This window comes from Equus quagga, chromosome 4 (assembly GCF_021613505.1).
Source record: "Equus quagga isolate Etosha38 chromosome 4, UCLA_HA_Equagga_1.0, whole genome shotgun sequence".
NCBI lineage: Eukaryota > Metazoa > Chordata > Mammalia > Perissodactyla > Equidae > Equus > Equus quagga.
Genome location: NC_060270.1, coordinates 15,048,344 through 15,156,133, shown reverse-complemented (window position 1 = coordinate 15,156,133; position 107,790 = coordinate 15,048,344). Strand labels below are relative to the sequence as shown.

Sequence of the window (107,790 nt, the reverse complement as noted above, 5' to 3'; positions counted from 1 at the left end):
GGATGTAAAACTAGTATAATGACACTTGACACTTGATATTTTCACCAAATCATTTTGTTACCATTTGACTTGCCCCCAAAACCAAACCATTAAATTTCTCCATACAAATATTATCAAGTAGTGTGCACAATAGACATTATAACCCTGTACTTCATCTTTTCTTACCTTTTCATCCAACCCTGGTTGGGATGAAGCTCACAGTTAGTTAGGTTCAAAAATATCTATTATTACTAAAAAACAAAACTGTGTTTACATCTTAATTTGATCGTGTCTAAACAGCCACGTCAAATGACACCATAGTAAAGACTTCAACTGCTTTATAAATGCTAAATTATATTGCATGGAAAATAAAATAATTAAAATCTTCCACTACAGAGGTGCTAAATGTGGTTGAACATCAAAATCATGTGGGGAGGGGCTGGCCCCGTGGCCGAGTGGTTAATTTCGCGCACTCCGCTGCAGGCGGCCCAGTGTTTCGTTGGTTTGAATCCTGGACGTGGACATGGCACTGCTCATCAAACCACGCTGAGGCAGCGTCCCACATACCACAACTAGAAGGACCCACAATGAAGAATATACAACTATGTACCGGGGGGCTTTGGGGAGAAAAAGGAAAAAATAAAATCTTTAAAAAAAAAAATCATGTGGGGAAATAACAAATTATATAGATTCCCCAGATCCACTTCAGACCTGATGAATCAGGAAAATCTAGAGATTGGATCAGGTGCCTCAGTTAGGTGCTCCAGGAAGCAGAGGCTGAGATGGAGCTGGGGGCAACAAAGTTAATTGGGAGAGAGAGGTTACACTTATAAAAGAGTAAAGGGGCAGGATGTAAGATAGGGGAGGGAAAGCCTTTAGAGCATCATGGTGATCTGAATGAAACCTGTGAAAGGAAAGAGAGGAGTTAGCAGCATAGAGGAGGGAGAGCCTCAGATCACGATGTACAACTGTAAAAGTCTTGGCCAAACCAATGAGAAGCCCTAGCAGAAAAGATTGCTTCTAAGAAGAATCTTTCATGAGCAGAAATAGCCAAACTCTGATACCCTTTCAAGTTTAGTCATTGGCTGGGAAGAGTATGGCTTCAGCTCAAAAGCTGAAACGGATCCTGAAGGTGTTAACTGGAGACCATCATCTAACTGCACTCCTTGCAGTTGAATGGCAAGTTCCTTTTTGATGGGAAATCTGAACAACTCACGTCCGTAGCTGCCCAATCCATCCTTTCACCGCTTTATATTTGCCTGCTATGGCATCATCTATCTCTTTATTTTCAACTTCTCTGTGACATTTTATTTTAGGCACACCTTCTGCAAAGAAACTAGAGCTTTTTTAAATAAAGAAGATAGAGTTGATTTTTATTAACTCTTTGAGGATTTTAACTATTAATAAGAGAATTTAAACCATACACATTTGTTGTGATTACTTACATATTTATTTGGTCATATTTCTCCAATTTTATCTTGTATGTCTCATATTCTATGTTTTCTCACCCCACTCTGTTTTATTTTTTCTTTCACTATGCTTCGCTGGATTGGTTAGTTTTCTTTTCTTTTCTTTTCTTTCTTTCACCTCTAGTAGTTTAAAAGTTATTCATTGTAGTTTACATTTATTAGGGGTTATACTTCATTTATGAACACCTGAAAACAGCTTTATTGTTGTATAATCGATATAGTTAAAGCATGCACTTTGTTAACTTTTGCACATATTTAAGTGTACAATTTGTTAAGTTTTGACGTAGGTTTACACTTGTGGAACCATCAGCACAATCAAGATAATGAACTTATCTATCACCCCCAAAAGTTTTCTTATGCTTCTTTGTAATCCTACCCCTTAAGTCTTCTTGCTCCTATACCTCCCCAGGGAACCACTGATCTTCTTTCTAAAACTACGTATTAGTTTGCATTTTCTAGATTTTTTGGTCTGGCTTCTTTCACTCAACACAATCATTTTGAGATACATCCACACATTAATAGTTCATTATTTTAATTGCTGAATAGAATTTCATTGTACAGATATACCTCAGTTTGTTTATCCATTCACCTGTTGGTGGACATTTGGGTTGTTTCTGGTTTTAGGCTGCTACAAACAAAGCTACAAGCATTCCTGTGCAAGTATTTTTGTGGACATGTGCTTTTATTTTTCCTGGGTAAAAGCCTATGAAGTGGTTTGTCTGGATCATATGGTAGGTGGATGTTCAACGTTTAAAGAAATTGCCAAAATGTTTTTCTAAGCCATTGTACTATTTTACATGGCCCCACCCATGTACCAGATTCCCAGTTCTTCCATGTCTTTGCCAAGTCGGTATAGTCAATCCTCCTAATTTTAGACATTCTAATCGACGTATGTTGTCCTCTCACTGTGGTTTTAATGTGTGCTTTGCTAAAGATTAATGATGTTGGCTGTCTTATCATATACTTATTTACCACTCATCTGTCTTCTTTGATAAATGTCCAAATATTTTGCCCATTTAAAAAAATTGGTAGTTTGCTTCCTAATTGAGAATTATTTGTATATTCTGAATACAAATCCTTTTTATTCTCTTTATCATACTCTCTGAAGAGAAGATTTTTTTGTTTTTGTTTGTTTTTTAAGAGGGGGATGTTTTTGATTTTGATTAACAATTCATCAAAGTTTTCTTTTATGGGCTATTTTTGATATTGCATCTGAGAATTTTTTTCTAACCCAAAGGTCACAAAGGTTTTATCCTAGAAGTTTTAAAGTTTTTGGTTATACATTTAGGTCTATGATCCATTTTGATACAATTTTTATATGTAGTTTGAGATATAGATTAAAGTTCAGTTTTTTTGGATGTGGATAGCCGTATGGATATTCTTGCACCACTAGATTGCGTTTTAATCTTGTTGAAAATAATTTGTATGGGTCTACTTATGGGCCCTGTTGTGTTTTATTGAACTATTTGTCTATTGTTATGCCAAACACCACATTGCCTTGTAGCTTTATATGTCTTGAAATCAGGTAGTGTTATCTCTTCAACTTTGTTCTTTTTTAACATTTTGGCCATACTGGGTACTTTGCGTTTCCATATGAATTTTAGAAACATTGTCAATTTCTGCAAAAAAGCCTTCTTGAAGTTTGATTGGATTGTGTTGAAGTATACATCAATTTGAGGAGAATTGATATCTTAGCAACATAGAGTCTTCCAATCCATGAGCATAGTAGGTCTCCTATATATTTAGCCCTTCTTTAATTTCTCTCGCAATGTTTTGTACTTTTGTGTGTACAGCTTTTGCATATCTTTTCATGGATTTATCCCTAAATATTGCATTTCATACTCTTAGATACTGTTGTAAATGGTATTGTTTTTTAAATTTCAGTTTCTAATTGTTCTTTGAGATCATATAAAAATGCAGTTGAGTTTTGTATATTGAACTTATATATTATGCAACCTTGAGAAATGTACTTATTGGTTCTAACAGCTTTTTTGAAGATTCCAGCAGATTTACTACATAGATGATCGTGACATCTGTAAATGAAGACAGTTTCAGTTTTTCCTTTCCAATCTGGATAACTTTTATTTGTTTTACTTGTTAAATGATAACTGTTTCTCTACTCAGAACACTTCTGACAAAGTGTGTGGATTTTCCACACCAAGCAATTCTCCAATTCTCTGTGGACTCCAACTGGATATAGTCTACAGTTTAACTCAATTCTGACCATCTGGAGTTAGCACAAACCTCACAGATTAAGGGCTCGGTACCAAAAGACTCCCCCTGGTTTCAGATGCCAGTCGCAAGTAGTAGGACCTCAGGTTTTTCACACTTCTGTCCGACTTGGCTACAAATTGAGGGTTCCCATGGAACCCCTTCCCTCAGGTTTTGATAATTTGCTATAATGGCTCACAGATCTCAGGGAAATACTTCCTTACTGTTACTGATTTATTTTAAGGATATTATAAAGGATACAAAGGAACAGCTGGATGAAGAGGTGCACAGGGTGAGGTCTGGAAAGGTCCCAAATGTGGGAGCTCTGTCCCCATGCAGTTTGGGGTGTACCACCCTCAACTTTATATGTGGGACACCTGCCACGGCATGCCTTGATAAGCAGTGTAAGTCCACACCCAGGATCTGAACTGGCGAACCCAGGGCCACCGAAGTGGAACATGCAAACTAAACCGCTATGCCATCAGGCTGGGCCCCCTGTCTGTTTCCATTATTGTTGAGGAGGGGTATTGAAATATCTGACTATAATCATGGATTTGTCTATTTTTCCTTGCAATTTAATCAGTTTTTGCTTCATATATTTTGAAACACAGTTATAAAATGCATAAACCTTTAGGAGTATTATATCCTTTTGATAAATTTACTCCTTTATCATCATGAAATGACATTCTTTATCCTTGGTAATAATTTTTCTATCAAGTTTACCTTGTCTGATATTAATATTGTCTCTCCAGTTTTCTTTTAATTAGTGTTAGAATGGTGTATCTATTTCCGTTATGTTCCTGTTAAACTATTTTTCTTTATATCTAAAGCATGTTTCTTATAGGCAGCCTATAGTTGAGTCTTGCTTTTTATCCAATATGACCATTTTTGCTTTATTTGGCAGATTTAGACCATTTACATTTAATTTGATTATCGATATGGTTAGGGTGAAGTCTGTCAATTTCCTATTTGTTTTCTGTTTTTCCACATCTGTATTTTTTGCCTTTTCTTTCACTTACCACCTTGGAAATTGAATATTTTTTATGATTCTATTTTGTATACTTATTAGGTATAACTCTGTTTTGTTATTTTTGTGGTTGTTTTAGGATTTATAGTACGTATCTTTAACATCACATTCTACCTTAAAATGTTCTTATGGTGCTTCGGATATAGTATAAATACCTCGTAATAGTATACTTTCATTTCTTCTCTCCCATCCTTTGTGCTGTTGTGTTATGCTATAACTTTATGTTATTAATGTTATGAAATAAATAGCGTTATTTTTTATTTAAATTTAAAGATACATAGTTATTTCAATTTTATATTTAAATATTTCATTTTAACTATTAAATATTTAAAATATTTAAATATTAGTTGCCTTTTAAGGATATTTAAATACTGAAAAAATATCTTATATATTTACTATGTAGTTACTGTGTCTGGTTTCTTCATTCCTTTGTGTAGATCTGTATTTCTCTATGTTGTCCTTTTTCTTTTGCCTAAAAGATTCTCTTGAACATTTCTTGTAGGGAGGGTCATCAAGAGATAAATTTTTTCAGTTTTTCTACACCCAAAGAAATCTCTTTTTTGTCTGCATTTTTGAAAGTTATTTTGTTGCAAATAGAATTCTAGGCTGACTGGACTTTTTACTTTCAGTACTTCAAAAATGTTGCACCGTTGTCTTCTCGCTTGCATGTTTCCTATGAGAAATCTATTGTCATTCTTATCCTTGTTTCTATATGTCTTTTTTCTCTGGCTGCCTTTAAGATTTTCTGTTTACCACTGGTTGTGAGCAATTTGATTACAATGAGCTTTGGTGTAATTTTCTTCATATTTCTTGTGCCTGGGATTCTTTAAGCTTCCTGGATCTATGGGTCTATAGTTTTCGTCAAATTGGGACAATTTTTTTGCCATTATTTCCTCAGAATTTATTTTTGTCTCCTCTTCTCTGTCCTTTTTTTTTTTTTTTTTTGAGGAAGATTAGCCCTGAGCTAACTGCTGCCAATCCTCCTCTTTTTGCTGAGGAAGACTGGCCCTGAGCTAACATCCCTTCCCATCTGCCTCCACTTTATATGTAGGACGCCTACCACAGCATGGCTTGCCAATCAGTGCCATCTGCACCTGGGATCTGAACTGGCAAACCCTGGGCCGCCGAAGCACTTAACCACTGCGCCACCGGGCCAGCCCCTCCTCTGTCCTTTGGGGACTCTAATTATACACATATCAGGTCACTTGAAATTGACCAATAGCTCACTGATGCCTAGTTCATGTTAATGTTCTCTTTTCTCTGTATTTCTTTTTGTATAGTTTCTATTTTCAAGTTCAACAGTTTTTTCTTCTGCAATGCATAATCTGCTGTTAATTCCATTCCATGTATTTTTCACTTCAAATATTTTAGTTTTTATTTTTAGAAATTTGGTTTGAATCTTATTTTATGTCTTCTACATCTTAGGTTAACTTTTGGAACATATGGATTAGAGTTAAAAGAGTTTTAATGCCTTCGTCTGCTAAATCTTGCATCTGTGTCAGTTTGGGTTGATTTTGATTGATTTGTTTTTTCTTCCTTTTGGGTTGTATTTTCTTGTTTCTCTGAATGCGTTATAATGTAAAACATTTTATTTTTGTAAATATACATAACATAAAATTGACCATTTTAACTATTTTTAAGTGTATAATTCAATGGTATTGTTTATTCTCATTATTGTGTATATAGGATTAATGTGAGTCTTTTATTAAATATCATATAACTGGGTTTTAAAAATCAAATATGACAATTTTGATATTTATTGTCATGTTTATATATTTGATATATTGATATATTTAAATATTAATATATTATACTTTATATTTTTCCTGAGTTTTCTGTGTTTCTCTTTTTTCATTTCTTGCTTCCTTTTGGACTTATAGAGCTTTAAAGAATCTATTTTTATTGTACTGGAAATTAAATACTCACGTCTATTCTTTTGAGGTTACCATTCAAAATTTAACACTTATGCTTTAAATCTAAAGTTAATTAATATTACCCTACTTAAAGTACCTTAGAATGTTTTAATGCCAATTACTTCCTTTTCCTTCTTAGAGTTATTGTCATCTAATATTGAAATTTTATCATTTTTAAAAACTATTCTTCAAACTAGGTATTACTATTAGTAGTTTATAAAAGTTTATTCATGTATTTACCAATTTTTTTGTTATTCCTCCCTGAATATTAGACCTTCCTTTTGTAATCACTTTCTTTCTTCTCTTTCCTATTTTCAAGTTTTGTTCAAGAGTTTATGGAGTGCAGGTCTTCATATAGTGAAGATCCGTATTGTTGGTAATAAACTCTCAGTTTTTGTTTGTATAGAAAAAGGGTCTTTATTTTCTCGTCATTTGTGAAAAGCATTTTTTTTCTGGATAACTAAATCTAAGATCACAGTTGTTTTACTCCAGCACTTTGGAGATAATCTGTTTGTCTTGGCCTCCATCATTGCTAAGAATTCTTCTGTCAGTACCAGTATTATTCTCTAATAAGTAATCTGTCCTTTCTCCCTCACTGCTTTTAAGATCTTCTCTTTGTCTTTATTGTTTTGAAATTTTGCTGTGGTGCACCTAAATATGGATTTGTTTTTATTTTTCTTGCTCGGGATTTGTTGTGCATCCTGAATCTGAGGATTCCGTTTTTTAAAAAATCAATCTGGAAAATTCTTAGTTACTCTCTCAGTGCCAGGAGAGATGCACTCAGCCTGCAGTTTCTCCTCAGGGGAAAGTGAGAGCATGTGAGTGAGTGCCCAGCTTCCCCAGCTGTGCAGGACACTGCCAAAAGCAATTTTTTCTTGACCCACTCAGAATACTGAAGTGATCTGCATAACACGGTGTGAAGAGGCTGGGAGCACAGTGGCTAAGGCTCAGAACACATCATAGGAATGTAGTTCCTACTAAACCCTTGTGGACTCTACCAGGAAACCCATTCATGAGCTGTTTGGGACACCTCAACTACGCACCTCTCCAACTGACCTCACGGCACCCCCAAACACTCTGCATGCCTCATAACACCCCCCTCCACACACCATGTGCCTGTCTCCCTGACATGCCACCATGGGTGGTGAGTGCAGGCATTTGCAGATGGCTAATGAACATGTACAGAAAACCAGTTGACTCTACAGGACTGGGAGAAAGCACACAAATTTGAGCCTACAGCACTACCATAGGGAAAGCAAATGGGATGCCAGCATCTAAGCTAGCTTTGTACATTTGAGAGGAGGCACACAAACTTAAGAATTCTCCCTAAAGAGGAAATAAGAAACATAGAGCAGATACATCCATAGAAAACATCTGATAAAGCCTAAGAATCCCTAGCAGGACTGACAGATGAAGATATTTCTCTTCTGAAGCCAGTCAATAAAGACTGGAGGAGGTGGCTCCTTCTTCAAATGTGAAGACAGTAATGCCAGCCTTCAAGGAACATGAAAAATCAAGGAAATATGTCACTACTAAAGGAAAAGAATAACTTTCCAGTAACCAAACCCAAAGGAATAGAGCTCTATGAGTTGTCTGACAAAGAATTCAAAATAATTGTTTTAAGTAAGCTAAATGAGCTACAAGAAAAAAGAAAGACAACTAAACAAAATCAGGCAAACAACACCCACAAAGAATGAGAAGTTTAACAGAAATGTACAAATCATACGAGAATCAAACAGAAATTATGAAGCTGAAGAATACAATTAATGAAATGAAAAATGCAATAGAGAGCATCAACAACAGACTCAATCAAGCAGAAGAAAAATATCTGTGAACTTGAAGACAAATCATTTGAAATTATCGGAGAAGAACAAAGACAAAAGAATGCAAAAGAGTGAAGAAAGCCCACATGAATTGTGGAACACCATCAAGTGAAAAAAATTTATGCATAAGGGAATCCTAGAGCAAGAAGTTTATTTAAAGAAATAATGGCTGAAAGCCGTCCAAATCTTGGGAGAGATATGGACATCTAAGTACATACAGGTCCTCAAACAGATTCACCCAAAATCTTCTCCAAGACACATTATACTAAAACTTTCTGAAATCAATACAAAGAAAGAATTTGAAATTAGCAAGAGAAAAAAACTCATCACATACAAGGGAACCCCAATAAGGCTATCAGAGAATTTCTCAACAGAAGCTGTGCAGACCAGGAGAGTGGGATGATATATTCAAAGTGCTGAAAGAAAATAATTGTCAACCAAGAATACTTTACTAGGCAAAACCATCCTTCAGAAGTGAAGAAAAGATAAATACTCTCCCAGACAAACAAAAGCTGAAGGAGTTTATCATCACAAGACCTGCTGCTCAGAAATTCTAAAGGGAGTTCTTCAAGCTGAAATGAAAAGTTGCCAATTAGTAACATGAAAATATGTACAAAGATAAACACACTGGTAAAGGTAAATATATAGTCAAATTCAGATTACTCTAATACTGTAATGCTGGTGTGTAAATCACTTAACTGTAGTACAAAGTGTAAAACACAAAAGTATTAAAACTAACTATAGCTACAATAATATGTTAATTGTAACACAATATAAAAACATGTAAATTGTGACATCAAAAACATAAAATGTTTTGGGGGGAGTAAAAGGATAGAGTTTTTTTATGGGATTGAAGTTAAGTTCTCGTCAGCTTAAAATAGACTGTTATAACTATAAGATGTTTTATACACAAGCCTCATGGTAACCACAAAAAAGAAAAAACCTCTAGTAGATACACAAAACAGAGAGAGAAAGGAATCAAAGCATACTTTATGGAAAATCATCAAATCACAAGGGAAGACAGCAATAGAGGAAGAAAGGAACAACACATCTACAAAATAGCCAGAAAACAATTAATAAAATGGCAGTAGTAAGTCCTTGCCTTTCAATAATTACATTAAGTGTAAATAGATCAAATTCTCCAGTCAAAAGACATAAAGTGGCTGAATGGATAAAAAAACAAGATCCAACTATATGCTGCCTATAAGAGACTCTCTTCAGCTTTAAGGATACATATTAGTTGAATGTGAAGAGATGGAAAAAGATATTCCACACAAATGGAAACCAACTTACAGCAGAGATACCTCTGCTTATATCAGACAAAATAGACTTTAAGTCAAAGACTGTAACAAGAGACAAAGGAAGTCATTATATCATGATAAAGGGGTCAATTCATCAAGAGGGTATAACAATTATAAATATATATGCACCCAACACCAGAGCACCAAAATACATTCAGCCAGTACTAATAGATCTGAAGGGAGAAATACAGCAATACAATAATAGTAAGAGACTTCAATACCCCAGTTAGAAATTCAAAGGGAAACATTGGACCTAAGCTATAGCTTAGACCAAATGGACCTAGAAGACATATGAAGAACATTCCATCCAGCAGCAGCAGACTACACATTCTGTTCAAGTGCACACAGAATATTATCCAGGATAGATCATATGTTAGAGTGCAAACCAAATTTAAGAAGGTCGATAATGCCAAGTATCTTTTCCAATGACAATAGTATGAAACTAGAATCAATAACAAGAGGAAACTGGAAAACTCACGAATACATGGAGATTAAACAATGTACTCATGAACAACTAATGGGTCAAAGAAGAGATCAAAAGGAAAATCAAAAAGTATCTTGAATTGCTATTACTAAAAAGACGAGAAATAACAAGTGTTGGAGAGGATGTGGAGAAAAGGGAATCTTTGTCCACTGCTGGTGCAAACATAAATTGGTGCAGCCATTATGGAAAACAGCATAGAGATTCCTCAAAAAATTAAAAATAGAACTACCATAGGATCCAGAAATTCTACTTCTAGGTATTTATCTAAAGAACACAAAAACACTAATTCAAAAAGATATATGCACCCCTATGTTCATTGGAGCATTATTCACAATAGCCAAGACTTGGAAACAACCTAAGTGCCCACAGATGAATGAATGGATAAAGAAGATGTGGTACATATATACAATGGAATACTACTCAGCCATAAAAAAGATGAAATCTTGCCATTTGTGACAACATGGATAGACCTTGAGGGTACTATGCTAAATGAAATAAGTCAGATAGAGAAAGCCAAATGCTGTACGATTTCGCTCATGTGTGGAAGATAAACAAACAGATAAACACATAGATACAGAGAATAGATTGGTGGTTATCAGAGGGGAAGGGAGGTGGGGGAGGGCAAAAGAGTAAAGAGGCACATTTTTACAGTGACGGATGGTATCTAGATTTTTGGTGGTGAATGCAATGTAGTCTATACTGAAATTAAAATAATAATGTACACCTGAAATTTATATAACGTTATATACCAATGTTACCTCAATTAAAAAATATCTTGAAACAAGCAAAAATGGAAATGCAATATACCAAATTCATAGGATGTCCAAAAGAAGTTCTAAGACGGAGATTTACAGTAATAAGTGCCTAAATTAATTTTAAAAACCCCCAAATACACAACCTAACTCTACATCTCAAGGAATTAAAAAAAGAAGAAATAAGCCCAAAGATAGCAGAAGGAATGAAATAACAAAGATCAGAGCAGAAATAAATAAAATATAGGCCAGAAAAACAATAGAAAAGATCAATGAAACAACGAGCTTATTTTTCAAACATAAAAAAAAATCAACAGACCCTTAGCTAGACTAAGAAAAAAGGAGAGAAGACTCACATAAATAAAATTATCAATGAGGGGCCTGCACGGTGGTGCAGCGGTTAAGTTCACATGCTCCGCTTCTCAGTGGCCTGGAGTTTGCCTGTTCGGACCCCGGATGTGGACATCGTACCACTTGGCACGCCATGCTGTGGCAGGCATCCCACATATAAAGTAGAGGAAGATGGGCACGGATGTTAGTTTAGGGCTAGCCTTCCTCAGCAAAAAGAGGAGGACTGGCAGTAGTTAGCTTAGGGCTAATCTTCCTCAAAATAAATAAATAAACAAATAAATAAATAAATAAAAATAAATAAATAAAATTACCAACGAAAGAGGAGACACTACAATTGATACCACAGAAATACAAATCATCATAAGGAACTATTATGAATAATTATTTGCCAACAAATTGGATACCCTAGAAGAAATGAGAAAATTCCTAGACACATACAGCCCACCAAGACTGAATTATGAACAGACAATCTGAACAGGCCAATAACGGTTAAAGAGATTTAATTAATAATCAAAAACCTCCCCAAAAGAAAAGCCCATGACCAGATGACTTCACTAGTGAATTCTAGCAAATATTTAAAAAAGAATTAATCTTTCTTAAACTCTTTCAAAAATTGAAGAGGAGGAAACTCATTTTATGAAGTCAGCATTATCCTGACACCAGAGCCAGACAAGGACACTACAAAATGGGAAAATTGTGGACCAATATCCCTAATGAACATAGATGCAAAAATCCTCAACAAAATACTAGCAGACTGGATTCAAAAGTATATTGAAAGAATCATGCACCATGATCAAGCCAGTTTTATCCATGGGATGCAGGATGATTTAACATATGCGAATCAATAAACGTGATATGCCACGTTGACAGAATGAAGAATGAAAATCATACGGTCACCTCAATAAGTGAAGAAAAGGCATTTGAAAAAATTCAACTTCTGTTCACGACAAAAAGTCTCAACAAATAAGGTAGAGAAGGAATGTATCTCAACGTAATAAAGGCCATATGTGGCAAGTCCACAGCTAACATTATATTCAGTGGTGAAAAGCTGAAAGCTTTTCCTCCGAAATCAGGAACAAGATGAAGATGCCCACTCTCAATGCTTCTCTTCTACATAATAGTGGAAGTCCTAGCCGGAGCAATTAGGTAAGAAAAAGAAAGAAAAGGCATCCAAATTGGAAAAGAAGAAGTCAAAAATCTGTTTGCAGATTACATGATCTTATACATAGAAAACCCTAAAAATTCCACCAAAAGTCTGTTAGAATTAGTAAACAAATATAGTAAAGTTTCAGGATATAAAATCAATATACAAAAATCAGTTGCATTTCTATACACTAACAATGAACTATCTAAAAATAAATTAAGAAAAAAAATGCCATTATAAGAATGTCAAAAAGAAAGAACTACTTAGGAATAAATTTAACCAAGGAAGTGAAAGAACTGTTCACTGAAAACTATAAAACATAGATGAAAGAAATTGAAGAAGACACAAACAAATGGAAAGATATCTTGTGTTCATGGGTTGGAAGAATTAATATTGTTAAAATGTCTGTAATACTCAAAGTAATTCACAGATTCAATGCAACCTCTATCAAAATTCCAGGGGCATTTTTCACAGAAATGGAGAAAACAATCCTAATATTCACATGGAACCACAAATGACCCTGAATAGCCCAAGCAATCTTCAGAAAGAAGAACAAAGCTGGACGCATCACACTTCCTGATTCCAAACTATGTTACAAAACTACTGTAATAAAACAGTGAGCTACTGGCATAAAAACAGACACAGAGACCAGTGGAACAGAATAGAGATAAAAATAGAAATAAACTCAAGCATATATGGTCAACTGATTTTTGACAAGTGTGCCAAGAACACAAAATGGGGAAAGGATAGTCTCGTCAATAAACGGTGTTGGGAAAACGGGCTAGCCACATGCAAAAGAATGAAACTGCTTGCTGGATAAATATCCAGTTGGGTTTCCTATAGTCACCACAAATATAATATATTCAAAACAGAATCAATTTCCTTATCCTGTAAACCTGTCTCTTATCCTGAATTTTCAGTACCACTTAGGGACATAACTTTGCAGCAAGATGCTCCAAATATTCCAACCTTGACTCTCTTACCCAAATCTTATGCCACTATGCCCTATGCCCTGTTAATTCAATCTCTGAAGGTTTTTTGGAAAAAAAAGAATGAAACTGGAACCCTATCTCACACCAGTTGCAAAAATTAACTCAAAATGGATTAAAGACTTATATATAAGACCCGAAACCATAAAAGTCTTAGAAGAAAATGTAAGAAAAAAGCTGCTTGACATTGGCCTTGGCAATGACTTTTGGATATGACGCAAAAAGCATGGGCAACAAGAGAAAAAATAAGAAATTGGGACTACATCAAACTAAAAAGCTTCTTCAAAGCAAAAGAATCAACATGAAGAAAAGATAACCTGTGGAATGGGAGAAAATATTTGCAAACCATATATCTGGTAAGAGGTTAATATCCAAAATATATAAGGAACTCATACAACTCAATAGCAAAAAAAATCCCAAATACCCCGATTAAAAATGGGCAAAAGACCAAAACAGACATTTTTCCAAAGAAGACATACAAATGGCCAACAAGTACATGAAAAGGTGCTAAACATCACTAATTATCAGGGAAATGAAAATCAAAACCACAGTATCACCTTAAACATGTTAGGATGCCTTTATGAAAAAGGCAAGAGGTAACAAGTGTTGGTGAGGATTTGGAGAAAAGGGATCCCTGGTACACTGTAGGTGGGAATATAGATCCATATAGTCACTATGGAAAACAATATGGAGGTTCCTCAAAAATGAAAAATAGAACTGCCATATGATCCAGCAATCTCACTTTTTCATAGGAAGTTGTCATTAATCATTCCTTTGGGTGACCAAACTGAAACCAGTGCTAACCATTTATTAATAGGAGAAATCCAAAGAGCAGGATCATTGTCTATTCAGGAAGACAGAAGGAGAAATTTTGAGCAGAAACTTCTGTCTAACAGTCAGCCCCCTCAGTCTTGACCTTCTCACTCCACATGGAAAACCCGTGTTAACATTGCATTGAATCTGTAGATTGCTTTCCTGCCTCTCCTCTACCTGCTGTTTTATAGCAGAAGACAGCATATCCTAAAATCCTTTAGCCTGAAACAAACAGAATAAAGAAGAAAAATAAATAAAGTAGAAATTATGAAGTAGAGGCTAATGTTGTCAGGAGAGTGAGAAAGTGTGAGCGTGAGTGCACAGGGAGGCAGGAAGGACCTGGCATGGCCCACAAAGGGTCTGAGCTTGTGCAGTGGGCAGTGGCAGCCCCTGTTCATTTGTGGTAAGGACAACATTTCCCTAGGGCCATGTTCAGGAAGAGCAAGGGGCAGCCAAGTGCACAGAGGGGTGGACTCAGGTTGGGGTGCCCAAGAAACACCAGGTGAACGTTTAGGTCAGCAACGGCCAGCATTATCTTGGTGCCTGGTCCCTTCCCCATCTTTGAAAAGACTCAAGTCCAGGGCTTGTGCATAGGATGTACTTGACAAATTGAAGTGAAATTTTCCCAGTTTGGTTTTAATTCCTCATTCCAGACTGACCCCTAGCCCCAGCCTGAGCCTTCTTCATGGAAGGTGTCATGTGAGCAGAGAACTATTTGTCTTATGGTCTTTTTGAGTGTTTTGCTTCTAAATATTTTCTATCTCAGTGTTTTCTGTATTAAAGTGCATGCTTCTAGAGGGAGAGATCATGTTTGATTTCTTTCATAAACCATACAACAAATTACCAAACAAGTACACATGGACACACAAAGTACAATGCAAGGGAAGGAAAACTGCGCATGGAAAAATCTTGGTTTCTATCCTGATTATACAGCTCTCTCATTAACTGACTTACAATAAGCTGCTTAACCTCTCTGCCTTCCTACTTCTTTATTTATAAAAATGAATATAACGATGCGAGCCTCATAGGAATCAGTTTGACAGGATCTGGGACATAGCTCCGTTGATTACAATTGGATCTGAATAGTGGGTCAAATGTACATGCTTCTCTGGAGAGAAATAAATGTATAAAGGCACACACCAGGAAGTTCGGTCATTAACACCTTAACTCTCCAAGCAGGAAATGCTGCTTCTTAAATTGCTCATGAGTCAGAAACACAACAGAGTAAAGAGTAGGGGATTTCTCATCAGGGCTATGGGGCAGAGCAGGAGAAGTAAAAGAGCACAGCTAGCTAGGTATATGGTATGCTGGAGGAAAAACATAGAGGTAAGGACAGGAAAAAACAGCAGGGAACTTGCTTTAGAAGATGACTTCTGCTTCTGGAATACTGTTCACAGTTTTCCTCCTTTTCATAGATGGTAAGTCTATGGGGAGAGGTTGAGGAAATTGCTCATGTTAAGACCACTGATTATGGCCACAATGATGCTAAAATCAATAGTTGATTCTCAGTTTGCATCTTATTTGACCCATCAGCAGCATTTCACACAATCTTTTGGTTTGCTTCTACTTTACTCGCTACTCCTTTTCAGTCTCCTTTGTTGATTCCCCTTCTTTTCCCAACCTTTCAAACTTGGAGTATTCCAGCCTCTTCTACACTCACTCCCTTGGTGATTTGTCCAGTTTCTTGGATTTGAAAGCATTTATATTTGAAAATGTCCACACTTATATGTCCATCCTGGGCCTCTCTGCCTACTTGACGTATTCACTAGGATGTCTAACAGAGGGCTCAAATTTAACATGTCCCAAACTGACCTCCCTTATCTTTCCAAACATGCCTCACTTCCCGTCTTTCTCCTTTTTGTGGATGGCAACCCCATTCTTTCAGTTCTTCAGACTAAACCTCTGGGATAATCTTTAAATCTTCTCTTTGTGTCACATTCCATATGCACTCCATCAGCAACCCCTGTTCTCTCTAACTTCACGACACATCCAGATTCCTACCTCTTCTCAACCCCTCTGCGACTACCTTCCTGAGTCAAGCCACCACCAGGCCTGATGGTTTTATTGCATTAGCCTCATAACTGGCTTTCCTCCTCCCACTCAATCTGCTCTTAACAGAGTAACCTGAGTGATCCCGTTATAACTTAGGTAGATCACATCGTTCGTCTTCTTCAGACACTCCAGTGGCTCCCTATTTCACTTTGAATAAAAGCCTAAGAACTTACAGTGTTCCCCAAGGCCTTATGTCATCTACTGCCCATTCTCTGTCATCTCTTGGTCCTCACATCACCTCTGACAACTCTCCCCATTCTTCACTCTGTTCTGGCTATTCTGGCTTTTGTTTTCTCTCCCTCAAAACTGCCAGGCCCCCTTCTTTCTTGGGATTTGAATGTCTGGCTCTTTTCCTAGATATCTATATGGCTAACTTCTTCACCTCTTTCAAAGCTTTGTTTAAATGTCGCCTAACCTGAGTGCCCTATTTAAAATTTCTACCAATTCCCACCCCAAAACCCTCATTCCCAGATCGCTCTTACCACACATTTTTTTTTCATAACTCTGATATCACCAGCATAGTATTTCTTGACCATTTTCTTCTTGTTGAGTACACGACTTTTTAGGGAACTCCATTCCATTGTTGGATAATTTGTTTAAATTTATTTCAGGGGCCAGCCTGGTGGCATAGTGGTTATGTACCGCATGCTCCACTTCGGTGGCCAGGGTTCACAGTTTGGATCCTGGGTGCAGACCTACACCACTCAACAAGCCATGCTGTGGCAGTGTCCCACAAACAAGATAGAGGAACATGGGCACCAATGTTAGCTCAGGACCACTCTTCCTCAAGCAGAAAGAGGAAGATTGACAACAGGTGTTAGCACAGAGCCAATCTTCCTCAGAAAAAATAATTATTTCAAACTGAACTGGAAATTTGCATCCTATAATCTGTAATGTTGGTCACCATCTTTAAAAGCATGACACAAGGAATGGTTTATGAATTCTTTGCTAGTTTGACTTAATTTTAATCTTTTCATAGAGCTTATAAATTCAAAATTGGAAACCTACACCAAGTGTCAAAATGGTAAACACAGAAAACGTTTTGGATGATTCACCTCACAGTTGAGAGTTAAGCAGTATTATATTGCCACGTTTTGTACTTTTGCATTGGATTTCATATCTATGTAATGCAAACAGATGATAGATTTTTCTGTGTATGCCATTTTGTGGTATCATCTATTATCTTCTCACAGGGCTCTATAATATGGATGACAAGTATGTGGTATGCAATCTCTCAAAGTTACCATGTAAAATACATTAAATCCCACAAAGTTGTCTTTTCCAGGTGGGGCTAAGCTTGTTTGAGCTAGCAGTTTTACCTAAAAACTTATGTAAACAGATCTTATGAGTGACTTCTGTATTGTGTGTGTGAATGTCAACATATCCTTATTCATAGAGAGGAGTGGAAGTGAGTGATGAGTAGCTTAATTTCTGTTATGATATCCTTATCTTTGTGATTCTGACTTTAATTTATCTGGATTAGGAGCAAACAGATTCATATCAACTCAGATGAAGAATAAATCTCTCTGGAGCCCTAAATAGAACAAGATTATGAAGATGCCAGTCTCTGCTTGATGCTCTGCATTAACCCTCTTTGTTGATCTCATCAGCTAGTTGTGGGAGCATGAGGGAGACAGTGGATTTGACAGACCCTCATTCTGCCATGCCTGAATTTACACTGATCTTGGACTTTTTCCTAAATTTGAAATAGCAGAGACTTGTGTCCACTTGATGCCTTTGGCCTCATTTATCTGGAGGTTACCCTTGGGTGGCTTAACATAACTGTGAATAATGCCTATTGAACATTATGGAAGAAGCACAAGAATCACAAGATACAATCTTCACCCTGGAGGAGTGATTCTTCTTGGTTAATTTGTTTTAGAATCACCAAGTTCTAACAGGGTTCACTTACACAATAGAATTTTCTTTTTCTTTCCAAAGATGAAAGTTTAATTTGTCAAAAACAAGGACATCGGTAAGTTGGAGATATCATTGCCTCTTTTTTTTAAATTAAAGTAATATTGGTTTATAACGTTATATAAATTTCAAATGTACATTATTATATTTCAATTTCTGTGTAGATTATATCATATTCACCACCCAGAGACTAATTACAATCCATCACCATACACATGTGCCTAATCACCCCTCTTGCCCTCCTCCCTCCCTCCTTCCCCTCCCTTAACCACCAATCCAATCTCTGTCTCTGTGTGTTTGTTTGTTGTTGTTGTTGTTATCATCTATTTATGAGTGAGATCGTATGGTATTTGACTTTCTCCCTCTGACTTATTTCACTTAGCATAATACCCTCAAGCTCCATTCATGTTGTCACAAATGGCAAGATCTCATCTTTTTTAATGGCTGAGTAGTATGTGTATATATTCCATTGTGTACATAGACCACATCTTCTTTATCCATTTATGCCTTAATGGGCACCTAGGTTGCTTCCAAGTCTTGGCTATTGTGAATAATGCTGCAATGAACATAGGGGTGCATATATCTTTATGCATTCATGTTTTCATGTTCTTTGGATTAATACCCAGCAGTGGAATAGCTGAATCACATGGTAATTCTATTCTTAGTTTTTTGAGGACTCTCCATACTATTTTCTATAGTGGCTATACCAGTTTGAACTCCCACTAGCAGCGTATGAGAGTTCCCTTTTCTCCACATCCTCTCCAACACTCATTATTTCCTGTCTTGTTAATTATAGCCAATCTGATGGGCATGAAGCGATATCTCATTGTAATGTTTTTTTGAGGTAGATTAGCCCTGAGCTAACATCTGCCACCAATCCTCCTCTTTCTGCTGAGGAAAAGTGGCCCTGAGCTAACATCTGTGCCCATCTTCCTCTATTTTATATGTGGGATGCCTGCCACAGCATGGCTGGATGAGTGGTGCATAGGTCCACACCCAGGATCCAAACTGGCAAACCCCAGGCCCTGAAGCAGAGCACGTGAACTTAACTGCTATGCCACTGGGTTGGCTCCTATTGCATTGTAGTTTTGATTTGCGTTTCCCTAATAATTAGTGATGTTAAACATCCTTTCATGTGCATGTTGGCCATCTGTGTATCTTCTTTGGAGAAATGTCTGTTCAGATCTTTTGCCCATTTTTTAATTGTTTTTTTTTGCTGTTGAGATGTATGAGTTCTTTGTATATTTTGGATATTAACTCCTTATCAGATGTGGTTTGCAAATATCTTCTAGTTGTTAGGTTGTCTTTTCGTTTTGTTCATGGTTTCCTTTGCTATGCAGAAGTTTTTTAGTTTGATGTAGTCCCTTTTGTTTATTTTTTGTGTTGTTTCTCTTGCCCAGTCAGACATGGTACTTGAAAATGTGCTGCTAAGACTAATGTTGAAGAGCATACTGCCTATGTTTTCTTCTAGAAGTTTCATGGCTTCAAGTCTTACATTCAAATCTTTAATCCATTTAGAGTTAATTTTTATAAATGGTATAAGATAATGATCTACTTTCATTCTTTTCCATATGGCTGTCCAGTTTTCCCAACACTATTTATTGAAGAGACTTTCCTTTCTCCATTGTGTGTTCTTGGCTCCCTTGTCAAAAATTAGCTGTCCATAGATGTGTGGGTTTATTTCTGGGCTCTCAATTCTGTTGCATTGATCTGTGTATCCATTTTTGTGCCAGTACCATACTGTTTTGGTTACTATAGCTTCATAGTATAGCTCAAAATCAGGGAGTATAATACCTCCAGCTTTGTTCTTTTTTTTTCTCAGGATTCCTTTGGCTATTTGGAGTCTTTTCTTGGCCCATACAAATTTAGGATTCTTTGCTCTACTTCTGTGAAAACTGTTGTTGGAAGTTTAATAGGGATTGCATTGAATCTGTAGGTTGCTTTAGGGAGTATGGACATTTTAACTATGATAAATCTTCCAATCCAAGAGCACAAAATATCTTTCCATTTCATTATGTTTTCTTCAATTTCTTTCAACAATGTTTTATAGTTTTCAGTGTATAGATGTTTCACCTCTTTGGTTAAGTTTATTCCTAGGTATTTTATTCTTTTTGTTACAGTTATAAATGGGATTGTATTCTTAATTTCTCTTTCTGCAACTTTGTTGTTAGTGTATAGAAACACAAATGATTTTTGTAAGCTGATTTTGTATACTGCAACTTTACCAATTCATTTGTTATTTCTAAAAATTTTTTGGTGGATTCATTAGGGTTTTCTATATACAAAATCATGTCATCTACAAATAGTGACAGTTTCACTTCTTCTTTTCCAATGTGGATCCCTTTTATTTCTTTTTCTTGCCTGATTGCTCTGGCTAAGACTTCCAACACTATGTTAAATAAGAGCAGTGAAAGTGGGCATCCTTGTCTGGTTCCTGTTCTTAGAGGGATAGCTTTCAGTTTTTCTCCATTGAGAATGATATTAGCTGTGGGTTTGTCATATATGGCCTTTATTATGATGAGGTATTTTCCTTATATAACTATATTATTCAGAGTTTTTATCATAAATGGATACTGTATCTCATCACATGCTTTCTCTGCATCTATTGAGATGATCATGTGAGTTTTATTCTTCATTTGCTGTATCTCGTTGATTGATTTGCAGATGTTGAACCATCCCTGCATCCCTGGAACATATCATACTTGATCATGGTATATGATTTTTTAACATATTGTTATATTCAATTTGCTAGTATTTTTTCGAGGATTTTTGCATCAATGTTCATCAGTGATATTGGCCTGTAATTTTCTTTTTTTTGTGTTGTCCTTGTCTGGTTTTGATATCAAGGTAATGTTCTCTTTGTAGCATGAGTTAGGGAGCTTCTCTTCCTCTTCAATTATTTGAAAGAGTTTGAGAAGGATAGGTACCAAGTCTTCTTTGAATGTTTGTTAGAATTCACCAGGGAAGTCATCTGGTCCTGGACTTTTATTTTTTGGGAGGTTTTTGGTTATTGTTTCAATTTCCTTATGGTGATTGATCTGTTCAAATTCTCTATTTCTTCTTCATTCAATTTTGGAAGGTTGTATGATTCTAAGAATTTATCCATTTCTTCTAGATTATCCAATTTGTTGGCATATAGCTTTTAGCAGTATTCTCTTATAATCTTTTGTATTTCTGAGGTGTCCATTGTAATTTCTCCTCTTTCATTTCTGATTTTATTTATTTGAGGCTTCTCTTTTTTTTGGTGAGTCTAGCTAAAGGTTTGTCAATTTTGTTTATCTTTTCAAGGAACCAGCTCTTCGTTTCATTGATTTTTCTATTGTCTTTTTAGTCTCTATTTCATTTATTTCTGCTCTAATTTTTATTATTTCCTTCTTTCTACTGATTTTGGGCTTTGTTTGTTCTTCTTTTTACAGTTCCTTTAGGTGCACTGTTAGATTGTTTATTTGAGATTTTTCTTGCTTGCTGAGGTAAGGCTGTATTGCTACAAACTCCTTGCTTAGAACTTCTTTTGCTGTATCCCATAAATTTTGGCATGTCATATTTTCATTTTCATTTGTCTCCAGGTATTTTTTATTTTTTTCATTGACCCAATCATTGTTCAGTAGCATTTTGTTTAATCTCCACATATTTGTGGCTTTTCTGATTTTCTTCCTGTAGTTGATTTCTAGTTTCACACTTCTGTGGTCAGAAAAGCTGCTTGGTATTATTTCAATCTTCTTAAATTTATTGAGACTCGTTTTGTGGCCTAATATGTGGTCAATCCTGGAGAATGTTCCATGTTCATTTGAAAAGAATGCGTATTCTGTGGTTCTTGGATGGAACGTTCTCTATATATCTACTAAGTCCATCTGGTCTAATGTGTCATTTAAGGCCAATGTTCCCTGTTGATCTTCTGTTTGGATGATCTATTCATTGGTGTAAGTAGAGTGTTAAAGTCCCCTACTATTATTGTGTTATTATTTCTCTTTTTATGTCTGTTAACAATTGCTTTATATATTTAGGTGCTCCTATGTTGGGCGGATAGATATTTACAAGTGTTATATCCTCTTATTGGATTGTTCCCTTTATCATTTTGTAGTGCTCTTCTTTGTCTCTTGTTACAGTTTTTCTTTTGAAGTCTATTTTGTCTGTCATAAGTATTGCTACCCCTGCTTTCTTTTCATTGCCATTTGCATGGAGTATCTTTTTCCATCCTTTCACTTTCAGTTTGTGAGTGTCTTTAGGTCTGAAGTGGGTGTCTTGTATGTAGCATATAGATAGGTCTTGTTGTTTTTCCAATCAGCCACCCCATGCCTTTTGACTGGAGCATTTAGTCCATTGACATTTAAAGTAGCTATTGATAAATATGTACTTATTGCCATTTTGTAACTTTTTCTGGGTGTTTTAGCTGCTCTTCTCTGTTACTTTCTTCTTCTCTTGTTCTCGTCCCTTGTGGTTTGATGACTTTCTTTAGTATTATGTTTGGGCTCCTTTCTATTAATTTTTTGTGTGTTTATTATAGCTTTCTGGCTTGTGATTACCATGAGGTTTATATATAATAACCTATGTATATAGCAATCTATGTTAAGTTGATGGTCTCTTTAGTTTGACCTCTTTCTAAAAGTTCTAAGCTTTTATTCCCCTCCTCCCACATTTTATGTTTTTGCTATAATATCTAACCTCTTTGTGTGTGTGTGTGTGTATCCATTACCCTCTTAACATGGAAATAGGTAATTTTAGTACTTTTGTCTTTTGACCTTCATATTATCTTCATAGGTGGTTCATCTGCTACCTTTACTGTATTTTTGCCTTTACCAGTGATTTTATTGTTTTTCTTTTGATAATATTCTTATTCTTATTTGTGATCTTCTCTTTCCCACTTAAATAAGTCCCTTTAGCATTTCGTGTAAGACTTGTTTCTTGGTGATAAACTCCTTTAATATTTACTTGTCTGGGAAACTCTTTATCTCTCTTTCCATTCTGAATGATAACCTTGCCAGGTAGAGTATTCTTGGCTGTAGGTTTTTTCCTTTCAGCACTTTACATATACATGCCACTCCCTTCTAGCCTGTAAGGTTTCTGCTGAGAAGTTAGCTGATAGCCTTATGGGGTTTCTTTTGAGTGTAACCTGTTGCCTTTCTCTTCAAGCTTTTAGGATTCTCTCTTTATCTTTAATTCTTGACATTTTAATTATAATGTGTCTTGGTGTGAGCCTCTTTTGGTTTATCTTGTTTGGTGTTCTCTGTGCTTCCTGTACCTGGATGTCTGTTTCATCCTTAGGTTAGGAAAGTTTTCAGCTATTATTTCTTCAAATAGGTGCTCTGCCACTTTGTCTGCCTCCCCCTTCTGAGACTCCTATAACACAAATATGAGTGTGCTTGATGTTGTCCCAGAGGCCCCCTAGACTGTCGTCATTCTTTTTTCTTTCATCTGTTCAGCTTGGGTGATTTCCTCTAGTCTTTCCTCCAGCTTGCCAATCCATTCTTCTGTATCATCTGCTTTGCTATTGAGACCCTCTAGTGAATTTTTCATTGCCAGTATTGTATTCTTCATTTCTGATTGGGTCTTTTTTGTATTTTCCAATTCTTTGTTGATGTTCTCACAGAATTCATCCATTCTTCTCCCAAGATCAGTGAGCATCCTTATGACTATTAGTTTGAACTCTTTATCAGGTAGATTGATTATCTCTGTTTCATTTAGTTCTTTTTCTGGCGTTTTGTCCTGTTCCCTTACTTGACATGTATTCCTTTGTCTCCTCACTTTGGCTTTTTCTCTGTGCTGATATCTATGTATTAGGTAGATCAACTATGTCTCCTGATCTTGGAGAGGTGGTCTTGTGTAAGTGATGCCTTATGAGGCCCAGTAGTGTGCTTCCCTTTCATCACCAGTTCCAAATGTTGTGAGTGTCCCCTGTGGGGGCTACATGTGTACTTCTGTTGTGGCAAGGTTGTTCTTGCTGCAGGTGCCTGGGCAGGCTAGGTTGTCCCTCTAGCCAGTTAGTTGTAATGCTCAGCTGCATGTAGCTGCTCTGGTCCCTTCTGTCACTTTATTGGGTGTGGAGAGCCCCAGCATAGTTGGCTGCAAGATCTAATAGTACATTCGTGTTGCAGTTTTTCTGTTGGGCCCGCAGCATGGCTGGTTGCTAGGCTCAAGGGTTTACAATTGCTTTAGGCCTCTGGCTTTCAAGGCTGTTTTCAGCTTTCTCAGATTTGCCACTGGGGCTGGCCCCAGGCAAAGGAGCACCCAATTGTTTCAGGCTTTGGAAGGTGAGGCTTACCCCCTATGTGGCTGTTTGAGAAGCACAAGTCTGCTGCAGCTGACAGGCCCCACTGCCCACAAGGCCACACATGCCATCAACAGAGTCCTACACCATGTGTGCATCTCCACCGACTGAAGCATATCAAGTTGCCCCACTGCAGAGGCCCCATACTCTCCACCAACACAGGCCTACCCCTCACACCTGCCCTGCCTCACACAGGGAGACCCACTTGCCCTGCTGCAGAGCATCCAAGCACCCAGCCTATGCAGGCCCACAAGTTGCCCGAGGGCTAGCTGTTGGATGGGGCTAGTCCCTAGGGCAAGCTGCCTGCCCTTGCTGAGCTGGATTAAATCAGTGCTCTAGTAGATGGGGGGGACTACTGGGCAAACAGGCCAGGGGAAGAACTCCAATGGTCTCTGCCACCATCTGTGTCATCATGCCTGTCATAGGTTTCAATAATGGCTGCCACCAATGTCTCAGTTCCTGGAGAGATCTCATCTCTCACTGAGATGCACCCAGAGCCTATCAAGTGAGCCTCTTTTCATCAAAGGACTGTGCACCTTTCTTTCTGGTGATTTTAGGTTGCTTTCTGAAATGAGTGAATTTATGCATGGGCCCTTTAAGGGCAGACTTTTATTTTCCTTTATGTCTGAGAGCTTTTCTAGGGGTATTCCCTGTTTTAGTTAATAATCAGCAAAGCCAAATATTATGACATTTGTCTTGGTTGTGCTGAGACCAAAAGCTGCTTATTGTGGTAATGCTCCCCCGCTCAGATCCCCCACTCCTCTAGGGAAGACTTCATACCTTAAGACTTTTCCCAGCCAACTGTGAAACACTGTGGCTAGAATGTGGCTTTTTTCTCTCCAGGAAGGAATTTCTGCCTTCTATCTCTGTCAGCCCTGTCCTTTGCTTTGGGGGTTCTTTTTATCCAGTTTTCAGTTCTCTCTCGGGGTAATTGTTCCAAGGGCAGTTGTAAATTTGTTGTATCCATGGGAGGAGGTGAGTTCAGAGTCTGTCTATGCTGCTATCTTGACACTATCCTCTAGATTTTCTTATTAACAGGGATGGAAATAGAAATTGGGGGTAGCTGATCATTTATGTGAAAGCTTTTATGTCTTATATGCATTTTTTTTAGATGTGATAGGGCACAGCAGCAATCTTTGTGGGGCAAAATAGCATATAATCAGAAGAAATAGGTTTCTATTTAAAAGTGCAAATAGCTTTCTATTCACAATTGCATTGCTAACTAGAATTGCTAAATTCAGAAAAACAAGTACTAAATCAGATCACATTTTTCTTTTTTCTATATTTTCTTGATCCCTAACATTTTTGACACTTTAGAGGACAAGAGAAGAGCAATCTTTGGACTTTCCAGCTTGTTATAGCTTAGCTCTAGTCAAAATGTGGTCCAAGGACCCCTTGTAGGAAGTCCTCAAGGTTGTTTCTATTTTCATAATAATACTAAGATGTTATTTTGCTTTTTGCACTTACATCTCTCATAAGTGCACAATAGAATTTTCTATATGCTGTGTGGCATATATTAGTATTGTTGCATTGATGGCTTATGGAGTGACTACTTGTATATTTTTTGTGTGTTTCTAGATTTTTCTAAGGTAATTTCTTTGGGGTCCTCAATAATTTCTAAGGGTATAAAGGGATCCTGAGACCATAATGTCTGATAATTGCTGTTTTAGCTGATAAGAAATATATATTAGGACCACTTAAGACTGAATTAGTTTTAACTTTGGGAATCATCACTTTAGAAAATTATATAAAGTTATAAAATATTACCAAATGTGAAAAAACCTAGTGAAAATTCATAAATTGTATCATTTGATTTACCTGAATTGGTTGTATATTTCTGAGTTGCTGGCTGTCAGTCTTTTTTTAGAGTTATAAAAAGATATTTGCGATTCCTGGTGGTTAAGACTCAGACTTGTTCCTGAACTGTAGAGCTTGCTCTCTCTTTCTGTGTTTTTGTCCTGTTTTATAAATGAAGTGACTTCTGGCCATTTTCTTTAAAATTAACACAAGCAGGGCTCTGGTTTTTGTTATTAACTTACACAGCCTCCAACCTTAACAACCTGCCTTCTGGACAAACACTGTGTGTTTAACCAGCCAGTTTGTGGTATTTTGCAGCCAGTTTGTGGCTGCATTAGTTGAATAATACACTGTGGGACTTGGTCTAACTTGCCTTAAGTATGTGTCAAGTTTGATATAAATACTTTTCCATTTTTAACCTAAATAAACACTTGAGGTATCTCACTTATTGCTTTTGTTTTCCCAAATCTAAATGTTTACTGTATCTTTCTCTGGGGTTTTTAAAGTCTCCTACTGTTTTTCAAGATACCTTTCTAACACAGTTCTGCCAAATATGTTATAAATCAGCATTAACATTTACTGCGGGGATATTTATGAGTGGTCACTTAGGTATATATTTTTCTCTTTGGTTTTTTTATTTTAAATAATGACACTCTATTTTGGTGAAAACGAAACATGCTTACTATAGGAAATTCAAGCAATAGAGAAAAACGTAATTTCATAAATTTCCACCACCTGGAAACACTGTTAACATTAGTCGAATGATGTATGAATATATGTAAAAAGAAGGAAAGACAGAAATTATTTCACAAAAATTCTTTTATATAATCATGTTACTTTCAATACAAAATATTACATTTATTGTTACTTGATTTTAAACTAGAGGAAGAAACAGAAGTTCTTACTGAATTTGAGATAAAAATGTCTCCACCATGTACAACACCAAGAGTGAGCATTAGTGTTAAGTAGGGACTTTGAGTGATAATGATGTATCAGTGTTGGTTCATCGATTGTAACAATTGTGCCACTTCGGTGGGGATGTTGATAATGGGAGAGGCTATGCATGAGTTGGGGTTCAGGGTACATAGGGACTCTTTGTACTTTCCGCTCAATTTTGCTGTGAACCTCAAACTTCTCTAAAAAATAAAGTATATATGCATATATACGTATATAAATATGAGCTCCTTTTCAGAAGCAATATTTTCCAGTTTACTGTAATGATGTATAAGGCATTCAATAAACTAAACTAAAGAAAACAAAACAAAAACTACAGCATGCCAAGTAGAGAAAGCAAATCTGCGTATGTGTTTATTCAAATGAGTTTGGACTCTTGCCACCTACATACAAAAAAAAATGTCTTTACCAGATGAAACACTTATTTCTAAAGGATTTCTCTAAGTTAAAAGATTGCGAACATTTTTTAAGAGGATGATATAACTTATGTTATATTCTCACTGTCACATAGTGTCAGTTGACTCCCTGACATGAAAAATGAAGAAATCTTAACAACTTTACACTTCTTCAAACCACCTTTCCTCCTACTTTCTGATTTGTTAGTTATATACCATTTTTATATTTTGAAGGTTTCAAATATTTACATTCTGTTCTTTAGCCATAATTCCCTCAAGTGTTTAGTTTTAACTATACATTTAAATGGATTTATTGTTAATCACTAATCGTGATTTCTTTTTTACATTTGTATTTTGTTTCGTGGGATAGCACTATCTAGTTCTTTTTTCTTTTGTTTTACAACTGGAGGAGTACGAGAGGAAAGAGGTAGGATGACAAAAATGAGAGTTTCTGTCCATTTTTAAATTCTCTCCTGTCCTCTTTGGTACAGATCTGCAGGTAAGATGAAATAAAACCCATCATAGCTCACTCAGAATATGTCTCTCTCTCTGTCATGCTACTCATTGAATGTATGGTAGGATCTGTTAGCTGACAATGTAATCATGGAGTTATTAGCTGGCCTAGTTTTCATTCTAAGTGAGAACAAAAAAGATTAAAAAAATCCTCTCAGGAGTAAAGCAAAATAAATTCTTACTCATTATCAAAACCATTTGGAGACTACTGATTAGACCATATATCACTAAAAAGTTACAGCAGATATAGATACTGTAGCATTCAAAATAACCAAATACCTCGCCTGTGCTTCAGATGAGAACTAAGCAAAGAATAGTTTATTCTAAGCCATGATGTTTCTGATAACCACAATTGACCACACTGTGAGAACCTTATACTTGGTTTGTGCGTATATGTTACATTTGCATTCATGTGATTAATTCTATTAGAGAAAATGTTTGTGGTGGAAATGTCTGAGATAACAATCAACCTGAACAGGAAGTTCATGTGGGTAACTATTTCAGTGTTAAATATGCACTTTAGAGAGGCAGGTGGAGGAGAAGGATGAGAAAGACTGCCCAGAGAATTGAGGGGGAGGTGCAATGAGGCAAGCTGGCTGTGGACGTGGTCAGAGTACCTGGAGCCCCAGACAAGTCTAAGCAGAAGCAGCTGAAGCCATGCTTGATGAAAGGCTGTAAAGTCTCCAAAAGTGACTAAGAAAGTGACCAGATTTTGCCATATAAGAAATAGGTTACCTCCAAGGCAAATAAAAATATCTAACTTTTGAGGAGAATAAAGTTAGAGACTGTGGCATAGAAATGGTTAGAGACCACCTAAAAACAAATGCATTGAGAGACCTCACCAAGAATGGCAGGGTAGGGAACTCCAAACTCTCTTCCTCCTCTAAAGCAACAATTAGGCTAGCAAAAGCTGTCAGAATCAACTTTTTCAGAACTCTGAAATCTAATGAAAAGCTTACAATGACCAGCAGAATGCTAGTGAAGAACAAAGCTGCTAAATTTCAGTAAGAGCCTGATATGGCATTTTAACTTACCTGCCTTCTACCTGTTAATCCCCAGTTGGGCAGCGGCTAACGGGAAAGTAGCCCATACTTCTGCTGTGGCTTACTTATGCCAGAGGGGGCAATATAGACCTTGTTCTCAAAGAATTATGGTTGTGTGTTTTGACCTGTCTAGTGGCTCCCTGAGGAATTGACTTAGGGGCTTGCCTTGTTTCTCTCATCTTGGAACTATCTCAGGGCTGGAGCTGCCTTCTGGGTAGCATTTGTCAAAAGCATTTAACGTCAAACATATAGTGGCAGCTGCTTGGGGGAAGAGATAAAAGACTGGGCAAGCAGTAGACACACCAAAAAGCCTGAGAAGGAAGAGGCTGGAAAAAGAGATACGTGGGAGACGAAAGACCTTAAAAAGCTCCCTTGTATTCTGGGGAATCTGGAAGATCACTCACATGCCCAGGGCTAGACACATGCTCAGAAAAGATCTGAGAAGGTTCTCAGCTCTCACCTCTGGCTGACATTCAGGCTCGGCTCAAGCAGGAAGTGAAGGCTAAGGCAGAGTTGTCAATTGCCTGGTGAATGTTAATACACACACAGAGCCCATCTGCAGGGACTAGGAGAGTTTTTCCCCTCCCCCCCAATTCTAGATGTTTAAGGGCATTACTGTCAAATCACTAGCTGACCAATAAACTAATGCGATGGAGATTTCAGAGGTGTCACACAACAAAGAAGAAAGTTGTTAAAAAATTAGTTTAGAAAAGTCACTAAACAAACAAAAGCAACTACAATAAGCAGCAACAATAAATCCAGTAGAGATGGGAGAATCAGATTTCCAGAATTGCCATAATATTATAAGATTTAAAATTTTCAGTTTTCAACAAAAATTATGAGGCATAAAAGAATTAAGAAAGAACAGCCTGTACACAGAAAGCAAATAAAGCAACTGTCTCTAAAGAAACACTTACTTACTAGTAAAAGGATTTAAATAAACTATTTTAATAGTTTATAATAGTTGAAGAAAACTATGCACAAAGAGTGAAAGGAAACAAGGAGGATGACATCTCACCAAATAGAGAATATAAATAAAGAAATAAAAATTATAAAAAAGAAACAAGTAGAAATTCTGGAGCTGTAAAGTATAATAACTGAAATAAAAAATTCACTAGAGAGATTCAATAGCAGATTTGAACAGGCAGAAGAAAGAAACAGAATTTGAAGATAGTTCAATTGAGATTATCCAGTCTGAGGAGCAGAAAGAAAAAAGAATGAAGAAAAATGAACAGAACCTAAAAGATCTGTGGAACACACAAATTGCCAAAACTGACTCAAGAAGAGATAGAAAATCTGAACAGACCTATTACAAGTAGAGAGATTGAATCAGTAAAAAAAAACCTCCCAACAAAGAAAAGCCCAGGGTGAGAGGGCTTCACTGGAGAATTCTACTAAACATTTTAAAAAGAATTAATGCCAATCCTTCTCAAATTCTTCCAATAAGTAGAAAAGGAGGAAGCATCTACTAATTAATTTAACGAGGTCAACATTACTGTGATATCAAAGTCAGACAAAGACATCACAGGAAGAGAAAACTACAGACAAATATACTTTATGAATATAGATGGAAAAATCCTCAGCAGAATACTAGCAAACTGAATCCAGTAGCATATTAAAAGAATTATACACCACATAAAGTGAGATTTATCTCAGGAATGCAAAGCTTGTTTAACATACAAAAACTAATCAATGTAATTCATCACTTTGATAGAAGGAAGGAAGAAAAACCCCACATGATCATCTAATTTGATGCAGAAAAAGCATTTGGCAAAATCTAATACTCTTTTGTGATAAGAACACCCAACAAACTATGAATAGAAAGGAAGTTCCTCAACACAATAAAAAGAATTTATGAAAAACCCACAGCTAACATCATAATCAGTGATGAAAAGCTTTCCCTCTAAGGTCAGGAAAAAGACAAAAATGGCCGCTTTTGCCACTTCTATTCAATATTATACTGGAAGTTCCAGGAAAAGAAATGAAAGTTATCCAAATTGGAAAGGAAGAAATAAAACTATCTCTGTTTACATGTGACATGATCTTATACATAGAAAATCCTAAACACATTACCATAAAACCCTCCCAAAACAATTAGGGCTAATAAACCAATTTGGCAAAGTTGTGGAATACAAAATCAACATGGGAAAATGAGTTGCATTTCTATACACTAGCAATGAACAAACTGAAAAGCAAATTAAGAAAACAATTCCATTTGCAATAGCATTGAAAAAATTTAAATACTTAGGAATAAATTTAACCAACGAGCTGCAAGATTTGTACTTTGAAATCATTAAAACATTGCCAAAACAATTAAAGAAGATCTAAAAAAATGGAAAGACATCCTGTGTTCTTGGATGGGTAACTTAATATTAAAATGTTAATACTACTCAAAGAGAGCTTTTTTTGCAGAAATGGAAAATCCTGAAATTCATATAGAATTTTGTGGGATCTCAAATAATCAAAACAATATTGGAAAAGAAGGATAAAGTTGGAAGACTCACATTCCCAATTTCAAAACTTCCTACAAAGCTACAGTAATCAAAACAGTTTGGCACTAGCCAAAGGATAGACATAAAGACCAATGGAATAGAATTGAGAGTCTAGAAGTAAATCCAGACACCTATGGCCCACTGATTTTCAACAAAGGCACCAAGATCGTTACCTGGGGGAAAGAATAATGTCTTCATCAAGTGATGCTGGGACAGCTGGATCACCACATGAAAAAAAATGAAGTTGGACCCTTATCTCACACCATATACAAAAATTGACCCCAAATAGACCAAAGATCTAAGTAGGAGATCTAAAACTATAAAACTGTTAGAAGAAAACTTCTTCACTATGTTTGGATTTGGCAATGGGTTTTTTTTAGATATGACACCAAGAGCACAAGCATCCAAAGAAAATACAGAAATTAGACTTTATCAAAATTAAAAACTTCTGTACATCAAAGTACACTATCAAAAGAGTGAGACGACATATAGAATGTGAAAAAATATTTGAAAATCATATATCTGATAAGGTTCTGGTGTCCAAAATGTATAAAACACTCATACTGCTCAAAAACACACAAGCCAACTGAAAAATGGGTAAAAGACTTGAATAGACATTTTTCCGACAAAGATATACAAATGGCCAACAAGCATATGATAAGATGGTCAATGTCATTAGTCATTAGGGAAATGCAAATCAAAACCACAATAAGATATCATATCCCACCCACTAGAATGGTAATCATCATCATTATCACCATCATCATAAAACAGAAAATAACAAGTTTAGGCAAGGATGTGGAGGAATTGGAGCCCTCATATATTTCTAATAAAAATGTACAATGGTGAGGCCACTGTAAACAACAATTTGGTGAGTCTTCAATAAGTTAAACATAGAATTGTGCATGGCTCAGCAATTTCACTCAAGTATATAGACAAAAGAAGTGAAAACAGGTGTTCAAACAAAAACTGGAACACTAACGTTTGTAGTAGCACTATTTACAATAGCCAAAGTAGGAAACAATCCAAAAGCTCATCAACTGTTGGATGTATAAACAAAATGTGCCATATCTATACAATGGAATATTATTCAACCGTGAAAAGTAATGAAATACTGACACATGCTACAACACAGATGAACCTTTAAAACATTATGCTGCATGAAAGAAGCCAGACACAAAAGGCCACATATTGTGTGATTTCATTTATCTGAAATATCCAGAATAGGCAAATTCACAGAAACGTGAAGCAGATTAGTGTTTGCCAGGGGCTAGGGGTAGGCGGAATAGGGAGTGACTACTTAATGGGTATACAGTCTCCTTTGAGAATGATAAAAACCTTCTGGAACTTGGTAATGGCAATGGTTTCATAACATTGTGAATGCACTGAATGACACTGAATCATACACTTTAAAATGGATAAAATGGTGAAATTTAAGTTATATATATTTGCCACAATAAAAAAAATGCACCTTAGCTGCATGTAATATCTAGAGGAAGAGAATCTTTAGGAACACTTACAAATGACAGTATGGAAGTTATTTCTAATTTTAAGTTTTTAAATTAAACTTTTTACTTTGAGATAATTGTAGATTCACAAGCAATTGTAAGAAGTAATACAGAGAGATTCTATGTGCCCTTTATCCAGTTTCCTCCGATGGTAATATTTTGCAAAACTATACACATAATGTTTATAATATAATATATAAAACAATAACACAACCAGGATATTGGCAATGATATAGTCAAAATACAAAATGGTTCCATCATACCATCTGCAACTAGTAACAATTTTGTTTCTTTCTTTCTCATCTGTATGCCTTTTATTTCCTTTTCTTGCCTTATTGCACTAGCTAGAACTTTTAACACTATGTTGAACAAAAGTTGTGACAGCAGTGATCTTTGCCTTATTTTCTTTCTTAGGGGGAAAGTATTCTCTCTTTCAACATTTAGGATAACATTAACTGTAGGTTTTTGTAGATGCTTTTTATCACGTTGGGGAAGTTCCCTATTATTATTATTCCTATTCCTATTTTTCTGAAAGATTTTTTGTCATCATGAATTAGTGTTATGGACTGAACTATCCCCAAATTCACACATTGAAGCCCTAATCCCCAATGTGGCTGTATCAGGAGATAGGGCCTTTGAGAAGGTAATTAAAGTTAAGTGAGGTCATAAGGATGGCATCCTAATCTGATGCAACTGTTGTTCTTGTAGGAAGAGGAAGAGACACCTGAGATATCTCTCACTCCAAGCACACACACAGGAGAAAGCCATCTGAGGACACAACAAGAAGGCAGCTGTCTGATAGCCAGGAAGACAAGCCTCACCAGAACCCCGCTGGTCCTTGATCTTGGACTTCCATCCTCCAGAATTATTGGAAGCTAAATTTCTGTTTAAGTCACTCTGTAGTATTTTGTTATACCAGTCCTAGCAGACGAAGACAATTGGTATTAAATTTTGTCAAAGCTTTTTCTGTGCACTTTAGTTACTTGTAATGTGTAAGAGAAAAAGAATCTTTAGGAAAATTTACAAATGACAGAGAATGAAATTCTCATCTTTTTTAGGTTTTTGCTCTGTTGTTATGAAAGTCATAAAGCAACTCATTTAAATTCTATTGGAAGACTTGAGTAAATTGTTCCAGAAGAATTCAAAACTTGTGTATATATATAAATTTTTTAGGAAGATTAGCCCTGACATCTGCTGCCAATCCTCCTCTTTTTTGCTGAGGAAGATTGGCCCTGAGCTAACATCTGTGCCCATCTTCCTCTAATTTATACGTGAGATGCCTGCCACAGCATAGCTTGATAAGTGGTGTGTAGGTCTGCACCTGGGATCCAAACCCATGAACCCCAGCCCACCAAAGTGGAGAATGCAAAGTTAACCGCTATTCCATCGGGCTGGCCCCAAAATTTATGTATATTTTGTTAGCTGTATTGTAAGTTGTATCTCTACCATTTAAAATCATATGTTGAAAAATAGTTCAGAATAATTTTTTGGCAATATTCTCAAGTTCTAAGCAAGGATTAAACATATTTGCTTCTGTGAAAAGTGATTTTATACAGAAAATTTTAGAGCATTGTAATGGCATAGAAACAAATAATGCTGTAGAATGGTGGTGTCCAATGTGTTAGCCACTTGCCACAAGGGTTGTTGACCGCTTGAAACATAGCTAATCTGAGTTGAGCTGTGAGATGTGGTGAATTGTCAAGGGGGATGTGGTAAGGATGTGTAGTAACTAGCCGTCTGCAATGGTAGGAATGAAAAACGGCACTACTAGCTTGGAAGTGTATTCATTGTCTAGGGCTGTTTTGATAAAGTACCACAAACTAAGTGGCTTAAACAACAGAAATTACCGTCTCACAGTTCTGGAGACTGGAAGTCCAAGATCACAGAGTCAGCAGGGTTGGTTCTTTCTGAGGGCTTTGTGGTGTAGTTTTTTTCAATGCTTTCTTGATTGGGTTTTGAGAGATCCTTGCTAGAGGCCAGCCAGTTCCCTTTCTTGAGCACATGATCTGGTCCACACCCCAACCACTTCCGTATTCAGGATCTTACACTTTGGGCCGCTATGCACCTGCCCTAACTGCCCCAGAACCCTATACCAGACAACTAGGGACAGCCTTTTCACCCTGGATTTTGTGAAATTGTTCAAATTAGCCATGCATGGGAACCCAGGAAACTTAGTGAACCTCACTCTGTTTGTCCTATATAAGCTGCCCCATACGGTTCCAGCTTGCTGTTACTCTGTCCCCGGGGGCAACCTCTGTGTGGCCCTGCATGGCAGCCTTCTCTCCTTTGGCATTGTAAGTAACAAAGAATTCTGCCTTTCATCTGTCATTGTATTATGTCCCACCATCAAAAGAATATTTCAACCTTATAAAACAATTGGCACTCTGAGGGGGATAGTATGGCATGACTACTGACTTGTATACCTTTTTGGGAGTCTGATCTTGGCTTACTAGTTGGTTCCAAACCACCAGGAGAGTGGCTTTGGAAGGAACTGCCACCTACGGGTGAGCTTGTGTTTCAACCTAGTTACTTGCTGCTCTGTCTGCTGGTGGTTTCCACATCTTTCCTTACCCAAATTTCCTCAGTGTTGGAATATTAAAAAGGAACAGTTCTAAAGGGTTAAACTTCATGAGTTAGATACTAGCCCTTCAAGTGGGGGCCACCTTAGGGCAATAGGAGTGAGAAGCCACTTGAGCCACACTTTCCAGAGTCTAGCTCTCAGGTGTGTTTCTGGTCTGCTAAAGACTAAATATTTGTATTGTCCTTCCCTCCCCCAGATTCATATATTGAAACCTATTCCTCCAGTGTGATGGTATTTGGAGGTGGAGACTTTGGAAGGTGATTAGGTCATGAAGACGGAGCTCTCATGAATGCTCTTATAACAAAGACCCCAGAGAGCTAGCTTGTCCCTTCCACCATATGAAGATATAATGAAAAAGTCTGTCTATAAACCAGAAAGCAGGCCCTCACCAGACACCAAGTGTGCCAGTGCTTTGATCTTGGACTTCTCAGCCTCCAGAAATGTGAGAAATAAATTTCTGTTGTTTCTAAGTCACCTAGCCTATGGTATTTTGTTATAGCAGCCTGAATAGACTAGGACAGTGGGCATAAACACTATGACATAATAAGCAATAAATTAAAATTAAATTAAGTCTTTGGCATCTACAAATTGGCGTGACAAAATGGGACCCCACAGACCCTCAGTTAAAATAGTTAATATGGCTCGATGTAAGTTAAAACAGGTCTTTCAAGGATTAAAACATTATATAAGACCTAATTAATAAGTGGGTGATTATCCTCCCTGCTTCTCCATTTGACAGCTCAGTTTTGCCTGTTTTTAAACCTGTAAAAAATGAATGAGGCCTCATGGTAGATTTTCAGAACCTTAATACTGTGGTCCCATCTACTGAAGCTCCCATACCCAATATCTAATACTATTAAAATAAGTAACTCCATCTAATATGTTCTATTCAGTGCTTGTTTCAACAGCCTGTCAGCTGCAGTTTTCTTCATCTCTGAAGGCATACAACACACCTTTACTAGCCTACCCATGAAGTCTCTCGGCAGCCTAGCCATCACACACAATCTTCAGGCAAAATTTTAACTATAGCCACCTTTCTCCAGGGACGCAAGTATGGTCTTTACATTAATGACATGCTCTTCCAAGGAGTTTTGTTTAACATACTCATTAAGGACACGCAAGTCCAACATCTTTTAACCCTTTTTGAGTTCTATAGGCAACATATTCCTCATTTACCAATTTTAAATTAAATTTTTAATTTTAATCCCTCTTCTGCTGCTACTTAGAAATGAGCTTACCTATCCCCAACAAAAGGCTCTAAAATGGATCCAAATTAAAATCATCAGGCACTCCCATTAGTACCTCAGAGAATCCTTCACTATACAGGCTCTAGCAACCTCCTCTCATACCACCTAGAATCTGTGGGCTACCTATGATGGCCATAAATTGCCATGAGCTTCTGATGCCAAAAACTGTCCCTCACTGTTTGCCTAGCTCATAATCCTGGTGTACTCCTTGCTCTCTGCCAAAGCGTACATCCCTACACTCCCATGTCTAAAGGGAAATCTGGTAGAGGGTACTACTATCTGTGCTATTGCAAAAATTAATGGAGATTATTGCTTTCCCCAGGAGACTTCTGCCTCATATAGGTTCACCCCTCGATCCCCTGTGGAGAGGACCTCCCTCTTTCTGGCACCTTCTCCCACTTCCAATCTCCAGTTTGCCACCTTAGCCTCCCACCCTTCATCTCTGACCATGACCACCACAACTACCCCTTCCTCTTGGTTACAAATACCATTAACCATTACATATACCTTACCAAACTATCAGTTCATATCTTCCAACAATGTAACTGCTGTATTTACCACCTTGAACCAAGGAATACACAAAGTATTATTGTCATAAAAAATAGAACTTATGTTTTTAACATACTTTACAACTCAGCCAGGATGTTGTTAGAGATTCTGAAAATTCCAGATCTGTTTTCTTGGCTAATGCCATAGAATTGGGAACTTGGTTATCGACCAGCCTACAAGGACTCCTTCTACTTCTACTTGTTTTCTTCCATTTAGTGTCATAATAAAATCTTTTTTATGCTGTTTAGGGTAACTTATGCACTACTTGCTAAAAGTCTCCTCTACTATTTGAGTCACTCAAATACCTCAAATAATCAAGCTCAACATTGATGTGAGGATCAATGGGTCAATTTTAACATGGTTTTTTATTGTCCTAAAATGCTGTCTAGACCCAATTTTGAGGCCCTGACTAAAGGATGCTCAGTTCCTCTCTTTGAGCAGTTAAGTCCACACCCTGACTACTTCCCTTATGAGGGCTCTCACACTCCAGGCCACTGTGTATACAATCTCCTTGCCCCAGGGCGAAGTACCAGACAACTAGGAACAGCCCCATAGACAGTCATGCACAGGAACCTGGGAAATTATTCAAATTAGCCAGTCTGGCAGCCCTTTAATCATAACCCCACCCCACTTGCCATTCATAAGCTACCCTCTATAGCTCTACCTTGGTGTTACCCTGTCTGTGAGTGCAAAACCACTGTGGCCTTATGTGACAGCCTACTCCCTTTTGGAATTGTAAGTAACAAAGAGTTCTGCCTTTCATCTATTCAAGTGTCTTTGTGTTGTGCCCTACCATCAAAAGGATCTTTAAATCTTCTAAAACAGGAAGAAAGACTCTATTCTTTCCTTCTCTCCTAGCTTCTGGTGGTTTGCTGGAAATCTTTGGCATTTATCGAACTGTAGGAGCACCACTCTGACCTCTGCCTTCATCTTTACACGGCCTTCTCCCAGTGTCTGTGTCTAGTTTTCCTCTTTACAACAAAGTCATTAGATTAGGGCCCTACCTACTCCAGTATGGCCTCATCTTAAGTAATTATATCTCTGATAACCCTATTTCTAAATAAGGTCACATTCTGAAGTACTGGGGGTTAGAAATTCAATATATGAATTTTGAGGAGACATAATTCAACCCATAACAGGAAGACTTTATTAAAGCCATACATAGGTTTATCCTATCATCCATCAATTTTATTCCTTGGTGTATGCCCCCAAAAATGAATGCTTAAATAGACCAAAAGGTATGAACAAAATAAAAATGTTCATAGAAGCCTTATTTATCTTAGTCCTGAACTGGAACAATCTAAATCTGCAGAGAAATAGGTGAATAAATTATGGTAAATTCATACAAAAAAACCCTACTACACAACATTAAAAAAGGACCAAGTAAAAAATTTCATTTATGGGAAGTGCAAAAACTGGCAAAATGGTGATAGAAGTCAGAATAGTGTTAATCTCTGAGGAAGGGGTATTGACAGAGAAGGAGCATGAAGGAAACCTCTTAAATAACAGAAGAGGAAGAGCCTATGAAGACATGGGGAAGAAGAGCCCATGAAGACACAGTGTTCAGGAGTTACTTTTCTAAGTCAATAATCTAACTTTAATTAAGATTTAATTAGTATTAATTAATGGTCTTACCTTGGTTTTGTAGATGATTATCTGTGTGCATGCATATGTAAAAATTCATAAAGCTGTACACTTAAGATTTATGCATTTTACCATATGTAATTTATATTTCCCCAAATGCTCTTTCTTAAATGAATTGCTACATAATCTATCTTGTGACTTCAGTACTGTGGGAGAACCAACCAATAGTAAGCATTGGCTTTTCGCTTTATCACTCAGAAGAACTCACTGACATTTCCTGTCAGTGGCTAATCAGACAAAAGCATATAGAATGGACATGAAGATAAAGCAAAATAGCGAAGAAAAATGATGCACAATCCTGTTGAAGGGAGAGTAAACTAAGGTGACCAGAAGAGAGAGATTCATCGAGTCCAGTGATTGATGTACAGTGAGCTCGTGTTAAAGTAGAACGCCACTCCAAATGTGGACTTTGCTGAGGACTTCAACTTTGAGGTTACCAATCTCTGTCATTATCATGGTGTCTGGTAAGTTTGATGCTGTGACATTTTTATCGAAAAATAAGCTGTCTTTCCTTTTTTTTTTTTCTGCTTTATCTCCCCAAAGCCCCCCTGTACATAGTTGTATATCTTAGTTGCAGGTCCTTCTAGCTGTGGGATGTGGGATGCCGCCTCAACGTGGCCTGACTAGCGGTGCCTTGTCCGCGCCCAGGATCCGAACCCTGGGCCGCCTTGGTGGAGCATGCGAACGTAACCACTCGGCCACGGAGCCAGCCCCCTAAGCTATCTTTCAATAGTGACAGGATACTCTTGATCTACTCATAAGATGTTTTATGATTTGTCCTAGTAGCAGTGATAAATTTGTTCATTATCCAGCAAATCTTCTGATTTACCTTAATCCAATGGTGCACTGACTAGTTGACTGAGTCCAGAATTATATTGGGGGCTCTGGAATGGAGTGAAACTAAACTTGCGTGACTAGACAAAATGCAGAGTTTTCCCCAAGTTTTTTAGTTTGTATTTTTATTGTCTCACTTGAATTTTTGGACCTTAATATTTATTGATGTGTAATTTTTTTCCCTCTTTTGATATTTCTAATATTTCTGGCACTGAAATTTCTATTTGTGGTTTTAAAATTTTAAAATAGAGGCAAGAAACTTACGGGTACAATTTGTTTCTAAAAATGAGGATCAGGAAACATAAGAATATATAAACAATACATAATTAATCTAAGGCAATGATCTCAAGCTCCCGGCAGAACTCTTTGTACAAATGGAATCTTATCCAAAAGCATAAACACGTAGAAGTGAGTGGAGCGGCTTTAATCAGAGCAGGCTCAGGCAGCCAGAAACAAACTTGAATTCTCTCTGTCTTTCCTTGCAATGATCCCAAAGGAATTTCACAACATTCTGAGAAACGTTGGCTTCCACATTTCCATATTATGTCTGGTTAAGGGAGAAGAGAACCAGTTCTTAGAAGCATGAAAGAGGGGGCTCTAGGGCCAGGAAAAGCTGAAAGAAATCTGGAGTCAAGGGAGGGAGGAACATTTGGGGTGAACGCAAAAGAAAGTGAATAGCGGATTTTGACACAAGAAAAGGGCTAGGGAAATATTTAGAAGTGTCAGGAAACAGATGGCAATAAAATGGTATAATTGAAGAGAGTTTAATTAAAACAATGTAATTGACGTCATTACCTGTTTAAAGGAAGGAAACCATAGATTGTCTCATGTATTTGATAAAATTAAGCATCCATTTGTTATAAAAATATTTTTGTGTTTTTTTTCATATTTTAAGACTTACTTTTTTTTAGAGTGGTTTTATGGTCACAGCAAAATTGAAAGGAAGGTACAGAAATTTCCCCTATACCACCTAACCTCACATATGCATAGCATCTCCCCCATTATAAACATCCCCCACCAGAGTGTACACGTGTTATAATTGATGGACCTACACTGAAGCATAATTATTACCCAAAGTTTATAGTTTACATCGGGTTCATTCTTGGCATTGTACATTCTGTGTTTTAACAAATGTATAATGACATATATCCATCATTATAGTGTCACACAGAATAGTTTCACTGCCCTAAAAATCCTCTGGATTCTGTCTATTCATCCCTCCCTCCCCTCTAAGACCTGGCAACCACTGATTTTTTCAGTATCTTCATAATTTTTCCGTTTTCAGAATGTTATATAGTAGCAATTTTATAGTGTGTAGCCTTTTCAGATTGGCTTCTTTCACTTAGCAATGTGTATTTAAATTTTCTCTGTGTCCTTTCACGGCTTGAGAGCTCATTTCTCTTTAGCACCTAATAATATTCCATAGTTTGGATGTACCACATTTATTTAGCCATTCACCTACTGAAGGACATCTTGGTTGCTTCCAAGTGTTGGCAATTATGAATAAAGCTGCTATAAACATCTGTGTACCGTTTTTTTGTGTGAACATAAGTTTTTAACTCCAGTGGATAAATACCACAGAGTGCTATTTCTGGAGCACATGGTAAGAGTATTTTTAGTTTTGTAAGAAACCACTGAACTGTGTTTCAAAGTAGCTGTACCATTTTGCATTCCCATCAGAAATCAATGAGAGTCCACGTTGCTTCACATCCTTCCCAGCATTTGGTACTATGGGTGTTCTGGATTTTGGCCATCCTTTGTATCATTGCCTTCATTCATTTCACTTGGATATAAATATAAAAATAAATAAATATAATTGAATACATTATTGCTATTATTATTTTTAACTAATTTCTATCTATTAGATCAACTGAGAATAGAAAAAGAGAAGTTTTTATTTTACCTTCACTTATTCATTCTCTAAGACTCTTGCTTTCTTTACGTAGATCCGAATTTCTGACCTATGTTATTTCCTTCTCCCTGAAGAACTTTTAACATTTCTTGCAAGGCACGTCTCCTGGAAACAATATCCCTCAGTTTTTGCTTGTATGAGAACATTTCTCCTTCCCTTTTGAAGGATAATTTCACAGGGTACAGGTTTCTAGAAGGCAGATTTTTTTCTATCAACATTTTAAATATTTCACCCCATTTTCTTCTTGCTTGCATGGTTTCTGAGAAGGGGTTGGATGTAATTTTTATCTTTGCTCCTCTATAAGTAAGATGTTTTGTTTCTCTGGCGTCTTTGAGTATTTTTCCTTTATTTTTGTTTTTCTGTAGTTTGAATATGATGTGCGTTGGTCTAGTTTTTGTTTGTTTGTTTGTTGGCATTTATCCTGATTAGTGCTCTCCAAGCTTCCTGGATCTTTGGTTTGGTATCTGATATTAATTGGGGAAATTCCTAGTAATTATTGTGTCAAATATTTCTTCTGTTCCTTTCTTTCTTTCATGTCCTTTTGATTTTCCCATCACATTAATGTTACACCTTTTGTAGTTGTCTCACAGTCCTTGGATGTCCTATTCTGTTTTTTTCAGTCTTTGTTCTTTTTGCTTTTCAGTTCTGGAGGTTTCTATTGATATATCCTGTAGCTCAGAGATTCTTTCCTCAGCATACACAGCTCATACACAGCTGGTGGGAATGCAAACTGGTGCAGCTACTATGTAAAACACTATGGATATTTCTCAAAAAATTAAAAATGGAAATACCCTCTGATTCAGCTGTTCTGCTTCTGGGTATTTATCCAAAGAATATGAAAACAGTAATTCAAAAAGATACATGCACTCCTATGTTCATTTCAGCATTATTCACAATAGCCAAGACTTAGAAGCAACCTAAATGCCTAAATGCCCATCAATGGACGAATGGATAAAGGAGATGTGAGATAGATATATATAGATACATCTATATATGTACACACACACAATGGAATACAACTTAGCAAAAAAAAAATGATGAAATCATGCCATTTGTGACAACATGGATGGACCTTGAGGGTATTATGCTAAGTGAAATAAGTCAGACAAAGAATTTTTTAAATAAACGGATGTTGAATTTTGTCAACAACTATTTCTGCATCTATTGAGATGAACACATGATTTTTATTCTTTATTTTGTTACCATGGTATATCACATTGATTGATTTGCAGATATTGAACCATCCTTGCATCCCTGGGGTAAATCTCACTTGATTATGGTGTATGATCCTTTTAATGTATTTTTGGACTCAATTTGCTAACATTTTGTTGAGGATTTTTGCATCTGTTGTCATCAGGGATATTGGCCTATAATTTTCTTTTTTTGTAGCGTCTTTGTCTGGTTTTGGTGTCAGGCTAATGCCGGCCTCATAGAATGAATTTGGAAGAATTCACTCCTCTTCAATTTTTTGGAATTGTTTGAGAAGTATTGATATTAACTCTTCTTTAAGTATTAATAGAATTCTCCTGTGATGTCGTCTGGTCCTGGACTTATGTTTGTTGGAAGTTTTTTGATTACTGATTCAATTTCATTACTAGTAATTAGTCTGTTCAGATTTTCCTATTTTTTCCTGATTCACTCTTGGAATGCTTTTAGGAATTTATCTAGTTCTTCTAGATTGTCCAATTTGTTGGTGTGTAATTGTTTGCAGTAATCTCTTATGATTCTTTGTATTCTGTGATATCAGTTGTAACTTTTTGCCTTTTATTTCTGATTTTATTTCTTTGAGCTCTCTCTTTTTCCTATCTTTTTCTTGAAGTTCTCACTGTGTTGCTCCATTCTTCTCCTAGGTTTGGTGAGCAACTTTATGATCGTTAGTTTGAGTTCTTTTTCTGGTAGATTGTTTACCTCCATTTTGTTTAGTTATTTATCTAGGTTTTGTCTTGTTCTTTCATTTGGAACAAATTCCTTTGTCTCCTCATTTTGGCTAACTCTCCGTGTTTGTTTCTATGTATTAGGTAGATCAGCTGTGTCTCCCAGGCTTGAAGGAGTGGCCTTATGTAGAAGGTGTCCTGTGGGGTCCAGTTGTGCAATTCCCCCTTGTTACCAGAGCCAGGTGCTCCAGGGTGTCCCATGTGGGCTGTACGTGCCTTCCTGTTGTGGCTGGGCCATGACTGCTGTGGGAGTACTGATGTACTGGGCTGGCCTGCAGTGTGGCTGGCTGCAAGGACTGGCCATGACAGCTTCAGGCTTCTGGTGGGTGGGGCAGGTCTCTGGTGCAGCTGGCTGTGAGGGCTGGCCAAGACTGTTGCAGGCCCTTTGTGTGCAGGGCTGGCCCCTTGGGGCAGGAGCCACTTTGGGAGGCACTCTGGTGCCGTCCAAGGCTGCCTTCCAGGTGTGGTGGGGTAGGCGGCCATTTTGGGGGACTGCTGGCTGCGGTGGACCCACAGAGGAATGCAAGGGTGGGATGAATGGTGTTAGTAAGGTAGACTAACCTTACTAACGGCACCAGGCAGTGCTGGGCCAGCTAGGTAAAAGGTGAGCAAAAAAAAACTCTGCCCACCAGTGCCTCTGTCCCTGGAAAAAGTTCCAACAGATCCCTGACCCTCTGGCACATGCCCTAAAATTAGTCAATGGGTCTCCTTCACGTGTGACCTAGGCACTTTTCAAACTGCTGCCTCTGCACAGGGTCTTGGAGAGAGTGAGTTTGTGCAAGTTCCCTTTAAGAGTGGAGTCTTGGTTACCTACAGCCCTCCAGCTCTCTTGGATGTAAGCCCTTTTGGTTTTCAAAGCCAGACATTATGGGGGCGTATCTTTCCAGTGCAAATCCCCTGGTCTGGGGAGCCCCCAGTGTGGGATTCAGACCCCTTGCTCCTCAAGGAGGACCTCTGCAAGTTGCGATATCTCTCTCACCTGTGGATAGTCACTCTGGAGGTGTGGGTCCCAACCAGACTGAATCTCCGCCCCCCACTCATCTCAATGTGGTTTTTTCTTTATATTTTTAGTTGCAGAAAATCTTTCCTGTCAGCCTTCAGCTTGTTCTCAGAGATAATTACTCTATACATAGTTGTAGTTTTGGTGTGTCCATGGGAGTAGGTGAGCTGAGGATCTTCCTACTCTGTCATCTTGATCCCAAGCCCAGGTAACTCTGCATTTTTTGAGGAACTGCCAAATTGTTTTCCAAAGCGTCTGCACCATTTTAAATTCTCACCAGCAATTTGTGAGGGTTTCGATTTCCCCATATCCTCACCAACAAGTGCTTTTATCTCTCTCTTAGATTATAGCCATCTGAGTGGGAGAGAAATGACATCTCATTGTGGTTTTTATTTGTTTTTCCCTAATGACTAATGACGTTGAGCATCTTTTCATGTGTTTATATGACATTCGTGCATCTCCTTTAAAGAGCTATGTATTTAGATAATTTACTTTTTTTGACCAATATTAAATTGGGTTATTTCTTTTTTATATTACTGAGTTATAAAGGCTCTTTATATACTTTAGACACAAGTGCCTTACCAAGTATGTGATTTACAAATATTTTCACCCATTCTGTGGTTTGTCTTTTGACTTTCTTGCTAACTTGTTTTGAAGCACAAAGTTTTCAATTTTAATGTACAATTTACTTTTTCTGTTGTCACTTGTGCTTTTGTGCATTATGTCTAAGGAGACTTGATCTAATGGAAAGTCAAAGATTTACCACTACCTTTTCCTCTAAGAGTTTTATACTTTAGCTCTTACATTTAGATCTATGATTAATTTTTGTAATAAAGGAGTCCTTTTTCATTCTTTTGTATGTGGATATCCAGTCTCTCCAGTACCATTTGTTGAAAAGACTATTTTTTTACCATTTAATAGTCTTGATACCTTTGTTGGAAATCGGTCGACCATAGACACATTGGTTTATATGTAGACTCTTAATTCTATTCCATCGATTTATATGTCTATCCCCATGTCAATACCACAATGTCCTGATAATGGGAGTAAGTCTTTAAATAAGCAAATGTGAGTCCTCCAACTTTGGTGTCTTTAAAGATTGTTTTGACCGTTCAGGGTCTCTTGCATTTCCTTATAAGTTTAGAATTAACTTGTCAAATTTTGCAAAAAACCAGCTGGGATTTTGATAGAGATTATGTTGAATCTGTAGATCAATTTGGAGAGTGTTGACCTCTTAACACTATTAAGTTTTCTGACTCCTGAACATGAATGTCTTTCCATTTATAAAAGATATTGTGCTTCAGTTCCAGATCACCACAATTAAGTGAATATTGCAATAAAGTGAGTCACACAAATTTTTTGGTTCCCAGTGCATATAAAAGTTATCTTTACACTATACTGGGGTCTACTAAGTGTGCAATAGCAGTATTTTGTTTAAAAAAATATATACATGTATACAATTACATACCTGAATTAAAAATTGCTTTATATTTATTTTATTTTTCTTCATTGCTAAAAAGTGCTAACTCTCATCTGAACCTTCAGCGAGTTGTAATCTTTTTGCTGATGGGAAGTCTTGCCTTGATACTGATTGCTGTTGACTGATCAGGGTGGTAGTTGCTGAAAGCTGGGGTGGCTGTTGCAATTTGTTAAAATAACACAACAATGAAGTTTGCTACATCAATCGATTCTTCCTTTCATGATATTTTTCCAAAATTTTTTACTAAGTATTTCATTCTTTTTGATGCTATGGTAAATGGAGTTTTTTTTTTAATTTCATTTTCAGATTGTTCATTGCAAGAATATAGAAACACGGTTTTTGTGCATTAGTCTCATTTCCTGGAAACTAGTTGAACTTGTTTATTAGTTCAAAAATTTTTAATGGATTCCGTAGGACTTTCGATGTAAAGATCATGTCATCTTCAAACAGAAATATTTTCACTTCTTTCTTTACAATCAAGATTGCCTTTCATTTTCTTTTCTTGCCTAATTGCCCTGAATGGAACTTCCAATAGTATATTGAATAGAAGTGGTGAGAGCAGACATCCTTGTCTTGTTCCTGATTTTAAGAGGAAAGCATCCAGTTTTTGATCAAGAATGATGTTAGATACGGGTTTTTCATAGATATAGTTGATCAGATTGAGGAGTTCTCTTCTATTCCTAGTTTGTTGAGTGTTTTTATTATGAAAGGTGTTGGATTTTGTCAAAGACCTTTTTTGCATCAATTGAGATGATCATGTGGTGGGATTTTTGTCTTTTATTCTATTGATGCAGTGTATTACATTGATTGATTTTCATCTGTTGAACCAACTTTGACTTCCTGGGATAAATCCCACTTAGTCACGATGTATAATCCTTTTAATATGCTACTGTGTTCAGTTTGTTAGTATTTTTTTAAGGATCTTTGCATCTATATTCATAAGGGATATTTGTCTTTAATTTTCTCTACTTGTGTTGTCTTTGTCTGGCTTTGCTATCAGGGTAATGCTGGCCTCAAAGAATGAGTTGGTAAGTCTTGTTTACTCTTCTATTTTTTGGAAGAATTTGAGAATATTTAAGGTTAAATCTTTGGTAGAATTCACCACTGAAACCATATGGGCCTGGGCTTTTCTTTGTGAGAAATTTGAAAATTACTAATTCAATGTTTTTACTTGTTATAGGTCTATGCAAGTTTACTATTTCTTCTTTAGTCAATTTCAGTAGTTTGCGTTTCTTCGAATTTGTCAATTTCATCTAGGTTATCTAATTTGTTGCCATATAATTGTTCATAGTATTCCTTTATAATTCTCTTTATTTCTGTAAAGTTGTGGTGATGTCCCTTCTTTGAGCCTCTTGAATCTAAATTTATCCTGTACCAAATTTGGAAAAATTTTAGCCACTATTTTATCAAATAATGCTCTGTTCTCTTTCTCTCTCTGGTACTTGAATACACACGTGTTACATTTTTTTATGTTGTCCCACCAGTTTCTGAGGCTCTGATTATTTATATTTAATCTTTTCTCTCTGTTATCGACTGGAGGATTTCTGTTTATCTATCTTTAAGCTGGGTAGCTCTTTATTTTTTCATATTCATTCTGCTAAATTAAGTTTATCCAGTAAATTTTAATTTCGGATTTTGTATTTTTTTATTTCTAGAATTCTCATTTCTTTTCTAAAATTGTGTTTTATATCTCTGCTGTGATACCCTAATGCTTTCTTTAGTACTGTCATATAATTCTTTGGGTACTTGAGCATAATTAAAATCCTTTAAGGCCTTTTGTCTGCTAATTATTACATTTAGATCATGTCAAGGACAGTCTCCATTGTCCTTTCTCTTGAGGTTATAAATTTTATCTTGACCATTGTTAATGATATATAGTAGAGGTTCTATTTCTGTTACATTTCTCTGGAGAGTATTGGTTAATTATTTTTGGCAGACAGTTAACTTGGATTAACATAAACTGCAAATTCTCTCTTCATTGCTTTGGGCAGCAACTCAAATTCCAGACCACTTCTCTTAGTCCTAAGCTTAGCTTCTTGGATTCTACCCTAAACATATTTAGGTTATGGGTTGGCTAAAGATTTGGGCAGAGTTCTTGCAAAGAATTTGGGGCTTCCTCTCTTTGACTCTGTATTTTCCAAAATTTATTTTCATATTTTCTAGTGATTTATGTTTTTCCAACCTTTGTCCTCTGGTTCTTCAGTCAGTAACACTGCAGGTTTTCTATTAGAGCTTAAGCATTTCACCTGGTGAAGACTTGGGCCTGCCCACAGGCCAAAGGTTTTGAAAATAGGAAATTCACTCAGTGCTATTTTCTTTTTCCAGTTGTTGACTCCCCTTCTCCATATACAGTCTCTTGATTGCTCTCCAGTGCATTCAAATAGTTGTTGTTCGTATTGTGTCCAGAGATGACAGTTGGTATGTATAGAAGTGTTGGTCCTTTAGAAGTTACTTGGCCATACACAAAAGCAGACCGGGTAGTCATTTAAATCTAAGACTTTTAGCTGCTCTGTAACTCAGTTTTAACTAAATTGCTTTTTCTTAGTGGTGTTGGGAAATACAGTCTTTGGAAAAATAATTTGCATATATTGTGATATTTTAAAGAATATGATCACTCAAGTCAATAGGATAGACTCAGAAGAGTTAACTTCTCACTGTTTTATTGTTTAAATTTTACATGTTATTTTATCATTATTTATTACCCCAAAGTGCTTTTTGTATCTTGGAGTGATGTCAATGATCCATATTCTGAAATTCTTCTCCCTTTCTCCTATCCTCTACATTTGTGCTTGTCACTGTAGTTTTCCAGTATGGAAAGTAGAGGATCAATGGGTGAATTGAACTCTGTTGTGTTCTCCTAATTTGACTAATTTTTTTTGAGAGCATAATTTATTGTTTTTTTTAAAAAAGTCCTCTTTTATTTTTTTAAACATCTTCAACAAATTTATTTTATAACTTACATTCAATAATTTCAACATCTGAATATCTGATTCATTCAATAATTCCAATCTCTGAAGTTCTGAATCTTATTCTTCTCTTTAGGAATGAGAAAGGGCAGCCAATAAAAGGGTGTGTCATCTCATTTTGTGGTTGCTTATTTCTTCCTGTGTTTTGTAATTTTGGAATGTGAGCTCATGATTATGTGGCTTTGAGTCTGAGAACTGGTTTGAATATAGAAACTTGGCGAAGGATCATGATTTTCCATTATGGTAACTGATCTAAGCCTTCACTCACTGCTATGGACTGAATGTTTGTATCCTCTCAAAATTTGTATGTTAAAACCCTAATCCCCAATGAGATGGTATTTGGAGATGGAGCCTTTGGAAGGTAGGTAGTTTACGAGGGAGGAGACCTCATGTTGGGATTAGGACCCTTATAAGAAGAGACACAAGGGAGCTTTCTTCCTCTCTCTGTCACCCTCTGCCCCTCCCATGTGAGGATACAATGAGAGGGCAGCTGTCTACAAGCCAGGAAGTAGGCTTTCACTAGACACCAGGTCTGCTGGTGCCTTGATCTTAGACTTCCCAGCCTCCAGAACTGTGAAAAATAAGTGTTTGTTGGGGCTGGCCTTGTGGCATAGTGGTTGAGTTCACACGCTCCACTTTGGTGGCCCAGGGTTCACAGGTTTGGATCCCGGGCGTGGACCTGCACACTGTTCATTATGCTATGCTGTGGCACATCCCACATATGAAATAGAGGAAGATTGGCAACAGATGTTAGCTCAGGGCCAATCTTCCTCACGAAAAAAATTAAAGTGTTTATTGTTTAAGCCATGCAGCAGTCTATGGGATTTTTGTTTCAGCAGACAAAACTGACTAAGGCACCACTTACCCTTGATTTGGTGATATAAGGAAAACCATGCCCTATTTGGCCGTCCTTCTGTCTCATCCTTAGTATTCGCTACCCTAAGAATACTGGGGTTTATTTAACTTTCACTACAAATCCTTCAGGTCAGAGTCTCTTAGTTGCCATTCTAGCCTTGTTGCTGTTTATGATAATTATATCTACCTTGCCTCTGACTGTTAAGTGCTGTTACCTTGTCTCTGGTATTACAGAATCCTATCATCTCCATTGTCACTAGGGAGCTCACTTCCATGACAACTTCTCTTACTCTCAATCCTGGCCTACAAAGGACAACACCCTTGAGCTTCTCAATGATGCCAGTGCTCTCTTCCCTCCTTGCCTTTTAGTAGTGCATTTATTATTTCTTTAGGCAAGCAAGCATCCTCTGGAAACTCTGGAGAATATGGTCAGCTTGTGGCTTCTCTGGATTATATCCATTCTAGCAATATTATCATATTGGATAAAAATTCAAGACCAAACTAACGCTTTAGATATCTTACCCTACAGTATACCAAGGCAATTCTGGCAATAATTTTCATATAGTGTAGGCTACCACTTGGTCCATGTCTCAGCCCACCAAATGAATGAACTCTTAGAGTCCTTTTTGATACCTCAGTCTACAGCACTGAATCCAGAATCTCTGTTTAGTGGACCCATATCAATAATTTTAGCCTAGTCTAATTTTATATTCCTCTTATCATTATTCCAGATCTTTAGTATCCATTCCCACACTTATTCTCCAGATTTATAACTGTATAAATTGGCAAAATCATATAATTCTTTTGATGTGTAGAGTACTTCCCGGTGAGTCACACTCTGTACCTCACTCTTGGGATCCTGCCAGGGTCTTTGTGTCTAGTTATAGGCATAGAAGCAAAGAGGAGTAAGGGTGGTAGGTCTTGAGGAGAACAGCAGTCTTTTAAGGTAACTACCTCAAGGGAAGAGATTATAATTTCTTCAGGCAAAGCAGGATTAACCTCTTCAGGCAGAGGGAGAAGGGCTGCTTCAATGGACAAAGAAGATTCAGCAGAATTTAGGGGTTTGATGCCTCCAACTTCATTGGAATCTGTCCATATATCCCCATTCTAATTTTCAAAATCCCATTCCTCCCTCATCAATACCTTCACTTTAATAGAAGATGCTCTGCAAGGTTTGGAATTCATCTTGTAATTCAGCCACTCACAGAATAAGGTCTGGTTTTACAGAAATCTCAGCCCTGCTGTTACAGGAGATATGTCTTTCAGAGCAGACATAGGAACTTTCTGGTCATTTATGCAGAGCTTGAGCTTGGAATTTGGAGCCCTGAACTCATTCTTCCCCCACCCCCTTTCTCCAGTGCAGTTAGGAGAAACCAGCCAATTTCATTATACTAAAATATTCTAAAGTAACAAATACATGGTCACTCCAGTGCAGTTAGGAGAAACCAGCCAATTTCATTACACTAAAATATTCTAAAGTATCAAATACATGGTCACCCAGAACTTCATAAGTATATGATTAGGAGTATCCAATGGTGATATTTTGCATATCTCTATTGCAACATCATGCCATGGACTATCAGTGTCCTCTTTACCACTAGAAATAGTAATTAGTGCTTTTAAACATAGCTAAATTAGAGAAACAATTCCAGAAAACCCTGAACTCAATTCATAAATCTCATCCATAAGATCCTCTTCCTCTGGACCTACTCATTTGGTACCACTCATGGTACCAAAATCCGTATCAGTCAGCATTCTATCATAGGAAATATGTATATGTACGCGTGTGTGTATGTGTGCATGGATGTATGTTTTTTCAAGGAATTGGCTTATGTAATTGTGGAAGCTGATAAGTTTGGAATTTCTAGGGCAGACCAGTAGGCTGGAAACTCTTGGGCAGGAGCTGATGCTGCAGTCTTGAGGCAGAATTTCTTCTTCCTTAGGGAAACCTCAGTTTTTACTCTTAGACCCTTTAACTGATTGGATGAGGCCCATCTACTTTATCAAAGATCATCTCTTTTACTTAAAGTCAACTTACTGTAAATGTTAACCATATCTACAAAATACCTTCACAGAAACACCTAGATTAGCATTTGATTGAGTGATTGGGTACTATAGCCTAGCCAAGTTGACACATAAAAACTAGCCATCACAGGAGGATATGCATTATTTTCTGGAGCATATGGGATTTTTACCAATGTAGACCATAAAATGGGCCATAACACAAGTCTCAATAAATTTAAGCTCATCTGGGTAATGAAAAAAATAAGGCTCTAGGTTTTTGAGATCAGCAAACTGTCTCATGGTGTCCTCCTCCCTTGCCATTTTTGGCCTGGGGGAATTTGCCTTACTGTTTTGCAAGTTCAGCGATGCATTCGAAACAGGGATTGTTATAGTTCATTCAACACTTCTATGTATTTTTTAGTGGGAGAGATTTAGACTATCTTTCCCACAATAGTTCTGGAAATGGAACTTGACTCCTGGGCCCTGCAGTGTAACCTCTTTCACTGATTAAAGATAGGTATGGCTGGCAAAAGACTAGGAGGGCCTGAGCTGTTACAGTAACATTAAATGAATCATTTATCCATAATTATGTAAAGAAATTTCGAAAACCTGATTTTACCTAGAAAACTTTTATGTAGTTATGGTACCACTTCTGATTTCTCTCGAATAAAGATTTTTATGATTTGTTGTGTGATGATTAATTAATTTAAGGAATTGAATTTTTTTGTGGTTATCTTACATGAAATCGGGAGAGTCTGCTCTATTTCAGTGAATAAAATTTCTTATTTTTTCTTTATATTTCTTCTCTAAATATTCTCTAGCTTCAGGTAATAATTCATGCCTGGTGACACAACTAGAAATTTAGAGCCAGATGATACCACCTTGTGAAGATAAAGTGCCCACTTACTTATTAGCCATTTCTGCAGGAGGGAGGGTTGGATCATTGGCATAAATATTTATGTGATCATTTGCCCTGTGCGCAATTGTAATAGACATCCCTCCACACACTAGCGCTTGAAGACCTTGCAAGAGTCTAGTTAGCCAATTTAATTCAATAACAAAAAAACCCTGTAGGTTTCTTAATAGTACAGAGCAATGTGCCAGGTACAACAGAGGCTACAAGGATGAAGAAAACCCACACCTGTCCTTAAGTGGTCTGCATAGTCTATTCTTTTTTTTTTTTTTTTTGAGGAAGATTAGCCCTCAGCTAACTGCTGCCAATCCTCCTCTTTTCGCTGAGGAAGACTGACCCTGAGCTAACATCCGTGCCCATCTTCCTCTACTTTCTATGTGGGATGCCTATCACAGCATGGCGTGCCAAACGGTGCCATGTGCGCACCCAGGATCTCAACCGACGAACCCCCAGGCCTCCAAGAAGTGGAACGTGCTCACTTAACCGCTGCGCCACTGGGCCAGCCCCTGCATAGTCTGTTCTTGGAGGTAGACGGGGATGCCATGAATTATAGGGGAGAATGAAATGAGTGCAGTAATACAAAATGGATGTGTTAGAGAGAGTAGCTTTTGAGTTGGCTCTGGAAGGATTCCAGAAGGCATAAATGATGGGGAAAAAGAGGCTCAGGAATCACTGTGGACTAAGGTAGAAGGTAGATGAAATGTTTGTCCAATGGAAGCAGTCTGTGGTGGCAGGACTTTAATATGCCTGCTGGGAAGTACACTAAGGAATACCTATACTCATGTATCAGAATGCTCGATAATGTTAATGTGTTATTTCTCTCTGATTTAATTTATATATTCAATACAATCACAATAAAACTATCAATGGAATATTTTTGTAAATGTTGACAACATGATTCTAAAATTTGTATGGAAGCAAGTAAAAAAACTACAAAAATATCTAGAAAGTTCTGGGGAATAAAAAAGAATGAAGAACAATGAGAAAGGACTTGTTTTATCAGACATAAATGCAAATACATAAATTACAATAGTGTGATAAATACATATGAATAGAAATTAGATCAATAAAATAAAACAGATTCATATGTGTATTGGACTTTGTTTTAAAGATAAAAGCAAAATCTTGAAAGAAATCAGGAAGCATGGAAATTGAATGAGTGCTATTGGATAATTGATTATCCACAATAAATAAAGACATACATACAAAGGAAGGAAGGAAGAAAGAGCAAGAAAGATCCTGTCATAGTGTAATCAAAATAGATTTCAGATAAAGTATCAAAATACAAAAATTAAAACTATGGAAATATTAGACAAAATATTGGTAAATGTTTTATAATCTTAGTGTAGAAGGATTTCCTAAGCAAGTTACAACACACAGAAGCATAAAGAAAAAGGTAGAAAGGTTTTACTAGTCAAAAACAAATTGTCGTAGTAAAGGCATAGGAGAAGTATGGTCTTGTGCCATTGGCTATTTGAGGTTTATTACTCTTAGAAGAGTGGAAGTGAGAAAAACAAGATAGGACAATGGAGGAAAGCTAAGCAAGAATCTGGATTCAGCTGGAGACTTTAGGCTGCTCCACTTAGAGCTTTGGGACATGAAATGCATCTCCTAGTTGGTTCCACCTTGAGAAAGACGTTATCTTTTAGCATCTCTGTATCAATCAGGCATTGGCTGTTAGCTGCTGGGGTGGGTGAGGAGAGGCAGTATGTATTTTCTGAGGTGAGGCAACTCCAATTCAGCTGAGGGTCATTCAGCAGAGAAAGGGGGCAGTTGTGAGCTCTTTTTTTTTTTTTTTAAAGGTTGGCACCTGAGCTAACTTCTGTTGCTAATCTTTTTTTTTCCTTCTCCCCAAAGCCCCCCAGTACATAGTTGTATATTCTAGTTGTGAGTGTCTCTGCTTGTAGTTGTGAGCTTTTAACAACCAGTATTCTCAGCAGTTGGGAGATGTGCATCTGCCTGGTAAAGGGGATCTTGGTGGGGTACCTGAAGCATACACTACAGCCCACTCTTTGCACCATTCACATCCACTTGTGTTTTGTTTGTTTGTCTTTACATTAAAGTTAACTCTATCCAGGCATAGCTTTTCCAGGATTATTTTTGGTTACTATTTCTGGGAAAACTTACAAAAGAAAGGTAAAGTGACAGTCTCTTCTGCTGTAATTTGTCCCAAGGCCATAACTGATGCTTTCTGATTCCCTCCCTTGGCTAGCAGTTCTACTTGTCTATGTGGCTTTCCTAGTGGGATGAGCACACGCTCAGCCCTGAGGGGTCTGAGGCTTGGTTATCAGGCCCTGTCACATTTACAGATTTTCAAATAAAACTGGGTATAGGAGTACAAAAAGGCATATTCTTCCCTGTCCCCATTATATAAAAGCAGGTCTATCACCTCAGGATAATCAGGGTCAATCTGCCCTGCAAAAAGGCAATTACTTTCTGTGCCTGCTGGTCTAGCAGGGAGCTGCTATATATGAACTCTTACTGTGTTTCCTGGAAGAAGTCTCTCCAGTCTGAGACCCAGTACCGTACCGTCACAGAATCTAAAACTACTGGGATTTAGAAGCCAAATTCCCCAAGGAATGATGGTGAGTGGGACCACTCCTACTTCTACTCTTTGTTTTTGGGCCCATGTAGTCTATCTACTGGGAAAACAAAGCCATTCTGAAGGGTGGTGCCTGTATGTTTATAGGGGATAATTTGCAAACTGTGCTTCAAGAGGACGTTTCAGTGCTCCATAGGCTAGCAACTTACGGATGAATCCATATGCCTCTGCTCCAGATCTTCTTGTCCCTAGTCTTCCAGTTTTGAATCTTCTGGGCTTCTGACCAAAAAGCCAAGCCATTTGCCACTGCCAATGAGTTCATCTATTTTCTTACTTGACGCTTTTTTTCCATAAAAAGTGAACTTACCTGATATACCACTGAAAACCTTGCCTAATGGTAGTGTGTTTTCTCACCACTCTCTTTCAGGCCCAGACATGAGTAGGGCTCTAGTGCAGCAACTGTCCTTTTAGGCTTGTACCCACATACTGAGGCAACCCATCTATAAACTAGGCTTGCGTTTTTGATTGCAGGGAACCTCCACTGCAGACTTAGATGTGAACTGAGGGAGAGATGTCAGTGCAAAAATGGTATATGAGGTGGGGGTTTGGACCATTTGTTCATTCAGGTTACTTGTGTCCTCTTGACTGTGAAACTTCTGTTTTATGATGGATTGCTGCTGGACGCACTTGACTTTATCATTTGTGGGTCTGACAGTGCCCAGTCTATGATAGTTTGCTCTAGTTGCATGATCACTTCATATGACATGATTAGATGGTCAGTCTTTACTAGGGTGCCATAGCATATCATGAGCTGACTTTTAAAAGCAAATACTTCTCTGCTTCTGATGATATGGCATTGCCGCAGAACTGTAAGTGCCTGCACTGTGACTCTCCTACTGGGCATGTCTGAGACTCCACATGGCATCTTTCTCAACCACAGTATCCTCTAGTACCATGATTATCTGCCTGGTTTTATGAACTTGGTGTAAAAGTTGGCATACTGAATTGTGTACCTGCTATAGATACTATTCTTGGTGTGGGGCCCACTCAAAACTAGCAGCCTTCCATGTCAACCTATAAGTGGGTCATAGTAGTGGTCTCAAATGTACAATATGCTGCCTCCAAAATAAAGTGTTGTGCTACTTAGTGGTAGGAAGTAGGGTTAAATAACTTGTCCTCCACTGTGGAGGAGATGTCCTGGTACATACAAAACACCAGGCTGCAAAAACGTTCATCAATGTGTCAGGCCCTGGATCTTTGTAGAATTTATCTTCTATCTCTAAAATGCGTGTGATTTTCCAAGGTATTCACAATACCTGCCATCTCTTGCTCATGAGGTCTGATTAATATGATGTTATCAAAAATAGTAGACCAATGTGATGCTCTGTAGATTGCCCAGATAATCTAGATCTTTTTAGATTATATTGTGCATGAGAGTGGAAATTTTTAAGTAGCCCTAAGACAAGACCATATTTGTATACTGTTTCCTGTCCATGTGAATACAACTGTTTTTGATGTTCCTTCCTGATGAATATTGAAAATAATGCATTCTCCAGATCAATAGCTGCAAACTGCAACTAGAGGCTGGTTAAAGTAAAGATAGCTTATTTAGCAGAGCAGCTGCTGTTGGGGCTACTACTTGGATGAGTTTGCCCTAGTCCAGTGTGCTTCACTGTCCAGTATTTTGCATGGGCCAAGCTGATGATTTAAATGGGGATATGATGGGGACCACTATTTTAGTATCCTTTACGTTTTGAGCTGATACTTATCCTTAGGTCTGTGATATTGATTTTGATTTGCTATCTTGGCCAGAGTGGGCAGTTTCGGAGGGTTTCACTTGGTCTTTCCTACTAAATAGCTCCTAATTTACAGATCAGAGACTCAACAAGAGGGTCTGCCAACTGCTATATATATCTATTCTAATTAAACATTTAGCAGTTGGGAAAATCACACCAGCTGGGCTGTAAATTTAGAGAGTCCACTGTGACATGAACCAGACACAAGATTTATTTCATTACTCTATATGCTCCTACTCTAACAGGAGGCCTATGATAGTGCATTGTGTCCTTACATATCGAGATCAATTCAAATCTGTATTCAAACAACCTTCAAATGATCTTGATAATTCCTTTTCCCCAGTGAATGGTTACCCAAGTACATGGTCATAGGTCCTTTAGGAAAGGACTAGGGGAGTGACTATTGCAGTGATTCTCAAAGTGTGGTTCTCAGATGCCTGGAAGTAATCAAGACTCCTTCAGTGAGTTCAAAGGTAAAAAATGATTTTTATAATAATAATATTACAATGCTGTTATTTTCCTTTCTTACTGTGCTTATGTTTCCATTGATTGTATAATAGAAATGTTGGTAAAAATTATGTCCCTTGGATGGCAGAATAGGAGATTCAAGCCCTCAAACCTCCACAGAAACACCAATTATTTTAACAACCACATGTGGATGAAAATACTTTATGGAATCCCAGGAGTCCAGCTGAGAGGTTGTAGCACCACAGTCAAGCAAAAGATCAAGAATAGACATACTGAAGATATTACAAACGTTTTCACTGTACCCACATCACTCTTCTCCCTAAAGCAGTACAGCTCAGTGCCAAGAGAAATTCCCTCAGCCTGTGATTTCTCACTTGAGGGTGAGCACCCAGCTTCCCTAGCCTTGCAGGATGCCTCCCAAGAGGCACACTTCTGTCTTGCCCCATGAAGAACACTGAAGGGATCAAGACAGCTGAACTGTCTGGGGGCAGCTAGGAGCAGGCAAAAGAGGTGGGGGGATCATGGCAGCCAGAGCATGGAACTCAACAACTGGCCACAGCTTCTACTGGCTGGCTTGTGGACTCTACCACAAGCCCTACCAAAAAACCCTGTGGGCTTCTTCACTTGTAGACCCAATTGACTAGCTGATGTGCTTCCCCAGCATTCCATGTGTCCCCTCTGTGGCTGGCACCAACTTTCCCACAGACAACATGCACCCCTACAGTGGTGTGCATGGATATCAGCAGCTATTTGACTCTGCTGGACTGGGAGAAGGTGTACAACCTTGAATATTTCAGGGCACTGCCCTGGGGTAAATAAATGAGAGGTTCTCAGTGTTCTGTCTGACTTTGAAGGATTGAGAGAAGACACACAATCCTAAGACTTCCTCCCCAAAAGATAGTAAGAGGAGTGGAGAAGAAAAGTCTGAGAAATCTCGCAGAATATGTAGCTGAACTGACTGGGGCCTTTCTTTCCAGAAGCCGGTCAGTAAAGACTCTTAGAAGTGACTCTTTCTTCAGATGTTAAGACAGCAAGGTAAGGCTTCAAGGAACACAAAAACATCAAGAAAAGGTGACACCACTAAAGAAAAAAACATTAAGCTCTAATGGCTGACCTCAAAAGAAATGGAGTTCTGCATATTGCCTGACAAAGCATTCAAAATAATTATCTTAAATAAGCTCAGTGAACTACAAGAAAACATAGAAGGACAATTAAACAAAATCTGAAAAACACTACATGAACAAAATGAGAGTTCAAAAGAGAGAAACCATAAAAAAGAACCAAAAATATTCTGGCGCTAATACAATGATTGAGCTGAAAAATGCAATAGACAATTTCAACAGCATATTCGTCAAGCAGAAGGAAGAATTAGTGAACTCAAAGACATATTTGAAATTATCCAGACAGAGAAACAAAAAGAAAAAGAATGAAAAAGAGTGAAGAAAATCTATGGATCTTATGGGACACCAACTAAAAAACCAATGTATGCATTATGGGAGTCCCAGAGGAGCATGGAAGAGAAAGGAGCAGAAAAATTATTTAAAGTAATAATGAGAGACAACTTTCCAAATCTAGGGAGGGAAATGAACATCCAGATCCATGAAGCCCAAAGAACTCCAAATAGGTTGACCATAAAGAAGTCTTCACTGAGACCTAATCAAATGACAAAGAGAGAATTTTGAAAGCAGCAAGAGAAAAGTGATTGGTCACATATAAGGGAATCCCATAAGACTAGCATATTTCTCAGCAGAAACCTTGCAGGCCAGGAGAGCAGGATGATAAATTCAAAGTGCTGAAAGAAAAAAATCTATCAACGAAGAATACTTTACCCAGCAAATCTATCCTTAAGAAATGAAGGAGAAAGACTCTCAGAAAAAACAAAAGCCAAAGGAGTTTATCACCACCAGCCCCACCTATAAGAAATTCTAAAGAGAGTTCTTTGAATTGAAATGAAGGGATGCTAGCCAGCAACATGAAGACATACAAAAATATAAAACACACTGGTAAAGGTAAGTATATAATTCAATTCAGAATACTCTAATACTCTAATGGTGGTGCATTACACCATTAACTCTAGTACAAATGTTAAAAGGCAAAAATATTAAAAATAACTATCACTACAATAACCTGTTAATGAATACAGAAATTTAAAATATGTAAATTGTGACATCAATAAAATAAAATGTGTGTTGGGGGAGAAGTAAAAGTGTAGAGTATTTGTTTGCGATTGAAGTTAAGTTGTAATCAGCTTAAAATCAACCATTATAACTATAAGATGTTTTATATAAGCCTCATAGTAACCATAAAGAAAAATCTTCTGGTAGATACACAGAAGATATAAAGAAAAGAGGGACTGTCCTGGTGGCATAGTAGTTAAATTCATGTGCTCTGCTTTGGCAGTCTGGGGTTCGCTGGTTTGGATCCCAGCATGAGCCTACACATCACTCATCAAGCTATGTTGTGGTGGCATCCCACATACAAAATAGAGGAAGATTGGCACAGATGTTAGCTCAGGGCCAATTGTCCTCACCAAAAAAAAAAAAAAAGATATAGAGAAAAGAATCAAAGCATACCACTACAAAAAAATCATCAAATCATAAAGGAAGGCAGCAAGAGAGTAAGAAAGGAACAGAGGAGCATCAAAATGGTCAGAAAACAAATAACAAGATGACAATAGTGAGTCCTTACCTGATAAATTCACTAAATGGACTAAATTCTCCAATCAAAAGGCATATAATAGCTTAATGGATTTAAAAAAACAAGATTCAACAATATGTTGCCTACAAAAGACTGACTTTAGCTTTAAGGATACACATAGGCTGAAAGTGAAGAGATGAAAAAAGATATTCCATTCAAATGAAAACCAAAAGAAAGCTGGGATGGCTATACTTGTATCAGATAAAGTAGACTTTAAGTCAAAAACTCGAGTGAGAGACAAAGAATGTCATTATATAATGATAAAGGAGTCAATTCATTAAGAGGATATAACACTTGTAAATATTTATGCATCCAAAATTGGAGCACCTAAATACATAAAGCAAATATTAACAGAACTGAAGGGAGAAATAGGTAGCAATATAATTGTAGGAAACTTTAATTCTCCACATTCAAAATTGGATAGATCCTCCAGATATAAAATCAATAAGGAAACAGTGGACTTGAACAACACTATAGACCAAATGGCCTAACAGACATATACAGCACATTACATCTAACAGCAGCAGAATATACATTCTTCTGAAGGACACACAGAACATTCCACAAGATAAATCATATTTTTAAAAAAATTGTTGTTTGTAAAAAATGATACTACAAAACAGAAGTTTTCAGAAACCAAATTTGAAGTAGATTAGGACTATTTTGATTGTCAGAAATTCTATAGAACCCAAAGGAAGGAGTGCATGTGGGTCTCAGGAACTATGGAATTGGAAACTTGAGCTAGATGAAGACTGTCATCTCTCTCTCTCTGCTTCTGCCTCATTCTTCCCAAGGTAGGTGTATTATTAGTCGGGGTTCCTCAGAGAAAAAGAACAACATCTGTCTATCTGTCTGTCTATCTATCTATCTATCTATCTATCTATCTATCTATCTATCTGTCTGTCTGTCTATCTATCTATCTATCTATCTATCTATCTATCTATCTATCTACCAACCTACCTACCAACCTAGCTACCTATCTATAGAAAAAGAGAGAGAGACAGACAGAGAGAAATATTTATTTTGAAGAATGGGCTCACACGACTGTGGAGACTTGACAAGTCCAAAACCTGCAGGGTAGGTCAGCAGGCTGGAGACCCAGGGTAGAGTTGTGTTTGAACCAGAGTCAGTCTACTGGCAGAATTCCCTTTCCCAGGAGGTCAATCTTTTTCTGTTAAGGTCTTCAACTGACTGGATGAGGCCCACTCACATTATGGAGTCAATTTGCTTTATTCAAAGTCTACTGATTTAAATGTTAATGGCATCTAAAAAATACCTTCACAGAAATATCTAGAATAATGTTTCACTATTTATCTAGGCTCTGCAGCATAGCCAAGTTGACATATAAAATTAACCATCACATTAGGAAAATTGGGGAAGTAAGAAGGATGAACTACTCTTCTCAGTTCTGGTTCCAAAACTCTTGAGAAAGTACTGATTTGTCCAGCTGGGTGAGGTGCCTACCACTGGACCAAATAACTTTAATCAGGGGTGGCATCTGGAGAAAGGATTGTAATCAGCCCAGCTCAGGTGAGATGCCCATGATGGACAATCCACTGTGGCTAGGGAAGGGGTGCAGGCAGGGTTACCTGGTACAAAATTGTTGTCAAGTACAAAACAAGGTGTCTCATAAATGGGAAATCATTGATTAATAGCTTATAAATGTAATTGTCAAATGTTAACATGTTTTTCCATTTAATATGGAATAACTTCTGATTTCTGTTTTGCGAGCCTTTCTGTTTAATTTAGTTGTGATTAACTGCTTTCTATCATATTGTATATAAGAATTTGTGGAGAAATAGTGACTTCTACTCCATGTAAGTACCTAAAATTGATTTCATTTACTTTTCTTTGAATATTTTCTAGCTTCAGTAAATGGTTCCTCTACGGACAAGATGCAGAGAAAATTAGAACTTCCTGCAGAAGGTAAGATGCTTTTTCTTCCTAGAGGCCAGTACTGAAGTGATGGAATGTTGAACCTCCTTGGAGACATAGCTGATGGTCTGGTCTGAGGGCCAGCCTTGTGGCCAGTTGAAGAATATGGTGATGTGAGTGCAGTGGTGTGAGGGACCCCGAATGACCCCGCTCCTCCTCCCCCAAAACAGTTCAACTATATTTGGAGATTGTAGAGATTTCTCTCTCCGGCTCTGTGCTAGGGTTTATGGAGGATACAAAGATAAGCAAGATGAGCAGGACTGTCAGAGAACCCTCAGGGAGCTTAGTTTTATGGAGGAATCCAGACATGAGCACAGCTGTCATATATGGCAGAGGAGACAAGCATTCACATCAAGTGGACCAGGGAATGTAGAGGAGGGAGCAGTTAAGCACCAAGGCTCAGAGAAGGCTTCACAGAGGATGCAGCATGTAAACCGAGTCTTAAAGGAAGAGGAGTATTTTAACAGAAAAAGAGCCTCATGTAGGGCATCCTAGACCATGGGAAAAAATGTGAAGAAAGACAAAGAAATGCAAATATGCTTGGTTTTTCCTTTCTGGAGTGTAGGGGCAGTGTAAGGGTGATAAGATTTCAAAGCCGAGTCAATTTGAAAAAGAGGGCTTACAAAGCCAATATAAAGACACTTAACCATTTTCTTCAGACAGTGAGAGATCTCTGAAGGGATCTCTGAAGAGAATGCTCTTAGTGTTGAGTGAATCACATCTGTGTTACAGAATGATGTACCCGGCAGCAATTTAAGGTAGGACCTGAAGAGAAGAGAGTTAGAGACAGAGAGAAGTTAGGAGGCCTTTGCAGAAATCTAGCTGTGGTGATGGGGAGTGAAACTATGGTATTGTAATGAGAAAAGAAAGGAAATGCCCAACAGCCAACTAGAATTTCTCTGTGTGCATAAGGCTGGATAAGACTGGAAGATATTTATAGACAAAGCATGCAGAAACGATGGGATATGACTGCTGGTTCTGGAGCAAATATGAGAATCTGCCCTCTGTCTTCTCAGTGAAGTAGGAGGTGAATCATCCTGCGGATCGCGGGAGGGTATGGAGAATGTATTTGTTAGGTGCCAAACACACTGAGTGTGGGGGTTGACTGGCTATTGGTAAATTATCACAACAGGTATGAAAAAAGAAAGAAGAGGATGAAGAAAGGGTGAAATCGTAGCAGTGACATAAGAACTATCATTGTAGGTGAAGGGGGATTGACTGAAGGTCGTAGAGCAGAGGAAGGTGAAAGAATGTCCACTGTGCTCGGAACCCTAACCACTGGAGTTACTTCTTTGGATACTGTGCCCCTGCTAAAATGCATATGTTCATTTGATTAGCTAGTACTTTCCTTTAAAAAATTAGAGGCAGATCTTAAGGATAAATAAGGCAAAAACATTAAAGCCTTCCACTGCTTACAAGCTCAAGTTCACAATACCAAAAGTAGAAGAGCCTTCACAACATGTTATGTCACTAGTCTCTTACCTTCCTGGTTTTATCGTCAGCTTCTTTCCCTTGTGCACAGATATGCTTACCCACACCCGCCTCCAGTTGTTCTCCAACAAGCCATGTTCTGGCTTGCCTGTAAGCCTTCGCCAAGTTGTAGGTTCCTTCTGCAAGGGGGTGCCACCTGGAGTGGTGGAAAGAGCATGAGTTGAACTGCCGTCTCAGATCTGCTTTAAGATCCTCCCTCTTCCCTTATCTAGTTATATGATCTTTGTGTGACTGTAAAATGCAAAAGCTTGAGTACATCACAGAAGAGGCAAGTGACACTAAAAGAGGATATGAGAGATATTAACTGCAGAGTTTAGAAAAAATAAGGTTCATCCACATAAAAATTTTGCCCTCCCCAGCTGGTTCTGCTCATTTTAAAGAAATGAAGTCACTGACACTCACCTCTGTTACAGGTGAGTTGTAATAGCTACACCTGGTCACTTCTGAGCAAACCCCAACGGTCATGAACACATGTCAGGTTATGGGAAAGCGTGAGTTTCTATGTTGGAATATGCTTGCAAGTCTTAATTTTTACTTTAAAGTATCGAAAAATAGGTCAATTTTATGTTTAATCCTGATAATTGTATTGAATGCACGGAACCAAAATCTGTGAGCAAACTTCACAGCTGAACTGTCTGGGATTGTATATGTGATGGAATAGGAAGGAAGGGAAAGTCGTTCAAAGGCCACGTTTGATATTATTACCCATTTGCAATCAGTTCCTTTTTTCAGAAAATGTACAGAGGAAAACAAGTCTTTTCTTTGTATTGTATTTATATACTATACTACATTTTCACTAGAAATAAATACTTCTAAGTATAAATACTTCTAAGATAAATACTTCTAATCTCTTTCCACGAAGCATCATCATTTTTCATTTTTGTGGGAGGGACCAATAGATAAAATTACAGATTATCTAAAAATCTGTTGATTTCACTGAGTTTATGATTCTTTGAATAAAAATTAAACAGAAACATCTCCAGCTTGCTCAACCTGATGCCATCTTAGTTACTTTTAGTGAACGTACCATATACTTTCTACATTTATGTTTGTCTGATGTGTCACCGTTCGGGATAGGTATTTAGTTCTGACGTTACTGGGTTTTTTTGCTTTCATCAAAACTTAGGAGGAGAAAATCACATCACTAATTGTTCCATTCTCTTTCATGAGGAGCATGGATTCTATGATAAATCTAATGGTCTCTATGACCAAAAGATTATATTTAGAACATTGTCTTTGTCTTTTAATTTAGATTCTGTTTTCTTCTCTGTTTTATAGGTATCAAATATCCTGAATTAATTTCAAAAAACTTTAAAAAATTTGTCAGACATATAATACATGTGTTTTCTTAATGATACATAATGCAGTACAAAATTGGTTAATCTTTGGATGAATTTAATGTTATATATATTTCATGAATGTTAATTTCTTATAAGTTTAACATTTCTGGAATAAGTTCTCCAGCAAAGCAATGTTCTAGTACAACTTTGTGTAATACGTTGTGGACAAATTTAACACAGGAAGTTCTTTATCAGGTTTTCTTTTGTTATTCTCCTTGTGTGTGTGTGTGTCCAGCCAACACTTCTCTGTCCGTACCTGTGGATACGAAGGCTGTGTTCGATTGCCCTTCCATCCTGTTGACTTCTGTGGTGGTAACAATGTGGCAAATAATCCTCAGAGGCAAGCTGTCCTGCACCAGAGCGTACAGGAGAGATAGAAATGAGACCAAGGAAGGAAACTGTACTGACGAGAGAATAACCTGGGCCTCCAGACCTGATGAGAACCTCGCCCTTCAGATTGATCCCGTGGCCACCACTCATGATGGGTTTTACATGTGTCAAATGGTAACACCTGATGGGAATTTCCATCGTGGATATCACCTCCAAGTTTTAGGTAAGTAACATCACACATTGCGGTATTTCAGATAGCTAGATTTGGCACTGAAACAAAGGTCCCTCTAAATTCCTTATCCCACATGTTAAGACTGAAGCATTTCTCCCTGGTCTCTGCAGTGCCCCCCGAGGTGACCCTGTTTCAAAGCAAGAATGGAACCGCGGTGTGCAGGGCAGCTGCAGGGAAGCCGGCAGCACAGATCTCCTGGACCCCAGAGGGAGACTGTGTCACCGAGCGAGAACATTGGGCCAATGGCACAGTGACCGTCCAGAGTACATGCCGCTGGGAGGACCACCCTTTGTCTAATGTGTCCTGCTCTGTCTCCCATGTGACCGGCAACAAGAGCCTGTCTTTAGAGCTGAGTCTCGGTAAGCATCTGCTTATTTTAGAGTAGTGAACTTGGTGCTCAGCCTTTCCCTCCATAGAAGATTATGAATTACCAGGCACCAGGTGAGAAAGCCTGTGCTCCTAACTTGAAGATATTCTCTAAAACTTAACCAGGTAATGCATTAGTGTGCTAGAGAAATTGTTGCTATTCCTTTATCAAGTAGAAGGAATTCATTTAATAACTTCTTACCAGCACATTCTCTAGATATCTTTATTCCAGTAGCCATAAAAAATATTATTTGCTAACTTAGTGATCTATAGGCTTTTACTTTGAGATTAATTGTTAATATAAAATATCAATACTTTTATATAATGTAACAATACTTACTCAGTAGATAGCCAAAAAACAGTAGTTATTTTCTCCCTGATTTTTCTATCACCACTTTGTTACCCTGAGTAAGAGATGTTTTCTTTCCCCCCTCTCTTGTCATCTGTAACCAATCCATCAATTCATTCACCAGATATTTATTGAATGTTGTTATATGTTTGAGGCTGGGGATACAAAGATGAAAAGACAAGGTCCATGTTTTCATATTGTTGTAGGGAGTATAATCCGGTGATTATGGGAAAAGACTTTGGCATAACGTGTCTTCTCATTTGCCAGCTGTGTGACCTTGAACAGTATTTAATTTCTCTGTCCTGTGGTCTCTTCATCTGTTAGATAAGGATCACAGCAACTGCCTCATAGGATTATTGTGTTAAATAAATAAAGTAATATACATAATTAAAAGAGTGCCTAACACATAGTTGATACTCAATAAATATTAGCCATTGTATTTATTATATTAGCAAATATTAGCTATCAAATGTTGGCTATTATATTTATTATAATATACATTGGCTATTGTTCTTATTATAATCATTACTAAAAATCATCATATCTTACTAATTATTCCTCTTAATGTCTCTCACATTTATTCTTTTTTTTTTGGTAATAGCTTTATTGAGATCTAATTTATATACCATAAATTCACCCATTTAGAGTATACAATTCAATGCTTTTTGGTCTACAGTCGTGTGCCACTTACCAACAGGGATGTGTTCTGAGAAATGTGTCTTTAGGTGGTTTCATCATTGTGCGAACACCATAGAGTGTACTTACACAAACCTGGGTGGTGTAATCTACTACACACCTGGGCTATACGGTACTAATCTTATGCAACCAGTGTCATATATGTGGTCCGATGTTTATTGACACATTATTATGTGGCGCATGACTGTATTCACAGAGTTGCACAAACATCACCACAATCAATTTTAGAATATATTCATCACTCCGAAAAGAAAACCTGTACCTTTTGGCTATCACTCCTTAATCTCACTATTCCTCCAGCTTTAAGTAACCACTAATCTACTTTATGTCTCTATAGATTTTCCTAGTTTGGATATTTCATATAAATGGAACCATATAATATGTGTCCTTTTGTGACTTCTTTCACTTAGCGTAATGTCTTTAAGGATCATCCGTGCGTAGCATGTATCAGTACATTCGCATCTATTCTTTATTTTCCATTGTCAATCTGCTGCTAGCTCTAGGCCCTTATTTTATACTTCTTGTCTCTAGACCTGTGCATTTATCTCCAGTCCTAACTGACTTTCCCTCTGTCGACCAAACGGTCAACCTACACTCTATACATTTTTTCCCTTCCACGTCCTCAGAGGCTTTGTTTCATTAATTATCCTTGCTCTCTTCTGTTCAATCTTTCCTGTTCCACAAATCCTTTCCCTAAAACTGATTATATAAACATGACTTTCTTCTCCCATGTTTACAGCTAGATGCTATGACTTCCTCACACTCTTAGTTCTTGCCTTCTACTCATATCCAAGATTTTTAAAAGAGGAATTTATGCTTATCTTCTGTTACCTCATATCTACTCCTTAGCTTACTTGCATTTATCTGCACAAAAAATTCTCTGACAAAAAGCACTAAATATCTCCCAGATGCCAAATAATATATGAAGTTTTCATTTCTTGTTATTAATTAGCTTCTTTGTGATATTTGATATGATCTCTCCTCCCTTCTCATCTGTTTTCCTCCCATTTTCACTTGGTTCTCTTCTTAACTTTCAGTCAACGTCTTAGTCTCCTTAAATAGATCCCTTTTCACCTATTCATCCCATGAACGAGGGCATTTTGATGGGTTCCGTTGTTGGTGGTGCTCTATTCGTCTCACCTTTACCCCTGTTCTTTGAGCAATCTCATCCATACCTATGGCTTCAACCACTGTCTAATTCTTGACTTGCAAAAGTGTGTTTTTACCCCAGATTTCTCTCCTTGGCTACACCATGATCAAAACCAACTTCCAATTGCACAGCTTCACTTGGATGCATCAAAGGCACCTCAGCTTGCATATTCCTAAAATAGAATTGCTTTCCTTTATCCCTTCATAAGCTCCACATCTATATTTTATATCTTGATAAATGACTCAAGCAAGAAACCTAAAGATATCCTACAACATCCTTCTTTTTATTCTCCATATTCAAAACCAGTCACTCTGTTTTGTTGATTTTACCTTAATGGTCTTTTAAAAATATGGACCTTTCTCTTATTCCCACTGCCTTCCTTGAGCCCATAATTATCTTTCACCAGGATTATTGCAATGTCCCTGTAACAGCTCTTCTGGCCCCTAACTTACCTCCCTTCAATTTATCCCCCACACTGTTGCCAGAGTGATTTTTCTAAAATGAAAACTATGGCACTCCCCTACTTAAATGCCCCCAGTGGCTCCTTTTCGCCTCATGGAAAGCTAAAGCCCTTTGACAACCTCCACCTGCTGCTCTCCTTGGCCTCATGTCTGCTGTTCTCTTGCCTGCACCCCACGCATATGGGCATTTGGGCTCCTCAATTGTGTTATGCTCTTTTATTCCTCTGTTCTCTTCTACTTGCAATTTCTACCTCTCCACAATGCACATCTCTCTCCATACTCTTATTCCAATCCCTTTGCTCAATTCCTAACGACGTTTTAAGACTTAGTTTGATATTGTTCCTCTGGGATAGTTTTCCCTTGCCCTGCAGTTTGATTAGCTGTTCTACTCTGCGCTCACGTGATGCCTCATGTGTGCCTCTGTCAGGGTACTTCCATAGCCCTGTAATTGACCACCGCTTCTCAGATTCCCAGTACAGTGTAAGCTCTTGACAGTAGGAACCACACCTTTCATTCCATATCCCCAGGGTGTGGCACAGTGCCTGACACGTACAAATAACTGCAGAATTAGGTTCAGTTCATCATAGACTTCATCTCTATATTCCCACTTTATGTTTCAAATACTACTTAACTCATCTTCAAACCTTGGCCTAAGTTGTTTCTTTCCCTTGAAAAGTCCTTTTTTCTTCTCTTAACATATTTAATCCTGCTATGGGCAAGGCTCAGTCACATCCCACTTCACCCTGACCTCCCAGTTAGAGTTGATTAAGCTTTCTTACTCCTTAGATGGTTTATCATCTGTAACGCTCCCTTAGCACTATTTGCTCTCTTGCAAATTACCTTTTCATTTACATGGGTCTGACTTCTCCAGTTGGATTGTGAGCTGTTTGAGGGCTCTGACTGTGTCTTCTTCTTCTTCCCTTACGGTGCCTGGGAGATGGCCTGACATTCTAGTTTAGTATTTGAGCGTGTTATTTAATGGAATGACATGACTTCTTGGAACCGGGAGTCAGGCTTGTACTTACAGTCCACGTGCTCTTTGGTTACCGTTTTCATGGGAGAAAAGACTTCAGAATGATGGTCCTAATTAGTCCCATTTTATCTTTTCAACAATTCTTGGGACCATTTCACAGATGAATATATAAAAGCAGGAAGACATAAAATACCCTTGTAGAGGGTTTACAGCAACTCAGTGACAAAACCACTTCACTGTGTGGAAAGTATTATCAGATAGTACTCAAAATACTAAGAATAATAATGCTCCCAAAGACTAACATTTACGCAGGAAGTTAGAAAGTACATTTCTTTTTTTCTTATAAAATTGGGAAGTATTAGCATTGCTTACTGCACATTTATTCATTCAGAAAATATTCACTAGAAACCTACCATGTACAAAACACAGACATGGTTCCTAAACTCTGTCATGAAAGAAGGCTACATTAACAACATTAGAATTGTAAACTAGAACGTGTTTTGATTATGATAGAGTATGAAAATTTAGGAATATTTTAAAAGTCTCTTTGAAACTACTGACTCTAATTTGTTAATTAGAAAAATCCTCGGAATGGCTCTTTACCCCTGCCTGTGTTGCCTGTGTTTAAAGGTCTCATAATCCGAGGATTTCCAGCATCGTCCTTACTGGTTATTTTCTATGTGAAATTTGCTCTTTTCTTGGTTATCCTGGTCATTGTGGCATTCATCTACTTCCAGAGGATTAATGGTTGCAGGTAGGCACTGAAGACTGAAAAATATAGGACTCATTAGAAAGAAACCATCATCATAAGACTTTGAGTTTATGATGTCCTGGGAAAAGCTTGACACATTTGTGGGTGCATTGTGCTTGTTTCTAAGCTCCTCGTTTGACATAAAGGCTTTGTTAACAACTGAGAGCCCAGGCAGAGGTGCCTGCAGCAAGGGCTTCTGCCTCACTGTAGTTTTTCCCTGGGAGACACCCATCTTAGACCACCCTTGGAGAATTCCGTGGGGGAAATGAGGTTTAGCTGGGGCTTCCTAAATGTTCACTTCTCGGTTTCTCTGCTGCTGAAGGCTTGTATTAATTCCTGCTTAATTATATATTTTATGGTTTTTTTCTAGAGCACGAAAATAAAAAAATCTGGAAGTCAATTTAGACTTGATGAGATATCCGAAAAAGCAGCCGGTTGAAATCAGCCTTCATGCTCAACTCCTACTTCAACGGCTCCTGTTACTCTGATACCTTTGTGTTTATGAGGATTGATGTGATAGTTGGCAATGCCCATTTCAAACTCTTAGCATACATATATACACATGCAAAAGCTTGCCGCCTGCCTTCACCAAATGCCTGGGATGACTCATCACTTTCCCCTTTGCCCTAGTGAGTTCTTACCTGCAAAAGAGTAACAGCCCTGCTTCTCAGCCTAAAGAGGAAGATGGCTCAGCAAAAGGCAAATAACAATGCTGTGCAGTTTCCCCACATTTCTCGTGTTCTTTGGATGGTGCTTTCATCCTAACTTCTTGTTTTCTCTGCCTACTTGAGATGCTAATCAATGTTGCAATGGCAGGAGCCACTACAAACACTGCCTTCAAGTCAGCTAGTTGCTGACCTTCCATTGCCTTTCTTGCTCGCTAGCAATTAGTGGGGCAGTTGTATTGCATTTCTGGATTGGTCATTGAATGAATGGCCAGCAATAATTTTTAGTAGTACCTGCATTTTTGAAGAAATTATAAGTTGATCCCCAAATAAGGAGCTGTTAGAGTCATTGGAGACGGTGCTGAATGTCACCTCATCTTTTAGAGCTCCAGTGTCTCAATTCCCTTTCTCAGTTCTCTTTCTTGTCTGCACTCCAAGTTGGAATGGATTAACGGTGGTAAGAGTAAGAGTGCTTGGTGAAACCCTAACATCCTCTAGGCCCACTGTAAACAGGAACCCTATCTTCACTGGTACATATGGTAATCCTATAGTAAAACATGTCCTTTTATTAAAAGAAAAAAGTTTTTGTGTAAAGTGGCAGGTGATTTGGGCTGTTACTTTTATTTTTAGCAAAACTCTAAGGGAGAAAATTAATGCATACTGTCTAGAGGATACTAATAAGTAGAATAGTCTAATCATTAAAACAAACAACCCCCAAATCTCAGTGTATTCATACCACAAAAGTTTAATTCTTGTGCACTTCACATTCCAATGCAGGTTGGTAGGGCTAAGGCAGGGGGCGGGAGTGGTTCTGCTCCAAGCAAGCATTTTATCTTATGGCCCTGCCCTTCTCAGAGTATTCTCCATTCGGCTGGTGAATGGGAAAGACAGAAAGAAAATGAAGAATTTTATGTGGGAGGTTTTTATGAACTAGGCCTGCAGTAGTAATCACTTCTGCTCGCATTCTATTGACTGGTACTTGTTACAGAGCCGCACTAACTTCTGTGAAAGTTGGAAAATGTAGTGCAGCCTTGGAAGAAGGAGAGTCAGGTTTTGGGTACATATAGCCAGTCTTCCCCTAGTAAAGGTGGAGGAAAAATGCTTAATACTTACTCCATTAGTAATTGAACATGAGTCAAGAAATAAATTAGCAAATAATGTCATATGTAACTTATATTAGCTCTTTTCTCTCTTTCTTTTTTATTATAATCCCCTCATGTTTAAAACAGGGCATAGAGTGGAAAAAAAGTCTAGTACCACAATTCTGTCACAGACTCAAAAATACGGTGGCACAGATTGCTAGCTGCCTGGTCCAGTGCTCATCTTCCTCTTTCTCCTTGTGGTAGATGATTATATTCATGACTCCAGATCTTTGCCCCTCCTTCTCTCCAAGTAACTGGACAGTGACTTTAGAGTTCCTTCCATAAAGAGAGTGTGTATTTCTTGACCCCATGTAATTTGCTTTATCCAGTCAAATGACGCAGAAGTGGCAGTCTACCAGTTTTGAGCCTAGATCTCAAGAGGTCCTGCATGTTTCTACTGCTACTCCATGAGAGCACGTCTGGCTAGTCTGCTGGAGGATGAGAAACACAGAGAGCAGAGCTGGGTCACCCCAGTCTCCTCCCCAACCCTGCTGTTGCGGCCAGACTAGACAACCCAATAGTCAGCGATCTCCTAGGCACGTGAGGAAGCTCGATCAAGATCAGAAGAGCTGTGTACCTAACCCTCAGAGGATCTCAGACATTTAAGCAATCGTTGCCACAGAGGTTTTGTAATTGTTACTTAGCATTATCGCGAATTAGGTCTCTGACACATTGCTCAATAACATAACTCCAATTTTATTTGGTATGGGGACATACTTAGCTAAAAGACATTTCTCAGTTTCCCTTGCAGCTGAGTATGACCACCCACAAAAGTTTTGCAAATGAGGTGTAAACACAATCTTATGTGATATTTTTAGGAAAGCTCTTTAAAGAGAAAGGAGAGGTCCTCTTTTGCATTTCCTCCTTATCCCCTAGACTACAACGTTGTTGTGATGATTGGAAGTCCAGCTGCCGACCTGGGTCATAAGTGACACTGAGGATGGAAGCTACTCACTAAGTTGGTGGAAAAGAAAGATGAAAGGAGCCTGTGTCCTGATGACAATGGAGTTGCCACACAAACTCTAGATTACTTACCTATAAACTTCTTTTGTGTGAGAAAGAATGAACTATTTTGTTTATGCCACTGTCATTTTGGGGTTTACTCCATATGCAGTTGAATTTAATCCTGATTGATACAAATACCTAGTTTGCCAATCTCAAGGTTTGCTGTCAATCTCGTAACATGGGTTATGGTCTATTTGTGTGCATTTTCTTTCTTCCTCTAGACATAATGAAACAGATGGAACTTCAGAAGATAGTAATCATAGGTGTGAGAACCATCTCTATGACAGGTCTGGAAGAATTGCTGGTTATGTAAACTAAAGGGATGCTGTGGGCTTGTGATAGGAAAGGGCTTGAGAATCTGGGGATGTGCAAAGACCACCTAATAGTTAGCCAGTCCCTAGACATGTGAAGGCATGTCTGCATTATAAGATTAGGAAGGTAAAGATACTGTTGTGGACTCCCTGAGAGGATGTGAGCAGGAGAAACAGAGGAACTGAAATCTATGGGACTTTACTGTGTTAACCCTTTTTCCACTGAAAGGACTTCGTCATTCCCAGAGGAGATTCATCTGAATTCATGCTTCTTCTCTGTTCCATTCCCACCACCATGATTTTCTGGGTGATGTCAGATTAGAAGAATGAAGAACTACAGCTACTCCCTACCAACCTCCTACCCCTGCATAAAGATAAAAACCATTTTTCTTTTCTGAACACACATATGCACATGTATATATGTGCACAACAAATTAATTGTGGTCCTAAATTGAAGGAAGTTAGGAACAACTTTTAGCAAAACACCAATTGAGAGCCACTAGATGGTGCTTCAACTTAATTCTTTTTAACATTTTGAAGCAAGCTAAAATCGACTAACCTCAGACGGTAATCTGGCATTTTTTCCTCTAATTTTTCCATACAACTGCCTCTCCATTTACTAACTATTTAGGTCTTCTTGGGTAGTTTTGGAACAATTACAGAAGGAAAGGAAAATGGTTTCAATTAAAATCAAGGAGAAAAAAGAAGTTTCCCAAACTTGAATTATATTATTCCTGTACTTCGTTTTAGTGGAAACATTTTATTTGTGAAATGAGATAGACGGGGATCTTAATAGCGTCATTTCAGGAAAAGGGGAAATGTGAGGATCTCTTAGCGATTAAACCAAGATTAGTACTCACTTGTTTCTTAAGCTGGAGAGTTTAGATCACTCAGTCACTAAAAAGGAAATAGCTGCTTGTTAGTGTTAATGGCAGCAGATGGTTGGAGCTACAAATAAAATTAGCTGGCTTTCTCTACTTCCTGGGTCCAACCCCATATCTCCTCCCCCATCATCTTTTGGAGGCATACATGGTGTTATAAAGCTGGAAGGAAGCCACCGATAAAGTAGGCCAACTTCCTCATTTTACAAAAGAGGAAACTAAGACTCTCAGAGTTAAGTGACCATTGGGTGTTACTAAGAAGCCAGCCAGAGTGTGGGACTCGCTTTGCTTGCTGATGAGAACACTCACAAAGTGGACTTTACGTTTTTCTGTTGGACTGAGAAGTGGAGTTCAAGAGGGAATTCATGGGAGTCTTCAAAATGATCACAAGATGAAAAAGTGGAACAACTCGTGAAATATGAGATTCATTACTATCTTCAAAGAAGGATTAGATATTATTATTGTTAAAAATTGAGTGTCACCACATGCCAAGGACATCACATGCCTAGTGCAGCACATCTAAACTTTAAGAATACAAGTGCAATGCAGAGATTTTTAAAATTTGTCGTTTAAATCTTACTTCAGTCCTTTTGACAATCTGGAAGCAAAAGAAGGGGCAGAAGGGAAAAATATATTTGTGTAGAGAAATGCACCAACAGTTTAGATGGGAAAAGTAGGGCCCAGGTTGTAGAATGCATTAGGAATGCCAAAATAAAGGCAACTAAAATGATTAGCACAATAAGAAAAACTGTGCTCTCTGGGCTCCAGAGAAAGGAGTTTTGGGGGCCCTTAAAGAATCAAATAAAAGAAGAAATAGGGGCTGGCCTGGTGGCACAGCAGTTAAGTGCGCATGTTCTGCTTCAGTGGCCCGGGGTTCACCGGTTCAGATCCCGGGAGCTGACATGGCAGTGCTTGGCAAGCCATGCTGTGGTAGGTGTCCCACATATAAAGTAGAGGGAGATGGGCACGGATGTTAGCTCAGGGCCAGTCTTCCTCAGCAAAAAGAGGAGGATTGGCAGCAGTTAGTTCAGGGCTAATCTTCCTCAAAAAAATAAATAAATAAATAAAAGAAGACATAGAATAGGCCTTAGCGACAATGAGAGAGTTGATTGGTCATAAATTCTCTCTCAAGGGATAGCTGAAGAATTGTAGAATTAAGGATACTTCTCTGTTAACATTTAGTTAAAGTCTGTTACGTCCAATAGCCTTCATGTGATTAATGGTGCGTTAGAGATAAAGGAAGAGGGATTTCTGCCCACGTTATGGGGGAAACAGTGCAGAGAGGGCAGCAGTTGGCAGGACTGGTGATGAGAAACCAAGGATGACCTAGAATTGGTCTGGTATTTGAAGTTTAGGATTAGAGATGACAAGAAGCCAGCAGGGGAAGGCAATAACTCCATCAGACATCTTCAAAATGCCTGGGAAATTGTTGAACTTCCCAAAATTGCACTGGCCAGAGCTTGAGTTATTTTGTTTGGATATTAAAGGAAATGATTTTTCTAGAAGATGGGAACTCTTAGGACTGTTGGGAATTGAAAGTATGATTAGGACAAGAAGTTCACAGTCTACCTATAGCGTTATTACTTGAACTCTGAACATTTAAATGTACTATGTCCTGGTAGCAGAGAGAAGAACTCCGTAAACTTTGAAGGTCCTGGCTATAACTAGAGTCTAAAATTTACCTTCCTACTTCCCTGTGGCTTGTAGCTTATAATTTCATGGACTAGAAGAAAGAAACAGGGAAACAAATAGGGGTACTCAGAAATTCTTAAGTTCCTAGAGTTTTCTCCTCTTTTTAGGAACCTGTGAGCTCTTTCCATTACTAAACACCCATAGTAGGCCATAAAGATGGTTCAAGATCTGCCCAATGACTGTATCTAACCAGGCCCAGTAAGAGTCAGGGCCCACAGTGCTCAGACGGGAAGCAGCATCCTTTGTTATTTTTCTCTCTTGGATGTGTGCCTACCTGCACATTCTGGGAAGAAAGGTAAGCATTTCTTTGTCCATGCTGGCCTATATGTCTGTGCTGAGAGCTGTAGTTCTGTCCGTTGCCAACTTCTCATATTCTCAGACAGAGTGTGCACCTGAAGTGGTATCAAAGGGCCAGAGGGCCCCCAATTTGCGTTGCAGTGGGCAGAATGGAATTTGTGCCAGCAGAGGACAGCGTATCTCTGAATTCTTAGGGATTAGCATGGTGCCTGGCACTTCTGTGCATTGGATAAATGGATGGACAGATGATGGAAAAAACACAACTAGTTCTGGAAACAGGGTCTTAAGTGCTAGGGTCTCAAGTGACCATTTAAGTTGTTTATGCTTAGGCTGCCTATGACACTCACTTTGATATATTCTGAGTAAATTCATTCATTCATTCATCAAATATTCATTAATTACTTGATACATGTTGACCATAATACTAAACTCTAAAAATAAATGAGTAAAATGTGAATCAAATATTAAATAAAATATGATCCTTGAAGACTTCACAGTGAGGAAGATAGACATAGAAGCAGATCATTAAAATCCAGTGTTGATGCTATAATAGAGGTATATGCACAATTCTATAGCAATCAAAGGAAGGAATACCCAATTCTGACTAAATGTGTGGCCTGTAGTTCAGGAAAAGCATTGGATAAATTAGAAGGCCTTTAGCTGCAAGAAACAGAAATACTTTCTGACACTCAATAAGGATATTTATTATATAAGTCATATATATCTTATATAAAGCATCCAGAAATAAGGCCAACTTCAGGTCTGGTTGTTTCCATGGCCCTACAGAGCCATGAAGGACCTGGATTTTATCCTTGTCTCTGCTCTGCCACCATCAGTGTTTGCTTCATCCTCATGCTGGAAGTGAGAAGATAGCAGCCACCCCAAGCCCATACAGTATGCTTGGAGGAAGAGGGCTGACCATTTCTTCCTCAAATCCCATTCTACCAGAGAGGACCAAGAGCTCCCCATATGCCTCCTCTCTTGTCTAATTGACCAAGGACACAGAAAATTCTTTATACAACCTCTGGCAAATGGAATGAGATCATATGGATGTTGATTATGTCTTCTGTGGAACTGGGCTAAAGTCAGGACCTTGACCAGGCGCACGTCCTGGTGGGAGAGGAATGGAGGCTGAACAAAATTGGAGCTTTGTTAAGAAAGTATAACTGGAGAATGCATACAAAACCTTGACGAAGGAGATGCTAACAATCAAACTGAGTTTTAAAAGATGCATAGGAGTGCTGCATGTGAACTAGGGCAGAGAAGGAAGACATGCCAAAAAGAGAGGACAGCATAGGTAACAGCAGGCAACTGTGACAGGGTATGTCTATTTCAAGGCAATTGGGAAACTGTCTCTATCATATTCTCACACAAGTCCTCATTTCATGAAGTCATCTGGGGACAGAAGACTGCTATTCTATTAAGAACGCCAGAATAGTTTTGCAGATCCAGCAAATCTTGATGAATTTATAACATTTTCTGAACAGAATGTCCAAATCTTGTGACTGATTCACCCAACACTGATTTTAAGATCAAACAAGGAGCCAAGAACATTGGACTATACACAATAGAGAACCAAAGAGAGGCCAGGGGAGCTCAGGCCAGAGCAGCATGGGTCTGTTGGATGCTGTCACTCATCTCTGAAAGGTGAGACTTGGTACCTGAGCTGGGTAAAGCTGGCAGAGGTGAGACACTTGTCCTTATTCTGGTTTCCCCTCATGAAATACGGAAATAATTCTTTCTCTTAACCCAGCTGAATAGAGGGCTTTGAGGATAATCTCCATATCGTTATAAATGTCCTTGGGAAAGTTGCTGTGGAAACACAAAGTCTCATTATTCATCCTACTTGTTTTCAAATGCCCATTATGCACACATTAGTATATCGGAAAAACTTGACAAGGTGTTCTTCTCTGAAACTTCTTTCCTTCCTAAGACACAGAGACCCCACACACGGACACCACAGACATAGATTCCCATTTCCAGTTATGTCTTCTCTGTTTTAAGGCTCCCATGCATTGAGGACAGAGCTCCTCAGAGGTATGGTAATCACCAGAGAGGAAAGAAATGATTGTCTCTGCATAGGTAGAGGGAGGCCATGGGACTAATCAAGAGAATTTGAAAATTTAACAAGCGGGAGAGAGAAAACATACACAAGCTCAAAATCAGAAAAAGAAATTTCAATAAGATTCACTAACACAGGAATTGCGAAGTTTCACCAAATGTTAAGACTCTTGGGGGAAGAGAAATGAATTGCTTTCCAAGCTGCTGTTATGACTTGCCTGTTAATAAGAATGTGATCCTCCTGGGAAAAGAAAGTTTATGAGATTATGAGATTAATCAGTTATTCTTGCTTCTTAACACGATGAAAATGCTTGAGTACATCACATCTCTTCAGTTTCTCTTTTACCTTATCTTTATGAAAACAGAGCAAGAGACCTATGGAGCAGGGTGGTTTGTGGCTAACACAAGAGTTTTAATATATTTCTGAAGGGCATCTTGTCTACTGTGTAGCTTCCTGGGGTTCCGTGGGGGCTACGGACCGTGGAGAGGAAGCAGGTCTCCTCCTTGGTGGGAACTGTGTGGAGAGGTCACGCAATTGGAAAGACTAATTTTGTATGTTACTGTCCACCCTTGGAATGGACATAAGCACTTCTATAGACCTGATTGATGCTCTGTGGGAGATGGGAGCCAAACCAGGTTACATATTTTGCGTCTGACTATAAGAGTTTACAGTTTACTTACAACTTATGCACTCCCAATATACGGCTTTTGGCCTGAGGACACCATCTGCAACATAACACCTTTAAAAGAACTCTCCCACAGACTTTCCCATATTCCATGTAATGGAAAATCACAACGCCACACCATTTACAAGACATTGAAAACCAAGGAGTGGCCCAAGATGTCAGCTCCAAGAAACTACAGTAAATATCTTGGGATTAGAAGGAATGATTAAACAACTAGCATTCCAGCAAGAAGCATCTGTCTTTTGTCATTCTCCCCAAAGCAACATAAAATGTGCAGAGGAAGGCAGCCATTTCAGTGGGGGCGAAGGAGGTCAGCTGTTTGTAACATTTTCCACCATTCCCTTACAGCTAAAACCCAAATCCCATTACTTTCCAACTGCCTATCAAAGGAGGGTGTTTGCTGATGCAGCCCAAGGAGGCCTACTCGCTATCCATGGTAACCCATGGCAGCCCCTGCGTCCTGGAGGAAGATTAAATGGCAGAGCCTAGGGAGGAGCTGGATGTGAAACCATGTCCTGATGCCAAACTCGCTCGGGTATTTAAGATTTTTATTTTTTTTCTTTTTAGTTTTTTTTCAGATTTCTGTCCAAAACATGCTTTCCTTGGCAGCCTCCCTAGAGGACTGTGAAGTCATAGTGCATAAACTATCCAACTCTTACCTCTGCAGGATGGTAAAACAGACTTAAAACTTGCAAATTGCAGCTGTTCTTGGGCAGAGGCTCTGGCCAGCGGAAACCAGCAGACACACTGGCAGTGTACACGCACCCTGGAGGTCTGCAGAACAATCTGTCTTCAGGCTGTCATCAAGCTGGGGGCCAGGCTATCTCTGTTCGTCCAATCACCCCAAATCTTTACCTAACTTCTCCTAGTTGATAGTGTTCTTTTCTTTAATGGCTACTTTTCAAGGCGAGTAGGAAGTGCTGAATTTGTCGCTGTATTTCTTATTTACATATAAAAGATTAGAATAGTTCCACCCTACCTCTGCAATCTGGCCTTCCACTGTATCTATTCTTCTTTCCTACCCACATGCCCACTCTCCAGCTTTCCCAGAAATTTCTCTCCAGCCCTTCCTGGCTGCATTTTCTGTCTGGTTTGTGCTGTTCCTCCTGTGACGAAGACCTTTACTTCCACCCCTGCCTTTCAAAAGGCTGCCCTCTCTCCAGTGCTGCTGCGTCTATGAAACCTTTCCAGGCGCCTCATTCTGGGCCTGGCACTGCTCCACCATAGTACATCTTTTTGTAGTAGTTTCTGGATTATTAAGACCCGTGGCTTTATAGGGTTGTGTACAAGTGTCCCCAACACTAAATTGTGAAGTCCATGAGGGCAGATGTCAGGTCTCAATTATTTTTATATCTTCCAAACACGTAGCATGTGCTCAATAAATGTATGCGGAATTTAAAATTTAAAATTTGAATTTGAATTTAAAAACTCAAATAATAAAGACTGACAAAGGTATGATCATTAAAAGGATACACAGATACATTTGACTACATGAGTAAAAGAAGCTTTATATGACAAAGATAAAGAATGGGAGAAAATATTTGCAACATATGTAAGACAAAATACTATTACTTTGAATATGTTAGCTCCAACAAATCAGAAGAAAAAGACAAAAAGTCCTATAGAAATTTGGGTAAAAGATATGAATAGCCATTTTACCAGATAGGAAATAGAAATGTCGAAAACACATATGAAATGGTATTCAACCTAAGTAGTGATCAGGGAAATGCCAATTACTAAAAAATCCAAGATGCCATTTTTTTCACACATCAAATTGGTAAAATTACTAATTTTGATAGTATCAGCTAAGAGACGTATGGGGAACAAGCAGTTTCTGATGAAGGTATAAATCAGTGCAGTCTTTTGGACAGAGTTTACAAGTATGACCCAGGAATTCTACTTTTCAGTATCTACTCAAACTACTACTGTTCACGTGTGCAGTAGGTAAATATTGCAACATGGTTTGTAATAGCAAAACTGGGAAACAAAGCTCACTATCCTTCTTTAGGGTAATGCAAAGCTATGTAGCAGCTAAAAAGAATAAAGTTGCCTCTGCAGAGATGCCCTCTCTGTCTATCTAAAATACCACTCGTCTGTATCTTTTTTTTTTTGAGGAAGATTAGCCCTCAGCTAACTACTGCCAGTCCTCCTCTTTTTGCTGAGGAAGCCTGGCTCTGAGCTAACATCCGTGCCCATCTTCCTCTAGTTTATACGTGGGACGCCTACCATAGCATGGCTGCCAAGCAGTGCCATGTCCGCACCCGGGATCCGAACCAGCGAACCCCGGGCTGCCGAGAAGCGGAACGTGCGAACTTAACTGCTGCGCCACCGGGCCGGCCCCCGTCTGTATCTTTTTATTCCACTTTCTTTTTCTTCGTACCTATCACTTCATGTTATATTACTTATGCACGTGCACAATTGACTCTTATCTTTCTCCCTCTCTAACATGTAATATTGATGGGAATAGAGACTTGTTCTGTTTTTCCGTGCCATTTACACAGTTCCTGGCGCACTGCCTGGCACACACATGGGCTCCATAAATGGTTATTGACTGAATAATGTGGAGCTGTATATAGTAACATGGAGTATCTTCAAGGCATGCTGAATAAGAAGAAAAAGCAAACTACAGAGTAATGCATATAGGATGATATGATGTATGTAAAGTAAGTACAAAAGGAATTTTTTTTCAATATCCCTTCTAATAATTCCACTTTCTCCTCATCCCCTCCTATTTCAAGTTTAGCCATCCTAGGCTCATTATCTCAGCAGAAAGATATATTTGGCCAGAAGGTAGAAATAGCACATGTATGTTTCTTCCTAACTCTGTTTTTCAAAGCACAAATTCTCTTAGGGGAACAGAGGGAATTCTAAGTCTTCTCCCTCCACCCTATCCACATACCTGAAAAACAAAACAAAACAGTAAAAACCCACCTTGAAACAAGGGGAGATGCGCAAATGGCGGAAGGGATGAGAATAGAGATTCCTTTGAGAGGAACTATCTCCCCCAGGCAGAGCCTAGGAGGTGAAAGGCCAGAGGGAGTTTTGCAGGAAGATAACTTGATGGCATCGCAGGAATTCTTGCTGTAACGGGCGCCACAGGTAGACTGAGCCTACTCTTCCAATCTTGATGTGGCAAAGGCAGTCTCCAGTTCTAAAGAGCCAGGCAGATGGGAACAAGGGGTTTCTCCACACATGCCTATGGGACAGATGACTTGGAGGACCAGATGCTTCCTTAACTACCACCAAATTTGGATGCAGCCATGGTGGAGGAGAGAGGAAAAGGGGCTGATGGACTGGGAGTAATTTTCTTTCTGCTACCAGAATGTGTATTCTAAATATTAGTGATTTCCTTTGCAACCCAGAATAGAGGCTGAGCTTCACAGTTGTACCTGAATAATCCAACAGGTACGTAGAAAAACATCTGGAAGATTGCAAGCATGCACAGAGGCCGTGGACTGTGGTTGGTAGTGAAGAGGGGCTTTAGCTTGAGTTGTAAAGTTTGGATTTTGTACCAAGAATATGGCTATGTACTCTGTGCAATTAAAAATAATTTCCAAAAGATAAAAAATGAAAAGACAACCCAATGTACTTTCTTGCCAAAAGGTAGGGAAAGAGTTATAGAGTTTGCTGTAGCCGTGCAAAGGGGCTGAGGTTAGAGATGACAGGCTACTAAGGGGGAATTTGAACTTGAAGGCTGGGGTAGAGCTGGCTAGATTTGACCTGTAGGAAGCTGTGATTCTGGATTTTTATTATTCTTCATATAAGTAATTCCTCTGGCCTCCCTGTAGATTTGTCTACCAGCCTAAAAATGCTACATTTACGAGAATTTGTCATTCAAGAATTAATCAAAGGCATATGAGGAGAAAGATGCAACATTAAATCCTAGTTCTGTCATGGATATGCCTTTTTAACTATTTGGGAAAGCAGTGTAAAAATCTGATATTTATGACTGTCTCATACTTTGATAGCTAGTTTCAGTTCCAAGTATGTTAAGTTGTGTATGAGTTAAATTTCATTTTCTACGTGTCCTTGCTTTAATTAGTATGGCATTAAAATTAATTTTGTTTTTCATTTCTTGATGCCTCCTGTTTCTTGAAGTTCTTGAATGGTTTGAAATAAATTTTAGTAAGTTAATAAACATGTAATTATAAAGCTACTGAAGGGAAAGACCTAGATTTTGAAAAATATTTTATTTATAAATCACCAGTGTTTGAGGATCTCAAAATCCTGGTGCGCTGATGCACATCTATAATGGTTTAGCTTGAAAAGACTGTGTCTTTTAACCTTTTTATTTCCCTATCATGACTCAGTTTCTCCCTGTCAATTAAGTTGTGCCTTTGAAGACAGATTCAATTGGCTAGAATGAGACAATTCTCTCTCTCAGGCAGGTCCTATCGACAGCAGCCTTTGCTGTATGTGATGCCCTTGTGATCTGCATTGCACCCACCATGGTGCAGTATGCATACAGTAAATGATCACTCAAGCCCAAAAGAAATTTATTTAGAATTTCCGTCTCTGGAAAACCAGTATTGGGAAATGGGCAGGAACAAACCAGTCTAATGAGGAAAGGCCCTGCTGTCCACCACAGTGGACAACGGTGGATGCCATAGCTTGCACTACCACCATCACTATGGGCAAGGGTGCCTGACAAATCATGCCTGGGGTACTTGTAAAACGGCTGCCTGAGGAACCGGCAAAGTGAGTGTCTTGCATTTTCTGGGTCTAGGGAGGAAGGAAATGCTCTGCCTTTTGCCAAGACCCGGAAAGTAGAGAATTCACCAATATAAAGGAAGCGAGTGCAAAGTCCAGGAAGTCACAAAAAAACCAATAAATGCCTATCACAGGGATAAAAGTGAAGCCTTCTTGCATTTACTGACCCTGAAAAATGTATAAACACTGGTTCTCTGAATATTGGGTTTAAATGCCTACCTGAGTGGATTAGTTTTCTGTTGCTACATAACAAATTACCCTAAAATTTAGCAGTTTAAAACAAACAAACAAAATCATTTATTATTTCACATATCTATTGGTCAGGAATCCCGATGCAGCGCAGCTGGGCAGTTCCGGCTTGGATGTCTCAGGAAGTGGCAGTCAAGATGTCAGCTGGGCTGCAGTTGTCTGAAGGCTTGACTAGGGTTGGAGGATCCACTTCCAAGAGGGCTTACTTACATGATGATAGTTGATGTCTGGGGTTGGCAGGAGGCCTCTGCTCTTCCACATGTAGACCTCTCTGTAGGGCTGTTTCAGTGCTCTCGTGACACGGAAGCTGTTTGTGAGCCAAGAGAGAGCAAAGCAGAAGCTGCAATGTCTTCTATGACCTTTCTGCACAACATTCTACTGGCTGCACAGGTCAGCCCTATTCAGTGTAGGAAAGAACAACACTGGGTGCGTGAACATCAGCAGGAGAGGATCCTTGGAGGTTGGCCATTGCACTAAGCAAAATAGAAATTTGCAATTTATCTAGTTAATTTCCTAATCAAAACGGAAAGTCAAATAGATTCACTATCCATAGGACTCTGATATATCTAGACACAAATTTGGAATGAGGTTATTATAATTACTTGATTGGAAGGCCAAAAGCTTTGCCGAATCTATTACGTTATAACGATTAAACAAAACTCAGAAATTGAAAGTGTCTCACAAAATAGATTCAAGAATTTTTTTCAGTTGAAGCCAATTGGGAATTTCTTCATCAAAAGATATTTCCTGTGAGCCTTCCAAAGTTGTCAGAATAAAATGAGAAATTAGAAAACTAAGAGGATTTGTTCTTCTTGTTGCATTGTTTGGCTGGAGTGCTGCCTGATTGGAAAGTTCTTAAACTATTTTAAAATATTAGATTTTTTTCCACCAGAATTATGAACAGTCATGCAGTTTTGAACACAGATGGTGAAAGATAAAGACCATTATTCTTCATGCTAGGACAAGTCTTAGTCTTTTTCTTGTTTAATTTTCACAAGCTTGATTCACTCTCTTCTTATCCTACTGCTCTCACAAGATCAGTTGAGAAATGGGGAGAATTTTAGCAAGTTTTTCTTTCTTCAGCTCTAAATGAAATTATTTCTATATATGTCTCTTTGGATTTAAATAAATATCACTGCATTTAAGATGGTAAAAAAGAAAGAAAGAGAAAAAATACTTCCTGATAGCCAACTTCTCATGGGTAGAGAGAATGGGTTACCATGCTGAGAAGGTGAATGGACTCATAATCTAATCCTGGAAGGGCTGGGGAATCTACTGAGCTCAAGGGTATGTCAGCTACTGTAGCACTACCAACGGGCTATAAGCTAGAGGTGTCTGTCAGCTGGAAGAAGGACATAGTAGAAGGTCCTGTGAAGTTTGATAGTGGTTACAGAATACAAGGAAACCACCTAGAACAAGGGAAGGAGCATTTGGCCGGAGTCTGTACCAGCCATGTACTGGAGCCAGCTCTTATTAGCTTGTGAGATTGACTGTTAAATGTTCAAGAAATTTGTGAGTTGGTTGTTAAACTATTGGTAACTTGAATTAGGCCACAGTGGGAAAACTTGCACCATGCTGTAAATCAGGGCTCCCTCTCCACCCCCTTGTCACAGAACCAGGTGTTATGGGCTGAATTATTTCCCCCCAAAATTCGTATGTTGAAACCTCAACACCTAGTACATCAGAATGTGACTGTATTTGGAGACAGGGCCTTTAAAGAGGCAATTAAGTTAAAATGAGACCATTACGGGGGCTCTAATCCAATCTGGGTGAGAGAGAATTGCACACACAAAGAGACACCAGAGATTTGCATGCACAAAGGAAAGACCACACGAAGACACAGTGAGAAGGGACATTTACAAGACAAGGAGAGAGGTCCCAGAAGAAACCATATCTGCTGACACCTTGATCTTGGTCTTCTATCCTCCAGAACTGTGAGAAAATAAATTTCTGTTGTTTGAGCCACCCAGTCCAAGGTATTTTGTTTGGCGGTGCTAGCAAACTAATTCACCAGTTCACCGGGATCTGTAGAAGGCTCACGATGGAGCCCTCCTGAAAAGGTGGTACTGTGATTTAGAGTTTACAACAAAGGGCGCTGGCAGTGGTGGTGGTGTGAAAAGCTGAGCCTCTAGAGATAAAGCTGGTTAGGCCAAGTGAAGGCAATGCTCATAGGACCGAGCGAACCATCCAGAGAGATATTCAGGACCTAGAGCCACAGAGACTTTTTTTTTTATAAGTAAGAAAGATGGCTGCAGACCACAGTGGGATGATCTACAGCCTAGAAGAGGAATTGAAGGTTTAATTAGGAAAAAGAGACAGAAGACAATACTTATCAAGGCACCTGCATTGCATACCTTAATCTTTTCATCAATCTGCCCTGGCAGGTAGTTATTGATGATTTTACCTGTTTTACATTCAAAAACATTGAAACTCAAATTCTTAAGTGGTGGAGAACCAAGGTTCTAACTCAGGGTTTTTCCACACTACTGTTACCTCCTAGACCTTCTTTTAGAAAATCGGGAAGGGGAAGAGGAAGAAGAAGTGTAATTGTTCAACGGCCAGAAATCTCCAGAAGGAGCAGGAAGGTGTCACTAAGTTGGTGAAGAAAGACATGAAGTTCAAGGGAGGAACATCTGAGCTGACAGACAGAAGCTTTGTCACAAGACCAGATAGGCTGACCTGAGAAATGGGTTTTGTATCTACGTTTCTGCTACAGAACAGGAAAGTGGGTGCATGACTAGGAGAACTGCAGTTTCATAGGGGCCAGAGGAGCATTTTTATAAATTAAACTTGAGCCAGCACATGTAGTTGACAGGTCTACAGTCCTTATTGAAGGGCCCAAAGGTGATAGGTAAAGATTCCTCTTTGGCTTGAGACTGATTAAAGAAGGCAAGTGCGCTCCCCTTCAGCTTGATTTCAGTCCTTTATTGAACCTCTAATTCTTCAAACTGGTATTCTCCGTGCATGGAGAAGGGGTTTTGAGGAAGAAGACATTTGCTCTCCAACAAGATTATATGCTCCTGGAGAATGGGAACTTGGTCTTCTCCTTTGGTATGTTTCTTGACAGCATGACGTATTGGATGAACAAAAATTACTTTTCAAATAAATGTGTTGAGCAGACATCTAAAGCCTCTGCTAAAAATAAAATTGGCTTCAGGTTCTGTAGTCCTACCTCTGTGGTCTTATTGCACAAACATGTGTTTTAGATCTTAGGCTATTCAAGACGTGTTCTGACCTATTATTTATAATAAACTGAAGTGGAAAACGCAACTAAAAGGCTTAAAGAATTTGCCTGTGGACCACAAATTGAACATGCAGGTTGTGCGATGGCAAAGTTGGGGACCCAGGAATAACCAGGAATTATTCAGTCAAGCTCTGTGGCTCACGACCCTGCCGTAGACTTTCTGTAGACTTTTTTCTTCCTGCTGTGTAACTTACCCTGCAGAGGATCTGAGACCTTTGGCCCAAATTTTGTTAGAACTTCAAGCATTGGTTTTCTTTCATTCTGGCTCAAAATCCAGATGTGGAGGCAAGGGTAGCCTTCTTCTTTTCTTTTCTTTTCTTTTTTTTTTGTTTTTAGCATTATTGAGATACAATTGTCAAAACTGTAAGATGTTTAAAGCGTACAATGTGATTTGACATATATGTACATTATGAACGGATACCCCCATAGAGTTAATGAACACATACATCACATCACATAGTCTTTTTTATTTTTTGATGAGAATATTGAAGTTCTCCTTTTTTAGAAAATATCAATTATACAATACAGTGTTATCAATTATAGTAACCATGTTATACATTAACCCCTCAGACCTTATTCATCTTATAACTGGAAGTTTATGTCTGTTTACCAACCTCTCTCTATTTTCCCCATCCCCCAGCCTCTGGCAACCACTTATCTAATCTATTTCTATGAATTCAACTTTTTCTTTTTCAGATTCCACATATAAGTGATACTGTGCTGTGTTTGTCTCTCTATCTGGCTTATTTCACTTAGCGTAATGCCCTCCAGATTCATCTGTGCTGTCACAAATGATAGGATTTCCTTCTTTTTAAAGGCTGAATAATATTCCATTGCATTTTCTTGATCTATTCATCCATTGATGGACACTTAGGTCATTTTCATACTTTGGCTATTGTAAATAATGCCGCAATGAACATGGATGTACATTTTCTCTTCAAGATAATGATTTCATTTCCTCTTCATACACTCAGCAGTAGAATTGCTGAGTCACATGGTGGTTTTATTTTTAACTTCTTGAGGAACCTCAATATTGTTTTCCATAGTGACTGTACCAGTTTACATTCCCACTGGCAGTGCACATGGGTTCCCTTTTCTCCACATCCTCACCAGCATTTTTTATCTCTTGTCTTTTTGATAACAGTCATCTGACAGATGTGAGGTGATAGCTCACTGTAGTTTTCATTTGCATTTCTCTGATGATTAGTGATGTTGAGCACCTTTTCATGTATCTGTTGGCCATTTGTGTATTCTATTTGGAAGAATATCTATTCAGGTCCTTTGCCCATTTTTTTAATTGGCTTGTTTCATTGCTATTGAGTTGTAGGAGTTCCTTGTAAATTTTGCATGTTAACCCCTTATCAGATACGTGGTTTGCAAATATTTTCTCTCATTTTATAGGTTGCCTTTTTTGTTTTTTATAGTTTCCTTTGTTGAGCAGAAGCTTTTTAGTTTGATATAGGCCCACTTGTTTATTTTTGCTTTTGATGCCTTTGCTTTTGGTGTCAAATCCAAAAAATCACTGCGCAGATCAGTGTCAAGGATCTTACTGTCTACATTTTCTTCTAGGAGTTTTACAGCTTCAAGTTATGTTGAAGTCTTTAGTCCTTTTTGAGTTGATTTTTGTGTATAATAAAAATAGAGATCCAGTTTCATTCTTTTGCGTGTGGCTATCAAGTTTTCCCAACACTATTTACAGAAGAGACCATCCTTTCCTCTTTCCATATTCTTGGCTCCTTTGTCAAAAATTATTTGGCCTTGGTTTGTTTCTGGGCTCTCTATTCTGTTCCATTGGTCTATATGTCTGTTTTTAACCCAACATCATACAGTTTTGATTACTGTAGCTTTGTAATATAGCTTGAAATTAATAGGGGCGATGTGTCCAGCTTTGTTCTTTTATCTTGAAATTGCTTTGGTTATTTGGCGTAGTTTGTGGTTCCATATGAATTTTAGGATTTTTTTTCTACTTCTGTGAAAAATGCCATTGGAATTTTGATAGGGATTGCATTGAATCTGTAGATTGCTTTGGGTAGTATGGACATCTTAACGATATCAATTCTTCCAGTCCATGAGTATGGAATATCTTTCCATTTATTTGTGTCTTTTTCAATTTCTTTCATCAATGCATTATAGTTTTCAGTGTATAGATTTTTCACCTCCTTAATATTATTTATAAGTATTTTATTCTTTTGATGCTGTTGTAAGTGGGATTATTTTCTTACTCTGTCTTTCTGATAATTTGTTTTTAGTGTATTGAAATGCAACTGATTTTTGTATATTGATTTTGTATCCTGCAACTTTACTGAATTCATTTATTAATTCTAATAGCTTTTTTAGTGGAATCTTTAGAGTTTTCTATATAACATAATGTCATCTGCAAATAGAGACAATTTAATTCTTCCTTTCTGATTTGTATGCCTTTTATTTCTTTGTCTTGCCTAATCGTTTTGACTGGAACTTTCAGTACTATGTTGAATAAAAATGACAAGAGTGAGCATCCTTGTGTTGTTACTGATCTTAAAGGGAAAGCTTTTTGCTTTTCACCATTGAGTGTGTTAGCTGTGGGCTTGTCATATATGGCCTTTATTATCTTGAGTTATGTTCCCTCTGTACCCACTTTCTTGAGAGTTTTTATCATGACGGGATGTTGAATTTTGTCAAAAGATTTTTCTGTATCAATTGAGATGATCATATAATTTTTATTCTTCATTTGTTAATGTGGGGTATCACATTGATTGATTTGCAGATATTGAACCATCCTTGCATTCCTGTAGTAAACCTCACTTGGTCATGGTGTATGATCTTTTTAGCATACTGTTGAATTTGATTTGGTGATATTTTGTTGAGAATTTTTGCATCTATGTTTTTTGGAAATATTGGCCTATAATTTTTTTTTCTTGTAGTGTCCTTGTCTGGGTTTAGCATCAGAGTAATGCCAGCTTCATAAAATGAGTTCATAAGTATTCTCTCCTCTTCAATATTTTGGAAGAGTTGGAGAAGGATTGGTATTAATTCTTTTTTCATTGTTTGGTAGAATTCACCAGTGAAGACATTCGGTTCTGAATTCTTATTTGTTGCGAAGTTTTTCATTACTTACTCAATCTCCTTACTAGTTATTGGCCTGTTCAGACTTTCTACTTCTTCATGATGCAGTCTTGGTAGGTTGTACATTTCTAGGTTATTTATCTATTTCTTGTAGATTGTCCAATTTGTTGGAATGTGATTGTTTATAGTTGTCTTTTATGATTCTTTGTATTTTTGTGCTATCAGTTGTCATGTGTCCTCTTAATTTTATTTATTTTAGTCTTCTCTGCTTTTTTCTTCATAACTCTAGCTAAAGCTTTGTCTATCTTGTACCTTTTTTTAAAAAAACCTCAGTTTCATTGCTCTTTTCTATTGTCTTTTAGTCTCTAATTCATTTATTTCTGCTCTTATTTTTGTATTTCTTTCCTTCTACTAACTTTGAACTTAGTTTGTTCTTCTTTTTCTATTTCCCTGGAGTGTAAAGTTAGGTTGTTTATCTGAGATCTTTCTTTTTTTCTTAATATAGGCATTTATCACTATAAACTTCCCTCTTACAATTGCTTTTGCTGAATCTCATTCATTTTGATATGTTGTGTTTCAATTTTAATTTGTCTCAAGATGTTTTTGATTCCTCTTTTGATTTCATCTTTGGCCCATCGTCATTCAGAAGCATGTTGTTTAATCTCCACATATTTCTGAATTTTCCATTTTTCTTCTTTTAATTGATTTCTAGTTTCATACCGTTGTGGTCTTAAAAGATACTTGATATAATTTCCATGTTCTTAAACTTATTAAGACTTGTTTTGTAGGCTAATATATATTCTATCCTGGAGAGTGTTCCATGCGGGCTTGAGAAGTATGTGTATTCTGCTGTTATTGGATGAGATTTACGCAAATGTCTGTTAAGTCCATCTGATCTAAAGTGTAGTGTAAGTCCAACGGTTCCTTATTGACTTTCTGTCTGGATGATCTGTCTATTGCTAAAAGTGGGCTATCGAAGTCCCCTGGTACTATTGCATTGTTCTCTATTTAAGGGCAGACTTCTATATCTGATAGTTTTTCCAAGAGTAGCTACAACAATTTTGAAGTTCATGACACAGATTAATCTGTTCTTGTCCCTTGCTCAGGCAAATAAAAGTGCTATCAGGTGAAACAAGATGGCTGTTGAAATTCAGTGTTCATTTGTTTCCTAGCTCAGGATACTGAAAACCAGGACATGAAAGATTCCAATCAAAGGAAGAGCTCAAATCACCTTCTGTTCCAGAGGAGTCCTCAAGATAGTTATGACTGCTCATTCCAAACATGTGTAACCATCCTTGCTTATGGACACAACACCATTCACGAAATACTTGAGATGCCCAGTAGGTAGACAGTAAACAAACAGAATATATTGTTGTAACCAAGGATGTTTCTATCCTCTTTGTCTTTTTCACAGAGTCATTGTAAACATGTAAAAGACTCTTGAGCTTTATCTTCATGTGTCCAGTCTCAACTTTAACAATTTTATTCCTTTTTATTTTGTGAGTTAAGAGAATGGAAAGAAATTGAAGTTCTGACAATGAGTTCTGAATTCTTTTCCCCTTCTAGGTGATTGATAGGGATAAAACACTAGAATTTGTTCATGGAATGCTGTCATAGAGACATACATGGTTTAGTGCAAAGAATCTCAACCGAGAGCCTGGAGACCTGTGTTCTAGTATCAGGTCATAGGTATTTAGCTTTCCTATACCTTAGCTTGCTCATCTGTAAAATGAGGAGTATAAATTAGATAATTCTTACCTGAATTACTTCTCCTCTAATACCCTAGGCTTCTGCAGCATCCGGATATAATTGCAGAATTTTAGCTTAGAAGGAAACACACTGGATCCAAAGATCTGGGGTTTAGATATGACTTTGTACATTTTGTGGTTTTATTTCCTCATCTCTAAGAAATGGAGAGTAGTAGCTGTCATTTGGTCCCAGTTGTGATGTGTGATTAGATATTTCCTTGTGTAAGAAATTTACGAGTAAAAAGGTCTATCTAAGTGGGAGAAGAACACTTCCTCCCAAAATATTAAAACATATTAAAAAGCTAGGGTAAACAAATGTGGCATCTGTGTAGGAAAATGCAAATAGATTAAAAGAACAGAATAAAGTACAGAAAAATCTTATGCATAGTAGTTTATTAAGAGAAAATACAAATAACCAATACAGTTATGAAAATATGCTCAATATTACTCTTAACCAAAGAAATACAAATAAAGATAGCATTAGGAAACCATTTTCCTGTCATTAAGCAAGAAATTGAAATATTTTATACTAAATGTTGTTGCAAGTATAGGAAAATGGATAGCATTATACACTGCTAGTCAGAGTATAAACTAGTGTAGACATCTTAAAAGGTAATTTGACAGTGTTAGAATTTTAAATGTATGATCATTTAAATTTCTATGATCAGCAATTACTTTTTTATATTTACTCACATGCCTGGAAAGTCTTGGTCAAATATTTTCTTTGCAGTAATATCTGTAAGAGCAAAATGTTTGAAATGACTCACTTCTAAGTCAATAGGTCAATAGTTAAAAGAAAGATAGCACATTCATACTGTGGAGTACTATGCAACAGTTTAAAAATGAGACGGATATCTGCATACTGACTTGGAACTATCTCTAATATGCATTGTAGAGTAAAAAGCTATTTATAAGATAGTTTGTATTATTTATGTATGAATATACACTGATGAAACTATGTATTTCTATAAATACATTATGTATTAAGGAAAATACAGAGAAAAGAGTTCTGAAAAGATATACAATGAACTGATGATAGTAATCACCTATAGAAGGGGAGTGATGATGAAAAGGACTTAAACTTTCTAGAGTTTCAATCTTTTTTCAAGTAAATAATGTTTTCATGTGTTATTTAGAAATTACAGAGAGTTAATTTTTTCTATGGCAAGAAGTTAAGTAGCTTAAACATTTGCTATTCAACTAAACTAAAATCTAACACAAGTTACTGTCCTCCAGGCAATGTCGTGTAAACTTTCCTGCGTATGCCGTGTTCTCAAATACCACCCAATTCACTGTGTCTGAACCCTTAAAGAGCTCAAGCTTTCATGAGCCTTATCCTTTGATTTATCCAACAATGCAGCCAATTGGCTATAAAATTTGATTTGTAGAGTGTTCAGAAAATATTACTCAAGCTCTTAGAAAAGGTAGTTCTGGGATTCAGTTATAATGGAGTTATTCCATCTTATTGAACTTGAAAGCATAAGGTCACAGAAGGTAATGGCATTTCTCCAGAGATGGATAATTGTCTTAATCATTGCTGTTACTGGTGTTCTGTTGTGGAGTTGCTGTTTGCCTTTGCATATAAACTGCTCCCTCAGAGGATTGTAGAATTCTAGAATGTAGCTATAATTCTTCCACTGGATTTTTCTGAAGGCTATCCATTCCATCAGAAGTTTTGAGAAAACACAAATACATACTTAACAATGGTTGTTACTTTTAGGAACAGAAGGAACGCAGAATCTGAAGGTTAGGGTACACAGAAACAAACTTTGCCCCCTCAATAATCCTAGAAAGTACAGAGAGAAGATGTTATTATTATGCTCCATTTTGCACATGAAGAAAATGAGACTCAGAAATTTGTCCAAAGCCATACAGCAAGTAGTGGGTACTACCTGTTTTTTCTTTCTTGACTCAAAGTCTAATACTTTTTCCACTCCATTATCATCCTTAGCATCTTGAAACTAGGATCTGAAATTTGAAGATACAAGTCCAAGTTGATCTACTGAGTTGACTAATATTTCACCAAACAATGAATGCTTGCTACGCGTCTGGCTCTGTTCCAGATTCTTTCATAATATTCACTTAAATCTTGCCAGAACTCTGTGATAATATATATATATATATTATCCCTGTTTTACAAATAAAGAAATGGAAGCCTAGAAATTAAGCAGTTTACTCATGCCACATCACCAGGAAGTGGCAGAGTAAAATTTCAAACCTAAAATTTCTGGCTCAAGCAAGTACTTTCCCCGTTAACATTAGGATTTTAGTATTCCCAAGGAAGCGCTCTCCTCAGCAGACAATGCAACCCTCGCACAAGGTTTACCCCTACATAGACACATGCCCTTCAGCCCAGTTAACTACCTTGCTGTGGGACACTTGTCAAGCAAATCAGTGTGGGTTAGAACATTTTTATATATGGCTGACAGCCATCTGGTCATAATAGCAAAACAAACCGTTTCTAAATAATGTCACGTGTGAGCCAACAAGAGATCCATTCTTTCACTCCTTCTCAGGGGGCCTCCCAGCCTCCTCTGTCAGAATGAGTGTTAGGGCTCCCCTTACGCTGACCCAGAGTAATTTGTTTTAATAATGTCTGAGCATTTTGAGGTAATGGTCTCATGACCTCAACTAGTGCTTTTAAGGAAGAAAAAAAGGTACATAAGTAGAACATTTTTACTTCTTTTTTTTTAAGTTCAGAAATACCTAGAAAATTGACTAACCAAACAATGAGTTAGGTTGTATGTTACCATAAGCCTCAGGAAAGTAATTTGAACAAAAATACTTAGTTATAGGGCAAATTTAAAAATGGCAGAAATGAGAGAAAGAAAGAGCAAGAAAGAGAATCAGAACAGACACTCCTAGACTGGTGATTTGTATAAAACATGACACATTAGCTATGAGTATTTGTCGCACTCTGGGCACTTTGCACATGATAACTAATGCCATCCTTATAGAAGTCCAACGAGGTGGGTTTATCTTATTAGTTGCATCTTACAGATGAGGACCCCAAGGCTAGAAAGTGGCAAGGCGAGAATTCAAACCCAAATCTATTTCTGTCTTGAAAGTCAGTGTCCCTCCTACACCGGCTCCCGGCGGAGGGCAAGGGCGTGGAAGCCACACTGGTGAGTTTCTGAGTGCTGCTGAATAGGGGCCCAGGTTGTACATTTGGGACAGCTTCACCTTCTTCTAGAGTGGAATCTTGTGAGCTGTCTTCATTCTTTCTTCTGAGAGGTAAGTTCTCAGGAGCTCAGGTACAATCATGGTCTAAAGAAAGCAATGCGTTCCAAAGGTGATGAGCAGGCCTTTGTTTTGTTCATTTGGAGGGGGGTGTTTATCTCTGTGGAGCCTTTAAAAAAATCATGAAATGTTTCAAATAACCAGAAGATGTAAACAGTAAGAGAAACATCTCAGCCATCTTCCAGTTTAAGAAATAAACCTGACAAACCCAGTTAAAGCCCTCTGCGTTCCCCACCCTGATTTCCTCTCCCTCCCTCCCCGCCAGAGCTGACGACTGGCCTGAATTTGAGGTGTATCATTGTCATGAAATCCTCTATAGCTTCTACATATGTTTGTATCCTTATGAAATATATATAATATTGCATACTTTTAATTTTTTATAAGTGGATTCATATTTATGGATTCTTCTGAAATTTCTGTTTTGCTTCTCATTATGTCCACAATATTCATCCATGTTAATGTGCTTTTCATCCATTTTCACTGCTAAATAGTATTCCATTGTCTGATTATATCACAATTTGGTCAGACATTCTACAATTGATGGATTTCCCCAAAGCTCTATTGTGACGAATAATGCTGCTAATCCTTCTATATGTCTCATTATGTACAGGCAGAGAGTTCTTCTAGGGGATAATCCTTAAAATGAAATTATTAGACAATAGGGTTACATATTCAATTTTAGTAAACTTAACCAATTGTTCTAACTGGTTGTGCCAATTTACACACCAATAGTTTTATTTTTCTATATTATCACCAACTCTTGGTATTGTTACTTTTTACCTTTTGTTAATCTGAAGGCTTGAAGGAGTATTTCATGATTTTTAAATACGTATCTTTGATTATTAGTGAGGTTGAATGGCTTTTCATATGTTCATAAGCCATTTGTTTTTCTGCCTATTCATATTTATGTCTATATTTCTCCTGGATTACTGTCTTTTCCCTATTGATTTATAGGTATTCTTTGTAATATTAGGTATATATATTTTCTTTTGGTCTGTGCACTTATTGCAAATAACTTTTCCTATCTGTGATTTACCTACTTTGTATCTTGACTTTAGCACTGGCAATGCCAAGTGGACAAAACTAATCACAATTTCACAATTTTTGGTGCTGCTATTTTTACTTTTCAAGAACATTCAAATGAACTCTCTATGAAGACTACTGTGATTTAAAGCCATCAATGTCACTGGTACTTGTAGCAAAGTTTCTGTAGATATTTTCATTTTAGATACATTTGAACTTTCACCTAATTTTCCTTTAGGACAAAATAATCTTTACATGATTAGCTCAGAAGAAGTTTTTGCATGTGAATAATTTTGATCTAATTTTATGTGGCTTTTTTGTCAGGCCACCAGGAGAGGAAAAAAAGTAATGTTTTCTGCAAGGCAATTAAATTTTAGTATTTTTTTTCTTTTCCAACGTACCCAGCTGAAAACTGAAAAAATACAGACTGTGCTTGCAGGAAAGAGTTTGCCTCAAAGCAAAGATCGAGATTACAGTTGCCCTCTAATTTGGAAGGATGGCTGATCACAGCTTGGCTCTTGGTCATCTAGTGGCAACTCCCACCTCTCCCACGTGCGTAATTTGTCTTTCCCCTCATGCCAAGTTGGGAGGCAGTATAACACACTGGTTAAGGCTTTGGGGTCAGAAAGTCTTGAGCTGAGGTTAGAAAGCTCCATCACTTTCCACAGGGCCACTTAAAACAGATTATTTAAAGTCTCTGAACACTAGTCTCTGTCTCTGAAATCATGACAAATGCTGTCTTTGTCCTCAGTCTTCCTTGGAGATTAAATGAGATCGTGTCTGTATCGTGCTTATGCATAGTAAGCATTCAATTAAAAGTAGTTACAATTACATAGTCCTAATGAAACCCTCATTTAAGGAAAAAAGTGCTTTAAAAATGTTGTAACTTCTCAAAGGAAACATATCTCTTTTTCCTCTGTTTAGAGGTGCTTGCTGAGGATTAAGAATTTTTCTGGAAAAGGTACAGTTCTGTGAACGGAACTGAAAATTAGCTCCTTCTTTCTCAGCTCCCCAAACGGAACCATTGGTCTTGTTGGACAACCCAGGTACACAAGAACCGAGTTTACTAGGCTGGACCTTGTGAGCCAATAGAAGCTGAAACTATAACCTATTCACATTGAGATGATAAAAAGCTGGTCCATGTTGCCCCTGGCAGAACATTCTGTTTGGCCACAATGTTTTTCAAAGTTACAGAACACTCTAGTTGTTCCATTGTATACAATGTGCTTATTCTTTGACTTTACCCAGTTCCACATTAAAGCTTATTTGGACACTTCTAACACATACACACAAACACACCCAATATACACGCTAATGCTTAAATTGAGCTCACAGCTCAAAAACAAAGATCAACTCTGTAAAATAATTGAGAGACTTGTTTAGACTTACCTTGACAATAGTGATCTGTTGATGTCCGACAGAGGCAGATAATTTGCTTAGAATCTCATAAATACGTGCTGGTTTTCCTAACCGGGATTCAGCCTCTCTTCATTTTAGGAAGTTTCGGTCTTCTTCAAGCATCTCTCTTTTTTTAATTTTTTTATTTTTTCCTTTTTCTCCCCAAAGCCCCCCAGTACATAGTTGTATATTCTTCGTTGTGGGTCCTTCTAGTTGTGGCATGTGGGACGCTGCCTCAGCGTGGTCTGATGAGCAGTGCCATGTCCGCGCCCAGGATTCGAACCGACGAAACACTGGGCCGCCTGCAGCGGAGCGCGCGAACTTAACCACTCGGCCACGGGGCCAGCCCCATTCAAGCATCTCTCTTAAAATAAGAAATAAGCCTAAAAATGTTTTGGTGATGTATTCATCCAAAAAGGCCACCAATGGGTAAAGACAACCAAAAATCTTGGCTTGCAATCCTGGACTATACAATTTACCAGCTGTGGGACCTGAAATGAGTCACTTAATCCCTCTGAGCCTCAGTTGACCTTATCTGTAAAGTGAGGCTGCGAAAAGAACTAAGAAACCAGAGAGTTAGGGCTTGGGCTGCTAGTTGCTTGATCAAAGTGAAAGGCAAAAATTGGTTCTATGAAAAATATAACCTGTGTTTTTCTAGAATACCCCTCTTAGTTTGGATATGAAAATCTATATCTTTTTAGACTTCTAAGCTTGCCACTCTCAGAAGGATAACAGGGGGTTTCAGCAGAACCCCTCTGATATCACATGTCAGTTTGAGTCTCACAGGCACCAAGGCAGTGGATGATGGTATCTGCTTCTGAAGATCATCTCCCAGGTCACCTGGGCCTGGGAAAGAGGGAAGCAGCAGCCAGAGGCTCCTTGACCTCATTTTCCCTATTCCCCGGTCGGTAAACAAGTGGCATGAGGGAAGTGTGAGATCTGCTTGGTGCCAGGGTCCTGTTGCTTCCTCCTGACACAGAAAGCTATTTTTGCTGTTTTCAAAGGCAGCTGCTTCTGGCAGGAGTCAGGTAGGGCAGAACCCGCCCTTGGCTAACTACCCCAGGGTTATTGCTGACGTTCTCCCGCAGGGCAGGGGCTGGGGCAGGAAAAGGTCTTCCTAAATGTTTGTTTCTCCGGGATGATTCAGCATTGTGTCCTGGCCGGCCTGTCTCCCAGGAAACGACTCCACGAACAACATCCCTAAACTCAGGATTTTCTCAAGTGCATTGTGCTGCAAATTTAGCGGAGTCTCCTGAGAGCGACTACTGTCCAGACCCGAGGAGCGCTAGAGGACCTACTTTAAAAGTCCCATTTCTTTAGATTAAAATAGCACTACTTCTGGAATATCTTGTTAAGTACACATTTGAGTGGTCTGTGGAGACATTAATTCCTATTGCCTTTTTGCAGGCTCTTTTCCTCTCCTACGCCCGGGAAGGTAGCTTTGCCCTCTGAGCCCCTCCTTTGCCTCAAGTTTGTGTTGTGGGCACAGAGAGCAAAACTGACTATAGGCAGTGTCTCTTCCTGACTTTTATGTCCTCAAGGACTGATCTGGTTGAGAGCATTAGACTAGGGAGAAGGAAGAGAAGTGAGTGTCCTTTGAGAAAGGAGACTCCCAAGACTGGAGGGAATAGAACGCTGTGTGGAGAATCTCGCACCATGACAGAGACCCAGGTTGGAGGCAGGACTCAGGAAAACTGCACCTGAGGGGGCTGGACACTAGCTCAGAGCTCCTGCCCCAGCTACAACTCTCCACCGACACACAGCAGGGGAAACTGTGGAGCCATCAGAGTTCAGAGAGCGATGCGACCTCTACAATGTGCATCAGCACACAGGACAGGCTGAAAGCCAGTGATTTTTCCCTCTTTTCCCAGGAACCACATCAGGCTCCTAGATTATTCTTGGAGCCTAAGGAGGAGAAGACTTCTTCTCATCAATCCCAATAATGATGGAAGTTGAATTTTTCTACAATTTTCGAAGGGATGAGGCTCAGGTGGAGACTTAACTTGAAGAAAGTGAAGAAGTGGGTAAGGTTCATATAGGCTACGACAGCAAATGACCCAGGGAGCTCAAATACATAAAACACATTCACTTATTACCAGTTATTAACAATTCAGCCAAGAGTTGTTCATCAGAAGAGAATTACATTACAGCTTGTTCCCTAAAAGTGAGAGAGATGAGAGACAAATTTTGAAAGAGTTGAAAGAGATAGCAAGAAACAAAACTCACTGTCAGCGTTCGGTTAAAAGCATTGGGCCATCTTTATGGGACTCTAGTATGAGACCCTTCTGTATAGCCACAGCCCAAATTTTCCCACAAGTTTCCTGTCCTTCAAAACTAAACAACTGTCAGCACCTGGAAAAAACACTGATCAGTGCTTAGGAATTCCTGTGTGTGCCTGTCCCTTCTTTCAGTCTTTAGGGAAGAGTACATGTACAACTCTTTCTTTAAAATGGTCTTTCCCTGACTGGGTGATAGCTTAGGGTAAATTATTTTTTGCAATTTTCTTTCTCTTTTCAAGAAGAAGTTTTGTCCCTGCTATATCTTTACCAACATCTTTACTACATCTTTACCAGTGGGTAACCTAGAGATCTGCTGGTCCCTATATGTAGTCTCTTTTTTATCCCCTGGCTAGCATCAACATCTCTATGTTTCTCTAAAACACTAGCAACAAGAGAAATATTGAGCAGTACATTATTTACTGAAATTCTGGTAGGATGATGGGATAAAGTTTTCCTTACATACGCAATAGCAAACTCTTTCAAAACATTTTTAAATATCTCTGTTCCCCAAAGTTCTCATTTTGGCTACTCAGCAAGCAACGTGTTCTCCTTTTCATTTTTTCCAACTATGGTCCAGTTTCCTCCGTTTTGCTGAGCAATTCAGTTTTTCTCCTAACTTGCAATCCCTATGCAGCTAGGTGCTCAGCAAAGCAAAAAGAGCTACAGTGAGCAGGACCCCTCTGCCTTAGAAGGAAGTTTAACAACTATTTATTACTACTTGGACGTAGACTTGAAGGTCTCATTGTGTCCTACTTTCACCTCAACCCACCATGTAGTTGATCAAACCATGTTCTCCCAGACGTATAGAGCAATCTCTCTTAGAAGAGTTCTGCTAAATTTAATTTTCTCTGCCTGATTACATAATGTGACTGCTTCTCAGGGCCATTAGCTGTTAGCAAACTCTAGGAACACCAGCGTATGGGAAAGTTCAAAGTCAAGTATCTCAGAAAAGATGCTCCTTTCTTGAAGGTGGCCAGAAACTTCTGATTTTCTTAGATTCTGAAGCAGTCTCATCAGAAGGAAGTAAAGATAATTCTGAAATAATTCTTTTCTGGATACTATCATTGTGTAACAAATTACCCCAAAACTTAGTGGTGTTAAACAGCCGTTTTATTTTGCTCATTGTTCTTTGGGAAAAGCTTGGCTGTATGGTTCTGGCTTGGGATCTTGCAAGCAGTTGGAATAAGGTGTTATTGGGGCTGCTGTCATCTGAAGGCTAGCCTGGGCTGGGTGTTCCAGCTGACTCACTCACAGTATTGACAGTTGGTACTATTTGCTGGGAGTGCCAATGGGGCTGTTGAACCTACTTGTGGCCTTTCCGTGTGGTTTGGCTTCCTGACAGCATGGTGACCTCTTGGGAGTTGGAGTTCTTACGTGGCAGTTCTGGACTCTAAGTGTAACTGTTCTAGTGAATAAGACAAATGTGCATTGCCTTTTATGACCCAGTCTTGGAAGTCACACAACATCACTTCTGCCATACTTTACTAGTAGAAGCAGCCACAAGCTCTGCCCAGATTCAAACCAAGGGGAATTAGAGTCCCCTCTTGAAGGAGTTGGGGAATGGCACAGTCACATATTAGAAGAGTAGGAAGGATGATGGATATTGTTACATCGATTTTTGAAAATGCAATCTCTCCAATTATGTGAAGGTCATAGCCAGAGGCTCAATGATGCTGCTTTTATTTTATTTTATTTTATTTTTTTCTGATTTTTTTCTCCCCAGATCCCTCCAGTATATAGTTGTAGATTTTTTTAGTTGTGGGTCATTTTAGTTGTGGCATGTGGGACGCCGCCTCACCATGGCCTGATGAGTGGTGCCATGTCCGTGCCCAGGATCCGAACCGGCAAAACCCTGGGCCCCAAAGCGGAGTGCGCAAACTTAACCATTCTGCCATGGCTGGCCCTGATGCTGCTTGTAGAGCCACAATGTGAGGGAACAAAAAGGCAGTGTGGAATGGAGTTATTAATGTCCTTTCTGAAGAGTCAATTCTACAGCTGTCTTGCATTGCCATCATCTGCTGCTAAATCACGCATTATTGCATTGTTAGCAGTACACCTGAGGAGATACGGCTTGCATTCCTATGTCTGTCAGTAGAAATATAGTGTATAGTGTGTAGACATCTGAACATACACAATAAATTTCCCCCTTGGTATTTAAGCTCATAATTTTACATAGAAGTTGGAATTATTTTGTTTTGGTTAAAGTAGTGCATTGGCTCTAGTCGTATCTGGACATGGACCTTCTATTCCACTAGTTTGGCCTACCAAGAACCAAGAGAATATTTGGCCTATATTAGTCTATAGAAACCTACATAGTAGGGATGTGCCACCCTATCCATAATGTCTTTCTCAAGATAGCCCGTTACTAAGCCCACAAAGTACCATATGCTCAGATTAGACTGAACTAATTCCATATCAGAAGAATGTCTTAGACTTGATTCTATTAAAGCTTTCTCCCAAGTTTGTCCCAGGCTATGAACAGGTATACACTGTCCTCACCAGTTTATCCACTGAAAAGCTCTGCAGGCATCATTGATTATTAAGTAGACTCCATGGTTAGGTCACAGAAAATGGTAAAATGTATGTGTGTGTGTGTGTTGAATATGCAGTACCTTTTTTTCCAGTGGAGAAATTTTAGAATTTCCTCTTCTATCATATCCACATTTCTGAGTTACGGGAGTCAACCTTATTTACACTATTTTTTCCAAAATGAAAATATAACTCCAAATTACACAGGGCAGTTTGTTTATATTTCTGCATAACTGAAGAGTTCAACTTTATTTAATGGGATCTCTGAGCTCAGCATAGTGGGAAAAACAGGATACCATCTCTGGCAGAGCTATGTGGCAGTCTTGCAAAATAAACTCCCGATAAGGCTGTAATCCCTTTGTTGGCTTAACCATGATTAGATTTGAGACTCTGGAAAAGTCCACAAAGCACAAGGGTAATAAATTTATTACTCAGATATTCATAAGGGCAAAGGAAGAAGAGATGTTAGGCCCTTTGCTAAATGCAAGATTTCAGCAAACTTTTAAAGTTGAATTGGATGTACCTCTAATCCTGAGAAATTCGAAGTCCTTGTCCTACTTCTACTGTCTCTGAGAGTCAGATGCGTATGGTCAGTACAGCAATAAGGGAAGAGGTAGTCTATCTTCCAGGTCAACCTGAATTATGGGGCAGAAAATGTACTCTCATGATTGAGTTATGAGTTTCAGTTCAGTTTGACTGAAAGTCAAGTCCAGGAAGGAAAGAGCGGATCAAGAAGGATTCATCCTTGGCCCACTTATCCTACCTATTGGTTGATTGGATGGAGGGGCTTTAATTAATCTTTGTAGTTTTGACTCAAATCTGTGAGGTTTTGTATTGCTGGGACGTGCAGCATGTGAACACGCTAGGGTGGACTTCCATCCTCACGCTCCAGTCATCCCTTAAAAAAGTGATTTGGGAGCCACACAAGACTCCACATGGTCAGGACCGTATTCACTGTCAGCCTGTCTAATCCTGCCCTGTGAAATCCCCTGGTCTGTAGGCAGAGGGTGTGGACCTCACATGTGGTGCTCTGCAGAAGTGGGTCTCAGTCTTGTCTACAACTAGAAGGTCCTGGGAAGAGTTTTAAAATTCTGATGCCTAGGCTTACTTAACTCCGTTAAATCAAAAATGCCAGTGGCCAAGGCCCAACCATCAGTAGTTTTTAGACCTCCCAAGGGATTCCAATGTGCAACTCAAGTTGAGAACCACTGTTCTCAAGTTCTACCTTCAATGTTAGTGAAGCAGCACTGTCAATTTCCTTACCTGTGGCGCGTGGTTCTCTGTTGCAGGGTCCTAGTAAGGTTTGGGGAAATGCACTATAGGTAGGAGTTTGGGAATTTAGGGCCGGACTGATAGTCTTCATTGTAGATTCAACACAGCTGGAATCAGCTGAACTCACAAACTCTATCAATAGCGGTCAGTTCACAGGCATTAAAAAATAGCAAAAAAGCCAGGCCCCAGAGCTGAGTTTTGTCATTCTTTCTCTCCCCCCTTTCCTTAGTGATGGTCTACATCCTTCCATCCACCACCCCAGCCTCAGACTGCTGTCTAGCGATGCTTTTATTTTTAACTAAGAAAAATAAACTTTTGGGCTGTGCCTCATATTCCTTGCCCCTTCAGATAAGGCAGTCAGCAGCTGTGTTCACAAAGATGCGGAAAATGGATCTGTTCCAATTATCAATCAAGGAAAATGATGCTTGTGGACCACAAAGACTTGCTGTGATGGCGCCATTCAGTGAGGGTGATAAAGTCCATTGTGCGTTCTTTTTGAAACAGGATAAAGGGATGTGAAAAAAGATAGCAAGAATTCCGTAGGAAGTGATATACATAGTTTTGTTGCTACTATCTCCTAAATCAAAGACAAAGAACTTGGAAAACAAGAGCCTTTGGAGTTGAAAGCTCATCAGCATCCTCTCAGCCCAGTTCCTGGAGGCTGGCCCAGATAAGCTAATGGGCAGAACGTGGGCAGGGCTAGTCCTCAAATGCCTTTGCATTAGGTCCTGGAGTGCTTGCAGCTTCCTTCGTCCCTTATTTTCACAGCCATCTCACTGGGGGAAATCATTTTTCTCACTTACAGAGGGAGAAATAGTAAACACCCCAAGATCCAAAAGCTTTATTTCCCACACAAGCTGAAAATCCTATGCTGAGCAGACTAGGCAGAAGTTTCAAGTGGAAATAATCACTAAGATTCTTGCTCTTCTTTGGAAGCCTAGAAAAGGTATTCTGCTCTGTTCTTAACCTCTCCCGGTGATGATGCTAAAAGCATGAAAGCTGTAGTCCTTGGAACACACACACATAGCTGTTTTTGTATATGATTGGGGCAAAAGCTACTGTGATTAAATATGGAGTATTTCATCTGTTTTGAGAAAAAATTTCTTGGTTTATGTTTAACTTTACAATTGTTTGCTCAAATTAATCATTTTTGTTTCTTTAGAAAAACAGTTTCTTGTGCTAAATGATTCTAATCAGTTGATGGAAATGGATTGGTATATATGTATCACAAGTATGAATTTTACAAAAGACAGCTGTATATGTTCATTAAGGAAAAAAAGAGACACGAAGCATTTTTGTTTGTAATTTCTTAGGGAAAATGATTAAAGCAAGCCGAGTTCAAGAACTTGCTTATTCCTTTCTTACTGTAACATCCTCTAGTCTGTCTGATGCACTATGGGATAGTGACGTAAATAGCCAGCTACCCGAATTCGCATGTTCCAATCTCAGCTCTGTTACTTATGGCCAGGTGACTTCAAGCAGGTCACTCAGCTTTTCCAAGTCCCTGTCTCCACACCTGTAAAGAGGATTTAAAATAGTATCTACCTCATAGGATGAGTGTGAAGATTAAACCAGATCATAAAAGTAAAATTAGTATTGTTAGGATATTTCAAGGATCTCACCAGTTTAATGCAGAAACTACCTCTTACCTTTAGAAGGAATGTTTGTCTTGATTATAGAGAACAGTTCCTAGTAGTGTTGACTGAACTTGGATCTTTCTTGAGAAGTATCAGACATTAAAATTCACAACTGCTTTTGAAAAGTAGAATGCGTTTTTTGTTTCTTTATGAGCACTAAAAAAAATACAGTGCATCTTCCTTAAGAAATATTGAGCCTTATCAACTGTGATATAATCTAAATAATACACTTGGGGTTTTTTTTCCCATCTTGCTTTAGATCTTAGAGTCATGGAGTGTGAGTGCTAAATGGAGCCTTAAAGAGTATCTTTTCAGGTGTAGCTGACGTATGTAAGCCTTCACAAGGAGGAAGTCCCATGAAGACAATACCTGTCTTGCTACCCCACCCCTGTCTCTGTCTCTCTTTCTCCTCTGACAACTGCACTCTCCCTAGATAAGAAAGAGATTCTATCACCCTCCTCCTCACCACCCAGTCCCTTCCTGCATCCTACACACTCTAGGTGCCTCAGTTCTGGACTAGATGCTGATGGAGATTCTTCAATTCAGGTGTTGCTGCATTTAGAGGAGGAGGATTTGGATTCTAGTCAACGAGAGGAAGCAAATTTAGCGGCTCCATTTCATTTTGGTCTACTTATCAGCTAAAGTTGTGCTTTATTTTCTTGATGATTTGCCCTGGAAGCAAGAACACTTTGCCAGGATGAGCATTCATCTTTGGGGACACAACACAGTCTGATCTCTTAAGATGAAAAGATACTCCTTTTGATATCAAGATCTCATTTGATGTTGCCTCTTGTGAAAACATTATTTAACAACTTTAATAACATAAACTGCTGGCTGTGGGTGGCTCTTTTTGTCACTCTGGAGAATCAGAAGCAGCTTGAGGAGGACAGAGAGCAGGGATTTTCCTGCTTTGTTAAATCCCATATCCCTTGCACATAGAACAGGGCAAGGCACAAAGAATAGGTCAATATATATTGGTTGACATAATGTATTCTTTTATCTTCCAAAGCTTCCATCCTGCCCTCCACCACTCATCCTTCAACACACACACACACACACACACACACACACACACAAACAAACAAACACACACACAGTTTGGATCTTTCTTTGCAGGGGTAGCAGGCCAGAGGTTCTTAGGCCCAGGCTGCTTTTGGGTTTGGCGACCATTTTTTGGATACAGAGCAGTACATCATTTGCTTTATGGCTGAAGGTGAGCACATCCAAGGGAGCAATGGAGAGGTGAAATCTTGGGGAGAGATGGTAGACAATCTAAATATGTTATCAGTCTTAAGGGGTTTGGTAGAGAGGGTGAATCAGGATACAGAGTCATTGGGATGAAGCGAGTTAGAGATCAAATAAGAAAGAATGTTCCAAGTATATGTGAGAGAGTCAAATTCTGGAACAATCCTCAGATCCCAGGCAGGGAGCAGCCATGGCTTTTACAGGGTGGCTGTAGCCTCAGTGTGGGCAAGGAGAGAGTAAAGACAACAACCTGGTGTGGTTATATATATTCGAAAGGAAGGTGGACATCACTAAAATCTACTAGTCCACAGAATAAAGAAATTTTAATTATTTCCTAAGATTTGGATCAATTCAGGAAAGTGATTTTTCAAGTAAGGGAAAATCCAGCTAAGGTGCTGTATCAGTCAGAATCCAGTCAGGAAAGCCCAGTCCATGCCAGGTAATTCAATATTAATAATTTAAAACAGGGAACTAGTTACAAAGGGGCTGTAAAAGCTGAGAAGCCAAAGAGTGTGTCTCAAAGAGTAGCAACTCAAAGATTAGTAACAGCATAAAGACACTCTCACTCACAGTGCTTCAGGGACAAAAGAAGGAGATGATGTTCTCTGGAGCTTAGGAGTCATTGCCACCTGTAGCTGGACCTACAAGGTGGCTGCTTGATGGAAGAAGGGACCATGGAAGAGAGTGTGTAGGTAGGAGTTGAGATTGTGGAGGAGACATAGCCAATGCTAGAGATACCATCT

The 107,790-nt window shown here is 38.2% G+C and overlaps 1 protein-coding gene across 2 annotated transcripts; it reads left to right on the top strand.

Moving 5' to 3' along the window:
- The first annotated feature begins 39,455 nt into the window (after positions 1-39,455).
- Positions 39,456-72,052, top strand: LOC124238448 (cell surface glycoprotein CD200 receptor 1-like). Of its 2 annotated transcripts, XM_046659417.1 has the most exons (6): positions 39,456-39,677; positions 62,481-62,540; positions 65,616-65,933; positions 66,053-66,301; positions 70,568-70,691; positions 71,059-72,052. In XM_046659417.1, exons 1-6 carry the CDS (start codon positions 39,614-39,616, stop codon positions 71,069-71,071), a joined length of 828 nt encoding a protein of 275 aa, XP_046515373.1. In that variant the 5' UTR covers positions 39,456-39,613; the 3' UTR covers positions 71,072-72,052. The 2 variants fall into 2 exon arrangements, with proteins under 2 accessions (XP_046515373.1, XP_046515374.1); XM_046659418.1 differs by lacking the exon at positions 70,568-70,691.
- The last annotated feature ends 35,738 nt before the right edge of the window (positions 72,053-107,790 follow it).

Coding starts and splice junctions, on each gene's coding strand:
- LOC124238448 (XM_046659417.1), top strand. CDS start 39,614: ATGTGGACTTTGCTGAGGACTTCAACTTTGAGGTTACCAATCTCTGTC. Junction 39,678..62,480: donor TGTCATTATCATGGTGTCTG/GTAAGTTTGATG, acceptor AATATTTTCTAG/CTTCAGTAAATGGTTCCTCT. Junction 62,541..65,615: donor ATTAGAACTTCCTGCAGAAG/GTAAGATGCTTT, acceptor GTGTGTGTCCAG/CCAACACTTCTCTGTCCGTA.